This window comes from Lycium barbarum, chromosome 12 (assembly GCF_019175385.1).
Source record: "Lycium barbarum isolate Lr01 chromosome 12, ASM1917538v2, whole genome shotgun sequence".
In the NCBI taxonomy this organism is placed as follows: Eukaryota; Viridiplantae; Streptophyta; class Magnoliopsida; order Solanales; family Solanaceae; genus Lycium; species Lycium barbarum.
Window position 1 is genome coordinate 58,485,260 of NC_083348.1, and position 144,179 is coordinate 58,629,438.

The 144,179-nt window shown below is 37.4% G+C and overlaps 6 protein-coding genes across 7 annotated transcripts in view; 2 read left to right on the top strand and 4 right to left on the bottom strand.

Annotated features, from left to right (window-relative positions):
• The window catches only part of LOC132622115 (caffeoylshikimate esterase), a 7,000-nt gene extending 3,487 nt beyond the window's left edge, over nucleotides 1-3,513 (top strand). The window contains exons 6-9 of the mRNA XM_060336649.1: nucleotides 1,822-1,952; nucleotides 2,041-2,178; nucleotides 2,389-2,487; nucleotides 3,080-3,513. Coding sequence (XP_060192632.1) covers nucleotides 1,822-1,952; nucleotides 2,041-2,178; nucleotides 2,389-2,487; nucleotides 3,080-3,292 — 581 coding nt within the window. The 3' untranslated portion in view covers nucleotides 3,293-3,513. The remainder of the gene's footprint in view (nucleotides 1-1,821; nucleotides 1,953-2,040; nucleotides 2,179-2,388; nucleotides 2,488-3,079) is intronic.
• A 13,874-nt stretch (nucleotides 3,514-17,387) lies between these two features.
• On the top strand, nucleotides 17,388-21,435 carry LOC132622893 (protein ABA DEFICIENT 4, chloroplastic-like). Its single transcript, XM_060337575.1, has 6 exons — nucleotides 17,388-17,548; nucleotides 19,749-19,980; nucleotides 20,401-20,501; nucleotides 20,767-20,895; nucleotides 20,966-21,054; nucleotides 21,134-21,435. The coding sequence occupies exons 1-6, from the start codon at nucleotides 17,501-17,503 to the stop codon at nucleotides 21,267-21,269; spliced, it is 735 nt and encodes a 244-aa protein (XP_060193558.1). The 5' UTR covers nucleotides 17,388-17,500; the 3' UTR covers nucleotides 21,270-21,435.
• Nucleotides 21,131-115,446, bottom strand: LOC132622892 (uncharacterized). The gene is given in 5 exon segments (XM_060337574.1): nucleotides 21,131-21,680; nucleotides 21,768-21,967; nucleotides 22,514-22,787; nucleotides 115,213-115,293; nucleotides 115,295-115,446. Coding segments are annotated over 5 exon segments (987 nt in total). The 3' UTR covers nucleotides 21,131-21,400.
• LOC132622890 (probable LRR receptor-like serine/threonine-protein kinase At3g47570) lies at nucleotides 24,285-29,527 on the bottom strand. 2 transcript variants are annotated; one of them, XM_060337571.1, is made up of 4 exons: nucleotides 29,321-29,527; nucleotides 28,355-28,420; nucleotides 25,536-27,435; nucleotides 24,285-25,266 (listed from the first exon to the last, which is right to left on the bottom strand). In XM_060337571.1, exons 3-4 carry the CDS (start codon nucleotides 26,746-26,748, stop codon nucleotides 25,055-25,057), a joined length of 1,425 nt encoding a protein of 474 aa, XP_060193554.1. In that variant the 5' UTR covers nucleotides 26,749-27,435; nucleotides 28,355-28,420; nucleotides 29,321-29,527; the 3' UTR covers nucleotides 24,285-25,054. The 2 variants fall into 2 exon arrangements, with proteins under 2 accessions (XP_060193554.1, XP_060193553.1); XM_060337570.1 differs by lacking the exon at nucleotides 29,321-29,527 and having other exon boundaries at nucleotides 28,355-28,798.
• An 8,633-nt stretch (nucleotides 115,447-124,079) lies between the features above and the next one.
• On the bottom strand, nucleotides 124,080-131,778 carry LOC132622888 (receptor kinase-like protein Xa21). The gene is made up of 2 exons (XM_060337569.1): nucleotides 124,918-131,778; nucleotides 124,080-124,632 (listed from the first exon to the last, which is right to left on the bottom strand). The coding sequence occupies exons 1-2, from the start codon at nucleotides 127,364-127,366 to the stop codon at nucleotides 124,247-124,249; spliced, it is 2,835 nt and encodes a 944-aa protein (XP_060193552.1). The 5' UTR covers nucleotides 127,367-131,778; the 3' UTR covers nucleotides 124,080-124,246.
• A 7,001-nt stretch (nucleotides 131,779-138,779) lies between these two features.
• LOC132622891 (mannose-6-phosphate isomerase 1-like) overlaps nucleotides 138,780-144,179 on the bottom strand; it is a 6,341-nt gene continuing 941 nt past the window's right edge. The window contains exons 2-5 of the mRNA XM_060337572.1: nucleotides 143,340-143,507; nucleotides 142,503-142,715; nucleotides 140,899-141,165; nucleotides 138,780-139,242 (exon numbers count right to left, since the gene is read on the bottom strand). Coding sequence (XP_060193555.1) covers nucleotides 138,934-139,242; nucleotides 140,899-141,165; nucleotides 142,503-142,715; nucleotides 143,340-143,507 — 957 coding nt within the window. The 3' untranslated portion in view covers nucleotides 138,780-138,933. The remainder of the gene's footprint in view (nucleotides 139,243-140,898; nucleotides 141,166-142,502; nucleotides 142,716-143,339; nucleotides 143,508-144,179) is intronic.

A 144,179-nucleotide genomic window follows, 5' to 3' on the forward strand; every position in this document is an offset into this window, starting at 1 on the left:
ATTTTCAAGCAGATAGCTCACTGAGATGTTTTGCATCAGGATTCAGGGCTGATAATAATCTAGGCAGGAGTGGACCTAGTGCATTAGCTATGGTGTTCTAACTTTGGCTCATACCCTGTATATGTGTTAAAAATCCACCAAATTATATAAAGAATAGATTTCGAACCCATTGAATTTAGGGCCCAATTGGACATGAAATTCTTTTCCTTTTTTTCAAGAAGTATTTTCAAAACATTGTTTGGTTATACATTAGAGAGATTTTTTGGTTAATTTTTGTCTTTTTGAAGATGAGTTTTCAAGTGAAGATATTTTTCCTCATAAAACTTCAACTTTTTTTCAAGTGAAATGCATGTGCAAACACAACTTTAACTTCCAAATACTATTTTTCAACTTCAAATTCAAAAACTCTTTTTGTCAAGTTTCAACCAAATCTATATCCAAACGCCTACTAAATGGCTATGGTAGAATCCCGAATTTGAACCCATAAAGTTCAAATCCTATATCCTGAAGGATGTCAGCCTATTGAGTGATTCATGCACTATGATAATCCCACCTTTTCTTCTGTTTCAAATTCAGCAAAACGCACTCAAGGAGAGAACTATTTCAAAATGTCATATTGTGTTTTTTTTCCCTTGTAGAATGAAACAAAGGCCTCAAAGTTTTGAAAGTCTATGTAACTGTGCCACAAACTTAAAAGATCATATCCTCTTACTGTTCCAAAGAAAATTTGAACTCAAAGTTTCATTATTTATTCAGTAAGTTGGAGGATAATTTCGGTGCATAGTTCCCTCATCCCTCTTCATTTTTGCCAAGCAATTTTGATGACTAGGGTATTAAATGATGAGCAGCTTAGCACCCATGTGTTCTGCTTCCTTTACAAAATGATATGAGAAGCTCATTTCAAGAAAGTCCTTGTGCCAAATTAGACTTTCTTGCTGTTGTGACTTTGAAGAGGCTCATGAACTCTTCCTTGTTTTGATTGACTTGGTAATGAAACCAGATCATAAGGATGCTCCTCCCTTCATTATTCAACTCCAGAGCAATTATATCATGAAAAGCGAAAGTCCTGGTACCAAATTTGACTTTCTGGCCTTTGTTATTTTTTAGAGGGTTCATGAACTCTCCATTGTTCTGATTGACTTGGTATTTCGAGCAGCAAGACATTAGACAGGATGCTACTCTTATACCTCCTTCAGTTCCTTTTTATCAAGAATTTTCGAGTGAAAAGGTACTAGGAGAGGCTTTAAAATTTTTGTTGTCATGACCTTGGACAGTGAGAAAGAACTTTCTCTGTGAAGATTTTTCCCTCTGTTCTCTGATGCTTCCTTTAGCCTCTTGCAAAGCCAAAGTAAAGCTCCCCTGCTCAAAACCATATATCTGATCGACAGTCTAGCACTCTCCACCCAATAAAACCATGTCTCTGTTAGATCGTATGATTTACCCCCTTGTCTGAAGTACAACCTGTTCTCCATGGAAGAAAAAAGTGCAGACAGAGATAAGAAAGAAAAAGGATCTAAGTAAGATGAACTCCTATGGCAGAAGACCACTGGAGTAGGAGTACTAGACACCTGGAAGGGGTCTGTAGTGTTTAGCCTTGGAAAGAGTGCCTGGGAGCATCTCTAAGCATTTAGCTAAAACCTTGTTGCCGTGAAACTTCAATAGAACTTTCTCCAGGAAAATGACGTCTAATATATATGTTGATATTGTGACTTGCTCTGGGCAAGAGGTATCAAAATCCAGAATGGGAAAATAACTTAATGTTATCTTATTCTTCTGGACACACTACAGAAAAAGCAAATGACAGTTAAATTCTGGTTGCAGAAAATCCAGAGACATGTATCCTACCAAGCTTCCTATTTGGGCAATCAATGGGCGGAGCAGTAGCTCTGAAGGTGCACATGAAGCAACCTGATGCATGGAATGGCGCTGTTCTTGTCGCACCGATGTGCAAAGTGAGTTTCTGGAAATTATTTTCAGTTCTCATTGATACTTATCGTCTTGGATCCATTGTTTTAAGTGATGACTTGTATTGTCGTACAGATTGCAGATGACATGGTTCCACCATGGTTAGTTACACAAATTTTGGTGGGCATAGCAAAATTTCTTCCAAAGCAAAAGCTAGTTCCGCAGCAGGATCTAGCGGAGTTAGCATTCAGAGATGCAAAGAAGAGAGAACAGGTATGTAGTCTTTGTATCAGAGGGCTTTTAGGAATTTCTAGTTAGCTATCTCACTCACCTGAAAAATGTTTTTACATAAGGGCATGTTAAAGTGCTTCCAATAGGAATTACTTGATTTATTAAACATAATAATAACACTCACTGAGTTCAACATGTATGTATCTTGCGCGGTTTCATGTTATAATGTACCATGTTCTCTTCTGCATGCAGGCTGCTTATAATGTCATTGCTTACAAGCACAAACCCCGTTTACGAACTGCAGTGGAGTTACTGCATACCACCCAAGATATCGAGAAACAACTAGATAAGGTGACACATGTTTTCAGCTTCTGTTTGTTGTAGTATAGATTATCGCCATTTACTGTTTGTTACTGATTGGACCTTGTGCCTTTGATGCCAATTAGTCCATAATTGGAAACTTGAAATTCTATTGTCCTCGGTGCATATCTTTGGGGGTTGTTACCTGTTTCTGGTCATTATAACTGGTTTTGACTTTGTAATTCGTTCTAGGTGATACGTCTTCTTCTGCTCGTGTAGTCCAGAAAGAGTTCAAGCTCATAGCTTAACAAATATTGTAGAAAAGAGTATACAATTATGAGTCTCTATCACAAATTATATTTCTGACAGAAAAAAAAGAAAAAAGAAAAAAAAAAGGTTTTTGGAGAGGTGGGTAGGGCAAAAGAGCAAGAGAATACTGATGGCAACCTTTGCTTATGCTAGATTTTCAAATATACCTCATTCGTTCCTTGCTCTTTATCCTTGTGATGTTTGTTTAACATGGTGTTTTCCTTCTTTATGGAAGCATTAAGTGTCAGCACTCCAGGGTCATATACCTTTCTCTAACCTTATTCTTTCATAGGCAGGAAATCTAATTAATACTAACAGTTTTACGATTTTGTAGGTCTCTCTGCCGTTGCTAATATTGCATGGAAAGAATGATAGTGTGACTGATCCATCCATCAGCAAAGCACTGTATGAGAAGGCAAGTAGTTCGGACAAGAAACTGATCCTTTATGAGGATGCTCATCATTCTTTACTCGAGGGTGAGCCGGATGAGATGATACTTCGAGTACTTGGTGACATAATTTCGTGGCTGGATGAGCATACCTCCTAGTTCTCTAATTTATTTATTTATTGTCCTGCCCATTTTTTCATGGTGAGGTTGAAGTCACTTTCACCATGCATAGAGGAAAAAAAAAAAAAAAAGATCTGGTGGCCCCTTCATCACCCCTCTATTCTTTTTTCCTTTTTTTTTTTTCCTTTGTAAAGAACCAACATTGAAGATTTGAATGTCTTGTATGAAATAAAAAGCAATGCGTCGCTTGCATTTAGATAGTCTTGAGGTCTTCTGTCAAGAGTATATGTGCATCTGCGGATGATTCTATATAGAGAGCAATCAGTTTACATACTGATTTATAGTCATATTATTTTTAAATTTAGTTTCATGTGTCTTTGCAAGAAGTAGAAGTTTGCCCCATCGGGCTAAACTTTAAATACTTCATAAAAATCAGTTATTCTTAAATTGCGTAGGTAAAAGTAGCGTTATGTGCACAGAATTGTGTGCATCATGTTCAGTTGCTCACCAATGAGCTCGAGTCTTAAATTGAATTGCGTAGGCAAGTTTTCCCTCTCTTTGGTTTGAATATATATAGGAATTAATAAAAGGTAGAAGGGGATAATTATTCAATATTGATTGAACTGAAATATTGTGCTTCAAAACCGTAGAACAAAAAGGAATTTCCTCAATTTGTACATCAAAATTTTCAGGTGTTTGACTCTTTCATGTGATGCCATAAGCCAAAGAAACTATTTCATTACAATATAGTCCCTCCGTTCACTTTTACTTATTCACTATATTAAGTATAAATTTTCACTTTTATTTGTCCCATTTAGTATATCAAGGAAAGATAAACTTTTTTACTTGTTTTACCTTTAACATTAATTACACAATTTCCCTTAACATTAATTACTCAATTCCAAATCATTTTCTAAGTCCAATGAGATTATACACTAATTAATATGGTTATTATGGTAAAATATATATTTCATTTATTAATTTTTAAGGGGCGTGTAAAATTTAAAATGGACAAGTAAAAGTGATCGGAGGGAGTACAAAAAGTTTGTACCGAAGTTTGATCATTCTGGATGTCTGGAATAGAAAATTTTCTCTCCATGCGCAGCTTTTTCATTCTTATCTTTTCTTTTACGGAAAAGGGTCAAAATTATGCGAAATGAATAAAAATGCTTTTCGTTTATAATTTGATCCAAAAATGCTTTTAAACTATACGAAATTAAATAAAAATGCCCTATTATTACTCTATGGGGTCAAAAATGCCCTTTTCCTAATAAACATATTATTTCTTTTCTTTTAAACACATTCTTTTATATGAAAATGTTATTTATAAAGAAACCTTTTCTTGTTTCTTTTCTTTTAAAAATCCTTTTAACTAATAAAAAAGGGAAAATTTTCAGAAATATACAAGTTGGTCACTTACATTGCAAAAAAATAGCCCAAAACTTACATTACAAAAAATAGCTCAAAATATACAAACATATACAAACACTTATACCAACATATACAAAGGCAGAGCGAGAGAGAGTGAGAGAGAGAGAAAAGTTTGGGTAATTTTTTGTAAGAATTAAAGAAATGAGTCAATTTTGGTAGCATTATTACCCCAATTAACAGACAGTGTAATTTTTTCATAAAAAAGTGAGAAGTAATTTATTTTCTTCTTAATCTCGTTTTATCAATTAAAATTGAATTACTCTATGTACTTTTTTAATTGATAATATAGGTCATACATATAAGATCATAGTAACCGCATCACTAATTTTCATTTATATAAGGATAAAACTCTCTTTCCTAATAAAATAGAAAATATTTTTATTTCTTAATCTTTTCCGAATTGAAGTAGCATAAGCATTATCTCATATAATCCTCAGTTTTAAAGTTACATACAATAACCATAGTGCCATAAACAAGAAAATTTATTACATTGTTTCAAATCACAAAATATCTTTAAGATATCATCGATGGAGTTATTGTTGATCCTTTTCATTATAACTTTAAAACCAAAGATTAAATCAACAAATTCTTCTCCTACTTCAATTCAAAAAAGATTAAAAATAAAAATACTTTCTATTTTATTAGGAAAAAAAAAGAATTTTATCGTCATCTAAATAAAAATTAATGATGTGGTTACTATGATCTTATATATATGATATATATTATCTGTTAAAAAATACATGAGGTAGTTTTATTTTAATTGATAAAATGATTAAGAAGAAAAATAATTATCTCCCGCTGTTTTATTAGGTAAAGAGATTTTAAAAGAAAGAAACAATGGGCATTTAAATATAAGTGACCTTTAAGTTTTAAAATTGAAGGGAGATGATTCAAGTTTTAATTATTGAGTAGAGGTGATTTTTTATTAGTGATTAAGGAGTTTTGAGCTTGCCCAATAGTTTTTTTTTGACACTTTGACCCTCAACTTTATTTTTAACAACTTTACCCTAAAGTTTTATTTTTAACACTTTGTCCCTCGCCCCCATCCCCCACCCCGCCCCCTGCCCTTGCCCCCCACCCCCCCACAAAAAAAAATGTTTTTTTGAAAAAGATTTTGAATTTTTTTTTTTTTGCACCACCCCCATCCCTGCCCCCAGCCCCTGACCATGCCCCCTCCCTTCCCCCCCACCCCCACCCCTCACCAAAAAAATATTTAAAAAAAAAAAGATTTATAAAAGTTTTTTTTTTTTTTGTTTTTTTGAACGCCCCGACCCCCTGCCCCCATCCCCCGACCACGCCCCCTCACTTGCACCCCACCCCACCCCCACGAAAAAAAATATTTATTTAAAAAAGATTTTTAAAAGATTTGTTTTTGTTTTGTTTTTTGCACAACCCCCACCCCTTGCCCCTACCCCCACCCCTACCCCCACCAAAAAAAATATTTTTTTTAAAAAGATTTTTAAAGTTTTTTTTTTTACCACCCCCAACCCCTACCCCCAGCCCCCACCATGCCCCCTCCCTAGCCCCTCACCCCCGACCCCCACCAAAAAAAATAATTTTTTAAAAAAGATTTTTAAAAGTTTTTTTTTTGTTTTTTTGTACCACCCACCCCCCACCCTCCCAAAAAATTAATTTTATTTTTTAAAAAAAAGTTTTGAAAAGTTTTTATTTTTGGTTTTTGGTTTTTTGCACCCCCGCCCCCACCCCCTACCTCCCAAAAAAAAATTAAGTTTATTTTTTAAAAAAAGTTTTGAAAAGTTTTTGTTTTTGATTTTTTGCACCACCCTCACCCTCCACCCCCCCCCCCCCCCCAGCAAAAAAATTGAAAAGAAAATGTTTTTCTTTGGTTTTTTACTCCACCCACCCACCCCAAAAAGACAAATTGTTTTAAAAAAAGTTTTGAAATTTTTTTGTTTTTTGCACCACCCCACCAAAAAAAAATCTTGAAAAGAAGTTTTCAATTAGAGAGAGAGGTACCTCCTCCATATGTTGATCCTAGCAAACTCGGAAGAAGGCGGACAAAGAGGAGGCGTGGAATCTGGGAATCATTGCGAACGAGAAAAAACAAATGCTCCTTATGCAAAACAGTTGGCACAAAAAACAACATGTCCAAATCGAAATGCTCCATAGTTGTTAATTGCGCTGTGTTGTAATAATAGTTATTTGTTGGAACTTTATGACATTTTAATGTTGTTCTTTTTTAGAATGATAATTTCTGTTCTTGGTGTTTGTGAACTTGGTTTGTATGATATGTTGATCGTGTTCAATCACAAATGTGTGTATTCTGAGGTTAATAAATTGCTGAACAATTTCCAACAACTAATGAATCTGTTGCAACAGCTCTGTAACTTGTTGTGTTTTATCCAACAAGTAACAGGACTTGTTGCAGCAACTAGCATCTTGTTGGATTTTATCCAACTGCTAAAAGATTTTCAACAAGTAAGCAATCTGTTGCAACAACTGACAGGCCTTGTTGCAGCAACTAAGTTACATTTTGGGGTTTTTCCAACAAGTGGAGTGACTTGTTGCAGAAACTGGGTAACTTGTTGTGTTTATCCAACAAGAGTAAGGACTTGTTCAACAACTATGTCGCTTGTTACAACATATACTACAGTTGTTGCAACAAATACTACACTTGCTGCAACAGATATTATAGTAGTTGCAACAGATACTACTTGATTCACCCATATTTAGTGATCAACAAAGGGAAATCAATGATATTTAGTGATAAACAAAGGAAATCAATGATATGTAGTGATTAATTTATAATACTTAATCAATTTGATGGTATTTTGAGTTAGGAAAGATGATTTACTAAGTCAGTATGCACTAAATCCAATGATCATTAGAGTAAATTGATATCAACTACTTGATTCACCTATATTTAGTGAGAAACAAATGAAATCAACAATATTTAGTGATCAATCTATAATACTTAATCAATTTGATGGTATTTTGAGTTAGGAAAGATGATCTACTAAGTCAGTATGCACTGTGAACTACTTGATTCACCCATAGTTAATGATAAACAAAGGAAATCAACGATATTTAGTGATCAATGTATATACTTAATCAATTTGATGTAGTTTGAGTCAGGAAATACGACATACTAAGTCAGTATGCACTAAATCGAGTTATCATTAGAGTGAATTGATATGAACTACTTAATTCACACATATTTAGTGATAAACAAAGGAAATCAACGATATTTAGTTATCAATGTATAATACTTAATCAATTTGATGTATTTTGAGTTAGGAAAGATGATCTATTAAGTCAGTATGCACTAAATCGAGTGATTATTAGAGTAATTTGATGCGAACTACTTGATTCACCCATATTTAGTGTTAAACAAAGGAAATAAATGGTATTTAGTGATGAATATATATATATATATATATATATATATATATATATATATATATATATATATATATATATATATCTACTAGTATCCTTAATGGATTAGATAGGCAATTCTAAGTGTATTCTTCCCAAATCGAGTGATCATTAGAGTGTTTTGATGTGAAGTACTTAATTCAACCATATTTAGTGCTAGAAAAATGAATTCAATGTTATTCAGTATAAACAAAGTAGCTCAATATGATCAATATCGTGAATATGCTGCAACAATGGAGGAGTTGTTGCAACATATGAGATACCTGCTGCAACATATGAGTAAGTTGTTGCAACATATGAGATAGCTGCTGCAGAATATAAGTAAGTTGTTGGAACATATGAGATACCTGCTGCAACATATGAGTAAGTTGTTGCAACATATGAGATATCTGCTGCAACATATAAGTAAGTTTTTGCAATAATTCAAATCTGTTGCAACAACTAAGCAACTTGCTTAAACATCTGATCCATCTGTTGAAACAGATTAATAACTTGTTGCAACTTCTTCAACAAGTGTATGATCTGTTGCAACAATTAACTCATATGTTGCGACATATTTTTTAGTTTTTGCAATAATTTAAGCCATTGTTTGATTTTTTCCAACAAGGTGAATAATTTGTTGCAACAACTAAGCAACTTGTTTAAAAAGATTAGTAACTTGTTAAAAAAGATTAGTAACTTGTTGAAACAAATTAGTAACCTGTTGCAACTTCTTCAACAACTGCATGCATCTGTTGCAATAATTAGTAAGCAAAATAAATAAGTTCATAAACAGAAATTGTTCAACAGCCACCTTGGTTGCAAATACCACAACTAATCAAAATAAATAAGTTTATAAATATCATTCACAAATAACATAAAGGACAAAAAAAAAAAAAACAGAAATTGTTCAACAGCAACCTTGGCTCCAAATACCACAACTTAAGTAATAATTTGTTCAGCAACTGCCTTCTAAGGTGTAGCAGATTTCCTTGATCTACTCCATCTCCTTCATTTCCATCATCAGTTTCTTCATCTTCTAGTTCTTCGTCACTGTCACGACCCAACCCCGTAGGCCGTGACTAGTGCCCGAATTGGACACTCATGTCACTTGTTAACTATAGTCATTTACAGCTAGCATATCATGAACTCATTTGTTTAGAAAAGACAGGACGTTATTCTAAAACTGTCACAATTTTGTATGTCATATGCACATGTCTTCTGAGGAGTTAAAACTTTTCAACAACAACACACATATATATATATACGTAAGCCGACAAGGCTTCCACTACACGCAACATTCCAAACATACATACATATGCAAGCCGACAAGGCTGCCATCACGAATGGGTACGCCCCAAACATAAGTCATGTTCATACAACGCAACAACAACTATATACAAACCCACACAGATGTCCACAGACCTCTAAGAGTAGTGATAGTATCATATGACGGGACAGGGCCCCGCCGTACCCCGAGTAAACACTTATATATACCATAAAAGGAAGTTATACCACAGGCTAGGCTCCGGAACAAAGGAGCAGTCCAAAATAGCTGAATAGGTACCCTAAGCTGACGGATCTCCAAAACGAGCGTCTGTACCTGCGGGCATGAACGCAGCCCCCCGAAGAAAGGGGGTCAGTACGGAATATATGCTGAGCATGTAAAGCATGAAATGTAGTAATAGACTCATAAGGAGACAAAGTATGTAGGACCCAATGCAACAATCAGAAATTCATAAAACTTGCCTTTGGACATATTTCATCTGTATCATTCTCATATCAATATCGTTATAGAGTTTTGTAATCAAAGCTGCATAATCATTCTGTATATAACATATATATATATATAACGTGTCCCGGCCCTTTAATGAGGGACTCGGTAATTAAAATCATAGCATCATAAACATAAACATAGACGTGTCCCGGCCCTTTAATAAGGGACTCGGTAATAGGGAATATGCCCTCCTGGCCACCATCTCCATATCATCATGTCATCATATCATCACATCATCATATCATCATGTCATCATGTCATCAGATCATCACATCATCATATCATCATATCATATATATATATATATATATATATATATATATATATATAACGTGTCCCGGCCCTCTAGTGAGGGACTCGGTGATTAATATAGTAAATATGCGCACGAGAACGTGTCCTGGCCCGGGACTCAGTGAAGGATATAACGGTAAGCATGAGCAGAATAATAAGCAACCACATATATGCAATTCATCTTTTGAGACTCAATAGATAAGCAACTAACCAGCTCTAAAGTATTGGGATAATAATCATATTCAATTCTTTTCAACTCTTATTATAAGTTATAGCAAGGAACGTTTCAGCTTTCATGTACATGTACCAAATTGACATGGTGTAGTTTTTGAAAGTCAAGTATGCTTCTGTTCATGCCATTCTTTTAAGAGTAAGAACTTCTATACATCATTCATTAGTCAATCATGTAGTAGACTCGTGACAATAGCATTAAGGAAATATAGAATCATAAGTCATGCATGGAACTAGAGAGTAGAATTTACCCCAAGGTTCATATCGTTTCATACTTACGTCTAGGACATGCCAAAAGAAAGAAAGAATAGGCTTTACATACCTTTAGCGTTTAGTCGTATTATACTTGTACTTGCTGCCCAATAACACTTATCCTATATCAAGATATCAAGAGCTACAATTAGTCTACAAAGGAATTTAATACGTATTTTGACGCTCACAATCCCTTTCTAACGTTTAAACGACGTTTCGTTCGCATTCAAACCAACTACATACAACCAATCCAACATCAATAATCATATGTTCAATACCAATCCGGACAGCCCACATAACATTTCAAATACAACATTCCATAACGATTCACATACGGCTACTACATTCTCAAGTTACTCCTAATAATCCGTAGCCTTAACGTTTTCGTGTAACAACTTTACAACAACCCAAACAACGTAAATACAATATATATTCTTAACTATCATTAGTCTTTCCAATTTAAAGAAGACAACATTTCCAAAACAGTTCCTAACCACAACACGCCCAAAACAGTCCCTAACCAATCAACACGCCCAAAACAGTCCCTAACCAACAACATAAAGGTGCCCGGAATTCTTGCAAACGTTTACGAACATACCAAGCAAACCACATATGATTCTTACACATTATTTCATATCTTCATTTCATATAATTTCAGTAAAATACGACCAACAGTCACACGATAAATATATCACCAAATTCGTACGCGAATAGCTACATTGTCGACACTAAAACCTTACAACGACAACAACATGTTTAATGACATTACTTTCATGATTCTTGGAACTGTTTTAGCATCATTTCCATTCTTATAACAGCCCACAAATCATTCCAATTTCGACCTGAATCGTTGCACTTCACTTTCACTAAACGTTCACAACAAGAATCAACACTCAACACATACAAATTCACTTCTAGCACTAAAACAGTCCACTGTTTTGGACTGCTTGTATGCTTCAACATAATTCATTTCTTTAACACCTTAATTCACATATTCAACATGCATACAATACACCACAATGTCCATAACAACAACAATCAAAATGTGACACAAAACAGTCCATAATCTCCCCTAAAACAGCCCCTTTACACGGCTTCAACACTATTCCAACAACTTCATGATTTTCATCCTTTTATCCAAACTACAACACATTCAATCCATTTCCAATACATGTACAAGAAGATTAAACATGATTTCATTAGAGTCTTCAACACACGGCTCATTTTAATTTTTAGAAAAACAGTCCAATATCCAACATGCCACATCACAAACAAACTTCTACAATCTTTGTTCATTTACCTATGTTGATACATATTCAATTCATCAACAATACAAGCAAAATGAAATCAACCATGACTTCACCAATACTCATGGCTAACTCTCTACTTCAACTACAACAACAATCCAACAACAACATGCATGAACTATACATTCAAATCGTCATGAAACACAAGAACAATAAGCATTCTTACCTTACAATCTTGTTCTTCACTTTGGCCGAATCTTCAACACTATTGAGGTGCTACACTTCTTTGTTTCGTTTCAACAACTACTACATATTCTTGTACACTAAATGAGGAGTTGATTTGAGGAAGAAAACTGATTTTTTTTTTTGGAGCAAATTTGGACCTCACTCTCGGCTAGCTCTAGGTCAAGAGTTTCCCTTTCTCTCTCTATGTGTTCTTAACTTGTAAGTGTTGAAATGATGTAGTGAGTTGTGGAGTGAATCAGATTTTTCACCATGTGTATTCCCTACAAGACTTGGACATGTGTACCACACTAATCTTGGGTCAATAACCTTTGACCATGGCACTAATCTACACGGCTACACATGGAAAAAAATATGGGCAGATTTTTTTTTTTGTTCCCAATCCCACTTATGGTTAGTTTAATCCCAATTTTCCATTAATATATCAATGCCAAACGAAATTGTAGTTAAATTATGACTTGAAACGAAACCGAAAGTTAAAATCTCTACTTCGTATCTTAAAATAGTCTTGTCTTTAACTTGTCACGTTTAGTTTAAAACGTCCCAATGTATGAAAATATGGGATATAACATTCACTTTCTTCATTTGTATCTACTGCTTCTTTGCTCTGTTCTTCATCTCTTTCTAAGGATTGATTGTCAATTTGGCTGTTCAATTTGACTATATCTTTCCTCAACATTTGCTGATTCATAAATAAATTGTCTACTTGTTGCAACACGTGTAGAAATTGTTGCAACAACTACAAATCTGTTGGATATCTTCTACAAACAGAACCAAATAACTGAAGTTATGTCCAACAGATTTGTAAATGTTGCAACAGATTGTCTACTTGTTGCAACAAGTGTAGAACTTGTTGCAACAACTACAAATCTGTTGGATATCTTCTACTAGCAGAACCAAATAACTGAAGCTATGTCCAACAGATTTGTAGTTGTTGCAACAGATTGTCTACTTGTTGCAACAACTACAAATCTGTAGGATATCTTCTACAAAAAAAAAAAAAAAAAAAAAAAACTAAATAACTGAAGCTATGTCCAACAGATTTGTAGTTGTTGCAACAGATTATCTACTTGTTACAGCAAGTGTAGAACTTGTTGCAACAACTACAAATCTGTTAGATATCTTCTACAAACAGAAGCAAATAACTGAAGTTATGTCCAACAGATTAGTGAGTCGTTGCAACAGATTGTTCACTTATTGCAAAAAGTGTAGAACTTGTTGCAATAATTACAAATCTGTTGGTTATCTTCTACAAATAGAATCAGATAAATACCAAGACAAGAACAAAATAACTATCTGTTGGATATAATTTCCTAAACCCTGAACCATACCAAACAACAACAGAAAAACCATCTATTCACTACAAACTTTTCCTAAACCCCCCCAAAAAAAAAAATTCAAAACTTCCTTTCAAGATTTTTTTTTGGAGGGGGATGGGGTGGGGGGAAAGAGGGGGGGGGGGGGGGGGAGGGGGAATCAAAAATAAAAACTTTCTAATACTTTTCTTTTGGGGGTGGGTGGGGGAAGTAAGAAAACAAAAAAAAATAAAAAAAATTCAAAACTTCATTTTGTTATGGGTGGGGGAAGTAAGAAACTAAAAAAAATAATTTAAAACATTTTTTTCAAGAAAAAACATTTTTTTGGAGGGGGGGGGGGGGTTGGTGGTGCGAAAAAACATTCAAATTTCAATACTTCTTTTTTTTTTTAAATAATTTTTTTTTGAAGGGTAAGGGGGGGGGGGGGGGGGATGAAAAAACAAATAAAGAAAATATTTTTTTTTGGGGGGGGGGGGGGAGGGGGGTGGCTGGTGAAAAAGCAAATAAAATAATAAAAAAAAATTGGGCGGGGGGAGGGGGTGGGGTGGGTGAGGGGTGGAAGGAAGAAGAGTGGGGACTGGTAAAGAAAAGAAAACTCAAAACTTTTTTTTAATTTTTTTTTTTGGGGTGGGGAGGTGGGGGGTAGGGGGGAGGGTTGGGAGGAGGAGGGAGGGGGGAGGGTGAAAAAACAAATAAAGATTTTTTTTTTTAAAACAATTTTTTTTAAAAAAATATTGGGCCGGGCGGGCGTGGAGGAGGAGGAGGGGGTGCTGGGGAAAAAGCAAATAAAAAATATCCAAATTTTTCTTTTAAATTTTTTTTTGGTGGTGGTGGGGGGGGGGGGGGGGAGGGTGGGGCTGGGGAAGGGTGGGAGGAGGAGAAGGGGGGCTGGTGGGTTTTTTTGAATTAAGTTGGGATCTTTTTGTATTTTATAAAAGATTAAGAAGTTTAAAAAAAATATATTTTGGACCCAATCTTCTTAATCCCAAATTTAATTGGGTTTTGATTTGATGTGATCCCATAAGTCACCTATACTAATTTGACAACTAAAAAGTCACCTTTAGTTAAATCTTGAGAAAAGGACCAAAATCATCCATAATGTTTGGGTTTGGATCAAAATCATACATATTCTTTCACATGGAGCACTAATAGTACATTATGTTTGCATAAGTGGTGCACTTTTAGTCAAACTACCAAATAAATTTAACAGAAAAGAACAAAAATGCCCCTGAACTTTTAGAAAAGGTATAAAAATACCCTTTATTCATCTATTTTGCTAAAACTACCCCTCAATTCAATTTTTTGGCTCATTTATTCCCCTTGACTAACGGACAACACTAATTTTAAAAAAAAAAAAAAATTGCACATGACATTTTATTACTGAAAAATTAATTTATTCATTTAAAAAGAAATCTGAAAAATCGTTATTTGTAGAATAAGGAAAAATAATTTTTCAACATCCATTTCTTTAAAAAACAAATGTAGTAAGCTTTTTATATATATATATATATATATAAAAACAGAATTGGATTTTCATTAAAACATGTGGAATTTTTTTAAGTTTGGAAAACTTTTTTTAACGGGTGGAAACCCCATTTTTTTTTTAGAAAATTCAATTTTTAAATCTGAAAAACTGATTGTTTTTTTAAGTAAAATGTGCAAAACTAATACTCCATAATTTTCTTCTAGATTTAAAAAAAGATAGTTTTCTGGTTTTTTTTTTAAACACAGTTTTTCCATAAAAAATTTAATTTTTTCATAAAAATCCAATTTTTCACATTTTGAAAAGAAAAAAAATTAGTGTTGTCCGTTAATCAAGGTTTTACTCGTTAAAAAAAAGTTTTCCAAATTTAAAAAAATTCCAAGGTTTCAGATTTCTTTTTAAAAGAATAAATCAATTTTTCAGTAATAAAATGTCATGTGCAATTTTTTTATTTTTTTTTAAATTAGTGTTGTCCGTTAGTCAAGGGGAATAAATGAGCCAAAAAATTGAATTGATGGGTAGTTTTAGCAAAATAGATGAATAAAGGGTATTTTTATACCTTTTCTAAAAGTTCAGGGGCATTTTTGTTCTTTTCCGTTAAATTTATTTGGGAGTTTGACTAAAAGTGCACCACTTATGCAAACATAATGTACTATTAGTGCTCCATGTGAAAGAATATGTATGATTTTGATCCAAACCCAAACATTATGGATGATTTTGGTCCTTTTCTCGTTAAATCTTCCAAGAAACAAGAAAAGTTTCTTTAAACATAATATTTTTATAAAAATAATGTGTTAAAAAAAAAAGGAAAAGGGTCAAATATACCCCTCTTCAAACTTCACACTTATGCCCCTATTTGGATGGAAATCCCCAAATACTCTCAGATTACCCAATTTAAAAAAATTACCCACTTTTTTTGTTGACCCACCCCGCCCGATCTGTCTATCATCATCATCAAGCTCTAGCTTCATCTTCTTCCATGGAGAAAAAAAAAGAAAAAGCAAGAACACACCCAAATGATAAAATTCTAAAACTCACCTCAAATTTAATCTTTAAATCTAACTCCAAATTTTGATGCCCAAATTTAATCTTTAAATCCAACTTCAAAAGAGATAGTAATGAATAATGAGTTGACATTTGACTTACGAAAGTGAACTTCCCTGATCTCTATGGCACATATTGAAACGCACCAGAGAACGTGTTTTCTTTTCTAGTTCTAAAAAAATTATTACCAGTTTAGAGTATTCTTAGAAAACGTGTATGCTTCAGTATTCTTTTAAAAGGATTAAAAAAAGTAAAAAGCGTAAAATCTAGTGGTGCTTTATCAAAGGATCTTGCATGTTATGATTAAATACTAATACAATGAAAACATGATATTATTATTACTTAATCATAGCTAATCAGTATTATATTTTTTTCCTCAATGTTATAATTTAATCATAATATTATAATTTGGTGTGTTCTTGCTTTTTTATCATTTGAGGTGAGTTGTGGGATTTTATCATTTGGGTGTGTTCTTACTTTTTTCTTTTTTCTCCATGGAAAAAGATGAAGCTAGAGCTTGATGATGATGACAGGCGGGTCGGGCGGGGCGGGTCAACAAAAAAAGTGGGTAATTTTTTTGAAATTGAGTAATTTGATAGGATTTGGGGATTTCCATCCAAATAGGAGCATAAATTTGAAGTTTGAAGACGCCAAGAGTATTTTTATTAACTTTTATTAACAAAGGGTATATTTAACTAATAAAATAAAATAGAGGGGTATATTTGATCCTTTTCCCCAAAAAAAATGTTTATTAAGATAAAAACAATCTTCATTTTCCCCCTTTTCATTTCCTTTCTGGGAAAAATGGTCAAGCAAAAAAATATAAGCCAAATAATATTTATTTGCACCAAGTGTCCGCATCAAATCATTTACTCCATTTTATAACACTAGAGGAGTACATATTAGAGCAAGAACATATCTAGTGTAATATTATTTAGCTTTGATGTTTTATTTGACTTTTATATTAATAACTCCGTATAGATTTTATACATTCAAAACAAATAACCTCAAATATTCAGGTTCAAATTTATCTAGGATATTTTAATATTTAAATATGTGTTCACATTCAAACACTTATAATCTTTTTTTTTTTTAAAATAAAAAAAACATGAGAGCAACAAACTCTGAAAGAAACAAAAACAAGTCCGACAAGCCACCGACATATGTGCATGCGCGCCTCATGTACAATGAGACATAAAACCCAAATTAGATTATGAAAAGCCAAATGTATAAAGGAGCATGACCAAGTGCTCTGACAACTTTCCGACCAATGTGATTGCATTTGACAAATTCTCACTAAAACAACTCAGATGGGGCACTTCAATTTCACTACGTACGTTCAAAGTGCAATATTGACCAAGAATGATGACCTCATTTTCTTTCTTTATTCAAAAAGCAAACTTAGTGTTGCTTCTCAAGCTAGAACGTTTGGTTGCTTCTAAAGCTAAAAAATAAAGTCTTATAACAGCTCTCCATTATTGTCTTTCGTCTTTTTCCTATAAAGCATGATGAAGCCACGTTCTTTCCCTACTTCTTGTTATTGTCGCAGGTTCAATGGACTTCTCTTCTTCTTGCTTTTGCCACTCCCAAATCTCACTCAAGGTATGCGCTTTCTTTCTGCTTCTATAACTCTCTGAGTGTGAAAATGTTCTCCATGGAAAATATTTTATTCAAAAATAAATGGTTTTCTTACTTATTTTATGGTATTTGGTAAGTAAGAAAAAAAATATTATTTCCGAAAGCATTTATATGTAATTTAAAAAAACGCTAAAAAGGCGAGGTAGGATGGGGAGTGAGGGGTAGGGGTTGGAATGGGTGGGTGGTCAAGGTGGGGGTTGGGGGTGGAGAGGAGAAACTTAGAATGTCATTTATGGAATTTTTTTTCTGCCCTGGTTATGAAGTCATTTTTCTACTCATTTTAAAGAAATTATTTTCTGGAAAAAATATTTTCCTATTTTGACCGACCAAACACCGAAAATTACAAAAAACATGAAAATGTTTTCTTATTACCAAACACATCCTCTGTTTCTTTTTATTTCGCTTGCTCTGATATATCTTTATCTGACGATGGAGAATCATCCTCTATTTCTTGATTGACCTTGTAAATTGTTGTTTTTTGTTGCTCAAAGTGTCTAAATTGGCTTGGTGGGTAATTGACATTTGGTTGAGTTGAACTACTCTGAGAAACATCAGTCACTAGTTCAGTTCATAGTAAAGCTGAAATTGTTGCTTTGGGATAAAAGTTGGGCTGGTATAATGCTAACATTCTATTTATAGTTTGTAATTGCAGTTAGCATAGCCCAAAAACTTGGTGCCATTATGTTGGTGTTAAAACTTTAAAGGTGACCTGAATTTGATCAGCAAGAATTAAGCACTATCGCAGATGGCCACTGAGTAGCAGTCAAAATAATTTAGAGCATGTTTGGCTTAGCTGATTTTTAAAGCAGTTGATAGACAAAAAACTAATGTTAAGTGTTGGAGTTGATTTTATGTATAAATAGTTACTCCTACGAGTTTGGATAGAACTGCTAAAATTAATAATAAGTTGTTGGTGTGTATAGTCAAAAAGTGTTAGATAACTGAAATGCCATGCTTACAAGACACATAGCTCTAAAACTATCTTACATCAAAAAATGACGGATGGCGGAGATGGAATGTTGAGGGAATTAGGAGTTCTTTTTTCTAGGAATGACATTTTAGAGATTACGAAAATGTTAGGAATAAAATTGTGCAAAATGTCAATCTAACCAAAAGTGCTCATTAGCTGAAAAACCATATGTTGGGTGACCAACTACCGGTTTTTGGTTGGTTTTATGTTAGAAGCACTTAGCTAGCAAAGGCAGATCTAGGATTTGAAGTTTATGGGTTCCTATCACGACCTCAAGTTAATACACAATGATAATTGGGTAAGCAATCAAATATTTATAGATATTTAGTAGATTTTTTATATATATACAAGGTCTAGACAAAAGTTGCTGGGTTTCCGTGAACTCACATGACATACAGTGGATCCGCCCCTCCTAACTAGTAAGCACATTTGGTCTTTATCCAATGCGTAGGTAAACCAAGAAGTGGCTTATAAGCTTTACCCAAACTACCTCTTAATACTTTTGGCAGATATTGTTAACCCATGTTAGGACTATGAGGTGTGTAAATAGCCTCTTTGCAAAATACAAAGGGAAATGTGTATATATGCCCACTCTTCCCCTCTATTGGCACTAGCAATGGAGCACGGGGTAAGTTCTTAGGCTGATATTATTGAGCAACCATCAACCAAAAGCTGAAGATGACATGAACTTCCTCATTGGAAGAGACGTTTTGGGCAACGGCACAAAGCTAGGTCCCTAGTCCGTCTTCATGAGGAAAGGCCTTGTTATCATCTAGATCGACGTAAGGTGTGTGAGGTCTAACCTCTTTACTTCGATCCTTCTTCGCAACTCATTTGAAGGGCTACGACTTTCTCTCGATTGTGTTCTTTTTGTTATTGATCTCATATCTATAAGTAGAGAAGTCTGCGTTTACTATGAAGCCTACGCCCGCATAGGGGTATTTAAAAGATTTAGGCATGCTAGTGTCTGAAGGCCTAGCAAATTGAAGGTCTATCGGATCGATGTGAGGAGGTCTCACTCATCTTTCAGAATTATGCTCTACTTGGACTGCAAATAAATATGGTTTTGCTACGCATGGAAACCTAATTAGTTGGATGCTAGAACGAAGTTCTACTGCTTTTTGGGCAGTCATTTTTGTTGACCATCTAGAATTTCTTTTCCTAAAATAAACCAGTCCGTTGTACTTGTTGCAGATGAACTGCAGGGCACCAGCCTTGGTGTCAAAAGTCCCGCTGAATACTGGGAGAAACCAGCCTGCCCCTCTTGCTCTTAGAGAAATGAAGTCTGACCTTTTAAGTCAACGACTTGGTGGATTCGCAACCAAGCTTAGCAGCAGAGGGAGTTCTCTGGGTGGATCAAGAATCATTATTCATCTACATCTTCAAACTCTTTCACAAAGAAAAAGCTCCAGGGTGTCTGCTTGCTGTAATTACTTTCTTGCAAACTCCATTCTTTGTAATCCTTCATTTCTGGTTTTGAATGTTCATGACAAAGTAGTTTTAAATGTGTGCTTAATTATGTTATTGCTGCAGTTGGGATTTATAATCTCATCCATTGCTTTTTTTTTTTTTTTGAGAGAATAAAATTGTTTGAAAAGCTAATATTTTATCATTAATTTTAATGAATTATAAAGTACTGAAGTTTCAATGGTGCTTTGTGCACAGTTAAAGTACAACTTGCTATAGGTGCTTTGAGAGTTATCTTCTTCCTCGTGCAACTGTTTTTCTTCCTTGAACCTATTGTACGGTTTAGCTTCTGCCTTTGGCAGACTTTTGTGCCAGCTACTAACACTGGGTAAATGTGACACTTGCAAGCTTTTAGTTAAGTTTTTATGTTCTTTTGCAGGGTTGCCAAGTTCCGAAATTGCATCTACTGCTTTCACAGTGGGAACAGCAGCAGTTCTTCCGTTTTATACCATCATGGTTGTGGCTCCTAAAGCTGAACTTGTAAGATTTCTAAAGCATTTGCAATCTCAACTCCCTTACCGGTTTTTTTTTTTCCAGTGTACTGGAGATCAAAGTTGGCTCTCAAATTATGAACTCAGAAGGCCTTTTTTAAATTAACACTTGTCAGCTTCAGACAAAGTAGAATTGCTGGGGCACAACTTCAGTCCTTACTTTATTTAATTATGACATGCTGATTTAGGCAAAAGATGTAAGTCGTTGCTTTATTTCAAAGAAAAGTTATAACTGAACATAATTTCAAATGCAGACCAGAAAAGCGACGAAAAGCAGCATACCCTATATTGTGCTCGGACTTCTGTACGCTTATTTGTTATGCCTCTCTTGGACACCAGATACAATTAGGCTGATGTTTGCTAGTAAATACTGGCTTCCGGAGGTCTGTGGTCAACTACATAATAATTTGTATAAATTGCATGGTCAGGATCTAAACACTTCTGTCCATTCAGCTGCCTGGTATAGCCAAGATGTTCTCCAACGAGGTGACGCTAGCTTCTGCATGGATTCACCTGTTGGCCGTAGATCTTTTTGCTGCAAGGTCGACCTCTAGCCGTCTATTTTTGTTGGGCTATGCCCATTTTACTAATTTCTGACTTCGGCTTGTTCATTTGAAACAGGCAAGTCTATCATGATGGGTTGCAGAATGACATTGAAACCCGCCATTCCGTGTCTCTGTGCTTGCTGTTTTGCCCCGTTGGAATTGTTACTCACTTCATCACCAAAGCTCTAACTAGTAGCCCGGGAAAGAGATAGCGTCGAACTCATTAACCGATGTTTTAGGCCTTTTTATGTTATCCATAAATGATCAGCCAACGTGTTACTATCAGCAAAGTGTAAAGGTTTTTTCAGGCAATGAAAACATAACATGTTTCTGTAATTTGTTTCTAAAATGGATGAATGTACAAGATTTCTTCCTTTAGTTCCACTCCAAACTTCTGATTTACTGCAGCCTTAACTAAGCCAATAAGCTCAAGCATGTCTTGAGAAGTTACACAACCACAATTTATGAAAAAGTTGGCATGCTTGTTTGAGACCATAGCTCCACCAACTCTCAACCCTTTTAGCCCAGTTTTCTCTATCAATTCTGCAGCAGAAACACCCATAGAAGAAGGATTTCGGAAAACTGAACCAGCACTTCTCTGCCCCAATGGTTGTGTCCTCCATCTTCAGCAAAGAAACCATTTTTTCTTGCGATTTAACGACTGATAGTGACATGTTTCCAAGTAAGAACATTACATTATAAACATTTACCTAGCCAAGTATTCTTGCTGCCTTTCTCGTGCAGTTTTGGAGAAGTTCAGCCAGAATGTAACTGCAGTAATGGATGCCAAATCCTTCATTTCTTGAAATGGTGATAATCTATAGCCATAATTTAGCTCCTCTCTTTTTAGCATCCTAGATTCTCCTTCATTTGTGATGATCTCTATGCTATCAATAGCAGCAGCTGTTTCCTTTTATAATCCATGTCAAAAGAAAAGAAGGCTGCACTCTCATTATCATATATTAGAAGTGAAGGCAGTAGCAGACATAGAATTGCACATATTCGCCTCAATCCCAAACTATTTCATTCTGATACTACTTCGTTCAATTTTATGTAGTTTTAGCTCTTTTCACGGCCATTAAGAAAATAAATAAATGCAAGGTACAATTTGCTAAGTTATTGAACAATATTACAAAGAATTACTTCTTTAATGTTAAGGGTATAGTGGGAAACAATTACCAAATTTAATCTTGAATTCCTAAAGTGACAAAATTTTTAAGCTGAACAACAACAATACAACATACCCAATGTATTCGCACAGGTGAGGTTTGAGGAGGACAGAGTGTACGCGAAGCTTACACCTACCACGTAGAGATAGAGAGGTTGTTTCCGAAAGATTTTTCTTTTTTTAAGGTAAAGCAACAGATAAAATGAGCCGGATATATGTAGAGATACTTTGAAACTAAAGAAACTTAAAATCCCACATCTATTGTAAGTTTTTCAAATGCTCATTTACCTGCACATTTGCTCCAGCATTCATGTAAGCAGCTCCACCAACAGTTCCAGGAACACCACCAGCAAATTCAAGCCCTGAAAAACTTTCATTTGCAGACACAACCCCTAAACGATTAAATGGATAGCCACTTCCTACCCGGTATACTCCGGGTTCTATCTTCTCTAAGAACTCGATACGATTGAGAAGGACACAACCATGAAAACCCGTATCATCAAACAGACAATTCGAGCCTTTACCCAGGATTATGAATCTCATGGATTGCTCATTACAGTACCTGCAATATTTCATTTGGGTAAAGTGTAAATTACGAGTAAATTCAATCAACTAAGCCTCAATCTCCAACTAATTGTGTTATTATATAATTATATAATCTTCTCTGTACATTCTTTTCTATTCACACACCATTTATTCAAAGCTAAATACTCCAATCTATGCCAAAATATTTGACACTTCTACCTCCCCAAGATTCAAACTAAACAACATTTAGAAAACATTTTAAAGAGTTTTTTTTTATTTTTTTTCTATTTAGATATGAGAGTCATTGCAAGTTATAGTATTTTTGTCTCATTTTTTTTTTTTTTTGGAAAACCCTTTAAAATTCAAAAAATTAAAATAGAAATAAGAAAATCTCTTTTATTTTTCTTGTTCATTATGGTAGGTCCCTTGAAACTTCTCTGTCTTATCCAATTATCTTTGTTAAAACTTACAAGCAAGCATTATTACTGCTTTTAGCTTACGAGCTCTCATTACAATTTGTTTTTTTTTTTTTTTGGTTTAAATCTTAATCAAATGCTAATCCATTAAGTCAACTATCCTATACGAGCTTCTAGATTAATTTAGCTATCAAATCTAGGATCGCGGGGTATGTTGTAGTTGTTGTTGTTATTGTCGTAAATCTAGGATCGGTTCCTAAAAAGTAAGCCTAAGAACCCACGTAGGAGAAGCGTAGTCTCCCAAAGTGGCTCTATTTCATTATATTTCATCCATATCCCAATTCCATTCATTTAATATTCCTTTGGTGTCATTGACGGATGTCGTTTCTAGTCTATCTCTTTCTATTTCTTTTCTATATATGTAAAGTTCAAAAATCATCATATAATAATCCAGAAATTGGAATAGAAAAGAAATAAGAGAAGTTTGTGATGATTTTTCAATCTTTTCTACTAGGTAATCTAGTATCCTTATGCATGAACATAATCAATCCCATTGTTGTGGTCGGACTCTATTATGGATTTCTAACCACATTCTCCATAGGGCCCTCTTATCTCTTCCTTCTCCGAGCTCTGGTTATGGAAGAAGGAACCGAGAAGAAGGTATCAGGAACAACTGGTTTTATTACGGAATAGCTCATGATATTCATATTGATCTATTATGCGCCTCTACATCTAGCATTGGGTAGGCCTCATACAATAATTATCCTAGCCGTAACTAAATTTTAGCCACAATACTTGGCATAAGTTCTGGAGAGGAAATGGTGCCCCTCCTGCAGTTGCAGGTTCCCGCCAGGTAAATAGTTTCTTGCATAGAACTAATCTTTGGACTCGATGTTTTAGTGAAAGAAAAGAAATCCTAGATAGAGCTAAACAGAACCTTGGCCTCAGCTGACTTCAGATTCTTGCTTCTCATTGTGCAATATTATGAAGTTTGGTGTGTCCAGTAGATCATGCAGGTGATGTTGCTGACCATGTCCATAACTAAATATTAAAACAGTAGTATCTGCATATATATGCACATCCTATTGATATGTACCATAATCGTGGTCTCTGGTCAGTAAGCATCGCTTAACAATGTGTCTAACATTCACTACAGGTGCATGTACCTAATAATTATCTTAAAACTCAAATACAACTGTTCCAAAATTAACTCTTGGGTAAGTTGCCAAGTTATTGAAAAAATGCAGCTATGTAATCATGTAACCTTCAGAACGGAAAAGAATAGATGGCTTCCTGGTGAACCGTTTAGCGAGCTTACTCCCCACCTTAATGATTTGGCAGGCCTCCATGCCCTTCCACCTTGAAATCATTGAGCACAGAATGTAGCACAATCAACCGAAAAATTGATCAAACATAAGAAGAAACAGAGAATACCTAACATGACTAGTAACTGAATGAATCACTCTTTTGGCAGAGAATTGAGATGTGGATAAAAACATGGCTTCATATAGAAAAGGACTTGTAGGTACAACATTAGATGTGAGTTATAACGAAGTGTGTGACCATCTCATCTAAAAGCTTAAGTTATTAGAGAGAGCACACTTTATTTACTTAATTATATTCTCAACAAGTTGATGAAAAGCTTATCCTACTATATGCATACGTAGGATATCGAAAAACTGCATCTGCTTGTTGCTGCATCAATCCTCTTTCTCTGATTTTGTATGAGGATTCATCAAAGCTTGGTTAATTCAGCTCTTATCTTCTTTAGCTGCACCATAACCTCTCTAATGTTTATCCTTTCCTCTGGTAACTCTTTCAAACATAGGAACGCCACATTTATGATCAAAACCAAAAACTGTTTGATTTTGGTTTGATTTTCATGATTTTAACCTCTTGTAAAGCCAATGTCCCTAACAAGGTCTGCATCCAGAATGTCAATGACAGCATCGGGAAATGAGAGAGATACCCATTTATGCAAACTTAAGTCTCCTCTAAACATGTCATCCGTAGGCTTCTTTATTGTGAGTGTCTCAAGCAACAAAACCCCAAAGCTATAAACATCACTGCTGGTGGAATCTTGCCCATCTAAACCATATTCTGTTGCAATAAAATCCCAGTTAAAATGTGATAAATATATACCAGGAATAAATAATTGGAAATTATTCTAACCACAATGCTTACAACTATAAATTGAGTTTTTTTGGGATGTTACCAATGTTATAGTACAAAATGTTGCACTGCCACTGTCATAAAAGTAGAAGTTTCTTAACTATGTGAATTTCCCATGCGAAATCTATTATGACAGAGGGGATGAAAATAAAAGAGTAACCAGCATAGGACACCTTCAATTCAAGACATTGCCATACCTGGAGCAATATAACCAATAGTTCCAAGAGTCTTGGTTTGAGCAATGTTTCCGTCTTGTGCCAACATTTTTGCAATTCCAAAATCTGCTGCATGAGCAGTCAAATCCTGATCAAGAAGCACGTTAGCCGGCTTTAGATCACGGTGCACAATAGGCACTGCATAATCAAGATGAAGATACTCCATCGCCAGTGCTACGTCGATCATTATATTGAGTCTTTCAACCAGGCTCAAGCAATTTCTATTGGAGTATAATCTTTTGTCTAAGCTTCCATTCGGCATGTACTCCAACACCATTGCCACGGAATCCTTATTTGAGCAAGTCGACACTATCTTTACCAAGTTCCTGTGTCTTACATTGCTCAAAATTTGACATTCTGAATCAAATCTTCTTAAACCCCCTTGCCATTGCATATCGAAAACTTTGATTGCGAAGACAGTACCGCTAGAAAAGGTACCTTTGTGGACTGTACCGGAACTTCCACTTCCTACTAGGTTGGAGTGACTGAAATTTTCTGTAGCTTGGAGAAGCTCATAATAAGTGATTTTTTGATGTCCCATTCTAGGGAGGGAATCCAATCCATTGTTTCCAATCACTTGTTTTTTCCTTGACCAAATCATCCATGTGAAAAACAACATGACAAATATCAGACATGTTGCAACAAGAGTCACTGTTATTCTAAGGATAAGGGACTTCTTTCTTGTTCTCGAGCTGCCTTGAGCTGGACATAAAAGAATATGTAAGTCCGGTAGTCCACAAAGTTCTGGATTTCCCATCAAGAACCGGTAATTAATATTTGCAAATACCCCATTCTTTGGAACTTCTCCTTGCAAGTTGTTGAAAGAAACATTGATATACTTGAGATCTCGCAATAGCTCGAGAGATTTTGGAATCGTACCAGATAGAGAATTATTAGACAAATCCAAATACTCAAGAACTATTAGATTTCTAAATGTGTCCGGTATGGGACCTTGGAATGCATTTCTCGACATATCTAGTGAAACTAGATTTTGGAGGGACCCTACGGAATAGGTTATTTCACCAATAAACTTATTAAAAGAGAGGCCCATGATGTTCATTGCTTTCAGGGCTTCCACATTAGAAGGTAAGAAACCATGCAGCAGGTTTTTGGATAAGTTCAAATGGTCAAGTTTAATTAATCTCCAGGAACTTGAAGGTAACTTTGAGTTGAAATTGTTAGCACCTATTGACATTTCTGTTAATTCAGTCAGATTTCCGATACATGAGGGTATTGATCCTGATTGTCTGTTTTCTCCCAAGTCCAGTAGAACTAATCTTCCTATGCTGCACAGTTCAGCTGGAAATGGCTGTCACGACCCAACCCCGTAGGCCGTGACTAGTGCCCGATCTGAGCACCCGAACCCATCTATTAAGTATTATCTCAAATTCCATCAACTCATTCTAGTATATGGCGGAAGCCGACAAGGCTTTATTTCAAATTTAAGTAATTTCCAGAAAAATTTCGGCAGAGTTTCCTTTGTTTTACGGACTATCCAATATACCCTGCACGCAGAAAATACCAACAAAAGCCACACAGGGCTAACCAAGCAAGATATAAACATATGCGGACCGGCCGCCTCGGCGTATAGGATCGCCCAAACAACATATGCGGACCGGCCGCCTCGGCGTATGGGATCACCCAAACGACATGTACATACATCCATACAGAAAGACCCTAACCCACAAACATGTCCACAGACCTCTAAACAGACCGACAGAATCATATGACGGGACAGGGCCCCGCCGTACCCATGAACGAATATATACAAATGCACTAATAAATATATATACCAAAAGTATAAGCTCCGGAAAGAGAGGAGCACTCCGAATAGCAGAAAGGGTGTCCTAAACAGGTGGATCACCAGGCTGTGCGTCTGTACCTGCGGGCATGAAACGCAGCCCCCGGAGAAGGGGGTCAGTACGAAATATGTACTGAGTATGCAAAGCAGAAGGTACAGAAATAAATCTGAATAATAATCGAATCAGATATATAGAAAATAATACATATCAAAATGTTTATTCCCAAAGTATAAATTATGCATAGGGCACTGGAAAATGTGGTCGCCCGCCTGTCGATGGCGCCACAACACAGCATAACACCAGAAAGTTTCAAATCTCCGAATCCCCGTCACACATCACAACACAGCATAACGCCAAACACAGCATAACGCCAAACATAAGTGGAACCCGGCCCTCGAGCAAGGAGCACGGTGAACCATAAACACAGCATAACACCGGAATATATCAAAAAGCGCACGACAACAGAACCGGCCCGGGAACCGGCGAACGATATCATAGTAGGCACGAGCGGAGTAGTGAGGAATCATATGCATAAAATCATTATTATAAATCCGAAGGATAAGTAAAATAGTCATATTTGAAATCGGAGTAATAATTATCACTTTTTGATTCAAAGTTGTCGAATTTACATAAAGGGCGTCGCGGGACCCACGGACGAGTATAGACCCGAACTGAGTCCGCCTATGAAAAACATACCCATTATACATCAAGCAAACTCCTATAAAAATTATTGGAGCGATCCGAGCCTCTATGCGAAAAATATGGCATTCAGAGATTACAAAATTCCTTAAAGCGAACATTTTCCATGCGAATTTCGGAAAGCGATTACTTCAAATACATCATGGTTCATATTTCATAAAAACATACATAAGAGTGCCAAAGAATATATATATATGGATCATAACATGCTCGGATCTCGAATTTGGAGTTCCCTTAAAGCTCCAATCTAGCCTATGTGAAACTAAGGCACGCCAAAAGAAGGAAGGTTGCTTTACATACCTCAAACGCTCTCCAATATGATCCAACTCCAGCTAAGTCCAAACTATGATTCGGGCTGCCCAAGGTCTACAAACAAGCCATAAAATGCCAAACATTAGCTAAAGACTTTTTGGGCATTAAATTCCAATTTCGCCCTTAACTCTACGGAAATTTGGGCGGCATTTCCCCTGTAAATAGGCTACCCCGAGAATTTAACTCGGCCATATCAATCAACAACAACAGCAACAACCAACCTAACAACATCAACAACTAATTCGGAAAGCAATACAACAACAATAGCTTTCTTTTTCCACTATTCAACAACTTACATAAATTCAATTCGACAACTTACCTTCAAGCCAAAATCGACGCTTATACATTCACATACTAACCCATGCCCCTACCAACAATATTTAAGGACATTCTAAGCAATTCATACAACATTTCCAATAATCCAAATTTTTCTCCAGCTACCCGAAACAGCCCCCCTAACCGAAACAGCCCCTCTAACTTTTTCTTCATTTACAAATTATGGTTTGTATTCACAATTCACCTTCTAACAATACTATCTCGTCCATATACCAATTACATTAAATATACAAAAGCCCCCAAATCAGTCCGCAACATCTACAACCTCAATTTGAACCAATGAACATTCATTTCCAGCATAAAATTCAAAGCGACGACGATTAAAACATTAAGCGATATTCATTCGCTCATTGTCATATAATGTGAACCATTTCAATCAACACTACACATACACATATATGGATGATTCCCAATTGTTCTTCACCTTACAATGATCATAATCAACTAACTAAACATTAATTCATAATTTCAATCACAACACAACAACACCCATCACACGCCCAACCCTCATACATATGGCATCCACTTCACCATTCTTTATTTCATGATTTTTAACCATAATAAGATACTACAACATGAATATAACCATCATAACACAAGAACAAGATCAAATCTTACCTTTTTATCTTCAACTTCCACAAGCCTAGGGTTTCCACAAGATGAGAAATAGTGGATTGATCGCTCCCACAATGCTTCCACGCTACTTAGGGACCTCAATATAGTTGATTTGTGCCAAAGAAATAATTTTTGGAAGGCTAGAATTGATCTTGATTTTTTTTTCAACTTGGCCGTGAGGTTGGGGGTTTTCTCCTTCAACTTTTAGATATTTTTTTTTTTGTGGGAAGTGAGAAAGATGAATACATGGTCATCTTTTAACTAATATGAAGTGCATTGTTGTCCCTTGGCCCACATTAAATGAGTTGGACCACTTAAAAGATGACACCAAATTGTGTGGGCACCACATGGAATTTGTGGATGACTTTCCACTTCTAATTTTATCACTTTTGGTCCCAAATTTTTCCTAATTGATCCATACCAATAAATTCATGCACAACTTATATCTCAAAATAAAATCGAAGGTCAAGAATCCCGACTTTGTATCCCGAAATAATTTTGTCCCTAACTTATCGTAATTAATCCAGATTATTCCACTGTACAAAAATACGGGTTCTAACAATGGCCCTTCTAATTTTTTTCCAGTAAGATACAGCCTTTCCAGATTTTGCAAGCCAACAAACGAGGGGGGCACATTGCCGACAAGGTTATTACTTTCTAATCCCAGGTAAAGCAAGCCACTTAAGTTTCCAAGGTTCGTTGGCATATGGCCTCTAATACTACAATCTGCTGCAGCAAGAACCTTGATTTTGCTTGATAAATTTCCTATTGATTCTGGGAATATTCCGTTCAAAGGATTAGTTTGAAGGATCAGGTACACCAGATTCCTGCTGGTTACCAATGAATTCAGGAAGTCAAGTTTTGTGGCTCCGGGCATGTTTTCCAATAGATTATTTTGCAGATTTAGAGTTATAAGGTCCACCAGGTTACCTAACATCATGGGAATCGGTCCAGTAAAAGTATTGTTTGCAACTTCAAGATTTTCAAGCTTTCAAGCATTGCATATTGCAGAGGGTAGATCTCCACTGAGTTGATTGCGTGAAAGGAAAATCTCATGCAAGTTAGGTAGCCAAGTACCAAGATCATGAGGAAGGTGTCCATTAAAGTGATTATGCCTGGCTTTGAGGACTTCAAGCGATGAAATATTGAATAAGCTGGACGGGATGGCACCAGAAATTCGATTATATTCAAAATCAAAAAAGATCAGTTCATGCAACTTACCAAACTCACTTGGAATGTTTCCTTGCAGATCATTTTCAGTGAAGAAAAATATGTAATTTTTGATGCATTAGATAAAGAAACCGGGATTTTCCCAGTGATCCTGTTGCTGTCCAGATAAAGATGTTCAAGGATTGGAAGATAATTACCCAAATCACCTGGAAGTTCCCCTGAGAAGGCATTTATGGAGAGATCTACGATCTGCAATCTTTAAATATTGAAAATTGAAGCAGGTACCGATCTGGTGAAGTTATTGCCACGAAAGGCAAGGAGCCTCAAATTGGAAAGATGGCCAATTTCATCAGGTATTTCACCTTCCAAAACATTTTCATGCAGATAAAAATATTCCATCCTTGATAAGTTTCCTAATAAAGATGGAATCTTTCCTGTTAGGTTATTGTCATTGAGACGCAAAAATCTGAGTTTGCTTAAAAGGCCGAGTTCTTGAGGTATGCTTCCTTTTATCATGTTTTCCGATAAATGAAGTTCTTGCAGTAAACGACAATGGCTTACGTTTGGAGGAATGGTTCGATCAAGAGAATTCCCAGTCACATTGAGAAGTCTCAGTTGTTGCAAGAAGCCCAATTCACTTGGCAAATTGCCATTCAATTCATTCTTACTGAGATCAAGAACAGCAAGTTGAGTCAAGTTGGCTATTTCTGAAACCATTCTGCCTTGAATGGCCAAATTAGGAAGTTGCAAAGCTACAACTCTCTGGTTCAAACATGAAACTCCATACCAGCTGTAGAAGGGTGTGTCTGAGCTCCATATGGTGGACAAAATATTGTGAGGTTCCAACCGAAGGCACGATTTAAATATCAGCAAAGCAGCATAGTCACTCGAGTTGGCATGATGTTTACCTAAACAAGGTGGATAAAAGAAGACTAAAAGTGCAAGAAACTCAATAAGAATGTTCATGATTGGTGATCAATTGATTTGGGATTCTTACTCTCACAAAGGGAAGAATTCAAATAGTAGACATTGTGCTGATCAATCTACTAAAAACTAGGCTGGTGGTAGTAAGATTTGATTCCTTTCACTTTCCTTGGATGGAAGAATTTAATCTCATCGGACCTACTTAACCACAAACGTTAGTTCATGAGATGCACGGGCGGATGCAACGTAGTGGTCAGAACACAATACTTTCGACGCGGAGCACAAATTTATGTGGAAAAATCCATTAAAATCATATATATGTATATATTAATATTATATTATTATACTAAAAATGAGAAGCTCCTACCTTCAAAGTTGGATTACGATTTTGCCCCTGCAATCATATTAAGATTAACAAATGTGTGCATCTTTTTTCCTCCATTTTAATTTTGTTTCCACCAATTCATTCCATTTCAATTAATATTAGTAGTCTAAAAGTCCATGATCATTTTGAACCTCTTATAAAAAAGAAGTCCAAGTGATTACAATCGTTAAAGATAATAAAAATGAAAAATTAATTGAATTTAAGACAAATGTCGAACCTATTCCCATGCTTAGCTTTGAGTAGTAAGACTTTTTATTTTCCCGGAAATTTTATCTAAGTTTGAGAGCAAATCCTCTGAAACATGACATGGTAAGTAAATGCAGAAGTAATTGAAATTTATTACAATACTTAAAAATACAAATAAATACCACGTAAAATTAAAAACTCAACATACTATCCAAACTTCTCTTCGTGAATATGAAAACCGAAGAACTTGAAGAGTTGTACGTAATTAATGAAACAATAAAAACTAATTGATTCTTACATTTGCCAAGGTTTTCTTCTTTAATCTTAAACTGAAGAATTTGTAAAGTTGAAATTGATAAAAACAATATATATACCAAATTCATCTACAAAATTACAAAGTATTTTTAGATGGCCATTCTTCCATTAAGTCTTTTCAAGCCGTCGGTATTGATGTCTATATTGATATCATAATTATGAGATTAATCTACATGTTTATGACATACGGATATTCATTCATTTTGGAGTTTCTCTTATTTACAGCAAGCATGATCAGTATACGTCTCTATGTATTCCCTGCTCTACTCAGGGGCGGACCCAACGTGAAGGGTGGGGGGACACGTGCCCCGTAACTTCGGAAAGAATCCTATATATATATTTATAATTATATACCTTGAAAAACTATGATATATTTTAAAATGACCCCTCAAACATAATTGCAAATGTAGTTTTGTTGGTAGTAGTGCCCTTGAGTGCTCACTAGTCGCCACCCGAGATTGAATCTCGGCTCCAACACAATTTTTTTTAAAAAAAATTTGTGCAGTTTTACTGCTGGTTTTTTTTTTTTTGCTTAATCTTTTTATTGTTTAGTCCCCTCCCATTTACCTTTTCATTAAATTCTTTCTCCCTAAAGGCTCCAAATCCCAAAAGTTTTTTTCCACTTCCCACTCATCTTTTCCCAAGTAATAAGCAAAAACAAACTCTTTGGCTCTCTCCATTCCCAAACCCTTCTTCCATTATCAAGTTTCTCACAAATCACTAAGTTATCTCAAGGTTACCTTTTCGCGAATTGGTAAGTATCCTGTGTGATTCCCCTATTATGTGTTTTCATTTTTGCTATTGATCGGAGGGGTGTGATCCCCTACTGTGTTTTCTTTTTTGTTATTGATGGTAGGGCCGTAGGGGTGTGATCCCCCCGCCCCCCCCCCCCCCCCCGCCCCCCCCGCCCCCCTTTTTTTTTGGGTTTTGTTTTTGAGAATATTATTTTACTTGTATTCTTGATTGACTCTTAAGCAATGATGCTATTATTGACTGTTTTCAAAAAATGAAAACGCGTCGAGTTTAAGTATGAGTTGATGATGTACTTTTGTTATATTAGTACTAAATTAATTATATTTGATAATATTGAAGTTTGTTCTTTGCTATTGTAATTAATAAGATTTTTAAGAGTTGCACGTCTAACTTTGTCGATAGTAATTGGCGTACTAAAGATAATGATGCCCGCTCAAATCCTGAGTCCGCCTCTGGCTCGACTATACTATATCCTGGAGTGCCTCTATTTTGCCGAAGGTCCATTCCACTATCTTGTCTATAAATATTAGTACTTTGCTTTTTAATCAATACATTTCCTTGCATATTATTGTTAATATTTACTTTATAAACAGTCTCTTTATATGAAAATCGTATCATGCTGTAATTTGTGACTAAATATCCTAAGAGAGGTTGGAGAAGAAAGAAGCATTGAAGAACAAGAAAAACCCATTGAGAAAATATTACTAATGCGCTGCATCTTCATTACATTTTGAAACTTATTTTATTTGTTTATGTCTAGGAAGAGAATTCATTAACGTTTTCCCTTCTATTTTCTCTTTCCTCTTAATTTAAGTTAAATAACAAACCTTTTGAGTGTACCTGAAGCCGTAAAACTATGGTGGCTCCCTTTGTTGAATTTCAAATTTGGTCAATAAAGAGGTCTGTTGTATTATAGCTTCAGGAAGAGTTAAAGTGTAGTATTTTTCTCATTTGTGTAATAAGCTTATGGTAATGACGCACTTGATCAATTAATTTCAGATAAATGACAATTATATAAGCAACTAATATGATTTTTTTAGGTGCATGTCAGAAAGTAATTCCTTAAATTTTTGTCAGTTAGGTTCGATTGGAAATTACATTTATCAATGGTTAACAATAATATATGTTCCACATATATTGTTCTAACGAGTCTACACAAATATACATGGGACACATGTGCAACGCACATGTCCAGGACTGGATACAATAAATAGTAGATATGACCTCATAACTTTAGAAATATGGTAGGTTTAATGCTAAGAACCTTAAAGGTTGAACTCATAGAGTTTAAATCATGAATCCACTTCTGATGGGATAAGAATTGTTCAAAATCACACCCTAACCAATGTGGAATTCCAAAACTGCACAAAACTAGATATTTGAAGCGCAAATCTAATGCCATGTCAAGAAAAATAGACGTTGGACTTAATTCGATTGTAAAGACCGAATCACAAGGTAGGGATTGTCCATAACTATAGAGAGATTACATTTCATACTCTCGTGACTTTTAAGAATGTAACAACCTTGGTCTAACTCACACCCAAAAGCTAGCTATTGAGGTGGGAGAGCCTAAGTGTATTTAAGTCTCACAAGCCGATGTGGGACCAGGGGCGGAGCCACACCTATTCAAGGGTGGTCATATGAACACCCTTCGTCGGAAAAAAATTTCGGATGCCTATATTAAATATAGAACTTTGTGGATATATACTAGTAATGAACAATCTTGACATAGAAAAGAAGGATAACCCAGCGGCTAAGGGTGTGCAAACTCTCGCTGAGGATGCGAGTTCGAATCCCGCCTGTGTGTTTTCTTCATGCGCTATTTTTTTTCCTCACACATCCCCTGTCCTAAAATATGAACACCCTTGATGAAAATTCTGGCTCCGCCCCTGTGTGGGACACGACTCAGTTGGTCATGGTTGGCACCCCTCTCGAGTCTAGGCCACTACTCCTGGGATGCATATCACCACTCCCAGCTTTGGCCCCATGCGCCGAACGATTGGCTCTGAAAGCATGTAACAACCTTAGACCTAACTCACAACCCAAAAGCTAGCTATTGAGGTGGGACTTGGGAGAGCCTAAATTTGTTTAAGTCCCACACCAACTCCACCTTCAGCCACTGTGGGACACACAGGATCATAACATCTTAACAGTAAGTGGAAATCTTTTGCGAAGAACCACGAAATCAAAGGGCTTTTTCTTCCTTGCACCCTATAAGAATTTTCTGGTTTTAAAATAGGGTTATTTTTTTAAACTAAGCTTCGATAGTGTTTATATGCCCCGTCCACTATGACATTTTAGTGGGAAGGCATATCAATATTGTATGTCATCATTACCAACAAATTGGAAAAGTTAGAGATAAGGAAAGGTTAAATAATGTTTACGGCTATATAATAAGCTTCTCAAACTTATGCGTATGTTTTATCTAGTTGGAAGATAAAACATGTTTTGTTAAAAAAAAAATAGTGGTGTTCAATCGATGTCGGATAAATTAACGCGGCGTTTTGATAAAAACATGAGACTTTTGAAACTTGTGATTATCATTATTTCATAAAAATTTTGTTGCTATAAAAACTTCTCATTAAGGGTAAATTGAAAAGTGGTCAAGTTAGTTTAACTGACTTTCGTTTTAATTCGGAACAGATTATAAGAAAATGATGTCACATAATTTGAAATGGAGGGATTAGTAAGAAATTCATTCTCCGTAGCCTATATCATTGAAAAAGATATAGACGGATCCTGTTATCATGTTGTTGTCCAGAAAAAGATACTCAAGGCTAGCAAGATGATTGTCCAAATCCCTTACACTTTGTTTGGATGGTTGTTACGTATTGTTTCATGATGTATGTATTAATTTATCGTATTGTGTTGTAATTTATTGTACTATATTGTTTTGATGAATACAACGTCTAGATAAATCGTATCATTTCCTGTCGTTATTTAATGTTAGACATCAATAATTTCAAGCATAAACCTACAAGAAAAGTAGGGTACGGTCAGTGGCGGATCCAGGGTTTTTACTCAGGGGATCAAAAAAAACAAAAGCTAAATATTAAAAATAATGTTGTCAGCGGGGATCAAGCCTGGGACACTACAAAAAATTTTGATCACCTTGGACCACTACAGCTAACCTTTTGCATTTGTTTAGGGTATTCAAAAGTTAATATATGTACATAAACATAGAAAATCTACCCTATATGACACTATAATTTTTTGCTATCATAAAAAGGTAGGATAAATGATACAATATGATTATTATTGTTACGGTTAGCTTTTTACACGGGTTTAGGGCATAAAAGGCTAACGAACATGTTGGTGCTATTTCAGACTTTGTTTTGAAAAGAGTCGCCACCTAATTTTTAAGAAATTAGGAAAATCAGTTTTGAAGGGTTTATTCAAATACAGTGAAAAACCCTTCTTAATCCAGAGTTCTATGTAAGGGTTCTGATGATCCCCTGGGGAAGGTGTTAGACACCTCAGTATTAAGGATCCGTACTACACGGTTGACCTTCGAATTCCAGTGTATGAGTATTTGCTTTAACGGCTTATTTTGTGTTTATTTTCCCGCGAAAGAATTGTCATCAATAAATTGCATATCATATGTTTTGTGAAAAAAATTGAATATATTCCCTTTATATATAGGGTATCGTAGTTCCGGATTTATAACATCCGTGTATAGATAGCCTCCTTTTTGTATAAGGAGTACATATGTTTATAAAAGAAAGTGTAAAGAAAAGTCTTGGTTTATATATTAAGTCCATATTATACTCATACACTTGGCTCGAGTTAGTCCAAATTGATACGTTCAGTCTTATCCGAAACTTTATGTTGCGAATTGTTTTTTTAGACGTTATAAAGGGCGTTTTATATGCTAAGGGAAGTATATCCCGTCTATAAATACTCGTATCTTTTGGCCTTTTCTTGGCCCCAAAATGGTATAAAGTCTGAAAATCTTTGTTCAACTTTAAGAAAGCAGGTAAGTTATATTTTTGCTAAAATCTGATCCAGTTTTGCTCTTTTATGGCTGAAAACCGTAAATGGGCTTTGGACCCAAGGCCGTTTGAAATGGCAGTATAAATTCTCCTTCTATGTGACAAAAGAAGTTTAAAACGCGGGTTTTGGAAATTCGCTCGGGGACCTAAAGTGGTCTAAACGGCATAAGAACTGTTGTCCTAAGACGTCTAATTCCAATCGTAAAGATTTCCACTATAATATGAGTTTGAAAAAACATTTTTCACAAACACATCAAGATTGAAACAAAAGCTAGTGTAACAATGTAAAATAGAGCAAAGTTAGACTAAGGACGTACCAAGCCACTAGTTAGCCATTTTCACCCATGGCTGGGCCTTCTGCGCGCCTCGCTATTATCTTTGTCTTCTCGGACTCGATTTGAAATAATATTCCCATTTGGGCCTTAAGCCCAATGGGTGGGCTTGATTTGGACCTGAATGGTCATGCAAGTGAGGAGAGGAGACAAGAAAAAGGGGAACCAGTTAGTTTATAAACACTGATCTTATCACTAAAATAATCAACTATACATGTATGCATATATGAAATAAAGATTATGCAAATCTATACTCATCCCATACCAATCCTAAAAAGGGAATTTGTTAGCTTGAGACTCGACATGGCATGGAGACTAGGTCTTTGCCCCGTATACCCGATGTTGCACAAGTTCCAAGGGGTTTCTAGGAACCCCAAGCATGGAAAACACCGAGAAAGGGTCAGACAACCCCAAACTACCACAACTCATTTCAAAACTAACAAACCCCAAGTAAGGTAGTAGAGAGTATAGGATTTGTTGTCCTAAGGAAATCAATCAGACTCATTTATAGCAAAACAAGCAACACTGGACAAAAATATAAGAGGCATGTATAGGACATGACCATGAAAATACTCAGGCAAAGATTTAGTAAATTAGATAGAGTACAGAGGGGATTGTCATCAGCTGTACGGAAAAATTGAAACAAGTATAAGCTTCATGAGAATATGACAATGTACAGTGTAGGTAGATAAAAAATCAGCACAGGAAAGGGAGCAGCTCAGACCCATTGATAGTCATAATGTCTACTCAGAACAAGAGGTCTACAAGGCTGTTTTTAAGCAATTTTTTAAGTAGAAGCAGTTGACATCTAACTCTATTGTAAGCAAAGTGAAGCAACAGGTTATGCACATAGGAGCAACAATGGTTGATCACAGTAGGAGGTTAATCCAAATAAGGTCACACACACAAAAGCAAGGCTATGGGCATGATGGAAACTTAGGTAGATATTACCTCAAGAACAAGGATCAGTTAAACAGGATAAGCTAGTTCAAATGGCATATAAGGGCTTGGTACAAACATAGAGAGAGAGAGACATCACACTAAGGCACAACAGATTATCATCAATTTTGTTCAAAAGAGAAGCTTCAGACACAGAGCAAGGCAAAGCAGAAGGCTCATCAGGGAAATTATAATCAACAAAGGTGCACAATATTGTTACAAGTTCTCCAAAGTCAAGAAGTAGTGCAAGAACCAGGTCATATGCCCACAATGCAATCAAGTGCAAGCTAGAGTGATATACAGGGAATGGACAAGGTGGACACTCAAGGATATATGGTCAAGATGGTGCTAGTGCAAGTAAGATGATATAAATAGGAGCAAGCAAAGGCCATGACAAGTTATAGTATGAGACAAAAAGAGAGGTCATGGATACTAGCACAGTGGAGGAATAAAGTCAATCAGAGATAGAGTAATGTAGACAAGAGCAATGGTGATGAGCAAGCAAGTCATAACTCATTTAAAGGAAACAGGTCATGGCAACATTTATATAAGCAAATTCATGTAGGAGGGAGAAACAAGAAGAAAGCCAATGCATATGGTCAATCACTGCAGCCTAACACAAACTGCAATAAATCATAGAAATCTAGGATACGGGGAGGAGCTGATTCTATGGTAATAAACTGGCAAAGATAAGATGCAAATATGGAACTAAGAGACTAAACACTTCTCAAATAACTAACTAGTTTATAGGTCTAGGTTCAGGCTATAATGTGCACATATGGTCAAGCATGAGTCAAGGTAAAATAAACAGGCATAGTCTGTAACAAGTAAATTGGGGCATGGTTCCAGATGAACAAGATTGAAAGTAATGATCAGAGGCAAAGCATGTACAACATCAAGCAGAGCCTAGTAACAAATAAGCAGACAGAAGGTTGAGTAGTTTCTTTTCAAAGAAACAAAAAAGAGGAGAAGAAAGAAGACAATCATGGTAAAAAGGATGTATGAGCATATAAGGGATCAAGCATTTTTTTTTTTAAAATGATGCTGTGTAATAGGTATATAGAGCATGGCAAAGATTTTTAATACAATGTCATTCTTATATGGTATTAAGTCCAAATCAAAGTAGGATGGATGTGCAAACAGGGATGCCACAATAGTCAACTCACATGAAGGTATACACAGATGTGTGAGGCAGTCAACTAGTGTGCAATATACCATTTTAAATAATGTGAGGTAGTCAACTAATGTGTGAACCAATTTCAAAGGAGATTAAGCCTAACAGAGTCCGATGTAGATGATTTAAGCAAAATGCAACTCATGGATCTCTTAACAGAAAGACAAGTTATTTAAGTAACATTAAGCAGGCATGACATGCAAAATGAGGTAGGTAAGGAGAGGGGAGATCATATAAGTCATACAAAGGAAAGGCATAGGCATGTACAAGTCTAAAGATACACTGTCTTGATGGGAACAGAGTCAGGCATGACGTGGAGGGGTTCAAACAATAAGAAAAAAGTGATTCATGTCATATTGAAAACATAGACAAAATAAATTAATCATAAAGCAAGAGGCATGATGGATGCACATGGCTAAATGGGCACAGAGGATGGTACAAACAATGTACAGACACCTTGGATACACATAGATATGAGGGAGGGGAAAAAGAAAAGGAATAAGAGCATGCTGGATGGCTGAGGTTAAAAACAGGATAAAGATATCCACACAGCACACACACACACATGTTTCTCAGAGAAGCTTATCAAAAGAAGGAAATCACACACATGGACAGTGGTGTACACATAAGGCATCCGTGATCACTTTTTCAAATACACACACCAATGCAATCAGGCCTAAGGGAGAGAACTGAAACATTCAGGCTCATTCTGCTTTCAAAAGGGAACACTTGCACAGATTTAATCTTTTTCAATATTATATAGTAAATAGAGGCAGTCATAGGTCATGATTTTAGCAAACTAAACCAGCTTTTAAACACTTTTATGTATATAACTAGGAAGAAACTCTAAACCAAGAGATATCATACTAATGCAAGATCACAGAACTCTCATTAGGGCTGGGATAAAACAGGAAACAAGCTTCACATTTAAGTTCTACTAAAACAACACAAGAATATTAAGATAAGGCCAAGTTAAGAACCATACAACCTAGACTAACAGGGGGATGCTATATCATGGACATTTAATGGAATCAAACAACATGAAACAATCACAACCAAGATGAAGAACTAATCAATATGTGCAGGGGTCCAAACAGCAACACAAATGACTAAAACCTAATTCATAGTTCTTACACATGAGCATAAACTGAGCTAAACTATATCCTTACAATAAAAAATGGGGTAATAGGCTAGTACACACAGAAACAATGTTATATAACTATAAAAAATTAAGGCAGCTTATTTCATTAATCAAGAAACAAGACATTCAAGGGACTTCAACACATATTTTGGCAAATCTGTAGTCTCACAACCAAACGCATGATTCACTAAATTCCTACATTGTTCTAAACTACCAATCCCAAACCTCAATATACAATTAATTATCACAGATTAATCTCTATAACTAAGCATACAACAATTAAACTATGTAACTAAAATATAGAACAAAACAAGCTAAAATGGAAACTATGCAGAAATTAAAGGAGAAAAGCAATAAAGAAATATAAAATTACCTTTTGCAAGTGCAGCCTTGATCAAGAATGAACTTGCAAGCCATTCCAACTCCCAAACTCAACCAAAACAAAGCAAAATGAATTTTTTAACTAAAGAGCCGATTTAGAAGCTCTAAAAATACACTAAAATTTTAACTAATGCTTTTAACTTGAAATCTCAAGTATAAAGCTTTGTTTTTTCCAGATTTAATCTCTTAAATCTTTCAAAACTAATTTTTCACCTTTTTCAACTTTTTGAAACTTGTTTTTCAACTTACTATGGGGCTCTATTTATAGAAACCCCTAAAAATAACATACCCTCTCCACACCGATGTTGGACAGAAGAGTTTTATCCTAACGTTAACATGGTCAAGGGTCAGATTTCAACAAAAAGGCAATCAACGGCTATAAATCCATACTAACAACTGTAAAATGAATGCATTAAAAGAAAATAATGCGGATTGTACCTCAAGGGTCTGTTTGGACGAGTTTTTGAGCAAAACATAGAAAAAGGAATAAGCTTTTAATGCTTCGTCCTCTTTCTTGCGATCTCGATGATGTCACAGTGGCAGCATCACCCAAACGGTGATTTGACCCAATGAAGCGAAGGGGGGAGAGGGTAAAAAGAGGGTGAGGGAGTAGGGGTTGCTAGGGTTTTCACCCTAGCCCCTTAGAAAACAACAAATGAGCCCTTATGTTTTTGTGTTATACAAAAGGGAGTATTATAGTGTAACTTTGGTCGGGTCGGCCCCTTTGTCCAGCATATATGTTTTTTTAAAACGTCATTGTATATCATGCGAGTATATACATGTATATTATACGTATATACATCCGTAGGGGCGAAACATGTATTTTATTAAAATAGGCTAACAATTGAAGCAATTGGTCAGAGCAAAGGATAATTAAAACGAGGTCAAATTAAGGCGTAATTAAATTAACAAGTGATTTAAAAACTCATTTTGCAAAAATAGCCTTCAATTGACCTTAATTGAATAAGAGCTGCAATTGTGGTCAATTATTGTAATTAATTGCAGGTGTTACCCTTGCAATTAACCATTTGCAAATATAGCCTGGAGACGCCTGAGAAGAGCAAATCTTCAACAATGGGGGCAACATCTCGTGTTCTAGTTTGGTATTTTTTTACAAATTAAAACTTAATTTGCATTAACGTCCTTATTTAATTTGCCTATGGTTTGGACATTTCAATTAAAGCCATTAGGAATTCAGAATTTGCAATGTTGACCCCAGCTATCTTGAACCATGAATTGGTCAATTATGAGGCGGTCATTTATGCAAGAATACAAATGATATTAATCAAGATCACAAATTTACTAAAATTGGCACATGTATGCACACACAATAATAATTCAAAGCTTTAGGGTTAAAATTATAAATTATTTTAATTACTCAAATTCCTCGGATATAAAATAAATTAAATTACTTTCTATCTAATTTTCTTTGATTTTGCTGGATTAAATGAACAATTATTTAAAAATGTCCTATTGCTTACAAATTATAAAAATGTTGTAAAGATGCCGATAATTTTCTGAATAATTAATAGATCCTTAAAGGTTCCCCTATTAATTTATAGAAGTAAAAATATTAACCTGAATAATTGTTTAAAATTATTCAGAATTTTTGTGAGTGTGCAAAATTATCTTATTTATTATCCAAGGACTTTGAGTTAATAAGATAAATTACGAGAGTTCAAAAATCAGGTGTCAATAGCTTCCCCTTCAGTGTTCAGGGATGGCGGGACCATCCTTGAGCAACGAAATTTGGTGGGACCATCATTGAGCAACGAAATTTGACTAACCCTGATTTTGACCGATCCGATTCATTCTACCCTTCGAATTTTCATGCAAATCACATAAGTGCAGCCGGACCCAGGCTGCTGGGGTTCCTACATATCTCTAGTTATACGAGAATTCAAACCGCTTGTAGTTCGACTCTGTTAAAGACTTTTAAGTGCGTAGCTGAAGAGTACTGAGATTACCGGTGTTGTGTCCGGTGTTCTCAGAGATTTGTTGGAGGGTGGCCGACTCTCTGGTATTGAGACCGTCTACATATCCTTGGCCTCTGGGAATCACACCACATGTAATTCGACTTGCTGGAGAAGAGTATGTCCCTTATGCGGGAATACCTTCGAATATTCCCGGTGTGTACCCGACTGGTCGCGATTTTTTGTGAAAGAAAAGTAAAGACAAAGACGTGATGAATGAGTTGGAAAGTGGGGCTCTCAAGTCTTGGTTGGAGAGCTTAACTCTCATGGGCGCCCTTTCTTGACCGGCTGTGTAAGAAAAAGTTTCGCGTTTGCTCCGCAATTTGTCTGGATGCGGTTCAGCAGGTTGGCTCTCTCTAGGAGGTTGTGCACCTGCTTTCGAAATTCAATAATATTGTAGATGTCTTCATGATATTTGTATGAATGGTCTTCTCTGCAGCAAAAGTAAATATGCAATGGCAGTATGTAAAAATGGATGGCCCTCTCGGTAGTATGAATGAATGGATGGCCCTCTCGGCAGTATGAATGAATGGATGGCCCTCTCGGCAGTATGAATGAATGAATGAATGAATGACCCTCTCAGCAGTATGAATGAATGTATGGCCCTCTCGGTATGGCCCTCTCGGCAGCAGAAAATAAACGTGCAATGGCCCTCTCGGTAGCAGAAAATAAACATGTAATGGCCCTCTCGGCAGCAGAAAATAAATGTGCAATGGCCCTCTTAGCAGTAGGAAATGAAATAATTGAAAGGAATTTAAAGAATGGAAGAATTTTAAGGAGTTAAAAGATGAAAGATATGGCCCTTGCGGCTGGATGATCTTTCTTTCGTTCGTTGTGTGGGCTGTGACTCTCGTGGCCGGATATGCCCCTTTGTTTTTGTCATGGCCCTTTTGGTCAAATATGTCTTTTTTATTCGCTTCGACCCTTTTGGCCTGATATGTCTTTGTTATTCACTCTTTGTGTGGCCCTTGTGGTTAGATAGGTCTTTGTCGTTCATTCTTCGTATAACCCCTTTGGTCGGATATGCCTTTAGGCTCGTTCATTTCTTACCCTTTTTGTTGGACGTATCCTTTCCCATTTGCTTATGGTGTTCATGCTAGTCAAACGAGTTGTTCTCACCGGACTTGGCCTTCACAGCCCTGTCACTTTCCTGACAGTCGAACGGGTTGTTCATGCAGGGCTAGGCCTTCGCAATCCTGTCACTTTTCTTTTAAGACCTGCATCCACAGAAAAATTGTGAGTTTCCTAAAAGGCCGATTAGCGTTGTTGTCCTCCTGTCTGGTGGCTCCTCTGGAAATCTTTTTGTGCCTTCTTGGCCTCGGTACTCCTAGAGACGGTTTTGGAGCCTGCTTACACTAACGGGTGTATATATTTTCTTGACATCTGCAGTACAAATTAGTAAAGTGCATTGTTCTACATTACATGTTTGTTATTATTATTTGTTTATACTTTTGAAAAATCTTTTGTCATGACATGCAACTTTGGGTGCGGTCTTCCTGATCCCCCTGGAGGTATGACTGCTGATTCTCGAACTTGGTGAAAGAATCTCAAGACCTTTCTCAAAAATTTTGTCTCAGTTTGGGCGTGCCTTGAGCGGCCCCTGCTATTTCTCATCATGCAGGAATTTTTGAGGTTCCCTAAAAAAATTCTGCCTTAGTGTAGGGTCTTATCTTGCTCTCTGCCTATTGATTGTTCCTGATAGGAATTTCTAAGATCTTCTCAAAAATTCTGCCCGAGTGTGCGATTGACACTGGCTGGTCCTTGTGTCGGCCCTCATAGTTTCATCTCCTTGCTTTCGTCTTACTTTATCGCCTCTGGGGTTTTCTTAATGGTTTATGGGTTTTTCTTTTATGACGATCGAGCTCGAAAGAGCCTACGTATCCTGTCGCAGCAGGAATTCAGATCGAGCATAGTTCGAGATAAAGTAATCGAGTTTTGGTTTTTCTAATAAAGCGACCGGGTCCGATATGGATTGCCTACGTATCCCACCATAGGGAAGTCAGGTCATTGCGTAGTTTATTAATATAGATGATTTGTTTTTTCTTATTCTAGTACGAATACAAGCAGAAGTTACGATTACAAGGGAATAACGAGGCGATTACAAGCAAACGGAATCCTAAATGTAGTATCTTTTGAGCGCATCTGCATTGATGGACTTGGGCCACTCTTGTTCGTCCATCTCGGCTAGTACTATAGCTCTTCCCGAGAGTACTTTCCTGACCATGTATGGCCCTTTCCAGTTCGGTGCGAATTTTCTCTTATATTCCTCTTGGTGAGGGAAGACTCGCTTGAGCACGAGTTGCCGATCTGGAAGAGTCGGGTTCTAGCCCGCTTGTTAAAAGCTCGAGACATTCTTTTTCTGTATAGCTGTCTGTGACATACTACCACCATCCTCTTTTCTGCTATCATGGCCAGTTGTTCATAACGATTTCTAATCCATTCTGCATCTTGGAATTCCACCTCTTGCATGATCCGGATCGAGGGGATTTCCACTTCTCTGGTATGACCGCTTCTGTATCATAGACAAGGAGATAGGGGGTTGCCCCGGTGGAAGTGCGGGTCGTCATCCAGTACCCTAACAAAGCATAAGGTAGCTGTTCGTGCTAATTCTTGTAGTTGTCGGCCATGTTCCTCAGGATTCTTGTGATGTTTTTGTTGGCGGCCTCTACGGCTTCATTCATCTGCGGTCGGTAGGCGATAGAGTTTCTGTGGGTTATCTTGAATTGTGCACAGATGTCCTTCATCAAATGACTGTTTAAATTGGCACCATTGTCAGTTATGATGGATTCCGGTACACCAAAGCAGCATATCAGATTGTTTTTGACAAAATCGGCCACGACCTTCTTGGTCACTGATTTGTAGGAAGCGACTTCCACTCATTTAGTAAAGTAGTCAATGATGACTAAAATGAAACAATGTCCGTTGGAGGCCAGGGGCTCGATAGGTCCTATGACGTCCATCTTCCATGCCACGAAGGGCCATGGCGAGCTCATCGCGTGCAACTCGGTGGGAGAAACCTTGATTAAATCCCCGTGTATCTGGAATTGATGGCATCTCTGCATGAATTTGCACGAATCATGCTCCATGGTCATCCAGATGTATCGTGTCCTTAGGATTTTCTTTGCAAGGACGAATCCGTTCATGTGAGGACCGCATGCCCCTGCGTGCACCTCCCTCAGCAGTTTTGGAGCCTCTTCGGTGTCCACACATCTGAGTAAGCCGAGGTCGGGCGTCCTTTTGTACAATACTTCTTTGTTTAGGAAAAAACCGTTGGCCAGCCTTCTAATGGTCTTTCTCTGATTTTCTTAATTCACTTGGGGGTATTCTCCCTTCTCCAAGTTTGTCTTGATGTTGGCATACCACGGTTAGCCATCCGGCTCGGCCTCAATGTGGGCGCAGAGAGCTTGTTTTTCTCTCAATGTGATCTCAAGAGGTCGATGTGAGCACTTTCGGGGTGCTGGATTATGGAGCTATCGTAGCTAATGCCTCCGTAAACGCATTTTGGGCTATCAGGGCATGCCTGAAATCGATGTTCTTGAATCTACCACATAGTCTTTGCACCAAATTCACATACAGAAGTATCTTATCGTTTTTGGTCGCCCAACTTCCTTTTACCAGATTTATGAGAAAATCGGAGTCCCCGATTACCAACAACTCCGGTATGTTCATGTCGAATGCCATTCTGAGGTCGAGGACACATGCTTCGTACTCTGCCATGTTGTTAGTACACCTAAAGTTGAGCTTCACGACTATCGGATAGTGTTGTCTGTGTCCAATATCAATACCGCCCCGATGCCTGACCCTTTGTAATTGATTGTCCCGTCAAAGAATAGCCTCCATCTTGTGTATGGCTCCGTCAATTCTTCCTCCATAGCTAGTACCTCCTTATCTGGGAAGAAAGTCCGTAGAGGCTCAAGCTCGTTGTCGACAGGGCTCTCTGCCAGTAAGTCGGCCATAGCTTGTCCTTTGATGCCTTTTGTGCTACGTATATGATATCGAATTCACTTAGCAACATCTGATATTTATCCAATTTTTCCACGGGCATTGGTTGCCTGAAAATGCATCTTAATGGATCCATTCGGGATATGAGATGGGTGGTGAACACCTATACGTAGTGCCCCAGCTTTTGAGCGATCCAAGTCAGAGTGCAACAGGTCTTTTCTACGAGCGTGTACCGCGCCTCGCAGGATGTAAAGTTGTTTCTCAGATAATAGATGGCATGTTTCTTTTTGCCTTCTTTATCATGTTGGGCCAGCATACAACCGAAAGTATTTTCTGATATAGACATGTACAGTAAGAGAGGACTCCTTTGCCTGGGTGGCACCAGAAAGGGGGCATAGGAGAGATATCTTTTGATTTTGTCGAATGCCCCTTGGCATTGCTTTATCTAGTTCGCGGGAGCTTCTTTCTTGAGCAATTTAAGGATTGGGTCCATGATCACAGTGGACTGGGCTTATGAACCGCCCAATGTAGTTCAACCTTTCCAAGAAATTTATAACCTCCTTCTTGGTTTTGGGCGGCGAAAATTCCTGAATCGCTTTGATTTTAGTAGGATCTAGTTTAACGCCTTTGCGGCTGACTATGAATCCCAAATTTTTCTTGGTAGGCACTCCGAACGTGCATTTAGCAGGGTTCAGTTTCATATTGAATTTGCGAAGCCTATCGAAGAACTTGCACAAGTGTATGGTGTGTTTCGAGCCTTCCTTTGACTTTATAATAACATCATCCACATAGACTTGGATATCTCGATGTATCATATCATGGAATAGGGTAGTCATAGCTTTCATGTATGTGGTGCCGGCGTTTTTGAGGCCGAACAGCATTAACCTGTAATGGTAGACTCACCAAGGGGTAATAAAGGTTATCTTTTCAGCGTCTTCCTCGCTCATGAGTATTTGGTGGTACCCAGCGAAATAGTCTAGAACGACTACAGCTCGTGCTTTGCGCAGTTATCTATCAGGATGTGGATGTTCAGGAGAGGAAAGTTATACTTTGGACTTGCCCGGTTGAGATCTCAGTAGTCTACACATACTCGAATCTTTCCGTCCTTCTTGGGCACTGGCACTATGTTGGCCACCCAAGTGGGGTAGGACGTTACTTCCACTATTCCAAACTCGATTAGTTTTTCCACCTCATCCTTTATCCTAATACTCATGTCTGGTTTGAATGTTCTCTTTCTTTGTTTGACTGGGGAAAAACCCTCCTTGATGGGCAATATTTGGGCCACTATCTCAGTGCTCAACCCTGACATATCTACGTATGACCAAGCGAAGACGTCCACATATTCCTTTAACAAAGCTATGAGCTCTTCCCTTTGTGGGGCTTCTAAGTAAGAACTGATTCGTGTCTCCTTGACATCTTCTCCGTCACCGAGGTTGATTACCTCAGTTTCATCCATATTTTGGCTTTTTCTTTTCTTCTAACTCTTCTCCCAGTCCTTCTAGCATCATTGTCGATTCATCGTACTCCTCGTACTCCTGCTGGTCATATTCTTCATTTGTTTTGTGACATGTTATGACATTTTTGGTTGTTTTATTATGATTATTACTGAAAAAGTGAGGCGAAGTAACATTAGGCTTATTGTCGGTTGTTATTACCTAGTTAGTAAGAAAAACAGTTATTATTAATCAGTAAAAGGTAGTGACTTGCCAGGCTTTCATTAATTCAAAAGGTAACTGATTACAACTATGGTCCTGGTCCGGAACAACGTCGGGCCATTTTTATTTTAAAACACTGCAAAATACTTTTTTTGGAAAGGTGCGATCGTTTGGGCCTTAGCTGATGTCACCATTTTTAGCAAAAAAAAAAAATTCCAAGAAAAGTCCATCTCTCTACTGAGAAGCCAACTGAGGGGTGGATATCCAATTGTTCAGGCATTCTTCTGGCCTCAGACTGCATATGTTGGGCATCTCTTTACTTTCTTCAACGACCATGTAGCATCCTTCTGCTCGAAACAGTGATTCGAGACTTTCACCAATTTTCTCTTCATTCAGCATCGACATCTTTTTGGGGAATAACTGGTGCAAACTCGAGATTGGATGAGGCAGTTTCCCTATTCTGGGATCTCTCTTGATTTCCCTCGTGAGCTCGTCTTCATTAGGGGTATACCCCAGACCAAAGTGGTAGTTCTCTTTTCGGATTGGCACATGCTCTATTATCCCCCGAGGGTTCTTCTTAAGCCTTTTCCTATTGCAAAGCCGTTTCCCAGCATGGTAGAGGCGATCATTTTGTAGACTGCCGGCATAGGTTTGCTGACCTCTTCTTCAGTATCTGTGGTCCCCATGTATTCCATTATATGGAAATTAGAGAAATGAGAACTCCCTTTAAGCACGGGAACGGTGTTGTAAGGATGCTTCTGAGTATCCTTCTCAGCTGCCACTATAATTTATTGCCCTTGCCATTCAAATGTTATGGCCCGGTGCAGGCTTGATGGCACCGCGCCGACGGAGTTGATCCAGGGTTTTCCTAAGAGCATGTTGTAATTGGCAGTGATGGCCATGACCTGAAACTCTACTGTGAATGAGGCAGGCCCTACCTGAATCTGTAGATCGACCTCTCTTAAAGCATCACTTAAAGATCCATAAAATCCCCTGACGTTCGTTGAGCTCCGGCGGATCTTTCCTATGTCGTAGCCAAGCTGTGTCAGGGTGGTTACGGGGAAGATGTTGAGGCCTGACCCGTTATTCACCAGTACCCTTCCTACGGCCTTGTGACGGTATTCCAGGGTGATATGCAGGGCTTTGTTGTGGGATGTCCCTTCGACGGGCAGTTCTTCCTTAGAGAAGTAGATCTTATGCTTCTAAATGATATGGGCCACTAGCCCGGCCAAATCCACACTACTCGTTCCTGCTGGTACATGTGCATCATCCAATACCTTCATGAGGGCATGCCTATAAGACAATGAGATAGCCAACATCGACCACACAGATTTGCACCGGTGTCTTCTTCAATTGCTCGATAATGGAATAATCTTTAGGCTGCATGAGCCGCCAGAAATCGTCGGCCTCCCCTTCGGTTATTGCTCTTTTCTGAGCATTCTTCTTCCTTGTGGCATTCTGGGCCAACTCTTCAGGAGTATAGCACCTTCCTGAAGAAGTCCTTGGGTCATCGATGCCTGCACAGTGATTGGCCTTTTGAGGTTAGGTGCAATCTGTTGTGCTACGTGGGCTACCACAGGTGCTGGGACCAAAATCCTGAACATGGGTGTAGCCTTGGGAACTCTTGGACCTGGTATCAAGACCTTGAATTTGGGCTGTTGTTGGAGGGCGAGGGAAGTAACTGTCTGCTCCAGAGGCTGGGTGGTTCCGGGAGATAACTCTCCACAAGCTTTCCAGTTTTCATCCCTTTCTATCATGTGGACCCCACCATTTTCACGATTCAATAGCATTTTCCAAGATGATTTCCCTTTTGTAGATCAGATCTTGAAGTTTATGCTTCACGTTTACGCAGTCCTCCATGTTGTGCCCGGCCCCTCATGAGTGGTAGGCACAAGGTTGATCGGCTTTGTAGAAATGACTTCCAGGCTGTGCCATCTTTGGCGGGGCTTTCTGAATTAGTCCTGCGGTCAGTAGCCTTTCTAGTGGTCTAGCCCTCGGCTCGAGGAGGATCGTGAATTTCCTCACAGGTCTCTTCTCAAAAGCTGGACATGTCGCATTATACGTTGGGGGTGGTGATTGATTTTAGTAATTCTGGGTTTATAGGATTGTGGAGGTTATTTTGTGGTGGATGATAGTTTTGTTGAGGTGGTGGCTAGTATGTCTGTTGTGGTGGCAGTTGGTAACCAGGGGCGAATATACGAAAAAAGGGCGGAGCCGTGTATGTTGGCACAGCAGTGGTAAAAGCTATTTGTGTGTAATACACGAGTGCTGAGCTGTACGAAGGGGTAGAATAATTCAAAAGGGGTGGGGCTTGGTGGGAAGGTGATGGTCCTTTTGGATTTTGGTTTGAAATGTGGCATATGCTTGCCACATCCTCTTTCTTCTTACGGAAGATCCCTGTAGCAGCCTGCCCAGACGCTTTGTTGAAAATGCTAACGATCTTACCAGATCTGAGGCCATCTATTTTGGCCTCTCCCATTTTTACTAATTCAAAGAATGGCCTTCCAGTCATGGACAACATCCTATCATATAAATCTGGCTCCTGTGACCTGATGAATACGGAAACGAGTTCTCCCTAGCTCATTGGTGGCTGGACACGGGCTGTTTCAGCTCTCCATCTGCTAGTGAATTCTCTATAGTTTTCTGTTGATTTTTTCTTAACCTTTTCGAGATAGTAGCGGTCTGGTACAGTCTCAATATTGAATCGAAACCTTTCTGTGAAGGATTCTACCATGTCTTCCCAGCAGAGCCATTGGCGCATATCCTGTGTGGCGAACCATTCTGCGACCTCACCGATCAGGCTACGATTGAATAATCGCATGTTTAAGGGTTCAATCCTTTTTACTCCGACTAACTGGTCGCAATATGAACGGAGGTGGGCTTTGAGGTTTCCTGTCCCGTTGAACATTTCAAATTTCGAGATTGTAAACCCTTCTGGTAGGTCCAGATCTGGATGCATGCATAAGTCGTCATATCTTAGGCCCGTCACCTTCCTGGTGGACCTGTTGGATCTTTCCAATAATTCCTCTGTTATATCCCATATTTTATACGTTTGAATATTTCAAGGTAGTCGCGGCAAAGCTAAGGGAATGACCATCTTCCAAAATTATTCTAATGTTCCAGTTGGTTATGAATATTATTTATGAACATTGGTAGTATGAAAATATTGAGAAAGGTTAAGGGTAAAATGAGAAATTCACAAAATGGTACATGGTAATAATGTGGAAGACTAGGGGCGAAATGGTAATATTGAGGAAAGTCGAGGGGCAAAACAGGAATTTCACAAAAGGGGTTCATGAAGGTTCCAAAAAGGGCCATATTGGCCATGTGAAAAAAAAAAGGAAAAGAATGAAAAATGATGACAAAATAAGTCATCTTTCCTATGGATTAATATAAGAAATTTCTAGAAAAATTTAGAAAAATGGCATGTGCCCCTCACATGAGTGTAAGAATTATATATGTATATATATGTGGGAGAAGTCATCATTCTATCCAAGAGAAAGAAAGAACAAAAAACAAAGGAGGAGAAAGAAGGAGAATTCGGCCAAGGGGGAGCAATTTCCCCCCTTGAAATCTTGTTCTAAAAATTAGTTTCTTCATGTATCCCTACTAATTCAAGGGTCCTCTTCAATGTGGTACAATTGTTGGAGCAAGAAAATCATTCCTTGTTGCAAAATCACAACCCTAGCCAAGTGAGAAGTTAAAGGAAAAAGGTATGTATTCAATCTTACTTCATGTGTTATGGATGGTTGTGAGTATTGTAGTATGTGGAAATGGGTGCAAATCATGAAAATATGGATGTTGTATAGTGGACGTGTGCATGGTGTATGTGTAGTATTGGCCGTGTGTGTATGTTGTATGGTGTAGAGTAGATTGAATTAATTCTATGTAGTATGTTGCTTGTTGTTGGAATGTATAGAAAAAATGAAAAATTCATGGAAAAATGTATGTAGTGTTGTGGCCGAGAGTGGTGATGTTTTGGTAAGCTATGATGAATCAATTTCATTTGATATTCTAGTTGATGTCGTTGTAGATTCTAGGATGTAAAATGAGAATTTAATGGTTAGAAGTGGAGTTGTGATTGTTTGTGGATTATGGAAAAAGTTAGTGTGACATTGGTATGGTTTCTTATATGTGATAATGTGTAGGATATAAATATAAGGCATGAACTTGGAAGTGAGACATATATTTGGAAGGTTATAAGTTGGGTTGTGGTGATTAAATTCGAAAGAAGGAATTAAGTTGTTATTGTTCTTGTTCAAATTGGAAAGTGTTGGACGAAGTAGTATGTTGATTGAATCGTTTTGAAAGTCATGTGAATTGAATTGAATTGAATAGAACTGAATGTTGAAGTGTTGCTAGAATAATTATTGGTATTGTTGTTGATAGTTTGGCCGGGTTGAATTCCCGGATTGTTGTTGATTAAAATTGGCCGAGTTAGAATCTCGGGGATGGTGTATTTACAGGGGAGGTGCTGCCGAAATTTTGGCAGACCGTAAGTGAATGTACTTGAAAGGCTAAGACAAGTATATGTCGATGAATCTAACGATAATGTCAATCTTCTTGCATGTAGATTAACAAGTTGGACGAATAAGTGTAGCTAGTAAGGCGCGACACAGGTATGTTAAGGCTCGTCCCTTTCTTTCAAAGGCATGATCCCGATATTATGATTTCATAAGTGTTCCCATATCTTACTTGTTTTTCAGAAGTTAGATGTTTATGATTCCAAGGCATAATTCTCTTTTCCGATAACCCGTTAATGTTTTCCAAAAATGTTCGTATTTCTCCAAAATAAAGGTTTGTGGTATTGTAAGCTTTTATGACAAAAATAATGGATATGTTTTACGACGATATTGATGATATTAAGGATGAGAATATTTTTAAGAAGACCATGACAAGAATGATTTTCCAAAAATGGCTTCTGAAGTGATCGTAGAAAATTCTGTACTTTAAACGCTCATAACTTTCTTATACTAAATCTGATTGACCCGAAACTTGTTTTGAGTCTTCAGAGTCGGTTTACGTATGCTGTTATTCATTGCTCGTCTCATCTTATAATAATTGTTCCTTCAAGGTGAGACAAACGACCATGGTTATTCCATAATGTAATCGGAGGTTACCGACCTTACGTCACTCCGATAGAGTTGTAGCTTTCACTTGGGCTCTCATGCATGCTTTATAATCATGTATGTATTTTTTTATAACACCGTGCCTACATGGCCGGGCAGTATAACACCGTGTCGTCCAATGGGCGGCCGGGCAGACACACCACTATAGTGGGCAGCTTATACCCCGGACGCGGGCTTACACACCGTTCCTACTTGGACGGGCAGCATTACACCGTACCTATATGGTCGGGCAGTTTACTTACAAATATTTATATGTTTTTTTTAAAGAAAGCTAGCATGCATGGCATCCGCCCTAAGGGGCACTCAGATGTACAGATTACTTTTTATCTCATGATATGTTCAGGCAGCGTTACACCGTACCTATGTGGTCGGGCAGTTTACTTGTAAATACTTATATGTTGTTTCAAAAGGTAAAGTAGCTTACATAATATCTGCCTTAAGAGGCAAACAGAGATACATATTATTTTCTTACCCTATGTTATGCTTTACGTCCCTTACCATAATGTTATGTTATTACTCTTGCCTTACATACTCAGTACACTGCTCGTACTGACCCCTCTTCTTCGGGGGCTGCGTTTCATGCCGTGCAGGTACACCCAGGTGAGCAAAAGCTATTATAGAAGAGGTTCCAGCGAAGTTGGTAGACTCCACTTGTTCCTGGAAGTGCTGCCGAGTCAGACCTTGTACGCTACGATTTCTGGTTTGATGTTAGAGGCTTTGCAGACAGAGTCGTGGGTATAGAGTGTCGGTTCTGTCAGCGGTTCCATTAGCCGACGCATCAGTTTGTACTATGATATAAGTTTTACATAGTTATAGATTTTATTTGATTTGAAGGCAACAACAAGAATATTTCAGTAAGCTTTATTATGTATACTTGATTTAGAGGTTCAAAGATTATGTATGTAATAGGAGTCGGAGGGTTCGCTCGGCCCTAAGTAAGGGTCGGGTGCCCATCACACCCTAGTAAAGTCGGGGTGTGACATCCTCCATCTTTCTCTCCATGTCTTTCTCCCGTTTGTCCTGTTCAGCCCTCGAAATCCTTTCCATCTCCTCGTTGTGGTCTAAGTCTTTGTGTCCTTAGGAGGGTTCATTTGGGATGCTGGGTATGAAGAAGAATACTTGGGAGGCGGTGTGGTTGAATGGGGTAGTGGTGTTTTGCCCAGCAGGTGGGGCTGGCGTGTGTTTGGCTTGTCTGATTAAAGAATATTGGCTGAGGGGCTTGGTATGTGGGGGACTGAGTGGATGGTCCCTAGTACTTGACCATTTTTAATCGGTGGTGGCATACAGTAAGAGGGGCCAGCATAGTTCGGGTTGGCGATGTTCGGTGGCGGGGGCATGGTTCCTGGCGGGTAGACGGAAAAGTGACCGGGCACTGTAGAGCTTATCGAGGGAAAAGGAGGAGCCCTTTTTCCTTCAGTGAAGGCGTTCTTTTCTGCGTCTGTTGCCTCCCTTCTGGCTACCTTCTCTTAGAGAGTAGTAGTGTTAGTTAATAATGTTGCAATCAAATCCTCCTGGGATGCGGCCTCTTGCGAGTTTTGGGTGTCTCTGTTGCGGAGAGCGAACTTATTTCTTCTTTCTTCGGGAGTACCAGTCATTTTGTCCTTTCCTTTATCGGAGAGGGATGTTAACGCTGCTTTGGATCTTATGAAATATGCCAGCTTTCACTATTACACTAATCGGCCCCTTTCTATAAGATACAAATAACTCAACGATAAGGAAAGTTAGTTTCCACACACTAAATATAAAGGCAGAATATCAAATATGGGTATTTAAAGCACAAATAGCACATAAGATCGTATATTGAAGCTTGAGTACTCTTGATCCAACGTTCAAAGGTTTTGGATATCGTAGGCTTTTATGTCCAGGTGGTTTTGGTTTGGTGGTCTCGTGGCTGGCTTAACATGGCGAACCCTTAGGCTTGTCATTTAAGTGAATGGGGAGAATTCATAAGTTGAAGCAGGAAGGGACCGAGTCATAAGTAGACTGCCTACGTATCCCGCCGTGGGAAGTCAGGCCCTATGTAGTTTGATTACAAAGAAGGATATACATTTCTTCCTAAATATCCTTTGACTAATCCTAGCTACTGAAATCCCCATATTAGACCCCACTAGGGCTTCCCGCGTATCCCTCCATTAGGACATCAGGTCAGCGCGGTTCCTTTACATTCTTATGAGGGTTGGGGTAACATATCAGCAAAATACGGGACACCTAACATCTACCCAAAAGTATCATTCCTGCAAGCTGCTGTCCTTACGAGCTTGCTTTCTCATGTCAAATCTTTCTTCGCTCAGAAACATGGTGGGAGCAGGACTAAAATATGTCCGGTCCTAATCATATTCTCGAGCTCCAGCTTGAAAGCTTGTCATCCTTCAATATCATGTCCCCTGACTCCAGTATGGTACAGGCTGAACTTATTTCTATTGGGCCCTAACGGTGCGGGCTCGTAGGCAGGTTCCATAAGCCTGATTTTGTTCAATGAATCCAAAGTTGAGAAGAGGCGAGCATACGACTCCTCAAAAACTGTGAAGTCATACCGCCATACTTGGGTCTCGGGGGTAACTCCCTCTCCTGGGGTGATGGGGTCACGAACCAGCAAAGTGTGTGGCCCCCATAAGGTTTTGATGATCTTATCATCTATGAGGCTAACAATCCTCCTTCTTAACGCTATATATTCATTCAAGGTGTGCCTTTCCTGATTGAGATGAAACGGGCATCTTTCATAGGCGTATACCAAGTCAGGGACCGGTAATCTAGCCCTAGTGGTGCAATCTATCCCGGCGGCCATCATTTTCTTGAACATCTCCTTACAAGTGATGAGCAGCGGAGCTACTCTGAATGGAGAAGATCGAGCTTTGAAGGCTATGCTATATGGAGCTGGCGTAGGGAGATTTGCCCTTACAAAATTATCTGAAGCTATAGTAGAGGCGGTAGGCATTAGCATGGACGAAGGCACATAAAAATATGTTCCTTCCTCAGTGGGGGCATCATAATCAGACTCAATATCTGCGTCATTCCCTTGCAACTCGGGGACATTTCGAACGGGTTCTCCCCTCCTTCGGCCTCTATGTCAACAGACTCCGTTTCTTCCATGTCTTGAAGCTCTTCCTCTTCCTCTTTCGGTTCTTCTTCCTCCTCCGATTGTTCTTCGCCAATGGGTTCAGGGTCCTCCTCCCAGGGCTCTGCTCCCTCCTGTGGGTCTGGTACGAACACCTATGGGTCTGAACTGGCCCCTTGTTCCCTATTGGTTCCCGTTGGGGTTGTTTCCCTGGGTGTCACAAGTCTTCTTCCTAGTGGTATGTAGTTCAGCACCAATTCTCTCACCTCTTCAGGGACATTTTCGTAATACTGTTCTTGGGGTATGCCCTCCGACGGGTTCCCAACCATGTCCAGCAATCCGTCTACCTCCTCAATCTTTTTCCTATCTCTTGGAGGTGTTTATGCGTTAGCAGCACCCAGACTTCGTGCTTCTTGCCCACCTTGGTTCGCCATTGCAAGTGAACCTTTGGTGGAGATAAGTTCGGGTAAGTTTCAAACCTCATGGTTTTCTTTCGGGTATGTAGTTTAGATTATTGGATTAATTATACCCAAGCTCAATACACGATCGTACACACAACATGTAAGCATGCGAAGCATGTAGCAGATAAGCCTGTAATTTACAGGCATTTGTACTATTCGTGCTCCTAAGGCCTCTCGAGTCAAGGCTTTCCTAGTCGTTTGAAACATGCAGCTGCCATTTGTGAAGGTGAACCATTGGCCCGAAAAAGTCATCATAATTGATAATAATATTAATATCTTTTCCCATAGGGATTACAAAAGTGATGAAAAAAGACGACATGGGGCTCACATATATGTAAAAATAAAGAAAAATAAGCAATCAAGGAATTCCTCCAGCGGCTGATGTCGAGGCTTGGTTCGTTTTGGCCTTTTTGACCTTTCGTAGGGTAGTCTGGATACGAAGGCGTGCTTGATAGAGCTCCATTCTGACAGTCACCGGGTTTGTTTCTTTTAGGATTCTAGCCAAATGTTCGTCTGTACCTTCCAAGCATTCTTTCATGCATTCCTCTTCTTGGGCTTCCTGGGGAGGCATGGGCTCTAGCCCAGGCGTGAAAGCCAAGTGTCCCTGTAGCCATGTACGATACTCGAGGTATCACCCTACTTCGAACCTGTCAGGAGCCAGAGTATCTGGGCCCTGCTCACACGGCCATTCCATTCTTTGAGGATCACCTCAGCGTGCTTGATTTTCTGTTTGAGGTGTGTTCAATGATGAATTGCTTGGAGTTTCCTCCCTGAGGTATCACTTGCCTCCTGCCAAATTGTTTTAAAACCCTGGATGGATAGTAAGGCCGGACCTCAAACCCCGACTAGCGGCACAAATGGGCAATTCTTGCCTTGGACTACCACAGGGTCGAATATAAAATCAGGGAACATCCAATGGATCCGATCTTCAGTTAAGTCGGTGAAGAATTCAGCCTAGGAATTTTTGGACATAAACCCGAGATTTGGACAGTAATTTACGAGGCGATCTATCCTGTTATGTCGAATCCAACGTTGAACCTCTTTGTCCATGTGAAGGTATTTTGTCACGACCCAAACCGATGGGTCATGACTAGTGCCCTAGCTGGACACTCCTATCCGAACCTGTTAGATATATTCAAACTGAAACTAAGGACAATATGAAAATTTGTAAAAGCACGTTGTGAACTCGTAATATCATATATCAGAATGAACCTGTCTCCTGAGGAGTCACAGCTAACCAAAACATAACAAAATATGCAAGCCGACAAGGCTGCCACAATAGACGGGATATCCAAAACGAACTACGTCGATATAACTGCCAAAACATATATACAACCCACACGTCTACAGACCTCTAGGAGTATAACAGTGAAGCATGACGGGACAGGGCCCTGCCGTACCCCCGAATATGCATAAGTCTATATCAATAGGATCTGTACCAAAACGAATTAAGCTCCGGAACAATGGAGCTCCCCAAGCAAGTGAGTGGGAGTCCTAGGCTGGAAGATTACGAAACTGAGCGTCTGTACCTGCGGGCCTGAAATGCAGCCCCGAAGAAAGGGGGTCAGTACGAATAATGTACTGAGTAAGAGCCTGTTTGGATGGGGTTATGCCTATAAGCTGCAAACAGCTTATAAGCTAAAAAAAATAAGTTGGGGTAGTCTAACTTATTTTTTTTGGCTTATAAGCTGTTTTCAGCTTATAAACTGCTTTAGATAAGCTAAGTCAAATGGGCCCAATTATTTTTTGATCTTATTTTAAGCACAAAATGACTTTAAGCTGGCCAGCCAAACACTCAAAAAAGCTGAAAACAACTTATAAGCCAATCCAAACGGGCTCTAAGTAAGGCATAAATAACAACATATATAGCTATGAAAGGTAACATGGAATAGGAGGGATAACCTGTACATATTAAAATCATATGTACTCAAGCACAGACACACACACACACACACACATATATATATACACACACACACACACACACACACACACACATATATAATATAAGTATTAGTGTTGCGGAACGTGCAACCCGATCCATAAATATTATATGTTAGTACCGAGGAACGTATGGCCCGATCCATAATATCATATGTTAGTGCCGAGGAACGTACGGCCCGATCCATAATATCATATGTTAGTGTCGAGGAACGTACGACCCGATCCATAATATCATATGTTAGTGCCGAGGAACGTACGGCCCGATCCATAATAGTATATGTTAGTGCCAAGGAACGTACGTCTCGATCCATAATATCATATGTTAGTGCCGAGGAATGTACGGCCCGATCCATAATATCATATGTTAGTGCCGAGGAATGTACGGTCCGATCCATAATATCATATGTTAGTGCCGAGGAACATACAGCCCGATCCATAAATATCATATGCACATATATATATAATATAAATAGCATCCGATCCATAATATCATATGTTAGTGCCGAGGAACATACAGTCCGATCCATAAATATCATATGCACATATATATATAATATAAATAGCATGCATGAAAGCTCATATGAAGGCTACAATTTTATCGGAGTGACGTAAGGTCGGTAACCTCCGATTATATTATGGAATAATCGTTATCGTTCTATCTCGGCTTGAAGGAAAAATTGTCATGAGCTGAGATCAACAACAATGTGTAAAATCGAGAAAATCATGAAATAACTCAACATTCTCATAATAACATTAAAATCATAAACTTGGAACCTTTGAACATAAAATCATCATTTCCATTGCAATCATCATAGAATCATTCTCATCTTTAACATCGTGAGAAGCTTTATGAATCATGAACTTCTAACTCTTGAAGACAAGGGGGTTATGGAAATATTTATGGAATCATGCCTTTGAAAGAAAGGGACAAACCTTAACATACCTTGAAGCTTATCTATTCACCCAACTTCTAATTCTCAAACTCGCAAATCTACAATCAAGGGAATTCATACAATTGTTAGGCTCGTTATCAACTGCTTATCTTAAGCCTTTAAATAAATCTTTTTAGAATCTGCCAAAATTTCGGCAACATCTCCTCTGTTTATATGCCTAGCCCAAAAATCGTAATTCAACAACTAACAACAACAACATCAATACCAACATCAATAACATCATCATCAATATCAAAATATTTCATAAAATATCCCACACGATGTTTATCCAATTTCTCAACCAGTAACTTTATCATATGACCATTTAATCACTCTAGCTTCGTAAATAAACCAAATGTGGTATTAATAAGGAGGGATTCATACCTTATTTTTGTTAAAATGGAAATATCTTCAATATCCACCGCAAAACAGTACTAGAACCATAACTATGCGTTATCCGAGCCTCGATTAACACTCCACCGCTTGGAAATCTCTCAAAACCCTCAACTTTAGGATATCCTCACTCCCCCATATGATTTCTGAGTTTTGGGAAATATTTTTAGTAGGAAATGAAGGGCTTTGCCCTTTATATAGGGTGACAAAGTCGGTTTTCACCGACTTAATCAGTGACCTTCGCGAATGCGAGGGACTCTCGCGAACGCGATGGTCTAGAATATTCATGGCTATCGCGAACGCGAGGCCCAGTCGCGAACGCGTAGGGCAATTCTGCCCAGTTCGTCCGAATTTTCATTCTTCACCCATTCGATGTCCAATCCCTCCGATACATCTCATACATTATCTTAAACCCTCATAACCATAATATAGGTGCATACAACCTTATATATCACTTTATCCATAAATATTCTTAATACTTGCGTCGTTCCTTACATCTAAGGGTTATCCTTCTTGATTTAAATTCCGCGTGCTTGTACTTATGCTTGGCGAGCGTTCCTCTGAAAATACGAGGTGTAACATGTTTGATGATCCACCACTGCAGCAACATATTGCACCCTTGGAAATATCAAAAGCAATTTCGGCATTTGTCAAGAGCTCAGAAGATGTCAGCCAATATAATGGGTGCCAGGTCAAAATACCTCGTCTCTTGATCTTTGTTTATCCCGTGGAAGATTTCATGGGCCAGTTATATCACCTTGGTGTCTATGGCCAATGACTCATCCTATGGAAAAACCATAATGCCTAACAAGGCTATGGCAAAGGCTAAAGGTCTAGCGGCTTCCTAATCTTCTCGGCTCCTGAATTCTCTTTGATATAGAGTGTATCCAATGGCGTCTCCCAACCTGTGGTATAGATCCCTGAAGGCCAGAGTGGGCCCTTGTGCCCAGGATGCTTCGGTCAGAGAAAGAAATCTCATAATCTGGCTGATGGTGGGCTTGTGTGGGAACAACAGATTATGGTACGGCTTGTGTCGCCTCCTCAAACCTGTTCTATTGTTGTCTATAGTGTCCCTAATCTCTTCTAGGGTAGAAGTCATTTCGATATCACCTAAACAGAATAGCATTTCCTTATCATCCCAAAATCCCGCCAATACTTTTATCAGCTCCAGGGGACCTTTCATTATCATAATGGAGGGCAAGTGTCCTGGAGTGCAGTTGATCGTTCTCTGGTGAGCATCCCCCAACCATTCATACTAGGTCCTCAACAATTCTGGAGCCTCAGTGATGATGTAAAATGAATTCTTCGTTCTATCTATAAAACAAAACACGGTTAAGATTCCCCCCATCCCCATAGGATCAATGGTTCATCACATAAGCGCGAACACGTTTCCCCATAGCACAAAATGAGATGCGGTGTCTTTCGGGTCATAGACCATCCGAACATGGGGTAGTCACTCTTAATGTTCCTTAGGTAGGTCTGAGATACCCAAGGCCCGTCTAGGTATAAATACTCTAGTTCAGTATAGATTTGGCTTAGCTCTATCCTAGTTTTTCTAGAGTGGTTTTTCACGAATGACCGGGAACCCGAGCGGACAGTTGGGGCTGAACCGTTAAGGTTGTTGGACTACCGCGTACCAACCCCACCTTATAATGGTTCCAAAATAAAATATTGGTTTTATAGTGAGGAACGACGGTGTGCTCCGCGAAGTCGCCTTTGGAAAAAAGTGTAAAATAAATGCCAGGAGTGGCGGAGTTTATGATATGCATGCAATGATAGTTAATAATTGCAGGAAAGTAAACACATAAGAAGTTTATAACAAATATACTCATATTATACTAGAATCCTTGTGTTTAGAACCTTTAACTCCCTAGCGAAGTAGCCATCTATAGAGGTTCGCTCTTTACACGAGTTTATGGCATAAAAAGCTACTACGAACTTGTTGGTACTCTTTCGGACTTTGTTTTGAAAAGAGTCGCTATCTAATTTTTAGGAAATTAGAAAAACCAGTTTTGAAGGGTTTATTCAAATATAGTGAAAAATCCTTCGTAATCTAGAGTTCTAGGTAAGGGTTCTGATGATCCCCTGGGGAAGGTGTTAAGACACCCCGGTATTAAGGATCCGTACTATACGGTTGACCTTCGAATTCCAGTGTATGAGTATTTGCGTTAACTGCTTATTTTGTGTTTATTTTCACGTGAAAGAACTGTCATCAATAAATTGCTTATGATATGTTTTGAGAATTCTTTTTGAATATATTCCCTTTATATTAGGGTATCGTAGTTTTGGATTTATAACATTTGTGTATAGATAGCCTCCTTTTATATATAAGGAGTATATATGTTTATAAAAGAAACAACAACAACAACATACCTAGTGAAATCCCACAATATGGGGTCTGGGGAGGGTAAAGTGTACGCAGACCATACCCCTATCTCGGAAGACAGGGAGGATGTTACCGAAAGACCCTCGGCTCAAGAGAAATCACAACGAGAAAGGTTAGATAAGCACAAGTAGTTCAAAGCAGAATGCAAATGAAACTAAAGAAAGCGAATAAGTCAAAATAAAGCAGTCTAAAAAAAGGAGTAGTAGCCACCACAGATAAATAAGATAATCGAAGTACACGAAATCACATATAGTAGCAAGAAACAAAGGGCAATAGACTATAGATCGAAACAACGACTACCCACTAGCCTTCTACCCTAATCTGAGTCCTCCAAAACCTCCAATCTAAGGTCATGTCCTCGGTAAGATGAACCTGCGCCATGTCCTGTCTCAGCACTTCTCCCTAATACTTTTTCGGCCTACCCCGACCTTTTCTGAAACCATCCATAGCTAACCTCTCACACCTCCGCACTGGGTCATTTGTGCCTCTCCTCCTCACATGCCCAAACCATCTCAGCCTCACTTCCCTCATCTTGTCCTCTACTAATGCTACTCCAACCTTATCCCGGATATCTTCATTCCTAATCCTATCTCGCCTGGTATGCCCACACATCCATCGCAACATTCTCATTTCCGCAACTTTCATCTTTTGGACGTGAGAGCTCTTGACTGCCCAACACTTTGCCCCATACAACAAGGTCGGTCTCACAACCACTTTGTAGAAAATGCCTTTAAGTTTTAGTGGCACCTTCTTATCACACAGCACTCCTGAAGCAAGCCTCCATTTCATCCACCCTGCGCCAATACGATGTGAGATGTTATCATCAATATCCCCATTTTCTTGTATAATAGACCCGAGATATTTGAAACTTCTTCTCTTTGGGATGACCTGAGTATCAAGCCTCACTTCCACGCCAGACTCATGTGTCCCGTGGCTGAACTTGCACTCCATGTACTCTGTCTTGGTCCTACTCAACTTGAACCCTTTAGACTCCAGAGTTTGTCGCCAAACCTCCAGCTTAGCATTCACTCTGTTGTGTGTCTCGTCGATCAAGACTATGTCATCCGCAAATAACATACACCATGGCACCTCACCTTGAATTCGCCGCGTCAGACAATCCATCACTAGAGCAAATAAAAATGGGCTAAGAGCTGATCCTTGGTGCAACCCCATCTCCACTGGGGAAGTGCTCCGAGTCTCCTCCCACTGTCCTCACCCTGGTCTTGGATCCCTCACACATGTCCTTGATCACCCTAGTGTACGCTACAGGTACACCTCTGGCCTCCAAGCATCTCCATAAAACCTCTCTTGGCACTTTGTCGTAAGCCTTTTCTAGGTCGATGAAAACCATGTGCAGGTCCTTCTTCCTCTCCCTATACTGCTCCACCAGTCTCCTCACAAGATGGATGGCTTATGTAGTCGAGCACCCCGGCATGAATCCGAACTGGTTCTCTGAAATGGACACGCCTCTTCTCACCCTCATCTCCACCACCCTTTCCCACACCTTCATAGTGTGGCTTAGCAGCTTGATCCCTCTATAGTTGTTGCAACTTTGAATATCACCTTTATTCTAATACAAAGGGACCATCATACTCCACCTCCATTCCTCAGGAATCTTCGCTGTCTTAAAAATAACATTAAACAGTCCAGTCAACCACTCCAAACTTGCCCTGCCCGCACTCTTCCAAAACTCCCCAGGGATCTCGTCAGGACCGGTAGCTCTTCCCCTGCGCATCCTGCGAACAACACCCTTAACCTCCTCCACATTTATACTCCTACAATACCCAAAGTCGCAACGCCTCTCTCACCTTCCTCGTTCAAGATTTTATGGAAGTATGACTGCCATCTCCGTATAATGAGAGCTTCCTCTACCAATACTTTGCCATCCTCGTCCTTGACGCACTTTACTCGATCCAAGTCTCGTGACTTTCTCTCCCTCACCTTGGCTAGCCTGAACAACTTCTTATCCCCGCCTTTGTCCTCTAGTTCTGCATATAGACGTTCGAAGGCTACCGTTTTTGCCGCCGAAACTGCCAACTTCGCTTCCTTTCTCGCAATCTTATACCTTTCCCTATTCGTCCGCTTCTCCTCCTCATCTTTGCTGTCTACCAACCTCGCGTACGCCACTTTCTTTGCTTCCACCTTTCCCTGGACTTCTCCATTCCATCACCAGTCCCCAAGTCGCCTACCACGGCGACCTCTCGAGACTCCCAGGACATCTCTAGCTGTTTCCCTAATGCAGCTCGCCGTCCTATCCCACATATTGCTCGCGTCCCCCCTACTCTCCCAAGCCCCCATAGCCATCAACTTCTTCCCCATCTCCTGGGCACTCGACAAAGCCAGACTCCCCCATCTGATCCTTGGCAGGTCATCCGCGACCCTCTTCCTCTTCTTCCTCGTAATCCCCAAATCCATCACCAATAGTTTATGTTTGGTCGTAAGATTCTCACTCAGAATGACCTTGCAGTCTTTACAAAGACCTTTATCCTCTTTTCTAAGGAGCAAAAAGTCTATCTTTGTCGCTGCCGTCGAACTACGGAAGGTTACCAAGTGCTGCTCCCTCTTTGGGAAACGCGAGTTGGCTACTACCAATCCAAAGGCTTTAGCGAAATCTAGGAGTTAGACTCCTCCTCCATTCCCGACTCCGAAGCCGAAACCTCCATGCTCATCATCATAACCCCCCGAGGTTGAGACGATGTGTCCATTGAAATATCTACTTATGAATAACTTCTCGGTGGGCGGTATACCTCCCACCACTTCATCCAAATCCTCCCAGAAGCGCCTCTTCTCCTCCTCGTCCAAGCCCGCTTGTGGTGCGTAAGCACTAATAATGTTCAAGGTAAACCCTTCCATAACTAACTTAACCTCCATCATCCGGTCATTGAACCTCCTAAACAAAATCGAGTGTAACAATGTAAAATAGAGCAAAGTTAGACTAGGGGAATACCAAGCCCCTAGTTAGCCATTTTCACCCATGGCTGGGCCTTCTGCGCGCCTCGCTATTATATTTGTCTTCTCGGACTCGATTTGAAATAATATTCCCATTTGGGCCTTAGGCCCAATGGGTGGGCTTGATTTGGACCTGAATGGTCAAGCAAGTGAAGAGAGGAGACAAGAAAAAGGGAACCCGTTAGTTTATAAACACTGATCTTATCACTAAAACAATCAACTATACATGTATGCATATATGAAATAAAGATTACGCAAGTCTATACTTATCCCATACCAATCCTGAAAAGGGAATTTGTTAGCTTGAGACTCAATATGGTATGGGGACTAGATCTTTGCCTCGTATATCCGATGTCGCACAAATTCCAAGGGGTTTCTAGGGACCCCAGGCATGGCAAACACCGGGAAAGGCTCGAACAACCCCAAACTACCACAACTCATTTCGAAACTAACAAACCCTAAGTAAGGCATTAGAGAGTATAGGATTTGTTGTCCTAAGGAAATCAATCAGACTCATTTATAGCAAAACAAGAAACACTGGACAAAAATACAAGAAGCATGTATAGGACATGACCATGAAAATACTCAGGCAAAGATTTAGTAAATCAGACAGAGTACAAAGGGGATTATCATCAGCTGTACGGCAAAAAATTGAAACAAGTATAAGCTTCATGAGAATATGACAATGTACAGTGTAGGTAGATCAAAAATTAGCATAAGAAAGGAAGCAGCTCAGACCCATTGATAGTCATAATGTCTGCTCAGAACAAGAGGTCTACAAGGCTGATTTTAAGTAATTTTTTAAGTTGAAGCAGTTGACATCTAACTCTGTTGTAAGAAAAGTGAAGCAGCAAGTTATGCATATAGGAACAACAATGGTTGATCACAGTAGGAGGTTAATCCAAATAAGGTCCAAATAAGGGTTTGGTACAAACAGAGAGAGAGAGAGAGAGAGATCACACTAAGGCACAACAGATTATCATCATTTTTGTTGAAAAGAGAAGCTACAGACATAAAGCAAGGCAAAGCAGAATGCTCATTAGGGAATTTATAATCAGCAAAGGTGCACAACATGGTTACAAGTTCTCCAAAGGCAAGAAGTAATGCAAGAACCAGGTCATATGCCCACAATGCAATCAAGTGCAAGCTAGAGTGATATACAGAGAATGGACAAGGTGGACACTCAAGGCTATATGGTCAAGATGGTGCAAGTGCAAGCAAGGGCCATGACAAGTTTTAGTATAAGACAAAAGGAGAGGTCATGGATACTACCACAGTGGGGGAATAAAGTCAATAAGAGATAGAGTAATTTAGGCAAGAGCAATGGTGATGAGCAAGCAAGTCATAATTCAGTTAAAGGAAACAGGTCATGGCAACATTTATATAAGCAGATTCATGTAGGAGGGAGAAACAAGAAGAAACCCAATGCATATGGTCAATCACTGCAGCCTAACACAAACTGCAATAAATCATAGAAATCTAAGATATGGGGACGGGCTAATTCTATGGTAATAAACTCGCAAAGATAAGCTGCAGATATGGAACTAAGACATTAAACGCTTCTGAAAGCACTAACTAGTCTATAGGTCTAGGTTCAGGCTGTAATGTGCACATATGGTCAAGCATGAGTCAAGGTAAAATAAACAAGCATGGTCTGTAGCGGGTAAACTGGGGCATGGTTCCATATGAACAAGATTGAAAGTAATGATCAGAGGCAAAGCATGTACAGCATCAAGCAGATTCTAGTAACATATAAGCAGGCAGAAGGTTGAGTAGTTTCTTTTTCAGAGAAACAAAAAATAGGAGAAAAAAGAAGACAATCATGGTAAAAAGGATCTATGAGCATATAAGGGATCAAACATTGTTTTTAAACATGATGCTGTGTAATAGGTAGGTAGAGCATGGCAAAGCTTTTTAATACAATGTCATTCGTATATGGTATTAAGTCCAAATCAAAGTAGGATGGGTGTGCAAACAGGGATGCCACAACAGTCAACTCATATGAAGGCATACACAGATGTGTGAGGCAGTCAACTAGTGTGCAATATACCATTTTAAATAATGTGAGGCAGTCAACTAATGTGTGAACCAATTTCAAAGGAGATTGAGCCTAACAGAGTTCTTTGTAGATGATTTAAGCAAAATGCAAGTCATGGATCTCTTAACAGAAAGAAAAGTTATTTAAGTAAAATTAAGCAGGCATGACAGGCAAGATGAGGTAGGTAAGGAGAAGGCATAGGCATGTACAAGTCCAAAGATACACTGTCTTGATGGGAACAGAATCAGGCATGACATGGAGGGCATCGAACAATAAGAAAAAAGTGATTCATGTCATATTGAAAACATAAACAAAATGAATTAATCATAAAGCAAGAGGCATGTTGGATGCACAACGCTAAATGGGCACAGAGGATGGCACAAACAATGTACAGACAGCTTGGATACACATAGACATGAGGGAGGGGAAAAAGAAAAGGAATAAGAGCACGCTGGATGGCTAAGGTTAAAAACAAAATAAGGATATCCGCATAGCACACACAGATGTTTCTCATAGAAGCTTATCAAAAGAAGGAAATCACACACATGGACAGTGGTGTACACATAAGGCATCAGTGATCATTTTTATAAATACACACACCAATGCAAGCAGGCCTAGGTGAGAGAACTGAAACAATCAGGTTCCTCCTGCTTTCAAAAGGGAATAGGCTAGTACACACAAAATAGTGTTATATAACTATTAAAAATCAAGGCAGCTTATTTCATTAATCAAGAAACAAGACATTCAAGGGACTTCAACACATATTTTGGCAAATCTGTAGTCTCACAACCAAACACATGAATCACTAAATTCCTACATTGTTCTAAACTACCAATCCTAAACCTCAATACACTACTCCCTCTGTTTCAATTTGTTTGAACCTATTTCCTTTTTAGTCCGTGCCAAAATGAATGACCTCTTTCCTAATTTGGAAACAAATTCACTTTATGAATGATTTACAGCCAGCTTATTTTAAACCAGGAGTTTCAAAAGTCTTCCCTCTTTCTTAAATGTCGTGCCCAGTCAAATGGGTTCATATAAATTGAAACAGAGGGAGTATTAATTATCACATATTAATCTATATAGCTAAGCATACCAGAATTAAACTAGGTAACTAAAATATAGAACAAAACAAGCTAAAATAAAAACTATGCAGAAATTAAAGGGGAAAGGCAATAAATAAATATAAAATTACCTTTTGCAGGTGCAGCCTTGATCAAGAATGAACTTGCAAGCCCTTCTAACTCCCAACCTCAACCAAAATGAAGCACAAACAAAAATTTTAATTGAAGAGCAGATTTAAAAGCTCTAAAAATACACTAAAATTTTAACTAATGCTTTTAACTTGAAATCTCAAGTATAAAGCATTGTTTTTTCTAGATTTAATCTCTTAAATCTTTCAAAACTAATTTTTCACCTTTTTCAACTTTTTGAAACTTGTTGTTCAACTTACTATGGGGCTCTATTTATAGAAACTCCCAAAAATAACATACCCTCTCCAGACCGATGTAGGACAGAAGAGTTTTATCCTAACGTTAACATGGTCAAGGGTCAGATTTCAACAAAAAGGCAATCAAAGGCTATAAATCCATACAAACAACTGTAAAATGAAAGCATTAAAAGAAAATAACAGGGATTGTACCTTAAGGGTCTGTTTGGATGAGTTTTTGAGCCAAACACGAAAAAAGGATGAAGCTTTTAATGCTTCATCCTCTTTCTCGCCATCTCGAAGACATCACAGTGCCAGCATCACCCAAACGGAGATTTGAACCAACGAAGTGAAGGGGGGAAGGGATAAATGAGGGGTGATAGAGGAGGGGCGGCTAGGGTTTTCGCCCTAGCCCCTTGTAAAATAACAAATGAACCCTCAGGTTTGTGTGTTATACTGAAGGGAGTATTTTAATGTAACTTGGGTAAGGTCGGCCCCTTTGGGCTAGACCTGGTCCAGCATATATGTTTTTTTAAAACGACTTTGTATATCATTCGAGTATGTACGTGTATATCGCACGTATATACACCCGTAGGGGCGAAACGGGTATTTTAGTAAAATAGGCTAACAATTGAAGCAATTGGTCATAGTAAAAGATAATTAAAATGAGGTCAAATAAAGGCATAATTAAATTAACAAGCAATTTAAAAACTCATTTTGCAAAAATAGCCTTCAATTGACCCTTAATTGAATAAGGGCTGCAATTGTGGTCAATTATGTAATTAATTGCAGGTGTTGCCCTTGCAATTAGCCATTCGCAAATATAGCCTTATTTTTGTATTTTTTGACCAATTACAACTTAATTTGCATTAACGTCCTTAATTAATTTACCCATGGTTTGGACATTTCAATTAAAGCCATTAGGAATTCAAAATTTGCAACGTTGACCCCAGCTATCTTGAACCGTGAATTGGTCAATTATGAGGTAGCCATTTATGTAAGAATACAAATGAGATTAAGCAAGATCACAATTTTAAAACAATTTTGCCAAAATTGTCACATGTGATACACACAGTAATAATTCAAAGCTTGAGGGGTAAAATTGTAAAGTCTTTTAATTACTCAAATTCCTCGTATATAAAATAAAATAAATTGCTTTCTATCTAATTTTCTTTGATTTTGCTGGATTAAATGAACATGTTTAAAATTGTCCTACTGCTGACAAATTATAAAAATGCTACAAAATGCTGTAAAGATGCCGATAATTTTTTGAATAATATTAATTTATAGAAGTAAAAATATTAACCTGAATAATTGTTTAAAATTATTCAGAATTTTTGTGAGTGTGTCAAATTATCTTATTTATTATCAAAGGACCCTGAGTAAATAAAATAAATTACGGGAGGTCAAAAATCAGGTGTCAACAATTATATAATTAAGTAAATACAAAATGAAAATGAAAATAAGGTAACGACACAATAATGCCAAATCAGTCGTTACATAAAATGGGACTTCTGTCGTTACATGGATTTAATGATATGATACAACAAATTATTGGAAATAATAATTCGAAGTTGCAGAAAAACAAATTTGATTAGGATTTGGTATCTTAATTCATATCTAGCTAGTACTTATAGTCAAATTAATATAGGAACAACTTTTTCTGGTTTTAATTAAAGTAGGTTTCATACTATTATAAATAGGAGTGCTGCTAGCTATTTTCATAATAAGAGAGAACAAGAGAGATTGTGGAGATTGTAGAGCACATTCAAAGATTTATGAGTTTATGAATACACTATTTTCCTTCAAATTGGTATGAGAGCTTTTACGATCCTGGTAGAGAATCAAATAGCTTCCACTGCCGGCGGGTGGCACTAGCCAATGTGTGTCGCCCGTTTGGCCAATGATGATTACGTTGGCATATGGCGGGCCAATGGTATGCATGAAAAAAAAAATCATGCTGAGAAGGACTGACAAAAATATTGCAAATTTAAAGAGGTACAAGAAAATATGCACAAGAGGAAGGAACCGTCTTTTCTAAAAGTTGGGGAAGTGGGTTAAAGAAACAACAAAATTGAAGGTTGGTGAGAAAGTGCATCAACAAAATTTAAATATTGGAGAGAAAGTGCTCCAATAACTGAAGGTTGAACAGAAAGTGCTTCAATAATTGAAGGTTGATGAGAATGTGCATCAACAAATTGGAAGGTTGGAGAGAAAGTGCTTCAACGATTGTGAAGATTGAAGAGAAAGTGCTTCAACAAATTGAAAGATGGTGAGTGACGGTTGAAGAGCAAGTGTTTCAGCTATTGATGGGTTGGAAACAAGTGCTTCAACAATTGGAAGATGGTGACAAGTGCATAAAAAATTGGATATACAACTTTGAATTACTGGAGAATGTTGGAAATAATGATTCAAAGTTGTAGGAAACCAAATTTGATTAAGATTTGGTATCTTAATTCACATCTAGCTAGTATTTATAGTCAAATTGATATAGAAACATGTTTTCCTGGTTTGAGTTAAAGTAGATTTCATACTATTATAAATAGGGGTGCTACTAGTTATTTTCATAACAAGAGAAACAAGAGAGAATAAGAGATAATGTAGAGATTCATAAAGTCTATCAATAAAATATTTTTCTTCACAAACTTTAAGTAACAATAAAAACAAATATTATATTTAAAATAACAACACAACAGGTAACAACCATCCAAACAAGCTGTTAGAAGTTTGAGGCCACTCCATGGTTCTAATTCTAAGAAGCTTGTTTGATTTCCTGAATTAATAAAAAATGATTCAATTGAAGGGGCCCATAAGGAAACCTGTTGTCTATATTGTCGAAAGAGAGACGTTTCTTCTTCCAGATTGTCTATTACATTTTGAATTTTGATTTAGTTTTTTGGTTCTCAACTAATTGAGTGATCTTGGGATGACATGCAATTAGCTAAAAACATGTTCATCAAACAGCCAAAGATCGTCAGAGGAACAAAACCAAAATATTTACTACTCCTATGTAAAATAAGGTTGGAAAGTCTCATATTAACAATTATGTTTGACTTATTCCTTCAGATTAGTTGTTATAGAATTAATAATACTTATATACTTTTGCTATGATATAGTTACTAAATAAGGAAATATTTGGGACACACACGATCTTGATTTTTGACAATTGTGTGGGTAAAAATTTGAATCGTTCGATTAACCACGCAGACCCTCGAAAAGATGACACGTGTTGGTTGACAACGCCGAGGAAGTGGGAGTTCTAACCAACGCCATGAACATTCGTTACGGGAAGGCTACGGATCGAAGAATTTCGAAAACAAAAGAGCGAGATCCACGGGATAGCACAATAAATGCAAATTAAGGCCATAACGGAAACTGTAACGAGCGATGAGTATCAAGGCACTGTCTGTGGGAATTCTACAGTTGGCTTTGTAGTTTGATTTTACTTCAGACAAGCATTACTTTCCCGGTATCTTTTTCTATTTCTATGCTCAGGTATGACAGGAGAAAAATACACTGATGCCCCTCGTAGTAATGATAGGACTCAAGATGCACACAATGAGGAGATACTGGTGGACGAAACGACCAAGACAATGAAAAACACTGCAACTAAAGAGTCAAACCGAACTTCCATCCCTGTGAATGAGTTGTCCAATTTTCTGAAAGGAGAATTGACAGAAGTAATGAATCGACTGATGTTTAAGCTACGTCACAATCCCACGGGATCTCTCCTGGTACCTGGGGTCACTAGTTCGAGTCGGCCGATACTCCCGGAGCAAAGAAGAAATATAAACGGTGAGCTGACTGTTGATCCCGCTGCACTCAGCGTTACGTCAGAAACAGGATGTAGATCGACATCAACAACCCTATTATCCCTGAACCGATATTGCAACGGTTTGAGGAACATATGAAGAAATTCAAAGAGCATGAGGAGCGAATCAGCAGGATACCCGGAGCTCCTCCAGCTATTAAAAAAGAGGACGATAGCCATTACATTTATCATCTGTGGAAGGATTCAGCAGATTTGGAGCACGTACCCGAAAGTTTCAAGTTGCCAAAAATTAAAAAATATGACGGAACCACTGAGCCTCATGATCATATAATTGCATATACTTCAGCAATTCAGGCTTGTGATTTAGGCCCGAAGATGACTCACTCCATGATGATTAAATGATTTGGTCAGGCGCTAACGAGAGGAGCACTAGATTGGTATGCTGGTTTGCCTCCAAATTCAATTGAGTCTTTCGCAGATATGGTAGATAAATTTAAGAAGGCACACACTGGAGCAAGGAAAGCAGAAAAAAGGATGGAGGATATATTCAATATCAAATAATGGAAAGACGAGACTCTATAGGAATTCGTTCATCGCTTTCAAAAGCATTGCAACACTCTGCCCCAAAATTGAAGACAAGTGGGCAGGAATTGCTTTCCGACACACCTTACATCCAGAAGGGATGCCGGTAACAAAAGATCTCGCTAAGCATTTGGTTGAATATCAACCACATGGGATGATATTTACTACCAGTACTGTTCAAAAATTCGGATAGAACAAGATATTATCACTCCGATTGTAAGAAGGTCATCACCCCTAGTCAAGGATGCTTCGGTGAGAAACAATAGCAAAAGGGTCGAAGCTGATCAGAGCTATAGAAGAGAGCGTTATGATCCCTATTATTCGAGAGGAAATCAAGAAGATATGAGGAGAAGTGGTCTGTATCGACAACAGGTGTCACCAGCAGCAGGGACTTCCTGAGGAAATAATTTTGGAGCGCCAAAGCTCACCGAATACAACATCTACGTTACAACCTCGAAGGTAGTAGCTGCTATAGACAAGATGGGGAATCGAGTCAAATGGCCCAGTAAGATGAAATCAGATCCAATCAAAAGGAATCCAGATCACTTCTGTGAATTTCACAAAGATCATGGTCATAAAATGGAGGATTGTCATGCTCTTCGGCTAGAGGTTGCACACCTTTTACCACAAGGATACCTGAAGGAGTTGCTCGCACATAAAGGCAAGTAAACGTATTGTCGGAATCGAGAACAGAGGGCGCCACTGCCACTACCGGAACCCAAACAGATAGTCAATTTTATTGCGGGAGGGCTAGATGTCAACAAAATCACATACACCTCAGCCGTTAAATTCAAGTGAGTGACAACCCGGAACGAAAAAAGGGACAGGCTGGCTCTCATCGAAGACAGTATCACTTTCAATGAAGTTGACGCCGCCGATCTACAATTTCCACATAATGAATTTTAGATACTGACATTAAACATGTTTTCATTGATCAGGGCAGCACAACCAACATCATTAACATCAGGGTCATAGAGAAAATGCAATGACGAACAAGATAGTCCATAAATCCATCATGTTCACCGGGTTCAACAACTCGACGGATGGAACGCTAGGAGAAATCACTTTGCCGGTGATGGCAGGTGGAGTGGAATTAGAGACTTCCTTCTCGATCATGTCATAAGAAATAGCCTACAACATGATAGTTGGATGCCCCTGGGTACATGCCATAAGAGTTGTGCCGTCGACATATCACCAAATGATCAAATTCCCAATGCCATTGGGTATAACAGAAATTCAAGGAGAGCAAAGGACTTCCCGAGATTATTACGCCATAGCTCTAACAAAAGGTTTGCCAAAGGTGGAATCGTTTGAGCTAACAAATGGAACCAAAAAGGATAAACAAGTATAACAATGACTGCAAACGAAATCAAGCCCCTTTGATTCAGAGAAGGAAGCTATTCAGGATCTAATACTGGAAGAGAAGCCAACGGCGATAGTCAAAGACCTGGGTCCATCTGTATTGGACGAGGCATTTCCGAGCAAACGCACCTTTCTTGGTTGCAAGCTAAACCAACCAGGTAAGTACGCTTTGTTTTTACCGGATAATATAGATTTATTTGCTTTTTGCCATACAGACATGACATAAATAGCGCCGGAGTTGGCAACGGACAAGCTGCACATCGACCCTTACCATAGACCTGTAAAGCAACCACGAAGAAGATTCCCTAAAGATAGAAGCAAATTTATAGAAGAAGAGGTTCAAAGGCTTCTGGATGCCGGATGAATTAGGCCAGTGGACTACATGGATTGGGTTTCAAATGTGGTAGTAGTTCCAAAAAATAACGGTAAGTTACGAATGTGTGTAAACTTCACCGATTTGAACAAAGCTTGCCCGAAGGATTCGTTCCCACTTCCTTACATAGATCAGATCATAGATGCAACTGATGGTCATGAGTTGTTGAGCTTCACTGACGCATATTTCGGGTACAACCAAATCAAAATGCACCCCCTATAGATCAAACGAAGACGTCATTCATAACACTGAGAAGAGTACATTGTTACAATGTGATGTCGTTTGGGCTCAAGAACGCCGGGGCCACATATCAACGGTTGGTCACAACAATGTTAAAAAAAAAGCTACAGAAAACAATGGAAGTATATATTGATGATATGGTCGTGAAGTCTGAGGACATTTAAAAGAAACATTTGCAATACCACAACAATTCAACATGAAACTGAATCCGGTGAAGTGTGCCTTTGGTGTGGCTTCGAGAAATTCTTAGGATTTATGGTTTCGAAATGAGGAATAGAGGTAGATCCAGATCAAATTAAGGCGATAGATAATATTCTCGTTGAACTCACAAGTAAGAAGGAAGTACAGAGCTTGACCGAGCGAGTGACAACGTTATCCCAATTCATTTCAAGGTCATCGGGGAGATGCCATAAAATTTTCTCCATGTTGAAGAAATAGCAAGGTTTCGAATGGACTCTGGAATGCAAGCAAGCATTGCAAGAGCTTAAGAAGTACCTGTCAAACCCGCTATTGCTGACAAAACCTAAACCCGAAGAGAGATTGTTGTTGTATCTTGCTGTCTCAGAGGTGGTCGTAAGTGCAGTTCTTGTACGCGAGGAAGAAGGTAAACAGTCTCCTATTTATTATGTCAGTAAAGCACTTTTGACGCTGAAACTAGATATCCGCACTTAGAAAAGTTAGCTTTAGCTTTAATACATGCTATTAGAATGTTGAGACATTACTTTCAAAGTCATCCTATTGTCGTAGTAACGACATTCTCCCTCAGAAGTATTCTCCACAGGCCGGAATTGTCTGGTAAGTTAGCCAAATAGGCAATCGAAGTTAGCGAGTTTGAAATAACTTACCAATGCCCAAATGCTATAAAGTCGCAGGTTCTTGTCGAATTTGGTTCAAAATTATCTCTAGATGTGGAAAAAGAATTCATTGCGGTTTTGGAGTCATCCTCTGTGATGTGGACCCTGTATACGGATGGAGCATCCAATGAAAATGGCTTCGGGCTTGGTTTAATCCTTAAGGTTCCAACTGGAGAGATTATACGCCAAGCTATTAAATGTCAAAAAATTACTAACAATGAGGTCGTTAGTGCAGGTTTAAAACTCGCTCTAGAATTTGGAGCTGAGAATATCAAAGTACACTGCGACTCGCAGCTAGTCGTTAATCAGGTTAATGGGATCTTCAACATAAAGGAACCTCGGATACAAAAGTATCAAATGCAAATAACTTAACTCTTATCAAATTTAAAGAGTGGGGACTAAAGCAAGTTCCTAGGGAAAGCAACTCGGAAGTTGACAGGTTAGCGAAGTTGGCGTCAGCAGCTGATCCAGCAGAAGCAAGAAGCGAAAGTGTAATACACTTGTTACATTGAATCACCCATAGCACCAAATTCCATGCCACCAGATCAATATATCATTGGCGAAATGAGATACTTGATTACTTGCAACATGAGACGTTACCTACAGATCGAAAAGAGGCTCAAAAACTATGAGTAAAAGTAGCCTGATATTGCTTGGTAAATGGCGAGATGTATAGAAGAACCTTCGTGGGGCCATTAGCTAAGTGCTTAGGGCCTGACGATGCTAAATCCGTGATGCAAGAAGTACATAGAGGATATTGCGGAAACCACTCCAGTGGAAGATAGTTAGCCTGATGCCTTCTAAGAGCAGGCTATTATTGGAACACAATGAGCAAATATTCTCAAGAATTTGTTTGGCGATGTGAAAAATGTTAGAAGTATGCAACAAAAATACATCGACCAGCAGAAGCTACCCCCTCAGTTATCTCCCCGTGACCATTCATGAAATAGGGACTCGACATCATGGGACCATTCCCACAAGCCAAAGGTAAGGTTAAATTTTTACTTATTGCAACTGATTACTTTTCAAAATGGGTTGAAGCAGGAGCTTATGAAAATATTGGACAAAAATAAGTAATCAAATTTCTCCGAAAATACATCATATGTCGCTTTGGAATTTCAAAAAAAATTAGCTGTGATAACGGAACCCAGTTCGTCGGATCAAAAATTACCAACTTTCTCCATAACCTCGGAATCAAGAGAATTATATCTTCACCATATCATGCATCCGGCAATAGGCAGGTAGAATCAACGAACAAGACAATACTCATGACCTTAAAGAGGAGAATCGGAAGTGCAAAGGGAGACTGGCCAAATGTCCTCCCCGAAGTTCTTTGGTCTTACCGAGTGACACATAAAACTATCACTGGGGAGACTCCTTTTTCATTAGTTTACGGAGCAGAAGCATTCGTACCCATCGAAGTAATGGAACCGAGTATAAGATATGCTCATGCCGTAGAAGAAGATAATACCGAAGCCATGGAGGACGGGCTTGATCTACTTGAAGAACACTGCGAATTGGCTTTGATTAAACTCACAACACAAAAGCAATAAGTGGAGAGATATTATAACAATAGAGATCAATTACTACAACTCAAACCTGGGGACTTGGTTCTGAGAATGGTAGTCCCAGCAACCAAGATCCCGAATGAAGGAAAGCTAAGTGCAAACTGGGAAGGACAGTATAGAATCACAGCAGATGCAGGAAAATGAGCATTTCAATTAGAAACTCTGGACGGGAAGATCATCTCCAATAATTGCAACATAAGCAATCTGAAACTCTTCCATCTCTAACACAGAGTTGCATTCGACGAGCTGTACTCTTTTTCCCTTACTCGGGTTTTATCCCAATTAGCTTTTACCGGGAACATTTTTAATGAGGCTATAAGTAGGATGTGCGGGAATGGATTGCAGGCTTCATTACTTAGGTCCTCATACTTCACACCCAAACAATGGGGGACTATCACTAGGGACTTGTCACTAGGGACTATCAGTCTGGATATGTATATACTACAGACTATTAGTCATCCATTAGCCATCCCGATTAAGGCCTCCGGGCTTACTTTGTAAACAAGCCTCTAGCTAAAAATTATAATCATGTCACTAATAATAAGATTGCAAGTTTATCAAATATCATTGTGCCTTTTTTATTTTATGAGGAAACTTGTATGATCCTCATTGTTTGTGATTCCGATCACACATGCACGATTCCGATCGTTTAAATTATCAAATCACTTTGGTTGTGATTCCGATCACACATGCATGATTCTGATCGTTTAAATTATCAAATCACTTTGCTTGTGATTCCAATCACACACACATGATTCCGATTGTTTAAATTAACTTACATTCGAAAACACTCTTTTATAATGAACTTAACGTAAGGATTGAGTATCAGTAACACATTCAGATGGGTTCTTTGACTTCTCCTTCTAAAGTGTGTCTTCATAATTAGGTGAATCTTCAAAAAAGTAAATCCATCTGTTAGATATACGGGGAATGCCTAACATGGCCTTACTTTACTATCATTGATACCAAAGAATCAGTCCTCCTAAGTACACGCATTTGTAAGTGTCTCTTTAATTAAGCACCAGCAAGAATCAAAAATAGCAAAATCATTCATGCTAAATGGGAAGACCATATCGGCTCCCCGAAAAGGAGTTGTAAAAAGTCAAATCTATTTAACAGAATTCTAAGGTTAAAACTCTTTAACGGATTGATCACCCGCGAAAGGTTGTACCTAAAGAAATCTTCCAAGAGATGTTTACAAAAGTAAAGGAGACCAAACATGGATGAGTAAAGAAATTTTATTCATAAAAGCGTGACCTTACAGAAACCAAAAGGCCAAGAACAAAGAAAAAAAAAAGATGCATGACTAAGTGTCTGATGAGTTAACTATGCGAAGAGGGTCAGTTGAAGAAATAGAAGGGTCAACATTCTCTGCATTTTTCCCAACATTGGGATCGGCCTTTTGATCTCGATTCGGGTCCTCAACAGAAATAGAGCTCCCCCTTGTCTTTTTCAGGAACTTCCGGAATGACCATATGTGGATCATCATCGGCTAAGTACTCCTTTTCAAAGACTGTACCATCGGGAGTAGTTACAACTGCATTTCCGGATGTCTCATCTGCTTCGCTGGATTCTTCCGTATCACTTCCTTCTTTAACAGACTTCTCTTTCTCAACAACATCTTCTTCAAAAGCATCACCGAGAAGTTCATGAGCTTTATTCATTTCTTGCTCGACAACAGCAAGAGCTTGTGCGTGATCGAAAGAAGCAAGATCACGATCCTTTAGAAAATCATAACGAGCCTGGAGAACGACCCAACTGAGGATTTTATATTTTTTAATAATAAAGTCCCCTCCAACCACTCAACTTCTTATTTATATTTGTTCTTCCCATTTTGGAGTTGCTTTGCAAAATCAAGCAATTCCTTCGCATAATTTAGAGTATCAAAAAGCTTCTTATCCTTCTCCTCCAACATAGCATTTTTCTTCTTAAGTTCACGGCCCTTTTCCGTGTATTCTTTCTGAATGGCCTTAATATCTTTTTTACTTTGATTCAGATTAATTAAAGCTCTAGTGAGGTCCCCAGACTCTTTGACACTCTTCAGTTTCAATGTCGAAAAATCGCCATTAATCCATCTATAGTGTGTACTCTGAGACAACACTTTGTTTTGAAGTTCTTGAATCATTTTATTTGCTTCAACCAACTTCCTCTCATTTCTCAATGACTTCTCCTTTAAATCATCAATGACCAAGTCATCCCGTTTGGATTTCTTGAGAGCCTCTTTCTTCTACTTCTCGAGATCGTCCACTTGTTTTTGCAAGTTCTTTGCATCATCTCGAAACACTTCAATGTCAGCTTTAGCCCTTGCTAATTCCTCAGCAGGACGATTCTGATCTACTTTTAAGATTGCCAATTCTTGAGACAGAACGACGTTATCATCTTTGAGTTTCTGGATAAGCTTAGCTTCGCCTTCAGATCGCTCAAGGCTTCTCGATAAATATGTTTGGGCCTATAGTAAAAATCAATAAAAATTATGTTTTGCAACATGAGAAAGAAAAACAAGGAATTACAGAGAAACTTAAAATAGATATACCTGGATCATGAGCCCAAGAGAAACTATCTCCATATGATAAGTGGGCATATCTTTCAGGATGAAATGATCTTTGGGGCCGATGTGGTTACAAGCAAAATTGCTCATCACATGGGGATTGGCCAGTAGATTATCTTCATCAGAAAGATCAAAAGACCAATTGTTACTGACAGAAAGAGGAACAAAAGACCGCATCCACTTGGCCGTAGGATCATCCGCTTGGAGGAGTTGTGCTCGAGAATCAACTCCATGTAAATAGTTGCCAACCTTAACGGTTTCACCCTTGTATTGAGCAAACAATTGAGCTACGGGCTGAGCAGTGTTGAAAGAGATAGTAGGAGTATTCGTCCCTCATCTCTGAAAAGGAACAACATTAATCTCGGAGGCACCAGCAGCATTAGTCTCGAAGGCACCAACAGCCTCCTCTCGAGATTGATTCTCTGAATCAGTAGTAGAATTTTCTTGAAGAGGCACCTCAGGAAGTGCCTCACGCCTTTCCCCGTGAAAACATTGTCATCAACATTCACCTCGTCTTGGAAAGGAATCATGGGACTCTTTTCCCAAAGAAAAACTTCAGAAGTCTCCGTTGATTTTTTAGTTTCCCTTGCTGGGGAATCCTCTGAAATATTCTCAACATCAATAGAAATGGAAAGGTTAATTCTTTTCCTTTGTCTTAAAACTAAGGAAGACTCTTCCTCGGAATCGGTGCTTTCATCAACTAAACCGAAAGCACTTTGCATACCTCCAGTCTTTTCGGGTGCAGTAACGGGAGAGCCCGCAGGAAATTATTTCCTCAATTTATTTTTATTGGGAGAAAGCTCACTGAAATCCCTGGAACCTCCAGCCACTGAACTTGTCCTTTTTCCAGCAAGAGATCGAAGACGCTCTAATATTGAACCTCCATCACCCGGAAGGACCAATTGTTTCTTCACCGATGTTTTTTGTTAGAAGGACTTAACAAAATCAAAGCAGTGAGATAAAGTCATGATTGTAAAAATATGACAAGGTTTTTTTTTACCCTTGCCCTTCAAGGCACCTTCATCTTGCCTCAACTCCTTAAGAGTAGGAAATACCCGGTGACACAGCATAAGCTTCCCAAGTTCTGACATTTGCTGAGGCTTGAACTATAGCCTCTGTGAAATCCCTCATATTTGAAGGTTTAATTAATTCGGGATTGAAAGTTTCCAAAAAAGGAAAGAAGGATGTAAAAACAACTAAACCAGGGATAAGGAAGATAAAGAGAAAAGGTACCTCTGGCATTCCACTTTTTGGGAAAATCACCAGCATCCTTGCCCACTAATTAAACAGTAGGGATGAACATGATTTCTTCAAACTATAGGCGATCATGGCCATCCTCGGGATCCTCGGACAATTTGTTGGCTCCCCGAGCCTTGAACATTATCATAGAACCCCGAAGAAAATGAATGGAGTTCAAATATAGAATATGATCGAGGGTAAGATTCATCCTAGCAAGTTAAGCAATGTGCTGATATAGCTGGATGAAACGCCAGAATCTCGGAGTGATTTGAGCCACGCAAATCTTTAAACGGTGACACAGTTCATCCACCATCGGGTAGAGCAGTAATGTGAACCTAATAGTGAAAGGGTAAACATACACTGCTGAATACTGGGGAAGAACGTACTTTTACCGGGAACCAAGAAGTCAATGGGGAGACCTGTCTAATGACATCTCTCACGGATTGAATCAACAAGGCCCTCGATGACTCGAGATCTGATCCCGCAAACTTCAGCCATTCTTTCCTCATCCAACTCCTCAATTGGACGATCATCACCCTTTTTCTGATGAATTCTCAAGTCACTCAAATGAGAATGGTGTTTTGGGATGACGTTGTCAATGGAAGGAAGAACGACAACGTCGGTTTCCTCATCGTCTTCATCTGAGTGAACTGAGGAGGAAGGATTAGAGGTTGGAAGGGTGGAAATCACTTCCCCATCACCTTCTTCTTTTAAGCAACCCTATTCTTGGGTTTTATAGAAACAGTGCTCGAAGGAAACTCATTAACTATAGCGGTTTTCTCTGGTGAAGCACCTTGGTCAAGAGAAGGAGAAGACATGGTTTCAAAAAGGAGTAAAAGAGTCGAGAAATCAAAGAAAAAAGAGAGAAATTAAGAACTCGAAAATTAAGCAGAAAAGGCAAGATTCAAGAAAAGTGAAGACGGAAAGAATGACAGGAACGCCTCTTTTATAGGTGAAAAATCATCATCATTACCTCGCAAACTGGCAAGAAAATGAAAGTTTTTATAAACAGCCAAGTGCCTCACACATCATTAAGTCACGTCTAATCAAGCTCTGTGGTAATGCCACGTAATTGCTTCAATTTCTCACAATTACGTCCCATGATCCCACGATTTCCCGCCATCTATTACATGCCACGGGGAATGTTGAAAACTCTTCAAATTTCAAATTAAGGAATGACTTTTGGAATTTTGGATAACAATTTACCGGGAACATCATTGTGATGAAGCCGAGAAATTGAGGGACTATCTATGTGGGTAAAAATTTTAATCGTTCGATTAACCACGTGGACCCTCGAAAACATGACACGTGTTGGTTGCAACGCTGAGGAAGTGGGAGTTCTAAGCAAAGCTGTGAACATTCGTTACGGGAAGGCTACAGATCGAAGAATTTCAGAAACACAAGAGCGAGATCCACGGGATAGCACAATAAATGCAAATTAAGGCCATAATGGAAACATTAATGTGCGACGAGAATCAACGCATTTATTGCAAATCTTTAATTCGGGAATTAATGACAGCCATCGCACCACAACGGGCAGACCCAGCTGAAGACCTATAATAGTCTGCCTTTTGTACATTTATGGTCATCGAATACACACTAAAGAAATATACAAAAATCATTTATTTCTTTGTCAATTGCCTTTTTCTTGCTTATTTGATCCCAGTTCCTTATAATCTAATCGTGAAGGAATAATTTGGCTATAGAGTATTCATACAGGAAGAATAAGTCTTCTTCTCATTTATTGTTATTTATCAATCTAACTGCTCATATCATTTTCTTGTTCTAAGAACTTAGTTTTAATCAAATTACTACCTAATGTAGCTAACCTTTTACTTTCTTTATACAAATTTAACTATTTGGGCAAAGTACGAATTTTGACTCAAGCAACTATAACTCTGATTTAGATGAATTAATGTGTTAGAATAAATCCTCAATCAGAAAATGAAGATGTTAAGATTACACATGATGAAAGAAAAAAGAAGAGAAATGGACGAGAAGACAAAGATGGAAATAGTAAAGAGAAAGCTTTTGGGCTGATTGGAGAAATGGGCTCAAGTTCAGAATCTCAACTATCACAGGCCCAACATCACAATGCAACAAGAAGAAAATCGGCCCAATATGTGGATACATTCACAAAGTCATCTCAACCATACAAAGTTGACAAAATAACATGAACCACACGATCAAATTATAAGGACTCCTGTAAATGTCATTTTCAAGTAGTACATAGAAAAGGATAAAGTTTGTTATATGGTAGCCAATAGAAATTAGACAAATTGTATAGGTTTAATTATTTTTGTTTTATTCATTTCCCTGTAGAGATATATATATATAGGTGTTCTCCTTCAATACAATAGACACCGAAAATTTTCCATAATATTCTTCTTCAAATTATTACATGGTATCAGAGCACAAGCACTAAAATTCCTCATAAAATTTACATCTTCTTCATCTTTTAATCTATCATGGGAGATCCTACAGAAAACACCCCAGCTCTGGAAACAACTGGGAATACTGGATCTGTTAACACCATAGACTCAAATCATGCATACTTTTTGTATTCATCTGATTCTCCTGGCATGGCCTTGGTGAACAATCTTTTCGATGGAAGAGGATATCAAGGCTGGAAGAGAACTATTCATATTACTCTCTCAGCCAAAAATAAGACTGGTTTCATTACTGGTCTTCATGCTGCTCCAGATCCAACTTCCAAAGATTATCAACTATGGAACAGGCGCAATGACATGGTGACTTCATGGCTTCTAAAATCAATATCAAAGGAGATTGCGGACTCAGTCATCTACTCAAAAACTACTAAAGAACTATAGACCAGCCTTGAGCATAGGTTTGGCCAATCTAGTGAAGTAAAGCTCTACCATCTGCAGAAACAACTGAATGGTTTAGTTCAAGGTAGTTCAAACATTGCTGCATATTTTACCAAATTGAAGAGACTGTGAGGTGAACTTGATTCCCTCAATGCTAATATAATATACAGTTGCACATGTGTTTGTGAGGGAAAAGAGAAGCTGCAGAAATCTCTTGAAGATGAGAGACTCATTCAATTTCTCAAGGGATTGAATGATGTCCATTCACAAGCAAGAGGAAATATATTCTGATGCAAAATCCATTGCCATCAATCAATCAAGCTTATTCCCTTATTTTGCAAGATGAGAATTAAAAGGAAGTTTATATGAATCTTGTAATTGGAAATGATTTTTCATCCTTTATGGTGGGAAATCACACTCAAAGCCCCTTTAGAGGTGGAAAACAGTTTCAATCACAAAGAACTCAAGGTTCTTTTAAGAAATACAATACTAGTTTTCAAAGATCTGGAAATGCAGGGCAAATTCCCAACTAGGCATACAGAGGAAGGATAACAAAATATAATCCCAATGTCAGCTGTACCTATTGTAAAAAAATAGGTCATGTTTCTAATGATTGTCACAGATTAGTAGGTATCCTGAGGATTTTCAGTTCACTAATGCAAGAAACAATCAAGGACAAGTCAAGAGCAATGTAGTCATATCAGGAGAAGAACAAGAAAATGTTTCAAATGCAAACATGGACACGAATCTCATGAATCAGCACCTTAATATATTTAAATCCCATGAATCAGCAACTTAGCAATCATCAGTATTCTCAGGTTATGCATATGATAAAAAAAAAAAAGGCAAAAATAGAGGAAGGAAGCTCAGGAACCAACTCAGATGGAGAAATAAATGCAAACACAGTTGCTGGTACTATATTAAGATATTTAAATTCTTGTTTCTCGGTTTTTAATTCCAATACTTGGATAATAGATTCAGGTGCTTCTGAGCATATGTGTTTTGACTCAAATGCTTTCTTGTCTTTGTCACCCCTTGATAAACCTTTATATGTCAACCTACCTAATTCTCTGAAAATTACCGTCACTCACATAGGACAAGGTTCAATCCTTCCTAATATTGTTTTAAGAAATGTTCTACATGTACCCAGTTTCAGATATAACTTATTGTCAATACATAGATTTTGCTATCAATTTTCTTGTACTGTCTTTTTCACTAGTAGTAGGTGCATGTTGCAGGGCCCTTCAATGAGGAGGCCACAAGATTTTGGTGAAGCAAGAGACGGGATTTATCTACTTCAGCCTAGTGATAGGAAGTCTAGTCTGTTATCTAAGGAGTTTGTGTTACATCTCGAAAATTCTAGTTTTGTTGTCTTGTGAATAGACTAAGGTGAGATTAAGATGAACAAGAGGTTACTATGAGTTTAAGGACGGTATCTAATAGTTTTAAGAGCATGCCATAAGACTTTGAAGTTATATGAATCGATGGAACTAAGTTTGTTGAAGGAAGTGAAATATAAGCCATGTTTGGAAAGGTTTTCACGATGGTTGATTCGATACATATTTAGTGATGTCTTGAAGGGATGCTATGGGGCCTCTTAGATGATTAATGAAGTGTTACATAGGTACCAAAAAGGTTCCACAAGGATTGGAAGTCGAACGAATCGATGAGGATGAGTTTCGGGAATTTCCAGTTTGTACGGCCATTTGTTCAGACCATATAATTTATATGGCCCGTATAATGGTCCGTAGAATGCTTCCAGAGAAGGGTGACATTCTGATAGAATTATACTATCCAATTGTACAGACCGTATAAATTATACGGCTCGTACAATTTGCCGTATAATCGGGTCGGTCAGATTTTTCTTTTTTACATACATGGACGACCCTTACTTTCTTTTTTATTTCCCACTTCCTATAACCTATCCAAAGCTCTAAAACCCTTCTTTCAGCATATTACACCCAAACCCAAGGGAAAACAAAGATCAAATAGCAAGAATTAAAGTATTCATGCGTTGGAAGGCTCACTAGGGTTAGTAGACTTCAAGAATAACTTGGGTATTGAAATTAGGGTTTCCATATAAGTTGATAGCTTGCTCCAAAGCTCATTATTATGAGATAAAAGGTTAGTTTTCATGCTTATTTCATGTTATTAAGAATGCTTAGTTGTTGCATAACTTGGGTGAAAGGAGAGAGTAGAGGATGAGTTTTAAATATAGTTTTCATGATGTTTTTGAGCAGTAAGTTAACTTGAATCATGATTTTAGTATGATATGGATATATTCTTGTTTTAAAAGGTAATAATGATGATGATGAAGCATTGTATGAAAATGTGCTAAAAGTTGATGTGAAGTTGCTAGTATAAGTTGAATATGAGAATGAATTTTGAAGGCTTAATGGAATGTGATTACGTGACTATGATATTGTGGATATTATTATGGTTGTTTGGGAGTTGTTTTCCAATATGGTGGAAATTGATGAAAAAGGGGAAATGCTGCCCAATTTTCGTTAACTCGTGAATTGTTCTAGTTTGAATTTAAGAGTATCTTTAAGGCTTAACCAAGGTATGAATCCTTTTAAATGTAGATTTCTCAAGCTTTGGCGGTGAACGTTAAGTAGTTAAGAAGAAAAATAGATATGTAAGGCTAAACCTTCTTTCTTAAGGCCTGATCCTATCGTTGTATACCCTCATGTGAATTCCATATTGTCTTCTAAGATGACTCTGTTCTTAGAATCACTAAGGTTCAGGATTCTTGAAAATCTCGTGATACCATTGGTCTCATCCTATAATAATTGATCCTCTAAGGGAGGATATAATGAAATAATGATGACGATGATGAGATTGAGTATACGTATGTGCCTATATATATGCCTCAAGGTATGACTATTAAGAACACCGAGTTTACATGGCCGGATATGATATCTATCGCGCGCGCACCACTACAGTTGGGTATGGGTAACACTGAGTCTTGGTAGGGCCATGTACGTATATCACCGAACTTCATCATGGTCGGGTACGTAAGACACCGAACCTCTATGGTCGGGTATGATACTACTATAAGTATAAATGTATAAAATGGGAGGTCCCCATTTGAAAGAGGGTAAGTAAATACAATGAACGACGTTAGAGTTATAAATGGCTTTATCCTCCCATGACTCTCCTATTTTATGTTATTTTCTCATGCTACCATTATGCTATTGATTATGCTTTACGTACTCAGTACATTATTCGTACTGACGTCCTTTCTTTTATGGACGTTGCGTCATGCCCGCCGGTGGACAGGGAGATAATGTCACACCCTAATTTCCCTAGGGTGATGGGCACCCGACCCTTATCTAGGGCCGAGCGAACCCTCTGGCTTTTAATACACACTCAGCTTCTTTGGGCTTTTAGATCAAATAAGCATGAAATAAGGCTTTCAGAAATTTTCTACATTTGTTTATCAAATCTAACAAAATCTGTAATTATATAAAATTCATATCATAATACAAACTGACACATCGGCTGATGGAGCCGTCTACAGAACTGACATACTAAACCCACGACTCTGTCTGCAAAGTCTCTAACATTAATCCAGAAACCGGAACATACATATACTCTGACTCGGCAACGCTCCAGAAGCAAATGGAGCTCGCCAATCCTGCTAACACATCTTCTGACAAATCTTCTACTCATCTGTAGGTACCTGCGCGGCATGAAACGCAGCCCCCGAAGGAAAGGGGTCAGTACGGAATATGTACTGAGTATGTAAGGCATAAGATACAAAAAAAAAAAAAAACAGAACCATAATCAAAACAAACAGTACTGAAGGTACGTACATTACCTAGAATACCAAATACTTACTTTCCAAACGCGAATCATGTATCAGAAGAAGTACAGACCCAGAATACCAAAACACCAGAATATCAAGATGCTTGTTTTTCCAGACACAAATCATGAATGCCAATGTCATACGTAGTATAATAATGTCGCGGAACGTACGGCTCGATCCACACACATATATATATATACATATATCGCTGCGGAACGTGCAGCCCGATCCATATAACATATCACATGTACAAATAACGTGTCCCGGCCCTCGAGTGAGGGACTCGGTGAATAGAATCATGTATGTCAACTGTCTATATCACATATGCATAACGTGTCCCGGCCCTCGAACGAGGGACTCGGTAGATAAAATCATGCATGTCACATCAAATATCATGTATACATGTAACGTGTCCCGGCCCGCCAGTGAGGGACTCGGTGGATAACGTGTCCCGGCCCTTCAATAAGGGACTCGGTAGAGGGGATCCGGTCTGGATCTGGCGCCATCATCATAAAACGTGTCCCGGCCCTCTACTGGTAGGTCTCGGTGAACAATGCAGTGGAATACGCACGAGAACATGTCCTGGCCCGGGACTCAGTGAACAGACATACAGAGACTTGCACGAACAGAGTAGTGCGAAACCACATACACATATATCAAGACTCGATATATACATACACATACCGACCTTTGAAGGATCATAAACATATTTCAAGTTAATCGGAGTTAGTATGTGAAAGTTACGGACATTTTTACCATAGAGCTTTTACGAACGTTTCAAGCAAATCCATATCCTTTACAAACGTTGGGGACATTAAAAACTTACAGAACTCTTTCAGAACAAACTCTTTACTCTCATCTCATTATTCGATCATCTAATAAGCTTGATCATATCAGACATACTTATATCAGAAGTGAATTAGAATCATAGGCAACCTCGGGAACATATCGAACAGAGTCTCGGAATCACGGATACATACCAATCCATATGAAGTAACTTATTCATTTAGTGATCATACAATAGACTCAACCATACGAAACATACTCATGAAAAAAAGAGAATAGGCATCATAACCAAACTCGGAATCAAAGAGTAGAATTACCCCGAGGTGTGTATCATATCATACCTTACTTAGCTCTAGGACATGCCAAAAGAAAGAAAGGGTAAGCCTTACATACCTGTGCCACTCCTTATTAGCTACGCTTATTTATCCAAACTTGTTAGTCTACATTCAAGAAAGTTGACATAATCATTAGATTCATCAGCATATACTAGTCTTATTCTTTCAAATGAATTCATTTATATTCTGCCGAAATTTCGGCAGCATTTCCCCTGTAAATACACCATCCCCGAGATTCCAACTCGGCCAATTTCATCAACAACAATCCGAGAATTTAACTCGGCCAAAATATCAACAACAATACCAACAATTTCTCTAACAATATTCATAACAACAATTCCAATAATCATGCTAACAACATCAATAATCAATTCAAGACACATTCTAACATTAACAACCTTTGTCATATGATTCAACGACGTTCCATTTACATTCAATTCAATTCTCATAACATGCAAGGCAACCCAATTAACATTCTACTTCCCCCAAAGCCTTCCAAATTCAGTAAGGACAATAACAACACATTTCCTTATTTCAAATTCAAACACAATAACCCAACTTACAATCTTCTAACCACATGTCTCACCTTCCAAATTCATGAATTATATTTGCAACTTACACATTAGCAACTCTATTCTTATAATTATAAGGAACCATACTAATGTTGCATTAGCTTCTTCCACAATCCACAAACGATTTCAACCTCACTTCCAGTCATTAAATCTTCATTTAACAACATAAAATCCACAACACAACAACAATCAAAATGCTAAATAAGATCATTTCATTTATTCTACATGACACCACTATATTCGGCCATACTACACACACATATATTTCATGAATTTCACCCTTTTCCACATATTTCAACATACTACGAGGCTATAAATACATATATTTTCATCCAAAAATCCCCTTCAAATCTCATTCCATAATTCAACAACATCAACACAACAATTATAAGTTATTTTTGTAAATATTCCTTAATCTAAGTCGATAAAGAGAGAGAGATTTGAAGATTCATACCTTGTTTTTATGAAAGTAGAAAAATCTTCAACACTTTCTTGTTCCCAAACCAACTCCAACACCAAACGAAAGCATCAAGGTCTGAGCCAAATTGAGCAAGGGCGGCCACTTCGCGATATTGTGCCAATTCCAGTTTTGAACTACCGCAGACTTGTTTCATAGTTTTCAACTGAGCGGCAGACAAATTATAATCACGTCTATGCGTTGCCCGGACTTCGATTGGTATTTCGTAATTTGAATTTTTGCTCAAAATCTCACTTTTAGAGGGTATAAGAGCCCCTTTTTCTTGGCTGATTTCTCTGGAATTTTCAGAGCATTTTTGGTGATGAAAAATGGAATTTTTAGCCCTTTTTATAATAGTTAAGTCGGCATCACTGTAGCTACAGTACTATAGCTACCGTACTGTCGCTACAGTACTTTTCAGAGCAGTTCTGTTTCAGCTTGTCAGCTCAGCTTGTAACATCTATAATTCTCTACTCCGATGTCCTATAGATGAGTGGTTTGTTGCATTATAAACTAGACTCGACGAACTACATTTTAGGATTTTGAAACACCTTAAAACTCCATATATACTAGGAGATATGTGCCTCCAAAGTTGACTAAAAATCCTTCCAGCATTTCTCAAATTTTCGTCGAACTTATTTTCTTCAATTTGCTCGATCTCGAAATATTCCAAAACTCTCCATATGTGATATTTATCACTTATTATACTAACAATGGACATGTTCTCGTGTTTCAAAATACTCTTTCCCGATTACGACTTACGAGATCGTAATTCACCCTTTTTCTTCGTTGTTACGTACTTTCCATGACTTGTGCCATTCAAAACATCATGGGACGTCTCCGACACTCCATTACTACGGCAAGGTACATGTCATACTCATGCTCTGAAAACGCGGGGTATAACAGATAAGCTTGATCCTTAGGCTGCTTATCCATAGATTGCTTAGAGGTGCTCCATTTGATCCGGGGCTGCAGCTGTGGGTACTATTCTTTTATGTATATATGGGCATGGCGGGGCCCTGCCCCATCTTTATGATGAAGTTCCATACTCTTCTTAGAGGCTCGTAGACTGTCTTGTATAGTAGATGTCTTTTGCCCTGTTGGCTCATATTTTGACATATTATTTTGTTAGCCTCGTCAGCTTGTGTATATGTGTATGGGCATAGTTGTTGACGTTGATATATAAAAGTGTTTTAGTCGTTGGAAATGGCATTATTGAGGCATAGGATTGTTAATAGGCCATGTGGCTCACCGAGATATGAATGTGAATGTACTATAAGAGGGCCCGGTGGGTTAGCTTCGAGTGCCCGTCATGACCCTCCGGTTGTGTCGTGACAAAAGTGGTATCAGAGCAGTTTTGTCCTAGGGTGTCTACGAGCCGTGTCTAGTAGAGTCCTGGTTATGGGTGTGTTACGCACCACACTTATAAACGGGAGGCTACGAGCATTTTTAGGAATGAATGACCTTTTTATTTCATAAGAACATGCGATAGAGCCATGATATAGGGATTTCTTTTCCTTTAACCATGTGCTATGTATTTCATAAATGCCTGTGAAGAGAAAAGCTAAAGCAGCCCAAAAAGGCAAGACAGTGGCAGAAGAGCGGGTCGAAAGAGTACCGCCAACGGTTATACATGAGGGTGAGTCCAGAATGGGGTTCAATCTCAGTCCTCTCACTCGTTGCCTATTTCTGAGGAGCATGAGTGAGCCTTAGCCCCAAACCAGAGGTATCGGGTCAAGAGGTGAAAGAGGTTATTCAATTGTTAACTCAATTATTGTCGCTCAGGCCCAGCGCAAGGTATGGGTCATGGTGATAGGGTGGTTAGTGCAAGAGCCCGTGATTTTATTATCTTGAACCCTCCGGAGTTCTTCGGGTCAAAGCCAGATGAGTACCCTCAGACCTTTATTGATGGAATGTTGAGGACACTTCGGTTAATGCATGCTTCCGATGTTGAATCGGTGGAGTTAGCATCGTATAGACTGTGGGATGTTGCGGTTCATTGGTAGATGGTGTGGTTGTCTTCTAGGGGAGTTAATACACCTCCCCCGGTATGGCAAGAATTTGTTGATGCTTTCCTTCGACATTACTTGCCCCTTGTGGTTCGACAGGATAGAGCCGATAAGTTCTTGAATCTTAAGCAAGGAAACATGAGTGCTTTAGAGTATAATCTCCGCTTCAATTTGTTGGCTAGGTATGCTCCGGCCATGGTAGCGGATATGGGTGATCGAGTGCACCGATTTGTGAGTGGCTTAGGGCCACATTTGATGGATAAGTGCTTGACTGCGTCCCTTCAAGACAATATGGATATTTCTCGCATTCAAGCCCACGCCCAGAATTTGAAGGAAAGCCAACAACCGGAAAGAGGTGAGCGTGAGCTTGACAGAGTTTGTCACAAGAGGGCTAGATCTTCGGGTCCGATTGGTGAGTTTAGAGAAGGGAAAAGACAGTAATTTTCTAGGCATTCAGGCAATTCCATGACTAGTGCGCCTCCATGGTTTACATTCCAGATATTTGATAGGTCTACTCACCCCGAGCCGAGTCAGAGTTTTAGAGCTTCAGGTTCTCATTACAAAAGCGACTCGGGTTAGGAAAGGCCACCCATGCCACGATATTCCCAATGCAGGAAGTCACATTGGGGCCAGTATCGATTAGGCTCAGATGTTTGCTATGCATGCGGCCGGCTAGGCCATATCATGTCTGACTGCCCTTCGATTGGTGGTAGGGGTAGGATCCAGCCTTCGGAGTCTATAGTCGGGTTTTCATCATCTATACGCCATTCGGGGCAAGGCCTCCAGACACCAGTTAGTCGCGGTAGAGGTAGAAAAGGAGCTCCCAATTCTAGTGGTCCCCAGCACCGTATTTATACTTTGGCTGGACGGCAAGATCTTGAGTCCTCCCCTGATGTTGTTATAGGTATATTATCGGTATTTTCTCTTGCTGTATATGCATTGATAGATTCATACTCCACATTGTCATATGTTACCCCATATATTGTGGGTCGATTTGGCGTCAAACCGAAGTCAATCAAACCTTTCAAGGTATCGACACCCGTTGGTGAACCGGTAATAGCTAGCCGAGTATATAAAATTTATGTAGTTATGATTTGTCATCATCATACTATGGCTGATTTACCTGAGTTAAAAATGGTGGACTTTGAAGTTATTATGGGATGGATTGGTTAGCTTCTTGTTATGCCAATGTTGATTATAGAATGAAGATGGTTCGCTTACAGTTTTAGGGAGAACCCGTTTTAGAATGGAAAGGGAATACCGCATCTTCGAGAGGTAGGTTTATTTCCTATCTCAAAGCAAGGAAAATGATTGCTCAAGGTTGTATTTATCATTTAGTCCGGGTTCAAGATATGGAAGCCGAATCGCCAACTCTTCAGTCTGCCCCCGTGGTGAATGAGTTTTCGGATGTATTCCCGGATGAGCTTCCAGGCCTCCCTCCTGAGTGGGAAATTGATTTTGCTATTGATGTGCTACCGGATACCAAGCCCATATCCATTCCTCTATATAGAATGGCCTCCGCAGAGTTGAAAGAATTGAAGGAGAAATTGAAGGGCTTGCTTAAGAAAGGATTCACAAGGCCTAGTTCATCCGTGTGGGGAGCGCCCGTGTTGTTTGTGAGGAAGAAAGATGGCTCCTTGCGAATGTGCATTGACTATCGACAACTGGATAAGGTGATGATCAAGAACAAATATCCGCTTCCAAAGATTGATGACTTATTTGACCAATTACAAGGCACCAAATGGTTTTCAAAAATAGATTTGAGATCCGGGTATCATCAAGTGAGAGTTAGGGAAAAACATATTCCTAAGACGGCTTTTAGAACAAGATATGACCATTTTGAGTTCCGGGTAATGTCATTTGGGCTAACTAATGCGCCGACAGTATTTATGGATTTGATGAACAATGTGTTCAGGCCTTTCCTAGATTTATTTGTGATCGTGTTTATTGACGATATCCTGGTATATTCTCGGTTCGAGGCAAAACATGCGGATCATTTACGTACTGTCCTTAAGATTCTCCACACTCGAGAGCTATTTGCAAAAATTTTGAAGTTTGAGTTTTGGCTGAACTCAGTGACCTTTCTAGGGCATATAATTGCAACCGATGGCATTCGAGTAGATACCCAAAATATTGAGGCTGTAAATACTTGGCCAAGGCCTACAACACCTATGGAGGTTCGTAGTTTTCTGGGCTTAGCAAGTTACTACAGAAGATTTGTAGAGGGCTTTTCTTCTATTTCTGCATCATTGACAAAGCTAACTAAAAAATTAGCAAAATTCAATGGACGGATGCTTGTGAATGTAGCTTTCAAGAGTTAAAGAGTAGATTAACTTCTGCCCTATTCCTAGATTAACTTTTGCCCTATTCCTGACACTTCCAGAGAGATCGGAAGGTTATTTTGTCTATTGTGATGCTTCAGGCATTGGGTTAGGATGTGTGTTGATGTAGCATGGTAAGGTGATTGCTTATGTTTCAAGGCAGTTGCGAAAACATGAGGAAAACTATCCAACCCATGATCTTGAATTAGCTGCGGTGATTCATGCATTAAAGATGTGGAGACATTATTTGTATGGTGTCCATGTGGATATCTATACGGATCACAAGAGCCTTCAGTATATTTTCAAGTAGAGAGAATTGAATTTACGACAACGGCGATGGTTGGAGTTGTTGAAATATTACGATGTTAATATCCTATACCATCCCGGGAAGGCAAACATTGTGGCTGATGCTTTTAGCCGTAGATCTATGGGAAGTTTATGTAATGTTCAGCCAGAGAAAAGAGAGTTAGCTCGTGAGCTCCAGCAACTAGCTAGCCTAGGAGTTCGGGTAGTGGACTCAGGCAATATGGGAGCTACCATTCAGAATTCAGCGGTCTCGTTACTAGTGGTTGAAGTGAAAGAGCGCCAGTACGAGGATCCCATGCTAGTTCATTGCAGAGATACGCTCCCTCAGAAAAAGAAGCCATCCTTTGAGATTTCTAGAGATGGAGTTCTCCGATGTCGAGAAAGATTGTGTGTTCCTGATGTTGCAGGGTTACGCCACCAAATACTGAGAGAAGCCCATTGTTCCCGTTATTCTGTCCACCCCGAAGTAACGAAAATGTATCATGATCTTAAATCCATATATTGCTGGAATAGAATGAAGAAATACATAGCGGAGTTTGTGGCTCAATGTCCTAATTGTCAGCAAGTGAAAATTGAGCACCAAAAGCCCGATGGATTGTTGCAAGCTATGAAATTTCGATTGGAAATGGGAAGTGATAAATATGGATTTCATCGTAGGCTTACCTCGTTCTAAGCACAAATATGATTATATATAGGTAATTGTGGATAGACTTATGAAGTCAGCTCATTTCCTGCCGGTCAGGACTACATATGTAGTGGAAGATTATGCAAAGCTTTATGTCAGAGAAATATTACGACTCCATGGTGTTCCAGTATCTATTATTTCCGATAGGGGGACACAGTTTATAGCTAATTTCTGGAAATCTTTTCAAGAAGATTTGGGGACTCGGGTGAGTCTTAGCACAACATTTCATCCACAAACTGATAGGTAAGCTGAGCACACCATTCAGACTCTAGAGGATATGCTACGGGCATGTGTGTTGGATTTTGGAGGTAGTTGGGATGACCACTTACCGCTTATTGAATTTGCTTATAACAACAGTTATCATTCTAGCATCCAAATGGCCCTGTGCGAGGCTTTATATAGGCAGAAATGCATATCGCCAATTGAGTGGTCCGAAGTAGGGGACACTAAGTTGATAGGACTAGACTTGGTCCAGCAAGCCATAGAAAGGGTTAAGCTCATACAGGATAGGCTATTAACAACTCAGAGTCGCCAGAAATCATATGCAGATAATCGTCAACGTGATTTAGAATTTCAAGTGAAAGACTGGGTATTCTTGAAGGTGTCGCCCATGAAGGGCATCATGAGATTCGGCAAAAAAGTCAAGATTAGTCCTCGGTATATTGGGCCTTATGAGATTGTACGCAAGGTAGGCCAGGTGACTTACGAATTAGATCTACCTCCTGATTTAGAGTCAGTTCACCTAGTTTTTCATGTATCGATGCTTTGTAGGTGCATTGGATATCCTTCCAAAATTGTACCAGTAGATGATGTCCAAGTCACCAAACAATTGTCTTATGAAAAAGTTCCCATTGTCATTCTAGATAGGCAAGTACGGAGGCTCAGAAAAAAAAATGTAGCTTCAGTTAAAGTTCTATGGAGAAATAATAATAGAGAGGAAATGTCCTGGGAAGCAGAAAAAGATATGAAGTTCAGGTACCTACATTTATTTCCACCTCCAGAAGCGACTCAGGCAGAGACGCTATTGTCTTCAGGTATGTAGTGCTTTCCTTGATGCTTTCTTGGTCGTGTGTGGCCATAGTTATTGATGTTGTAGTTGTAGCCCTGTGAGGCGATGTATTTTGGGTTGCTTTGACAGGATGGTAGTGCCATATTACACACCTGTTAGCTATATGATCAATCAACACGAACATAACATGGAACTTATGAAGGCCAAAGCATAGTCTCGGAGCTGTCACATAAAAGTATAAATATGTGTCGCAACCTGTCTCCTGAGAAGTCACAACTATCAACAGATAACTCAGTACGTACGCCGACAAGGCTGTCATAACATGTGGGAACATCCCAACTATATATATATATATACGTAAGCCGACAAGGCTGCTATCACAACATGACAATATATGCAAGCCGGCAAGGCTGTTACAACGATAGAACACGCGTACTGATCCCATCTAAATACAACCCACATACATGTCTACAGACCTCTAAGAGTTTCAACAGTGAAATATGACGGGACAGGGCCCCGTCGTACCCTTAGACAACATATACATATATTTAGATAAAAAAGGATCTATACCAAATCTGGGCTCCGAAACAACGGAGCTCTCCAAGATAGCAGAAGGGAAGTCCTAAGCTGGCGGCTCACCAAAGCGAGTATATGTACCTGCGGGCATGAAACGCAGCCCTCCGAAGAAAGGGGGTCAGTACGGAATATGTACTGAGCATGTAAAGCGTGAAATACAGTAAGAGGATCATAACTGAAATAAGGAGTACAGGAAACAAGTACAATGTTCAGAATACCAAAACACTTGCCTTTGAAACATAAGCATGATTGTCAATATCATATATCATATACATATATATCGTACCCGGCCCTCTAGTGAGGGACTCGGTGAATAAAGTCATCATATGCCCTCCTGGCCTCCATAACATGTCATCATATCATCATATCATCATATCGTCATATCATCATATCATCATATATATATATACCGTACCCGACCCTCTAGTGAGGGACTCGGTGAACAATGCACTGAAACTGTGCACGATAACATACCCGGCCCGGGACTCGGTGAAAGATATATTGAGGCATGCACGAGCAGAGTAGTAAGAAACTATATGCAATTTAAATCATATCTGAGACTCAATGGAATAATCAAAACGAACCACCATTTTCAAATCAAGATAATAGTCATATCAAATACCTTTTGAGTATCACTGTGAATTATATCCAAAATAGAACTTTGGAATCATATGTACATATCAAAACATAAAGGAAATATAAGTTATGGGAATCAAGATCATTAGTCATCCTAGTGGCTCTAGGAGTAGGAATTTCTTGGGAATCATATATATATCGTCTATTCATTTCACAAAGATCATGCCAAAAGAAAGAAGGGATAGGCTTTACATACCTTTAGCGCTTATTCGCCACACAGTACGTATACGCTGCCCAATAATATCTCAACCTATATTAAGACGCCAACAACTACGGTTAAGCTACGGGGAGATTCAAAACGTATTCTAACGTTAGTAACTCCTTTCTAGATGTTTAGACGACGTTTTCCTCATATCCAAACCAACTACATACAACCAAGCCAACATCAATAATCATACGTTCAGTACCAACCCGGACAGCCCGCACCACACTCCAAACAGCCCACATTCATAACATTCAACAACAATTCGCATACGGCCACTACATTTTCAAGTTACTATTAATGATCCATAGTCTTAACGTTGTCATCGAAACAACTTACAACAGCCCAAATAACATAAATACAATGTATATTCTTAACTATCATTAATCTTCCAAGCCCAACAAGATCAACAACAACGTATCAAAACAGCCCGTATGCGATTTCAAATCAGCCCATACCTTACAACACTCAATAATAGTTTACATGCGATTATGACACCTCCATTTTATTCTTACTAGTCTATAGTCATAATATTTCGTCAAAACGATTCTATAACAGCCCAATCACCACAACAACATAATGTATACTCTTAACTATAATTATTTTTTCCAACTTAACAAAAACAACAACACATCCAAAACAGTCCCTAACCGATCAACATAAAAGTGCCCGAAATTATTGCAAACGTTTACGAACATACCAAGCAAACCACATACGATTCTTACACATTATTTCATATCTTCTTTTCATATAATTTCAGTAAGTTACGACCAGCAGTCACACGACAACTACATCATCAATTCATACGCAACTAAGCTACATTGTCATCACTATAATCCTTACAACAACCCACAAACAATTTTAGCTCCAACTCTAACCATTAAACACCTTCATTTCCATCATAAAATTCGTGACAACAATAATAAAAATACCAAGTAAAATCAGTTCACTACCTTCCACACAAAACAGTCCACTACACGGCCTCAATTCAACAAAATAACAACATGTTCATATCAACACAACTTCACCTTTAACCTTCCAATTCTTTTCATTCTTTTTACCATGCAATCTATGATAGCAACAACCATAATTACTAAATAAAATCTGTCCATTTTTCCACACCAAACAGCCCCCTACGGCTTCCACAATGCCTCAACATCAACACACACAATTTCATACATGCAATTCACATTTACACATGCACAACATATCCAAATCACCCTTAAAACAGCCCCTACGGCTTCAACAACATTTCAACACCAACATTCATAATTTCATACATGCAACTTATATTTACCCATCTACCATACGCTTTAAACCACCCTTAATACATGCAAAAGAAAGTTAAACCTTACCTTGACAATTTGACTTCTCAACTTGGCTAGAGTTTGTGCCTTGAAGTTACTTCTTGTTCTTGCTATCTAGGATCAATCCCACGTTGTTTACACCTTCCAAAGGGTTGAAATGCTTGAAGAAATTATTTTTTGATCAACACACAAAGAGCTCATTCTCGGCCAGCCATGGCCGAGAGCTTCTCTCTCCCTCTCTAGGTTTTTCTATTTTGGTTGTGAAGTTGAAATGAGGTTTTAGCTGATTCTTAGTCATCAATTTGATATTTATATCATGCCTATATGTTGGACACATGTCCCACTCATAGCTTGAGCCAATTACATAGCCTTGAGACTAAATTTTCAAAAAACATTCCCCACTATCTCGGCTACATGGCCGAGTATCACCCTTTCTCTTCTTTCAATCTTAATTGTTTACAATATAATGAATGTGTAGTGGATGAGTCAATGTTTAAATTGTCTAATGAGTCTTCCACTAGCATGCTTTCATAAAAAAAAAGGAATTGCCAATATTAAAATGTGTAATGAATCTTCCACTAGCATGCTTTGCCAATATTAAAATGTGTAATGAATTGCCAATATTAAAATGTGTAATGAGTCTTCCAATAATATTTTTGTACTAAGTAAAATTTATAAACACTTAGTTCTAATTTAGAAATTAAGAATTAAAGGTTTCTACTTCGTGTCCAGGAAGGGTTCCGTCTTTAACTCACGTCGATTCCCTCGCGAATAACTCGACGTCTAAAATACGGGGTCTAACAGTGACTTTCTGGTAGAATTATACGGTCCAATTGTACAGACCGTATAAATTATATGGCCCGTACAATTTTCCGTATAATCGGGTCGGGTCGGGTCAGATTTTTCTTTTTACATACATGGATGACCCTTATTTTCTTTTTCATTTCCCACTTCCTCCAAGATCTCCAAAGCTCTAAAACCCTTCTCTTAGCATATTACACCCAAACCCAAGGGAAAACAAATATCAAATAGCAAGAATCAAAGTGTTCATCCGTTGGAAGGCTCACTAGGGTTAGTAGACTTCAAGAATAACTTGGGTATTGAAATTAAGGTTTCCATATAAGTTGATAGCTTGCTCCAAATCTCATTCTTATGAGATAAAAGGTTAGTTTTTATGCTTATTTCATGTTATTAAGAATGCTTAGTTGTTGCATAACTTGGGTGAAAGGAGAGAGTAGGGGATGAGTTCTAAATATAGTTTTCATGATGTTTTTAAGTAGTAAGCTAACTTGAATCATGATTCTTAGTATGATGATATGGATATATTCTTGTTTTAAAAGGTAATAATGATGATGAGGAAGCATTGTATGACAATGTGCTAAGAGTTGATGTGAAGTTGTTAGTACAAGTTGAATATGAGAATGAATTTTGAAGGCTTAAAGGAATGTGATTACGTGACTATGATATTGTGGATGTTATTATGGCTGTTTGGGAGTTGTTTTGCAATATGGTGGAAATCGATGAAATAGAGGAAATTCTACCCAATTTTCGTTAACTCATGAATTGTTCTAGTTTGAATTTAAGAGTATCTTTAAGGCTTAACCAAGGTATGAATCCTTTTAAATGTAGATTTCTTAAGCTTTGGCGGTGAGCATTAAGTAGTTAAGAAGACAAAGAGGTATGTAAGGCTAACCCTTCTTTCTTAAGGCATGATCCCATCGTTGTATACCCTCATGTGAATTTCATAGTCTTCTAAGATGACTCCGTTCTTAGAATCACTAAGGTTCAGGATTCTTGAAAATCTCGTGATACCATTGGTCTCATCCTATAATAGTTGATCCTCTAAGGGAGGATATAATGAAGTAATGATGACGATGATGAGGTTGAGGATACGTATGTGCCTATATATATATGCCTCAAGGTATGACTATTAAGAACACTGAGCTTACATAGCCAGGTATGATATTTATCGTGCGCGCACCACTATAGTTGGGTACGGGTAACACTGAGCCTTGGTAGGGCCAGGTATGTATATCACCGAACTTCATCATGGTAGGGTACGTGTCACACCCCGACTTTACTAGGGTGTGATGGGCACCCGACCCCATATCTGGAGCCGGGCGAACCCGCTGACTCTTGTTACGTATAGAAACCCTTGAATCAGTAAAGAAAGAAATACATAGTAAGCTCTCCAATATTTTTTTTTTCTTTTCATAATACCCATTGCTTTGTCTGCAAAGTCTCTAACATAGAACAGAACATCATAGCATATACTTGGACTTGGCAATTCTCCGGGACAAGTGGAGTTCGCCATCTCCGCTGGAACATCTTTAGTAAGGTCTTCTAATCATCTTGGAGTACCTGCGCGGCATGAAACGCAGCCCCCGAAGAAGAGGGGTCAGTACGAGTAATGTACTGAGTATGTAAGGCATGAATAGTGACATAATAAAGGAATATGCAGTATGAATAATAACGGAATAGACATATGGAGCTTATCTTGGAACAGAAGTAACCTGTACATATGAATGCCTTTCTGCGGATGCCATGCATGCTTAGTTTCTTTTTCAGAAAAACGGTGCTTCTTATTTACATGTACAGAAAACAGAACATTTCAGAAAACGGTGTCCTTTATTTACATTCACAGACGCCGAGTACATCGGCTCTCCCACCCCCCTCCCCAACAGTGTCCCAACATATTATATATATATCACATATACAGACGCCGTATCCGGCTCTCCCATATCCCGCGTCCGGGCATCCCGCGTCCGGGACGAAATCCAGCTGAATCAGGTGGTGATATAACAGTGGCCCTTCCCCTTCCCCATATACATATACATATACACATTCACATTCATATTTATATGTCATACAATTGGCATGCATGAGAGCCCAAAGAAAGTCATGTGTCCATCGGAGTGACGTAAGGTCGAAACCCTCCGATTACATTATGGAATAATCGGGTCACTTATCTCACCTTGAAGAAACGATAATTATAAGACGAGACTATCAACGGAAAATAGCTTTAAGAGGAGACACAGAATAAGATCATTGGCATTATAACCGTCAATTCATATGCTTTGAAGTCTTTTAGAAACTAGTACAACACTTTCATATTCACATTGGATTCTTAGCTCAAGACTCTTATTCGTGGAATCATTCTTGTCGTACTTATCATATGCATATTCTCTTTTCTGACGTCATCGTTATCATTATCGTCATGGAAGTATTCTCGTTGGGATAGGTACAGTACTTGTCATTTGGTAATGGAATAAGGATCGAAAGTTTCTTTTGGATTCAGCTTCAACGTAAGTCAAGCGGAATAATAAGGTAAATCCGGGAAACAGTGGGCTCACCTCAGATCAAATGAGGCGGCGCGCCAAATTTACATATGTTACATGTCATGGCGTTACTTGTGAGGGTTTTAGGGTCATCGGGTCCTATTTATGCAAGTTCTAGAGGTTTAGGAAATTCTTCCAACTTTTTCACACTTTTTAATTCAATTCTACTGATTGAAAAAGGAGAAACTTTAGATGCGGATTCTGGAGGGTAGAAGGGTCCCCGAGGTTCTTACCCAACGTATTACGTCTAAGACATGCCATAGAAACAAGGGTGAAGCCTTACATACCTTTTCCGCTCCTTTTGCTTCTCCAAACTCAAGCTCCAAATTCACCAAAATCTACAAATTGGTCACATTTACCAAACCTTAATTAGAGCATTTAGAAGTGGGATTTTAAAGTAACATTTGTCTGCCGAAATTTCGGCAGCATTTCCCCTGTAAATACATCGTCCCCAAGAATCTATCTTGGCCAATTTCAATCAACAACAATCCGGGAATTCAACCCGGCCAAACTATCAACACAATGCCAACAATCATACCAACAATTTCAATAATTTTACTCAAAACACCTTCTAACATTAATAACTCGTTTCACATAATTCAACGGCGTTTTGTTTAGATTCCAACCAACTACCACAACATAATCCGCAACCTTCCAAATTAAATGAAACATCAATAACACATTTCTTACCTTTAACTTCAAGAACCACATCAACAATCTACACGTCGACGACTTCATTTCAAACTACCAAACCATCATTTTCATCATAGAATCCACATTAACAACAACTAGAATATCAAATAAAATCAATTTACCATAGCTACCAAAACAGCCCCTTAGTCGGCCACAACTACATCATGCATATTTCCATGGATTTTCATTTTTTTTTCATGCATTACAACAACAACCAACCTGCTACATAAATTTAGTTCATTATACTTACATTCAACAACACATACAAGGCCACACACACACCATGCTCGGCTACAATTTCAACATCCATATTTTCTTATGAATTCTATTCTTTCCCACATACTACAACATACCAAACCATTCATAACACAATCAAGGAGATGAATTGTTATCTTTCCTTCACAACTTCTCAACTTAGCTAAGGTTGGAGTTTTGCACCAAAGAGTAATTCTCTTGCTTCAACAATTATACCATGTTGGAGAGCATCTTTGAATTAGTAGAAATACTATGAGAAATGAATTTTTGGGGCAAGATTTTTGGTCTTCTCTTTCCCCTCCTTCTTGGCCGAATTGGCCCCTCCTCTTTCTCCTTCTTCTATATTTTTTTTTTCCTTTCTCTACAACTTCTTGATTTAAAAAGATGACCTCTCCTAACTATATATATACTTGGCTTCTTCAAGCATGTGAGAAGCACATGCTCTCTTTATTCATTTATTCTTTTCTTCTTCTAGAGCTTTCATCCTTTTTCTTGAATTCTCTTAAATAAAGGATGACTTACTTGTTTCATTTTAGCCACCACTTCTTTATATATACACTTAGGCCCCTTAAGCAAGAATGTGGACACTTGGCCATCCTTTCTTTCTCTAGAGAATTCCCCCCCCCCCCCCCCCCCCCCCTTTTTTTTTTTTGAATTTTTCTTAGAATAAAAGATGACCTAATATCTTACCATGTACACTTTGGTCCCTCAAGAACTTTCTTGAATACCTTGTGAAATTCCCATTTTGCCCCTCGACTTTCCTCAATATTACCATTTACCATTTTGAAATTTCTCCTTTTTGCCCTTAACCTTTCTTAATATTTCCATCCAATAATATTCATAAATGATATTCATAACTAACTTGTGCACAAAAATATTTTGAAATTGGTCTAGCCTTTAACTTTCCACGACGACTTTGAAATATCCAAACGTGCAAAATACGGGCTATAACAGTACGTAAGACACCGAACCTCTTTGGTCGGGTATGATACTACTATAAGTATAAATGTATAAAATGGGAGGTCTCCATTAGAAAGAGGGTAAGTAAATACAATGAACGACGTTAGAGGTGTAAATGGTTTTATCCTCCCATGACTCTCCTATTTTATGTTATTTTCTCATGCTACCATTATGCTATTGATTATGCTTTACGTACTCAGTACATTATTCGTACTGACGTCCTTTCTTTTGTGGACGCTGCGCCATGCCCGCAGGTGGATAGGGAGATAGACTTGATCCTTAGGCTGCTTATCCATAGATTGCTTAGAGGAGCTCCATTTGATCCGGAGCTGCAGCTGTGCACACTATTCTTTTATATGTATATGGGCATGGCGGGGCCCTGTCCCATCTTTATGATGATGTTCCATACTCTTCTTAGAGGCTCGTAGACAGTCTTGTATAGTAGATGTCTTTTGCCCTGTCGGCTCATATTTTGACATATTATTTTGTTAGCCTCGTCAGGTTGTGTATATGTGTATGGGCATAGTTGTTGATGTTGATATATAAAACTGCTTTAGTCGTTGGAAATGGCATTATTGAGGCATAGGATTGTTAATAGGCCATGTGGCTCACCAAGATATGAATGTGAATGTACTATGAGAGGGCCCGGTGGGTTAGCTCCGGGTGCCCGTCATGGCCCTCCGGTTGGGTAGTGAAAGTTTGTTTCTAGAAATGTTAGTAGTTCTGTTTCAGTTTCTTTTCCTAAGTCTGTTGACAATGTTTTTCTTTCAAATTCAGAGTCTGTTTCTTTTCCTTCTTGTAGTAATGTGAGTTCTAATGCAAGATTGTGGCATGTCAAGCTTGGCCACTTACCTTTTTCATCAAAGAAATCCATCAGTTTTATTCAATCTCCGTCAAATTTTGATTGTTTCTGTGATATTTGTCCATTAGAAAGGCAATCTAGGCTGCCTTTTCCCACAAGTCAGATTTCTTCTAAATCAATATTTCAATTAATTCACATAGACGCATGGGGGCCATATAAAGTACCAACTTATAATAATTACAAATATTTTCTCACAATTGTTGATAATTACAGTAGGGGAACATGGACCTATTTATTGAGCACAAAACGAAATGCATTCATAGTTCTACAGGGATTTTTACAAATGATTGACAAATGGTTCAATGCCAAAGTAAAAATAGTGAGGTCAGATAATGCTTTAGAGTTGCGGCAGAGTATTGAAGCCTCTCATTTCCTCACATCACAAGGAATTATTCACCAAAGATCATGTGTTGCTACCCCAAAACAAAATGGAATTGTTAAGAGGAAGCATAGACATCTCTTAGAAATAGCAAGGGCTTTGCTGTTTCAGTCAAAATTTCATGTTTGCTACTGGGATGAATGCATCCTAATAGCAACTCACTTGATTAACAGATTACCTTCAAAGGTGCTTCACAATAAGACACCCTATGAGGCAATTTATGGTAAACTACCATCTTATCAGTATTTAAAGTGCTTTGGATGTTTAGCTTATGCTTGTACTTTGAAGCAAAATAGAGGGAAATTTAAACCTAGGGCTAAGGCATGTATTTTCCTGGGATATCCCATTGGGCAGAAGGGTTATAAGAAAATGGAGATTGAAACCAAGAAAATCTTTATCTCTATAGATGTCAAATTCTATGAAACCATTTTCCCATTCTCAACTAAACACACTTCTTCTAACATACCTATTTTTCCCTATCCATCATCTACTGAATATATTACTAAACTAATATCTGGCCCTCAGAACAATGCACCTACACATGATATTACCACAGATTCTCCACCACAACTCTCACATAACCCACCCATTCTTACCAACCCTTTGCCTTCACCTAACATCACTCCTTCTCCTACTTCTACTTCCTCCTCACCAAATCCTAACACTCTTATCATTGCACCTGAAGAACCTAGAAGATCATCTAGGCACAACAAAGGAGTCTAACCTCATTACTTAGAGGATTATGTATGCAACAACATATATCTTATTAATGTTACTGATTTTTGTTTTGCCACACCTATAGAACCAACCACATTATGCACCAACAACTTATCATATACCAATCAAACCATCTTAAAATCTGTTTCTTCCCTCACTGAACCAACCAGTTTCTATCAAGCATGTAAAAACCCCGGATGGATAGCTACTATGCAGAAAGAAATAGCATATTTACATAAAAATCACACTTGGGATGAGGTCCCATTACCAGGCAACAGAAAGGCATTGCCATTTAAATGGGTTTTTAAGATTAAAAAACTCTTTGATGGAAGTATAGAGAGACTCAAGGCAAGATTAGTAATTAGAGGGGATATTCAAAAGGAAGGAATAGACTATAATGAAACTTTTTCTCTAGTAGTTAAAATGACTACGGTAAGATGTTTGATTGTTATCAAGAAAGGTTGGGAAATTTCTCAGTTTGATGTTCATAATGCTTTCCTACATGGAGAGTTACAAGAGGAGGTATATATGAGATTTCTACCTGGTTTCAGTCCTTCTAATCCCAATTTAGTATGCAGATTGAGGAAATCTCTATATGGCTTGAAACAAGCCTCTAGACAATAGTATGCTAGATTGGCTGGTGCTTTTAGTTTCAAGGGTTACGCAGCCTCTTTGAATGATTATTCACTGCTCTTTAAAGTCAAAGACAATCACATTTCAATTGTTGCAGTTTATGTGGATGATATCCTCATCACAGGGAACCATTCTTCAGAAATTAAGAAGCTTAAACAGTTTCTAAACTCAGAATTCAAATTAAAGATCTTGGACCTTTGTATTATTTCCTAGGTATGGAATTTCTAAAGGAAAACATAGGTGCAATCATCAGTCAAAGAAAGTACCTTTGATCTTCTAAACGAGTTTGATGTCTCTCATCTGCCTAATGTTTCCTCACCTTTGGATCCTTCATCTAAATTGACTACAGATTCAGGCCCTCTCTTAATTGATCCCACCATCTACAGACACTTGGTTGGAAAACTGAATTATCTTACACACACAAGGCCTGATCTTTCTTATGCTATTTTGAATCTCAGTCAATACATGCAAAGGCCTTGTGTTGGGCATTTCACTGCTGCTTTATGAGTACTTCAATATCTTCGAAAATATCCAGGGCAAAGATTATTCATGTCTGCTTCACCATCATTTTCCTTACTGGCCTTTTGTGATGCCGATTGGGCATCCTGTCATGACTCCCGACGATAATTTAGTGGATTTTTTACACGTATTGAGGATCCCCAATTTCATGGAAATCCAAGAAACAAGATTCCATTTCATTGTCATCCGCGGAAGCTGAATACAGATCCTTGAGAAGATTGGTCACATAACTTACTTGGCTTACTCGATTGCCCACTGATTTGTATGTCTCTCCTCAACTTCCAATACCAATTCACTCCGATAGTCAAGCGGCAATTCACATTGCGAAGAACTCTGTCTTTCACGAAAGAACAAAGTATGTCGAGCTTGATTGCCATTTCGTCAGACAACAATATCTTTCAGGTCTCATTTCTCTATCCTTTGTACCTTCGAAAGATCAGCTTGCTGATTTATTTACCAAATCCCTCTCTAGCCCTCTTTATTTTCGGATTCTCAGCAAGTTGGGCATCACTCCATTCTTCTCCAACTTGAGGGGGGATGTTAGAATAAATCCTCAATCATAAAATGAAAATGTTAAAATTACACATGATGAAAGAAAGAAGAAGAGAAATGGTAGAGAAGACAAAGATGGAGATAGTAAAGAGAAAGCTTTTGGGCTGATTGGAGAAATGGGCTCAAGTTCAAAATCTCAAATAACACAAGCCCAACATCACAATGCAACAAGAAGAAAATCAGCCCAATATGTGGATACATACACAAAGCCATCTCAACCATACAAAGTTGACAAAACAACATGAATCACACGATCAAATTATAAGGACACCTGTAAATGTCATTTTCAAGTAGTACATAGAAAAGGATAAAGTTTGTTATATGGTAGTCAATAGAAATTAGACAAATTGTATAGGTTTAATTATTTATTTTTTATTCATTTCCTTGTAGAGATGTATATATAGGTGTTCTCCTTCAATACAATAGACACAAAAAATTTTCCATAATATTCATCTTCAAATTATTACATAATGAGTATCTATCTTTCAGTTCAAGCTGAGATATTCTGAATATTTGAAGAAAATACAACCACTGTAAGCTTCTTTTGAGTATTATTATATTGGTTTGTGCTAATATTATATTTTTACTATATAGGAATAAAGGTGTGAAGATGAAGAGATTTGAAGCAAAATTAGATAAAATGCCGAAAAAAGCAGACAACAAATGGTGGTATAATTAATTGCTAATGATTGGGAGATGAAAACATAATGATTAGCAGCCAACAACATAACAAATGATTGATGTGGAAGTGCACATTGCTGTTGTCTACGTGGAAGCAAGAGCTCAAGTAATTAAAATTGTTCCAATAATACTCGTTTTTACATTTTTATTCGGATGATTTGTTGTTTTTCCTCCATGTATATGTGGAGTAAACTCTTTAGTTCTAGGGTTTTGACACAAACATGAAAGTTGACGTTTCATTATTGTTTATATCTATTGACTTTCCATCTTTGGGTTGCTATTTATTATTGTGCTTAATTGTTTGATTATTTGGCTAATAGTTAGACAATAATTGTGGTGCGTGAGTTGGACTCGAAAGAAGAATTCACGTACGTAATAAGAATAAATAAAGTTTGTTCGATTTAATCCTTTTGCTACAGAGGACAAAAATATACCCTTTAGCCCTACTTAGTTGGATACGGAGATATAAATGTGTTTCTTGTTACTTTTTGCAATCATAGAAATATAGATGTTAAGAGTAGCATCTACAGGCTTGTGAGTAGTTCGAAAGAATATCATAAAGTTAACATCAACCCGCCAACTAGTAACCCAGGAAATAAAATATATAGGTATAGCAATTGGAAGACTCAATTGGATTGTTAGTGGTCATAACCCTAAATCTATCTCTTCTCCGCTAAAAATCCGCTCTTTCTTGGCTGAAGTTCATTATTTACTTTTTTTTTATTTTTAGTTAGTTTATAAATATAACTTTGGATTTTATTTCTTGTTTAGATAATTAGCATTAGTTTAATTTAGTAAATAGTTAATCATAAGTCCATGTGGGTATGATATCTAGACTTTAATTCTATATTACTTGTACGACCGTGTATACTTGCGTGTGCGTTTGGGAGCAACAAGTTTTTGGCGCCGTTGTCGGGGACTTAGAAATTAACTGTTTATCAAGATTAGACTTTTCTTTTTGTCTATTCACGTTTTTTTTTTTTAATTTAATATTTTGGTTATCTTTCTTCACATGTCATCTTGGAATAAAAATTGGTTGAATATTGGTTGTTCCTATTTTGGTGATTCTTGTATGATTTGTGGAGGATCCCAGCTGTGGAAACACTATCATAATATTTCCGGGAATGGGTTGTGCGCACCTTCCCAATTCTTTGAGTGGAATGTTTGTAGTATAGGCAGTGGTCAAGATATCCATTGGAATGGTTGTCCTAACTTTTATTCCCCATCCCCGAGCCCCTATTACGATTCTCTTGTTGTTTGTGATGTTAACAGGAGTAATGAAGTGGAGGATGCCAAAAGTCTTGCTCGGGTTAGAGATATGATGAAACAAATGGTGGAGCACAACACATTAATAAGAGAGCAAACTGCAAAACTGGGGAAAGCCATACAGAGGATTCGTGCCAAACTCACATATGTGCAGGCCGAGGCTGAAACTTGTAATGATCTGCAAGTCACAGGCTTAGCCAATACCCAAGACGAACCTCAAACAGAAGAAGAGAGCGAGTTCCCGCAAGGAGATAGCTCTGAAGAAGTAGAGATAGTGAGTCAATCTTGGCTAACAGAACAAGCTCAACATATGAAATTTCATCGGTTTCTCCATGATGGACTTACAAACATGGCGACACAACTGATAGAAGGCAGAACTGAGCTCAGACAAGAGATAGATCAATTTGGCTCAGATCTCCCTGACCTGCAGGCTCAATCAAATAAAAGGGTTCAGGCGTCTGATACCCAACTACCAATTGTCATGGATAGTATTCAGAATTTGGAGCAAAAAGAGGAATTTCAGCTATTCGACCAGAATATTGTTGATGATGCTGAGGTTGAGGGAGTATAAATTAGTGCGGGTGTCAAATATAATGCAGTTTTTGAGTTGGGGCATATTGGTTCTCATTCTAAATATTTTTCTACATTATGTGTGGTTGGCGACATGGAAATTGAGCCTTCCAAGCCTTTGGAGAGGTGTATAGATACGGAACAAGAGCCGTATATCCTAAAATTTGCCACCCCGAAGAGACAAAACGTCATTCCTCACTTAAGGTCCAAAAAGTGAAAGATGCGACACCTATTGCTTGGTTCCTATATTTTCACATCACCGCCTCGTGAGCGGAGTAGAAAATTTGATGCAAAATTAGGGGCGCAATTTATATCCTCAAAGTGGAAGTAAAAGTTGTGAAAGTGATGGCGTCGTTCCACGACGTTAACTAAGGCGTTTGTAGGGAGGCAATCCATCTTGTATTTTTATTATATTTCATAGTGTCACATTTTGTTTTGTTTTTGTTTTGCAGATTAAGGGAAGTCTGAGTACCCAAAGTTGAAGCTGAGGAGCATGTTTGAGCTTAAGTGTGGGGTCGTGCCGATCCTTGATGTTGAGGATTATGTTGCTAGCTAGGCCCTAGAGGGTCCAGGGAGTATTTTTCACCTTTACTTTATTTTTATTTTCCTCTGTTATACATGCATTGAGGACAACACATATGTTTATGTGCGGGTTGGGGTATTTCCGATACTTTTGAGGTCAAGGACGATTATGCCATAGGATTTCTTTTTTCTTTTTTCTTAGCCTTATATTTATATTTAAAAAAAAAACAGAAAACGAAGAAAAATTCAAAAATATTTTACTTTGTTCTTTCTTTTATAGCTTCTTTTTCTCTCATTAGTGGCATAGATCATCCACACCTTGGTTTTTCTTATGGCCTCGGTTCTTTTAAGGGGGGCCTTTGAACGAGGATTTTTTAAAAAAATTTAGGATTAATTTTCTTTAAGAGTAGTAAAGGAGAGAGAAGAAAGACCCTTTGACTTGTTTGATACTAGCATATTTAGGCCTGACCTTGAGTAGTACTTTCCTGTGAGTACTTGAGTATTGAAAAAAAATAGCAGACTTTCTGACACCTAACTCATGGTTGTGACTCTGTGCACAGCCTATTCTTATTTTGTAGTTCGTCATGATCCTATCTCTCCTAGAATAGAATTGATCCATCTTGATTGAGACTTGTGCCATGTGTGGTGAGGATTTCTTGCATATATTCCATGTTTTGCATCTTAGTCTAGAACTTGCCCTGCATGTTATTGAAGCGAAATAAAAAGTGTTGCTCTGTTTAGAAGATGACTATAGGATTTCTTTGATATGTCTTGTGAATTTTAGCCTTTTCAGAAATTGTACCACTAGTTAGCCCTTTGACCCTGTAGCCTTTCGTTTGTTAGCCGTATTTTTGCCTTGCTCCTTTTGTTTGAATCCCTAGTTTTTGCACCCTACTTCCTTGAGTTCTGTAGCTTAGACTGTGATATAATTGTTAAATTTGAAGAAAAGAGATGGTCAAGTGAAAAATGGTGACCAATGATAGCTGCAAAGTGATGAAAAGGCCCTCTTAAAAAGAATGTGATATGAAAAAAAAAATGAGAAAAAATTGCTAAAAAAGAAAAATATGATTGAAACGTTCTTGATATGAGGGAAATACTTATGAAATAATTGATGAAGAGAGGACTGGAAATAGAGTGAAGAGATGTATATAATGGGTGTTGAAGTCTAAAAGTGCAAAGTGCTTAGGGAAGTGTAAGTCACTATTATATAGTTTTCTACCCGTCTCCTAGCCAACATTACAACCCGTTTTTAAAGTCCTATTTGATTATATTCGAGCACACTTAATTAGTAGAGATGTACATAATGGGCAAGCCTACAGTTCTTTGTGCATATATGTGAATTTCCTTGTGATTGCGAGACTTGTGCTTTGATGCTAAGTCCTTAAATTACATTCGATTCTTTGATTTGATGTGTGGACTATTTATTCTTGTTAGGAAACTTGTTTCATGATAGATAGGTGATGTTAATAGATTTTTTTGACAGAGTAGGTGAGCGAGCTTAAATTTGATGAGGCAGAGTCCGTCTATGATGTTAGAAGCTTGTTGTTTGTTTTTTCACTTGCATATCTTGCATGATGATCAAGAAGTGTACATATGATATTTTTAGTTGCTATAAGGCCTAATTATAGGTATCAATCAAAGTGGTGGTGTTCCTCGACTTGAGTTATTGAGAGTGGTTTTAATGCTTACTCGAGGACGTGCAAGAGTTTACGTGTGGGTGGTGATGTTCGGTAAAAAATGCATATATTTACTCATTGTTGCCTCACATTTTAGTACTTTTAATCTACTTTTGAGTATTATTATATTGATTTGTGCTAATATTATATTTTTACTATATAGGAATAAAGCGGTGTGAATTTGAAGCAAAATTAAATAAAATGCAGAAAAAAAGGAGACAACAAATGGTGGTATAATTAATGGCTAATGATTGGGAGATTAAAACATAATGGTTAGACAACATAACAAATTATTGATAATGGAAGTGCACATTGCTGTTGTCTACGTGGAAGCAAGAGCTCAAGTAATTAAAATTGTTCCAATTCGTAACTTTGGGTTGCAATTGCAATCCATCGCACAGGTGGCGCAACACATTCAGTTCTCTGAAGATTATTTGGCCGTCTGCGCCACTCTTGTGGCGCGAGCTCGCAATTTTTTTTGGTTCGAAATAAATTTGATTTTTAAAAGCTCTGGCCTTTTGGTATCTTATAAATACATATTCTACAAAAAAATTACATAACTTTGGACCTAGAGAGAGTTTGGAGCCGTCGTGAAGGCCGTAATTAGAGGGTTTTATCTTCTCTTCTCTGTCGGATGATTTGTTGTTTTTCCTCCATGTCTATGTGGAGCTAAACTCTTTAGTTCTAGGGTTTTGCACAAACATGAAAGTTGACGTTTGATTATTGTTTATATCTATTGAATTTCCATCTTTGGGTTGATTATTTATTCTGGTGCTTAATTGTTTGATTATTTGACCAATAGTTAGACACTATTTGTGGTGTGTGAGTTGGACTTGAAAGAGGGAATTTCATGAACGTAATAAGACTAAATAGAGTTTGTTCAATTTAATCGTTTCGCTACTGAGGATAGAAATATACCCTTTAGCCCTACTTAGTTGGATACGGAGATATTAATGCGTTCTTATTACTTCTTGCGATCATAGAATTATAGACGTTAAGAGTAGCATATATGAGTTGTTCGAAGGAATATCATAAAGTTAACATCAACCCGTCAACTAGTAACCCAAGAAATAAAATAGGCATAGAAATTGGAAGACTCAATTGGATTGTTAGTGGTCATTACCCTAGATCTTTCTTTTCTCCGATAAAAATCCGCTCTTTCTTGATTGAAATTCATTATTTGCTTTCTTTTATTTTTAGTTAGTTTATAAATATAACTTTGGATTTTATTTCTTGTTTAGATAATTAGCATTAGTTTAATTCAGTAAATAGTTAATCATAAGTCCATGTGAATACAATATCTGGACTTTAATCCAATATTACTTATACGATTGCATATACTTGCGTGTGTGTTTGAGAGCAACACTTGCCTAACCTATTTCGACCTCCAATGTTTTGAAGCAATAACATTGGTTGTTGTTATATTCAAATTCCAAGCAGGAACCTCAATTTTGAACGAGGGAAAAGGTTCACATTCGCCCTTGTACTATCCGAAATTGTTCAAGTTTTCCCTTCGTTTAATTTTTGGTCCATTAATACCCTTGTCATTCACAAATCCTTTCACATTTGCCCTTTCCATTAATGGCCACGTGCCCAAATTTTTCAAGAAGAAGATCCAAATTGACCCTCGAACTTCTTGACTACATAAATGGTGATAGTTTAGGTATAAAAAGGGAACAAGTGATAGTCAAGATGTGAAACTAGCAAAAAAGTCATAGTTTAATGTGTTTTTGACCATTAACTCTTTTTAAAATGACTAATCTAGTTGGATTTGTAGATTATTATTCAATATGCGTCGAAGCAAACTGACGTGTCAAACAAAATGGGATATACTATGGAGGGCAGACATTTGTTTTCTAGGGCGATTTACGGGGAAGAAGTTATTCAAAATGACAGAGGGAAGGAAGAGATGCAACCTGAGAGCAGAAACAAGTTGGGTTTTGTTAAAGACTTGAACAAAGCAATTATAAGGGCCTCCAATTTCCAATGTAGAGAGGTAGTAGCTTCTTCCTGCGAATAAAATGTAACCCATTTGAGTTTTGAGATGGTTCTTGCTTGTTGAAGCTAAAGTTGCTGCTCTTAACATGACAAGAATGTAACTTTCTTTGTGGTTTTAGAGGGAGTTGATAGTTTGCCATATGTGACTCCATGGCGAGGGCTTTATTTAGTGCTTTGCATTACAATTTTTTTTTTGTTGGGGTGGTTTTCTCTGAGTTAGGTCAGGTCAGCCTGATTAGTACGAGTAATTGGCTAAAATGTACAAATTTGCTGGTGTTATAGCATCCAAAATTGCTCAATCTTGCCATCCCTTACCCTAGGTCCATTTATATATTTGTCGCTAGCAAATTGGTTCATATCTGTTCTTGTTATAGAGTTTCAGTATGAAATAGGTGGAGTCCATGTATCCAATGTTTTCAAAAATAAGTCCAAATTTAGCCTTGACTTACTATAACTTTAAGGGCAAGGGGCAAATATATCCCTCAACTATGGGATGTAAAGCAAATACATCCCTCTTTAAAAAAGTGGAGCAAATATATCCTCGCCGTTATGAGTGGCAGAGCCAGGATTTTCACCGAGGGGGTTCAAAATATAAAAAAATAAACATACGAAGAAGCCTAAGGGGGTTCAACATCTACTATTTATACATAAAAAATAATTTAACCTTGTAAAAACATTTTTTTTCCGCCCAGGGGGTCCGGATGAACACTCTCGGCTCTATGTGGCTCCGCCACTGGACGTTATAGAAAGGGTGCATATATATCCCTTTTGTTAACGACCCTATATTTATTGAGATAAAAAAAATCTAAAACTGATTTATTTAATTCAAAACATGCCACGTGGCATTTAAATTATTACAATACCTTTTTTTTTTTTACTTCCCCATACCCGACCCAACTAAAATAAAACCTAATCCCAAACCGATCAACATAAGAAAAGAGATTGACGCATTCTTCATCGTATTATGCAGAACAAGCGCAAAGCCAGAAAAATCTGGGGAAAAGGACACTGTGTGTCCACTCAGCCAAACTAATCCCATGTTTAAGCACTGTTTGGGCTTAATTCCACTAGGTGTCCGTTCGGCCCAAAATAATGCCAAAAAATGGCCGGTCGGCCCAAAATAATGCCAAGGCTGGCTAGCCCAACAGCCCTGGCGCTTAAAAAAAAAAAACTTTTGTAGCGACCTAAAGGGCTGCTACGGCATATATACATATGTTGAAATTATATATACACTTTATATACAAGAATTATACATTTTATATACATATGCTGGAATTAATCATATGTTTATTATAAATAAATTATACGTTAATTATACAGTTATTATACACATATTATACAATAATGATATGATATTTATTTTTAACGTATACAATAGTGATACATATTATATACCATAATGATACGGTTTCTATGATATATTTTTTATACGTATGACACACTTTTTATACAAGACTAATATAGTTTATATACACATGTTGGAATTATATATACACTATCTATACAAAAATGATACATATTATATACAAAAATGATACAATTTTTTATTGTATAATACACATTATATACACAAATGATACATATTATATACAAAAATGATGCATACCTTAGTGATTCATATCTTATACAATTTTTATATATTACAGATAGGTACTGATACATATTTTTATACACAAATGATACATATTATATACAAAAATTGCCTCAGATGTTTTGGGATATTTAACCTTTAGTGGCAACTTTTTTAATTGCCACTAAAAAGCCGAATTTTTCTGACGGCCCTTTAGTGGCGACTTTTAGTCTCCACAAAAAGTCTGATTTTTTTTTTTAAAAAAGCGATGGGGCAGTTGGACCACCCAGCCTTTAGTGGCGACTTTTTAAGGCTTTTGTGGCGACTTTTAGTCGCCACAAAAGGCTTGCTACAGATTTTATGTTATATCCCGTATTTTGTACATTCGGATGTTTCAAGATAATCGCGATAAGTTAAGGGCAAGGCTACTTTTTTCGATTTTATTTCAATGCACAAGTTGCTTATAAGTATTATTGGTATGGAATATTAAGGGCAAAGTTGGAATTTGGGAATAATTAATTCTTGAACCACAAAAGCCACTATGGCCGTGTGGCTTAAGTGGGCCCCACCCATGGCTTGGCCAATTAACTCAAGTCATGAGTGGGGGCATGTGTCCACCCTTTTATTTATTGGAGCTAATTATATATATGGACAAGTGCTTACATAGCAAGACAATTATTCATCTTCTTTTAACTCAAGAAACTTGGAGAAACTTCAAGAAAAAAAATTATGGGAGCATTCGGCCATGGCTAGAGGAAAATGATGCCATAAAAATTGATCAACAAAAATAATTTTCTTCTAGTATGTCAACCAATTGGAAGGCCCTTATTAACATGGAGTAGATGTTGGAGCAAGCAAAGCATTCATTTGTGCAATTATCCACCCTAGCCAAGTTGAGAAGTGAAAGGGGTAAAGGTAAGAATTTATCTCCTTTTCTATGTGTTAGAGATGATTTGTGAGTGTTGTAGTATGAAGAAATTGATGAAATTCATGAAATATGTATGTGTAGGTTATGGCCGAATGAGGGTTGTGTTGGTAAGATGTGATGAATTGATTTTATTTAGTATTTTGATTGTTGTTGTTGTGGATTCCATGATAAAAATGAAGGTTTGATGGCTTGAAATGAAGTTGTAATCGTTGTGGGATTGTTGAAGAAGTTAATGTGACATTAGCATGGTTTCTTATATTTGTATGAATGATGTTGTTAATGTGTGGTTGTTGGTATAATTCATGAACTTGGAAGCGAGGAATGTGTTGTTGTTGTTCTTATTGAGTTTGGAAGATTGTAAGTTGGGTTGTTGTGGTTAATTGGGATGTAAATGGAATGTCGTCGAATTATGTAGGAAGGGTTGCTAACGTTAGTATGCATTTTGAATTAATTGTTGAAGTTGAAAGTATGATTGATGGTATTGTTGTTGATGATTTGGCCGAGTTGAATTCTCGGGGTTGGTTGAATTTATAGGGGAGATGCTGCCCAAATTTCTGTAGGTGAATTGCTAGCTTGGAATCGGATTCCTAAATACCTAAAGCTAATGTTTGCTATCCTCTGACGTTGTTGTAGATTTTGGGAAAGTCGAGACTTAAATTCGGATTAGCCTAGGAGGCGGACAAAGTATGTAAGGCTTACCCTTTCTTTCTTTTGGCATGGCCTAGAGCTGAGTAAGTTATGACATGTACCTTGGGGTAACTCTATTCCTAAATTCCGAGCTTGTTTATGATTCTTATTCACTTCTTGACATAAGTATGCTTAATATGGTCGAGCTTATTGTATGATTGAATAACGAGCAAAGCATAAAGAGTTCTGTTCCTAAAAGGGTTCTATAAGGATTAATGCCCTTAATTTTCATATGCTAACTCGGATTGTTCTGAAACGTCCGTAGAGGTTTCCGTAATGAATAACATCCATAACTTTCTGATGCCAACTCGGATTGACTTGAAACGTGTTTATGATCCTTCAAGTGTCAATTAGTGTACTTATCTATCGAGTCTTAGAAATTGATTTATATGCATATAGTTTCTCACTACTCTGCTCGTGCATGCCTCAATATGTCTTTCACTGAGTCCCGGGCCAGGACATGTTCTCGTGCGCACTCCACTGCATTGTTCACCAGTCCCTCACTAGAGGGTCGGGACACGTTATATGTATATGTATATGATGATATGATGACATGATGATATGATGACATGGGGATGGCGGCCAGGATGGCATATGATGACTCTATTCACCGAGTCCCTCACTAGAGGGCCGGGACACGTTATATGTATATGATATATGATGATGACATGCATGACTTTATCCGCCGAGTCCCTCACTAGAGGGTCGGGACACGTTATATGTATATATGATACATGATGATAATATGCATGATGTTCATTTCAAAAGGCAAAGGTACTGATGTTTTTAACGATCATACTTGTTTCTGGTAAAATCTTCATTTCAGTTATGATCCCCTTTACTGTATTTCATGCCTTACATGCTCAGTACATATTCCGTACTGACCCCCTTTCTTCGGGGGCTGCGTTTCATGCCACGCAGGTATACAGATGAGTAGAGAACATTGCTAGAAGATGACCCAGCTGGATTGGCGAGCTCCATTTCCTTCTGGAGTGTTGCCGAGTCGGAGTATTCATGAATATGGTATCTTGATTGATGTTAGAGACTTTGCAGACAGAGTCACGTGTATAAGATGTCAGTTTTGTAAGCAGCTCTGCAAGCCGATGCACCATTATGCTTTATGTTACAAATTCCATATGATTGCAGATTTTACTTGATTGGAGAACAGCGAAAGAATAATTTTGACAAGTTTTCATTATGCATTTCACTTCGTAACTTAAGAGTCCAGTGAGATTATGAACATAACGAAAATTAAAGGGGTTCGCTCGGCTCTGAGTATGGGGTCGGGTGCCCATCATGCCCTATCAAGATTAGGGTGTGACATTTTAGCTACCGGATGAGAATAGTTTATGGGCTAATTTTTGAGTTGAGGAATAGATGGGTCAGCCCATGAAATTATTTATGGCCCAGCAGCCATTTGTATCCTTTCCCCAAAAATCTATCTGTCTTTACCCTTACGACTTTACCCATTTCTATTGGTTTCGAAAAACCTGAGGTAAGATTCACTTCACACGTGCAAAACCAAGAAGATGGCATCCCAAACTCCACAACATATCTGAGGCTACAAGCTGAAACTAATTTGATAATCTGGATTTGTGTATGAGACTCTGGACTAGGAGAATAACAATTCACTTCAACCAGGGAAAAAGAGGAAAAAAAGTTAGCTAGAGATGGTAAATTTCCGTCATCAAATTAGAGCTAGCATGTCTAGCTTTGCAGAATTAATCACATGTACAGCATATATGAGAAAGGAAAAAGAAAAAAAAAAACAGAAAAGGAACTTGCATCGCTTAACTTTGTAATCATTTGGATGCCTTCTTTAATGGGAATTACTTTAGCCTTTGTTCGAATCACCAAATTTTGTTTACTTGTTTGGATTCTATTAGACTTCCAACATTGAATGAATTACTATGATTTGCGTTTGGAGAAATCAGTTGTACAATTAATTAAATGTCGATTAATTTTGGAACTAGAGTTTTCAGGTTTGGGATTGTAAGTAATCTGGGTGATGACCGAATTGAAGATTATGGGATTAGGTTTTATTTTAGTCGGGTTGGGTCTGGGTCAGGTATGGGAAAGTAAAAAACGGGTATTGTGATATTTTAAATGCCACGTGGCTTTTTGGAATTAACAAATCAGTTTTAGAATTTTTTTTATCTCAATAAATATAGATTTGTTAACAAAAGGATATATATGCACCCTTTCTATAACGGCAAGAGTATATTTGTTTCACTTTTTTTAACGAGAGATATATCTGCTCCCATAGTTGAAAGATATATTTGCCCTAACTTTAAATTACCCTAACATTGGAGCACCAAAAGTTTAAAGGAATGGCAAAAATTAGTCTAGTTTCATAGTACAAATGTAAATTCGGCCTTTTTTCCTTTGGTTATTTAAAGATATTTCGGTTAAAGTTAAATTATATTAATTTGATGTCTTCAGATGAAGTGAATACATGGAGGCGCGTTTGGACAATACCTCAGCACTTTCTCTATGGTAATCCCTTAAAAATCTAAAATTTAAAATAGAAATAAGAATTCTGCCGTCTTTTTTTTTCTTTTCTGTTCATTTAGGCCGGTCCCATAAAACTTCTCTATGTTTACTAATTACTAGTATACGTACCCGCGCGATGTGCTGATCGTTTCAAATAAAAAAGAACGCAGAGATAAAATATAAGCAAATATACATGAACTATGTGTGACATATTGCATATTTTATATTCTCATTTTTTTGGATCATTCTTATTCAATAAGATCTTTTTGCCACACTATTTTGGCCACAATGGCCCAAATGGAATAAATTCATATGACTATTTAAGTCAAATTTAATAATTTATGCTTACTTAATGTCATTTCTATCTTTTCTTCTCAAAGTTTATCTTAATTTAAAATTGTACAATAGAAGTTATGGTGGTTTTTACATAAGTGTGGCCAAATTTGGGTCAATTTGGTGTGGCAATTTAGCAACGCTCATTCTTTTTATAGTCTAATATTTTCTATGGTATATATAGTTGCTACTACTTCATTACTGAACATTTCTTCAAACAACGTACAATCTTTTATGCTCTAAGCTACACATTCACTCATTTTTTATATCTAACACTAAAATAATGTTTTATTTAGCTGACTATCTTCTCGAACCAACAAATACTCAATTTCTTTTTGCACAAAATGAAAGAATATTTACATTTTTAAGAGCCATTTTTTTTTAAAGCAAAGTGTAGTTCAAGACCGTTTTTATGTCAATGCTCTGTACAATTTTTGAAATATTTCATAGCTCTAATATAATAAGATGTCCTTCAAAAGGCAATATGATATTCTTGAAACAGAAATAAAAAATATTTTTTACACCAAAGCACAAAATATGTATAAGTAATTCTTAGATATAGATGTGAGTACTTCTTCGCACGCCCGTCCCAAACAGAGTTTACTTTGAAAGGCAATTACATAAAGATCCACAAATTTATCACTGATCTTATAAGAGAAAAGGCGAAACACTAAATAATCAAAAGCAAACACTACCCCACCCGCACCACCATAGATTAGAAGTCTAAAGGTTAATGAAAATTAAATCGTTTAGCGACCTTCATCCCTTCTCTCTGAAAAAACAACCAGCAGAATTATAAAGCTTCTTTTTTGTGAAAAGAAAAGCGTCATCCAAATTTTTATCAAACTTAGAAGAAACGAATACGGGAAAGGATGAAAAAGAAAATATTTTTTCTTTTCCTTTACTTCAGTTTATAGATATTTTCCTAAGAAATACACCTTTTAGCATCTTTCTTGAAAAAATACTTCACAAAGCCTACGTGAGGCCATAATCCTTCACCAAGCTTAAAACCTATTAAGAAGACCTTTTTATCTTTTATGCCTATCCATAACCTAATATAATCAATCTCTACTTTTATATGCCCAAGTACGTATCATCTATTGTCCATGTGCGATATTACTATCATGTGCTCCATAAAGACAATCAGATTGCAATCTTTCAATAAGAAGGGACTATAGCTTTGGATGAATTATATTAGTTGAGCGGTTAATTTATAATGCTATTTATTATGTAAGCTGGCACTTATATAAGTTTTCAATAAAATTCAAAAACTCCTGGCGAAACACAACATTATTGTTCTTATGAATAATTAAGTTAGGTTGTTAATAAAACTCTATTGCACAAAATATTTGCACACTATGTTGCAAAAGCTACTTGATAGAAGTTCAATACAACTCCCCACTTACAAAGACATTTTTTAGCAATAGAAAAATGAGAATTCTGCCCTCTTTTTTTTCTTTTCTGTTCTTTTAGGCCGGTCCCATAAAACTTCTCTAAGTTTACCAATTATTTTCGTTACAAGTAAACTGTTGGCGTAGCAGTTATGTTGATTGTAGAAGAAACAGAATGCAAGTCAATGTTAGTTTACCGTTCCTATGTCTGCTGGAGCATGGTTTAGTCACTAAAATATCACGCAAAACTCATATTCAAAATTATTTTGCATTGTAGATTCTTTTAGTGTCCAAATAAAGTGTCTCTATAGCCAAAGGTTCTGATAAATCTGGAAGTTCTTAGCTTATTTTTTCATTTCTGTTTTTTTTGGGTGATAAATATGTCTTATCGATGGCACTATGATGCATATCGCAACACCATTGCAGCTGTTATTTTCTGCTTCATATGAAACCCCTAGTTCCAGCGTCCATGTTGAATCCCACTTGCACTCCTCAAACCATAGTTCTTATGTTACTAGCTTGGTTTTTCAATGAGCTAAGTGGAATAATTTCCTGCCTGCTTTATGTGTTTCAGAGACAAGATTTATGCAAACTCCTCTATGTTGTTAATAATGTAATTCATCTTAATAGAATGATCAAACATAACAACATGCATTAGAAACAACTAGCAAGTTGCATGTGTTTCTACCTTTATTGACATTGCCAGGCAGAAAGTGGTGCACCTCCTACTGCATTTGCAGCTTCCCCTCCAGGTAAATCTTACATCGAACTACTCTTTGGACCCGAGTTTTAGAGGAAAGAAAAGAAATTCTAGATAGAGATTAACAGAACCTTGACCACAGCTGACTTCAGATTCTTGGTTTTCATTGTGCACTATTTGTGAATTTGGTGCTTCTGCTTCCCGTAGAACATGATGCTGGTCATGTCCAGAATTAAACTTGAAAATCCAGTAGTTTCTGTATATATATGTCTGTATATATATGCACATCCTCATGATATGTACTCCCTCCGCCCCAAAAAAATTGTCCTCTTTTGACTTGGCACAAAGTTTAAGAAATAAAGGAATGACTTTTGAAATGTGTGGTCCAAAACAAGCCTTAGATATTTGTGTGGCGGTAAATCATCTCATAAAATTAAATTGTTTCTAAATATATAAAGGTGACAATCTTTTTGGGACAAACTAAAAAAGAAAGGAGGGCAATCTTTTTGGGACAGAGGGAGTACTATATTATGTTAACCCGACTCACTTCTACTTGAGGAAGTGTAATGCAAGTATTGAAGTCATTGAGCACAGAATGTAGCAACTGAATAATTCAGAAAATTTGTCAAACATAAGAAGAAACAGAGAGTACTTAGCTTAACATCAAGAGTAACCAAATTAATCTTAATATGAAGAGTAACCAAACGAATCACTCTTTTGGCAGAGAATTAAGATACTGGACAAAAACATGGCTTCATGTAGAAAAAGACTGGTAGGCACAACATTAGCTATCTGTGTATACAGGATATCAAAAAAGTGAATCTTCTTGTTGATGCATCAATCCTCTTTCTCATATTCTATGAGTATGCGTCAAAAGCTTGGTTAATTCAGCTCTTATCTTCTTTAGCTGCACCACAACCTCTCTCATGTTTATCCTTTCCTCTGGAGATTCTTTCAAACATAGGAATGCCACATTTATGATCAAAACCAACAACTGCTTGATTTGGCTTAGATTTTCATCATTTTTACCTCTTGTATAGCCAATGTCACCAGCAAGATCTGCGTCCAGAATGTCCAGTACAGCATCAGGAAATGAGAGAGATACCCATTTATGCAAGCTTAAGTCTCCTCCAAACATGTCATCCGTAGGCTTCTTTCTTGTGAATGTCTCAAGCAACAAAACCCCAAAGCTATAGACATCACTGCTGGTGGAGATTTGTCCATCTAAGCCATATTCTGTTGCAATAAACTCCCAGTTAAAATGTGATAAATACATACCAGGAAGAAATAATTGGAAATTATTCTAACCACGATTCGTACGGGACTCAAAATGTGTAGTTAACCATGTTTTAGTACTAAATGTTGTGCACTGCCACTGTCATAAAAGTAGAAGTTTCTTGAATATGTGAATTTGCCATGCGAAATCTATTATGATAGAACAGATGAAAAACAAAGTCATGGTAGACATAAAGAAAAAAAGTAACAAGCATAGGACACCTTCAGTTCAAGAAATTATCATACCTGGAGCAATATAACCAATAGTTCCAAGAGTCTTGGTTTGAGCAATATTTCCTTCTTGTGCCAACATTTTTGAAATTCCAAAATCTGCCACATGAGCAGTCAGATCCTGATCGAGAAGCACGTTAGCCGGCTTTAGATCACAGTGCACAATAGGCACTGTACAATCATTATGAAGATACTCCATGGCCAGGGCTACGTCGATCATTATATTGAGTCTTTCAACAAGACTCAAGCAATTTATATCGGAGTACAGTCTTTTATCTAAGCTTCCATTAGGCATGTACTCCAGCACCATCGCTGTGAAATCCCCATTTGAGCAAGTTGACACTATCTTGACCAAGTTCCTGTGTCTTACATTGCTCAAAATTTCACATTCTGAATCAAAATTTCTTAAAGCCCCTTGCCATTGCATATTGAAAACTTTGATTGCAAAGACAGTACCGCCAGAAAATGTACCTTGGTAGACTGAACCAGAACTTCCACTTCCCACTAGGTTGGACTGACTGAAATTTTCTGTAGCTTCGAGAAGCTCATAATAAGTGATTTTCTGATGTCCCATTCTAGGGAAGGAATCCGATCCATTGTTTCCAATCACATGTTTTTTCCTTGACCAAATCATCCATGTGAAAAAAAACACGACCAATATCAGAAATGTTGCAGCAACAGGCATTGTTGTTTTAAGGATAAGGGACTTTTTCCTTGTTGTTGTGGTTCCTTGAGCTGGACACAAAGGAATATGTACGTCGGGTGCTCCACAAAGTTCCGGATTTCCCATCAAGAACCGGTAACTAAGATTTGAAAATACTCCTTTGTTTGGAACTTCTCCTTGCAAGTTGTTGAAAGAAACATTGAGATACTTGAGATCTCGCAATAGCTCCAGAGATTTGGGAATCATACCAGATAGAGAATTAGTAGACAAATCCAAATACTCAAGAACTATTAGATTGCTAAATGTGTCCGGTATGGGACCTTGGAATGCATTTCTTGACATATCTAGTGAAACTTGATTTTGGAGGGACCCTATGTAATAGGGTATTTCACCAATAAACTTATTAAAAGAGATGTCCATGATGCTCATTGCTTTCAGGGCTCCCACATCAGAAGGTAAGAAACCACGCAGCAGGTTTCTGGATAAGTTCAAATGGTCAAGTTTAATTAATCTCCAGAAACTTGAAGGTAACTTTGAATTGAAATTGTTAGCAGCTATTGACATTTCTCTTAATTCAGTCAGATTTCCAATACATGAGGGTATTGATCCTGACAGTCTGTTTTCTCCCAAGTCCAGTAGACCTAATCTTCCTATGCTGCACAGTTCAGCTGGAAATGGCCCTTCTAATTTGTTTCCAGTAAGATACAGCCTTTCCAGATTTTGCAAGCCAACAAACGAGTGGGGCACATTGCCGACAAGGTTATTATTTTCTAATCCCAGGTAAAGCAAGCCACTTAAGTTTCCAAGGTTCGTTGGCATATGGCCTCTAATACCACAGTCTGCTGCAGCAAGAACCTTGATTTTGCTTGATAAATTTCCTATTGATCCTGGGAATATTCCGTTCAAAGGATTAGTTTGAAGGATCAGGTACACCAGATTCCTGCTGGTTACCAATGAATTCAGGAAGTCAAGTTTTGTGGCTCCAGGCATGTTTTCCAATAGATTATTTTGCAGATTTAGAGTTATAAGGTCTATCAGGTTACCTAACATCATGGGAATCGGTCCAGTAAAAGTATTGTTTGCAACTTCAAGATTTTCAAGCTTTGAAGCATTGCATATTGCAGAGGGTAGATCTCCACTGAGTTGATTATGTGAAAGGAAAATCTCAAGCAAGTTAGGTAGCCAAGTACCAAGATCATGAGGAAGGTGTCCATTTAAGTAATTATGCCTGGCTTTGAGGACTTCAAGCGACGAAATATTAAATAAGCTGGACGGGATGGCACCAGAAATTCGATTATATTCAAAATCAAAAAAGATCAGTTCATGCAACTTACCAAACTCACTTGGAATGTTTCCTTGCAGATCATTTTCAGTGAAGAAAAGATATGTAATTTTTGATGCATTAGATAAAGAAACCGGGATTTTCCCAGTGATCCTGTTGCTGTCCAGATAAAGATGTTCAAGGATTGGAAGATAATTACCCAAATCACTTGGAAGTTCCCCTGTCAAGGCATTTATGGAGAGATCTACAATCTGCAATCTTGAAATATTGAAAATTGAAGCAGGTACCGATCCGGTGAAGTTATTGCCACGAAAGGCAAGGAGCCTCAAATTGGAAAGATGGCCAATTTCATCAGGTATTTCACCTCTCAAAACATTTTCATGCAGATAAAAATATTCCATCCTTGATAAGTTTCCTAATAAAGATGGAATCTTTCCTGTTAGGTTATTGTCATTGAGACGCAGAAATCTGAGTTGGCTTAAAAGGCCAAGTTCTTGAGGTATGCTTCCTTTTATCATGTTTTCCGATAAATGAAGTTCTTGCAGTAAACGACAACGGCTTATGTTTGGAGGAATGGTTCCATCAAGAGATTCCCAGTCACATTGAGAAGTCTCAGCTGTTGCAAGAAGCCCAATTCAGTTGGCAAATTGCCATTCAATTCATTGTTACTAAGATCAAGAACAGCAAGTTGAGTCAAGTTGGCTATTTCTGAAACAATTCTGCCTTGAATGGCCAAATTAGGAAGTTGCAAAGCTACAACTCTCTGGTTCAAACATGAAACTCCATACCAGCTGCAGAAGTGTGTCTCTGAGCTCCAGTTGGTGGACAAAATATTGTGAGGTTCCAACCGAAGGCTCGATTTAAATGCCAGCAAAGCAGCATAGTCACTCGAGTTGGCATGATTTTTACCTAAACAAGGTGGATAAAAGAAGACTAAAAGTGCTAGAAACTCAATAAGAATGTTCATGATTGGTGATCAATTGATTTGGGATTCTTACTCTCACAAAGGGAAGGATTCAAATAGTAGACACTATGGTGATCAATCTACTAAAGACTGGGCTGGTAGTGGTAAGATTTAATTCCTTTCACTTTCCTTAGATGGAAGAATTTTTTCTCGTCGGACCTACTAAACCACAAAAGTTAGTTCATGATATGCATGGCCGGATGCAACATAGTGGTCAGAACACAATTCTTTCGACGCAGAGCACAGATTTATGTGGAAAATTTCATTAAAATTACAATAAATAGTTGATATGACCTCATAACTTTAGAAATATGATAGGTTTAATGCTAAGAACCTTAAAGGTTGAACTTATAGAATTTAAATCAAGAATTGTTCAAAATAACACCCTAACCAATGCGGAATTCTAAAACTACTCTCCACGCGCAAAACTAGATATTCGAATTCTAAAACTACTCTACACGCGCAAAACTAGATATTCGAAGCGCTAATCTAACGCCATGTCAAGAAAAATAGATGTTGGACTTAATTTGATTGTAAAGACTGAATCACAAGGTAGGGATTGTCCAAAACTATGTAGAGATTACATTTCATACTCTCATGATTTTTAATTCTTATGGAACAATCTTGGCCTAACTCACACCCAAAAACTAGCTATTGGGATGGAAGAGCCTAAGTTTATTTAAGTCTCACAAGCCGATGTGGGACACGGCTCAGTTGGTCATAGCTGGCACCCCTCTCGAGTCCAGGACACTACTCCTGGCACGCATACCACCACTCCGAGCTTTGGCCCCATGCGCCGAACGATTGGCTCTGATAGCATGTAACAACTTTGGGTCTAATTCACACCCCAAAATTAGCTATTGAGGAGGGATAAAGTTTATTTAAGTCCCACACCAATTCCACATTCAGCCAATGTGGGACACACAGGATCACAACATCTTAACAGCAAGTGGAAATCTTTTCCGGAGCACCACGAAATCAAAGGGCTTTTTCTTCCTTGCACCCTATAAGAATTTTCTGGTTTTAAAACAGGGTTATTTTTTAAAATTAAGCTTTGATAGTGTTTATATGCGCCGTCCACTATTACATTTTAGTGGGAAGGCATATCAATATTGTATGTCATCATTACCAACAAATTGAAAAAGTTAAGAGGTAAGGGAAGGTTAAATAATGTTTACGGCTATATAATAAGCTTCTGAAACTTTTGCGCGTGTTTTATCCAGTTGGAAGGTTGGCACGCGCGAAAACTTGTTTTGTTAAAAAAGATAGTGGTATTCAATTGATGTCGGATAAATTAACGCGGCGTTTTGATAAAAATATGAGACTTTTGAAATTTAGAAGTTAGTTTTCAAATTTAGAAAACTGACTTTCGTTTTAATTTGGAACAGATTATAAAGAAAATGATGCCACATAATTTAAAATGGAGGGAGTAGTAAGAAATTCATTCTCCGTAGCCTATATCATTGAAAAGAGATAGACGGATAGGAAAGTCAGGATTGCCCCGTTATCATGCTGTTGTCCAGAAAAAGATATTCAGGGCTAGCAAGATGATTGTCCAAATCCATTACACTTTGTTTGGATGGTTGTTACGTATTGTTTCATGATGTATTAATATATCGTATTGTGTTGTATTTTATTGTACAATTTTATTTTGATGAATACAACATTTAGATAGATCGTATCATTTCTTGTCGTTATATAATGTTAGACATCAACAATTTCAAGCATAAACCTACAAGAAAAGTAGGGTAAGGTACAGAGCTATCATAAAAAGATAGGATAAAGGTTACAATATGATTATTATATAATTAAATTAAGTAAATACAAAATGAAAAAGAAAATAAGGTAATGATGTGATAATACCAAATTAGTCGTTACATAAAATTTGACTTCCTGTCGTTACATAACGCTAGATTTAATGATACGATACAAGAAAATGTTGGAAATAATAATTCAAAGTTATAGGAAACCAAGATTTAGTATCTTAATTCATATCTAGCTAGTATTTATAGTCAAATTAATATAGGAACAAGTTTTTTCTGGTTTGAGTTAAAATAAGTTTCATACTATTATAAATAGGAGTGCTACTAGTTATTTTCATAACAAGAGATTGTGGATATTGTAGAGCACATTCAAAGATTTATGAGTTTATGAATACAATATTTTCCTTCAAATTGGATTAAGGGCTTCTGCGATCCTAATACAGAATCAAATAGCTTCCGCTGCCGGCGGGTCGCGCTAGTTGTTATACCCTATTTTAACCGAAGTCAAAACAGTTTATAACATTCCGGTAATTCCGGGGTTAATTAAAGTTAGGAGTCGCCACCTAATTATTTACGATGAATTAGGACACCTAGAGTTTATTAAAGTTATTTATCTAAAGTTGACTCTATTTTAAAGTCTACGAAACCAAAAAGATTCTAGGTACGAGTTCAATTAATCTAGAGGAAAGGTATTAGGCATCCTCTAAGACTCCATTAATAATGATTAATCGATCGGACTCACAATTAATTAGGCTAAGTGTAAATATAATATTATAGAAAAAAAAATAGTTTTGTAAGTATTGCTAAAGTTATAGATAGATATATAAGAATGCTATTTAAAATAGGACTTGTAGGAAATAACAATATACATAAAAGAGTTTAGTTATAATAAACTAAAAGAAACGGGATTGATAACATTTATATGTATTTGGAGAAAATAAATCATGCCGATTAATAAATTAGAACAATCGTTTGTAAGATTAATATTAATAAACTTTTTAAAGGAATAAAAAAAGTACTAGTTCAATATAAACTATGTAAAGGTTATTTCAACAAATACGTGATTCAAATGTTGGAAAGGAATTAAAGTGGAACAGTTATCCATAGGAACTAGTTCGTTCTTTTTTCTTATTTCTCAAAACAGCTAACACTAGTGTGTAAAATTTATGATAGCTTTGGAGACATGTCTTCCTTTTAACTAAAAATGTCAAACTTACGAGGAACAACTAAACTCACTTGATTCAAGACCTAAATTTGCTAATTAAGACATCCTAATATAAAGTAGGCTCGGTCAAATATAAGCAACTAAGTGTTTTTCACAATCACACAGCTGTGGTCCGTCGCTTGGCTAACCACCCTCTTTGTTCGGATGAAGGTCAAGAGAACGAAAGCTGAATAGGAAGACACATGCAAAGTCCGAATGCCGTATAGTCTCAAAATGAGACTGTTCGGATAATGAGTCTTTATGAAGACTCCATATCGCTCCGAAGTGTACATATAAACAAAAGGAAAAGATGAAAAGGATTAGAAAAATGTGACTCTTAAAACAGTAACAAAAATGCAAAAACAGAGCGAACCATATGCACATTCGGCTCGTACACGAGTTCTTTAGAACAAGCATCCATAAAGCATGAAAAAGTTTAGACATTTAAACAGCAATTCCAAGAAGTATTAAAGCATAGAACCCAATAGATGAAAACATACTCTCTCGTCTCAATCTATTCTACAAACGAGACATTCAAGTCCTACGAACGATTAAAATATCTAGGTACTTTGAGTACCTTAATACTTAACAGTAGAGTTTTTTTTTTATTTTTTATTTTTAGTGCGGAGATGAGTAAAACAATACGTCTAATCTTGATTCTCGCTCTAAGCTATACTTACATTTGCCAAGCAAGATGTATACTTTTATTAACAAAGAGATTAATGCGTAGGTAGGACTTTTAGTGCAAGAACATCAACACACCATATGTTCAACTTCATGGTTAAATATCGATCTAGTAAAACACAAAGAAACTCTAACATGTTGTCTACATTTTGTTGTATTTTATACAAGCCCAAACAATTAACACTACTCGTAATAAGAGGAAGAGTCACTTGTTTTAACATAGCATGGCAGATTCATAGCTTGTAGGGTAGGGCTTTCATATTACTGACTTAAACTAAGGACATACGGAAGCACAAATTTAGATTTTTAAAATTTCATCCGAAGCAATGAACAGATATATGGATATCTAGAGGTAACCTTAAACCAATACATCTAAAGTGGGTAACGAGAAAGAAACACAACAGCCACATCGCACAAGTTCTAAAGTGTGTAAGAAAATATAGCAAACATAGCCAGGAGCGTATATCCAGATTCATACAAAAATTATAAACTCGAATAATTAAAGTTACTACTGCAGCTTCGTGTCCTCTCGAACATAAAATGAGTTCCTAATAACATAATTTTAAAGTTACTACTGCAGCTTCGTGGGGACGTCAAGGCCTCGGATCTATGCTCGAATTGACAGATTCAGACGCTCGAGTCAAAATTAAAGTACTTCAAAGTTCTTTTGCCGAACAGCAACGAAAGTTGATCGAATTATGAAAACTTAACTTTTCAATACAAATCTCATAACAGAAAATATTTTCTGATTTGAAAATGTTTACGACCAGATTTTTTGAAAACTCAAGACTTTAGAAAATACCCATCTATCACCAAAAATCCCCCAAAAGAAAAAAAGACCTGCTCTTCGTCTGATTTCAAGATGTATTTATAGCAGCACAGTGCTAGGGTTAGGATTTTCAAATTTCAAATCCGAAAAATGTAAAGGGTGTCACGGGTTTGAATCGAATTGGTACAGCCTATTTTCTGGTCAAAGTTCAGCGGAGAAAAGGACTTTTCATATGTAGCTCCACTTACTTGATCAGAAAAAGGGACAAAGTCGATTGACATTTTTTCAGATCGCCATCAGAAGAAAGAGAACCAAATAAACCCTTCAAGGCTGCAACTCTGAAAGAGAACGTTGGGATAATTAATTTTTATCCCTCATATGACCATACACGGTCTGTATTCCACGAAAGTTGACTGTGAATTTTGCCAAATTTGTCGCCGAAGAGAGAGGGGAGATGCAGGGGATGGGAGTGAGAGAGAACAGAGGCGTGAAGGAGACGACAAAGGGGAGGCACGAAAAGGGAGGGTCAACACCTGCCATTGTTGTTGAAGATATGGACCTTGTGTGAAAGGGGAAAGAGATGAAAGAGAGAGAGGAGGCGTGAAGAAGATGACAAAGGGGTGCGGCTACTGTTGTTTTCATTTAGGGTGAAATAGATAAGTGGGCCGGGTCGGGTAGAAATTAATTGGGCTGATCTCTTAAGTGGGTAGTGTAGAATAATGGGCTGGTCGGATTTGGGCCATTTGTTTGGTATATTGTGATATAACTTGTATAATATGTATCATGTGGTTGGTGTAAAAAATAAATATTTAATTTAACGAGTCCAAATCCGGAAATGAAATGACGACGGACTATATAAAAAATGTGTGATAACGTAATTCTAGTAATTTTGATAGTAAAATAGTGAAATGAAAGTAACGATATTAATAGTAGTTGCAATAAAAATAATAATAGTGTTTAGCTCGTCAATAAATTTAAAAACTCCGGGAAATAAATTGAAATAAAGGAGGGACGAAATTGGGTGTCAACACTAGTCAATGTGTGTCGCCCGTCTGGCCAATGATGATTATGTTGGCAAACGTCGAGCCAATTATATGCATGAAAAACAATCATGCTGAGAAGGACTAACAAAAATATTACAAATTTAAAGTGGTGCAAGAAAATATGCACAATAGGAAGGAACCTTCTTCTCTAAAAGTTGGAGAAGTGGGTTAAAAAATCAAAAAAATTGAAGGTTGATGAGAAAATGCATCAACAAATTGGAATGTTGGAGAGAAAGTGCTCCAACGATTGTAAAGGTTGAGGAGAAAGTGCTTCAACAATTGAAGGTTGATGAGAAAGTGCATCAACAAATTGGAATGTTGGAGAGATTGTGCTCCAACAACTATGAAGGTTGAAGAGAAAGTGCATGAACAACTGAAGGTTGATGAGAAAGTGCATCAACAAATTGGAATGTTGGAGAGAAAGTGCTCCAACGATTGTGAAGGTTGAAGAGAAAGTGCTTGAACAATTGAAGGTTGATGAGAAAGTGCATCAACAAAATTGGAATGTTGGAGAGACAGTGATCCAACTATTGAAGGTTGAAGAGAAAGTGCTTCAACAATTGAAAGTTGATGAGAAAGTGCTTCAACAAATTAGAAGGTCGGAGAGAGTGCTCCAACGATTGTGAAGGTTGAAGAGAAAGTGCTTCAACAGATTGGAAAATGGTGGGTGACGGTTGAAGAGAAAGTGCTTCAACTATTGATGGATTGGAAACAAGTGCTTCAACAATTGGAAGATCGTAACAAGTGGATCAAAAATTGGATATACAACTTTGAATTACGGGAGAATGTTGAAAATAATAATTCAAAGTTGTAGGAAACCAAAATTGATGAAGATTTGATATCTTAATTCAAATCTAGCTTGTATTTATAGTCAAATTAATATAGGAACAGGTTTTCCTTGTTTGAGTTAAAGTATGTTTCATATTATTATAAATAGAGGTGCTACTAGCTATTTTCATAACAAGAGAGAATAAGAGATATTATAGAGATTCATAGAGTCTATCAATAAAATATTTTCTTCACAAAATTTATGTAACAATCAAAACAAATATTGTATTTAAAATATCAACATAATACAATAGGTAACAACCATCCAAACAAGTTGCTAGAAGTTTTGAGGCCCCTCCATGGTTCTAATTCTAAGAAGCGTGTTTGATTTCCTGAATTAATCAAAAAAGGGAAAACTATGTATATATACATGTTAAGGAGAAATATTTACGAAACGCGACGATAGTTTTCCTTATTTACAAAACATAGCGATATATTACGAAACATGATGGATTTTCATATATTTTTCGTTTTTTTATTTTTTTTCTAGAAATTATATTTTTTTAAAAACATTATTTAAAAAATAATTTTTTCTTTGCTCAAAGGCTTAAAAAATTACCTCAAATTTTTGTGTATGAAAAATGTATGAAATGTGTATGTGTGAGCGAAATTTTTAATATAATTTTCATAAACAAAATTGTGAGCGAAAACTTTAAGCCTTGAATATTGTATGAAAGTTGTTACAATATTGTTGTTGTTGTATTAATTTTTCAGAAACCTAGTATGAACTTTATATGAATGTGAATGAAATTCTAAGTCTTGAGCGAGATATACACATTTCATACCATTCTCATGCATAAAATTTTGAGCGTAATGTTTCAGCCTTTGATCGAAATATACACATTTCATACATTCTTCATACATAAAATTTGAGCGAACTTTTTAAGCATTGAGCAAGATATACACATTTCATACACAAAACTTTGAGCGATTATTTTAAGTCTTGAATGTTGTATCAAAGTTGTATACAATGTTGTTGTAGTTGTATTAATTTTATAGAAATCTAACATGAACTTTATACACGAAAATGTGAGCGAAATTTTAAGACTTGAGCTAGATACAAAATTTATATTGTTTTCATACACACAATTTTGAGCGTATTTTTTAAGCCTTGAACGAGATATACACATTTCATACATTTTTCATACCGTTTTCATACACTAAATTTTGAGCGAACTTTTTAAGCCTTGAGCGAGATATACACATTTCATACAACTTTCATACATAAATTTTTGAGCGAAAAAAATATTTTAAAAAAATTAATTTAAAAAAATAAATAATTTAAAGCATGTTTTGTATAGGGTTTGTAATGTTATGTTTTGTAAATATAAAACTATCGTCACGTTTCGTAAATATTTCTCCTTAAAATATATATATACGTAGTTATCCCATCAAAAAATGATTCAATTGAAGGGCCCATAAGGCAGCCCTTTGTCTATGTTGTCGAAAGAGAGACGTTTCTTCTTCCATATCGTCTATTACATTTTGAATTTTGATATAGTTTTTTGTTGTGCTTTCTCAACTAATTGAGCGATCTTGGGATGACATGCAATTAGCTTAAAACATGTTCATCAAACAGCCTGAGATCGTCAGAGGAACAAAGCGAAAATATTTACTCCTATGTAATATATGGTTGGAAAGTAATGTTGGAAAGTCTCATATTAATAATTACTAGTTGCCGGAGGCTCGTGCTAAATCCGGGCCCAAATCCAAAATATAAAAATAATGCGTAAGTTTTATCAAATAAGTATAATTTGTGTCACCTTTTTGGTACATAATTAATTTAATGTAATTGCAAGTTATTCATATTTTGTTTATAAATTTTCATAATTATTGAAGTTTGTTCGTCATATAATTGAATAGTCTTTTTTTTAAAAAAATATCTATGAGGAAATAAGTTTGGTAGGAAAATTAGCAAATACCAAAGGGCGTAAGTGATTTGATATTCTATAAACTAACATGATAAAGTATGATAATTACAACTCGTCGAAGATAATAAATTGGAAATTATTTCTGTATTTTTATGAATTTGTGAGCATGCGATTTTTATTTATAGATAGAAATAGATTTATTTTGATATTTATTGATTTTTCACTCATTATTTTATGTGTCAAGACTTTATGCTAGTCAAATGTATTTTTTAACCTTAGTTTTAAACGAAATTCAATACACAACCTAAATTCATAAAATGAATCTCAAGAATCAATTAAGTTATTTATACATGCTTCATGCTTAAAAAGATTCATTTTTGGTAAGTCAAACAAGAGATGTTAAAGATTATCTAATCTTGACTGATAACGCTACCTTCATTTTCAACACTAACCAATGTCATTCAATAATTTTTATTTTATTTGTAGGCACATATAATATCACTAAAGAAGTAAAATGTTGGATGTTTAATAGGGAGAAGCATATGGAGAGGAACATATGACGTAGGGCATGTTTAAATGTAAAGTAAGACCTAATAAATGTTTTAGTTAAAAAAGTTTTCTAACAAATCACTCATACCTAGAAATTAAGAAATCTTTTCACTAAATTATCATTAATTAAATATTATCAATATTATATGGTTTCTTGATAGTATATAAAAATTATTTTTTCTAAATTGGGATAAATTTAACTATATATAAGGAGTATATAAATAAGAAAACGACAATTCTAATTTTTTATTTTCCAAACTGCTATACCTTTGCATGAAATTTGCACTTTGGTAACTTTTCAATCCCAAATTGAGGAAAATATAATAATTTATATACTTTATAAATTGGATTAAGAAAGTTGTATAAAATGATACGTTATAAATACTGATAAAAACATGGTAACTTCATCAAATTATTAACATTTAAAAAATTTGATTGCATTAAAACGGAGCAAAGATATGACATGTGTGTTGAACAATAAATAGTAGCCTAAAGAAATGCAAAATAAATACATTTTGAGTTATTTCTTAAAATAGTTTAAGTCATAGCGATAGATAGTCTTTCACTGTGGGTGCACATATATAGGAATATATCAGTACATATATTTAACAAACATATAATTTTATATATATAACCCTATCTCTTGCTATTATTTCTTTAAGGAGAGGTACACAAAAAGTCATTGCATATTGTCAATTGGATTCAATTTGCACGATTGGCCTTATTGTGGGGTGATCTTTAAATTTTTTTCCCTCAAACTGCTACTCTTTAATGTTTTTCCATAACCTAAAATACCCCGAGATTTCAGGTTCGAATCTCGGCTCATTCAAAGAAAAAAATCGCAAGGCAAAATTTTGTAGCAAAATTAGGCCTATTCGGGCAAAAGTTAGGCCTAGGCTTTAAGGCCTAACTTTTGTAGAGTTTCAGCAGAGTAAAAAAAGTTTCTGCCTTGCAAAATTTCGCAAGGCAAACTTCTGCTTTAAGACAGAATTTTCATGAAGCCTTGCCTTTGTGATTTTTTTTTTTTTTTGTTACTGAGTTAGAGTTCGAACCCAGAACCTCGAGGCCACTTTTTTAAGCGAAGGGTCAAAATTAAAGACCAGCGCCTTTGAAGGGCAATCCGTGCAAAAAGTTGAATCATTTTTAGAGCATTGTTGCAAATTTAAAAAATAAAACAAAAATAAAAAATAAATGGTCCGTGTGAAAATGTAGATTTTATGGAGATTGGGCACAAAAAGAATAATGTGCTATGGAGTAGAGTAATATGTGGGGCCCTTAACTTATGAAAAAAATTCTTGATAATTGCCAAGTGTTTGTTGCCTTTTGGGATATAATTGCCATCAAATTTTTCAAAATTTACCAAAACAGATAAAGGTAACTATGTAAATAAAGGCCAAAATAAGGGCAAAAATGAAAACTATGAAGTTGCGAGTACTACAAAACTCATGGATTCTCCCTTATATATAATAGTAATGTTTATTAACAATTATGTTTGACTTATTTCTTCGGATTAGTTATTATAGAATTAATAATACTTATATACTTTTGCTATGATATATTTACTAAATAAGGAAATACCTGGGACACACATGATCTTGATTCTTGAATATGACTCCGATTTAGATGAATAAATTAGTATCTACCTATCAGTTCAAGCTGAGATATTCTGAGCAAATACAACCACTGTAAGCTTCTTAAAAATAAACAATCTACTATTTAACTCCCAAAAGATTAAAATGATAAGATGTCGGGACAGTACTGTCGGCACCAATCTGTTTATCTTTTTTTTTTTTTTTTTTTTTTTGCCCTTATATTTCCCTTTTTTGTTGGTAATTATTTGAATGGTGCTTTTCTTTTGATTGAAATCAGAACAAAAATATTTGTGAGTTTCTATACAAACCTGAACGGATTCTTGTACCCCTCCCGAGAACAAAGTTAAAATAAAAATGTAAAGAAATGAATCACCCCAAAAGATAGCTCAAGAGAGGAAGATTATTCAAGACTATATAAGGAGATCACTCATCTCTTTTTTATTTAATGTGAGACTCTTCAACAAAAACTAAAAAATAACTCGAAGATTAATCCGAGTTTCAACATTAATAACATGATAAATTACCTTCTTTTTTCCCCCTCATTTTTTCCACATACACACCTGTTCCATTTAACAACTACTTTAGATACTCGACGATCGTGCTCTCTTTTGTTCTTTTTCTCTGGAGGATTGATCTTTGACTGTGAATCACTGAATAGGTACAATGAGGCAAATATACCAATATTCATATTAATCTTACATACCTGATTCACAGAAGTAGCATGTACATGCCCAGACTAATATTACAAGGTTGGATCAGCCAACTTCAGTACAGATGAAATTAATGAACTATTTTACGCTCTAGCATGTGCACAACTCTCACTCGTTGAAAAAACTGCTGTTTACTCCTGTTCTATATAAATGCAAACCAGAAGATGTTGAAACAGTAATGCTGGTGTTTGCAGGTGTAAAAAACACATCACCTTCGCGAATAATCTCGTTCAATGGTGTGGTCACTGTTCCCTTTCCCTCCACAACCATAAAAATGGATGGACCCGGAATGGCGGGAAATTCAGCAGTTGATTCTTCGGGAAGAATACAGCGATCGACTTCGAATTCATCAAAAGGAGGAATGTACCTCATAATGTGAGGATTTACTGCAGCACCCTGCAGAATTTCAGGAAAACCCTGCAACAAGAAAAGATATAATTCATACATAAACAGAGACCCAATATCATGTAATTGCACTATAACAATCATAATCCTAAATATCCTAAGCAATTTTAGTCAATTACTTGATGTTAGAATAGAAAGAAGTTGTCTCTGTGTGACCTAGAGGTGGCAATTTGAGCCCATATTTAGAAAATTAGCCAATTTAACTCACATTTTAGTGAGATGGGTCACTCATATTTTAGGTGGGTAAATATCGGCTTCAAGTATCTTTTTAACTCACAAAAATATGGGCAAATATGGGTATCCATACAAGAACACACTAGATCTAATAACAACTCATTTCGAAAATGAGAAATTTCTTCATTTTTTTGCACGGATTGGCATTCATTTGGGGTGGTTTTTAATTTTTACCGTACAAATTGGTGGTTTTTAATTTTTGCCCCTCAATTTGGTGGTCTTTAATTTTTGCCCTCTGCCTTAGGCAGAATTTTGTTATTTGCAAAGACAGAGGGCAAAAATTAAAGACCACCAATTTGAGGGGGAAAAAATTAAAGACCACTCAGACAATCCTACAAATTGCCCAAATTTTTTTCTTACCTCCCACACCCCCCTCCCTGCCCCCCCCCCCCCCCTCAAATTTCAATTTCGTATATTTTACTTTTATAAAAAATGGAAAAAATTTCTCTGCCCCCCCCCCCCCCCCCCCACACACACACACACACAATTTCAATTTAATATATTTTACTTTTATAAAAAATTGGAAAAAAAAATTCTTACCCCCACCCCACCCCTGAAATTTCTATTTTATAATATCAATTATGAATATATGAAAATATTACTTTCTTGACAAAAGAAAAAAAAATATAAACATTACACTTGTATATTATGGGCTAACCCATAACCAACCCACCCATTTATCACCCAATCCATATTTACCCATATGAAATATGAGCGGTTTGAAACCTAACCCGTTTTTGCTCAAATCAATTTCAACCAAACCAAATCCACCCATTTGCCGCCCCGAGTGTGAACTATAGGTCACAGCTTCGAACCGTGGAAGCAATCACTAATGGTTGCATTAGGTTAGGCTCACACCACTTGGGATGTGGCCCTTCCCCGAACCCTACTAAAGCGGGATGCTTTATGCACCAAGCTGCCAGACTTGATGTCAGAATAATACAACTCTTTCCTAGCCTACTCAACCTCCAATGTTTTGAAGCACATAACAATGGTTGCTGCTATATTCAAATTCCAATCCAATCATGAACCTCAATTTTGAATAAGGGAAAAGGTTCACATTTGCCTTTGTACTATCCGAAATTGTTCAAGTTTGCCCTTCGTTTCACTTTTGGTCCATTAATACCCTTGTCATTCACAAATCCTTTCATATTTGCCCTTTCCATTAACGGAGATCCAGGTGTGAAAAAGGTTTACTCCACGTGCCCAAATTTTTCGAGAAAAATGTCCAACTTTACGTTGAACTTCTTGACTATTTGTTAGAATTACCCTCGGGTTGGAGCCACATTAGATGTCAAACTTTTTCCTGACGGCAGGGCTAATATTAGACCAAAAGTCTAACGGAGGGAAAAATTGCTCAATTTAAAATATTACGGGGACAAATTTGACAATTTTTCCTATTTAAGAATGACTCTAGTGGTACCTGTGACATACCTGTTTGTAAGTGAGCATTGAGCATAGAGTTTTAACATCCCGGTGCTTTGGAGTTAAGCCAGCACGTACCACGTTGTCTGATGTTGCCATGCATTCAACACAATCACCATATATATAAGCATGAGGTTCGTTTGCCCCTAAATATAAAGCTTCACCAGGATTAAGTTTCACATAATTTAACAAGAATGCAGCCAAGACACCAACATCAGCTGGATACTGCTTCTCAAGTCTCAGTACCACTCGTTCTTTCTCTGTCAGCTCCCTAGCCTACAACATGAAGGTTAAAATATTATACTAATAAATAAATGTCAATGACCAAGATCGGTTTAAATGCAGTTCAGCCCCCATCACATTTCACATTCCTGAATGCGACACAGGTTTCTAGACATTTCATTTCATATGTATAAAGAAGAAATCACAAGGAATAACTAAATCATCAAGTAGGAATAATATAATATGCAAGTAAGATGCCAATCAAACCAAACAGATTATCTCCTCAGTGCCAAGTTGAATAAGAAATACAACTTGATGTAGGTTATCGGTTGCCCTACATTCAAATTTCAGCTTAGCCCAATTTACAGCTAATGTGGAAGTGAAGGAGTGATTCTCATTTTCTTCTTTTCATTTTTTTTCTTTTGGGGGAAGGGGGGACTAAACAGGGCAAAAATAGATCAGATATTCAGATGTCGTATTAAAATCCATAATTCACATCTTCAAAGAAATAAAATATTTATACAACCACCAGTAGCCCATCCGTCCAAAATCCAAATCAATCACAATATTGGTAAAAAGAACATTTCAAATATTGAAACGTAGCTAAAGCCAGCTCATAAAGGTCAATTCATAGTAGTAATTCTAACTCAACTCCTCAAAAAGTTTTTCTCTTGTTTCTCACTATCTCTTTTTTATAGTATTATTTTGATCTGTTTCTCACTCTACCTTTTGTTACATCCACTCCTTTCTTTCCTTGATCTTGTTTCTTCAAACGGCAAAAGGATAAAAGGAAGGAACTTTTAGTCTTCACCACAGTGGAAGTCTCAACCTTTTTTTTTTTTTGTCCACTCCTGTTTATCTTTTCCTTTTTATTTTTTTGGTGTTTAATCCCCATTCATTCAATAGCAATTTATTCTATCCTTCATTTAGGTTCTTGAAAATTCACTATCTGAGATGTACATGTTGCTGAATCGGTATTTAAATTTGGCATTCAATTTCCTCAAAGCAACAATTGAACAGACTAGTGTCCTTTTTAGAGAAAATAGGCACTAAAACAATGTGGGCAGATGAACTACAAAATCTTCTTAGATGGAAATAGACCTGTCAGATAAAGGAATTTTAATGAAACCCTCAAACCTCACTTCTTCCAGAATCAAGCTCTTTATGCAGGTAGGTCTGTGTGTTTGGAGATGGGTAGGAAAAGAGAGTTTTAAGATGAAAATCATATTTACTAAGGCAGTGAAGAGCATAGTTTTCCAAAACCACAAAGAATTACTCCACATGAATAAATGCCAACATGCAGAAGTACAAAAAGGAGATTTACAACTTGTGCTTACATAAAACTAAACACATTTTAACTTCCAGCTGATCAGGGACTACTTTGACTTTACCTGATCTTTAATGTGTAGGCGACTAATCAGCTTGGCTATCGCTTCAGCAACCACATCCTTGCTTGCTGACATCAGCTCAGTAACTACTGATTGTAGCACTAATTTACCATTCTCCTTCCCACTATCCTCATTCAAGTCCAACACTTGCTCTGCGTGTGCAGTACCAATCACTTCAACAATCTCGGGCACCGTTTGAACAATCAACTTAAGCTCCTATAAAAGTTCCATAAGTACTTTTTAAAATCAAGTCATTTTTAAGCATCTTTAGGCTTCAGTCTAACAAAATATGGATAGAAAAACCGGAAACGAATTTCACTCTGCCAGTTTGAAGCACATTGTCTAACCAGAACAAGCAGTAAGAAGCCCTTCGTTTCACCCGTTCAGGGGAGGAGATTTGGGGGGGGGGGGGGGGGGGGGTGAAGAGGCTACTTGGGAGCTTATATCTTCATTTTCTTTCCTACTAAAAATTTTTTGCCTTCCGGTTGTCGGAGGAAACACAATAAGTTCCAGTTATTTATTGTTCAAAAGAGAAAACTGCAAATATTATAAACCAAAACAAAATTTTAGTTAAACAATTCCATTAACTTCCTTTTCTTTTAAATCAGACAGGACTATGTTCATGGCAGCAGCCAAGCGGGCTTTTTATCTACCACACTCTAAAGCACCTCAACCTCTAGAATGCAACCCAATTATTACATTAATCTAATAAAACAAGTTGTTTAACCCAATTTTACGCGGATTGTATATTTATGAGCACCTCAAATGTCCTGGATTACGAAGCCTGACATAATTCAATAAATTTAACTAGGCCTAAGAAACCACATAAATAGTGAGTACCTCAAGACTTATAAATCCACATAAGGCCTCAAATTCTGTCAACGCCAATGCCATCTCCGGTTTGTGATTGTCATCCTTATAAACATCCGGCAGCTCACTATGCAATCGAGTGGCCAAATCCTTGTCTGGATGGGCCTGTATGGACAACGCTCTTGCAACAGATAGTACCTAAAACTCCAAACATTTTAGAAGTTTATCAAACCATACTGACAGCCAAGCATAAAGTGCTTTAGCTCACTCAAAATGTATCAAGAGAAATTAAAATAAAGTGAATTGTCTCCTTATCTGATATTTTATAAGAAGAGGAAGTGTAAAATACCAGATGGAATATTTGGGGTACTCAAGTATTTCTACCATCCATTTTTTATGACACCATTACTATCTGGGGAGTAAACCTTTTTCTCATATGATTCTAAAATATTTTTAACTATAAGAAATTATTAACTATAGGCCACGGGTCAACCGGTGGAATCAGCTCTTTTTTTATTAAAAAATTATGAACTGCAATACTTCTAATTTAGAGTAACCTAGGTGTTCAAATATCATCTTTTTAATCCCAAAAAAAAAAAAAAAAAGGGAAATCTATGTTCAAATTGAAACAAAATATTATATAATTTGGCCCTGTATCTGTCATTCTTTTGCGAAGGAAACAATAGTTATTTTTGCATGAGTATAACAATACCAGAGAGACAATAAAAATCAAAACTTGCGATGATTCGAGAAGAAACTGATTAAAATTGCAGGTTTCTTTCGAAATCAGCCACACAAAGCAAATTGCAGACATTCCAAACTCCCAATAGAGCAAATTTACTACTTCCTTGTGTTTCCATTTGTTTGTCT

Coding starts and splice junctions, on each gene's coding strand:
- LOC132622893 (XM_060337575.1), top strand. CDS start 17,501: ATGGACTTCTCTTCTTCTTGCTTTTGCCACTCCCAAATCTCACTCAAG. Junction 17,549..19,748: donor ACTCCCAAATCTCACTCAAG/GTATGCGCTTTC, acceptor TACTTGTTGCAG/ATGAACTGCAGGGCACCAGC. Junction 20,896..20,965: donor GTAAATACTGGCTTCCGGAG/GTCTGTGGTCAA, acceptor CTGTCCATTCAG/CTGCCTGGTATAGCCAAGAT.
- LOC132622890 (XM_060337571.1), bottom strand. CDS start 26,748: ATGTCAATAGGTGCTAACAATTTCAACTCAAAGTTACCTTCAAGTTCC. Junction 25,267..25,535: donor TATTGGTTATATTGCTCCAG/GTATGGCAATGT, acceptor TTATTGCAACAG/AATATGGTTTAGATGGGCAA.
- LOC132622888 (XM_060337569.1), bottom strand. CDS start 127,366: ATGATAAAAGGAAGCATACCTCAAGAACTTGGCCTTTTAAGCCAACTC. Junction 124,633..124,917: donor TATTGGTTATATTGCTCCAG/GTATGATAATTT, acceptor TTATTGCAACAG/AATATGGCTTAGATGGACAA.